Source organism: Oryza sativa, chromosome 1 (assembly GCF_034140825.1).
Source record: "Oryza sativa Japonica Group chromosome 1, ASM3414082v1".
Classification (NCBI taxonomy): domain Eukaryota; kingdom Viridiplantae; phylum Streptophyta; class Magnoliopsida; order Poales; family Poaceae; genus Oryza; species Oryza sativa.
The window spans coordinates 10,778,622-10,893,256 of NC_089035.1; the positions used below are offsets into that span (position 1 = coordinate 10,778,622).

Genomic DNA, 114,635 nt, shown 5'->3' on the forward strand with positions numbered 1-114,635 from the left:
AATTAAAAACAGTATATACTACGACTGTTGATTAGACATAATCCAAGTCAAAACAATTGTATATATATGAGATGTGGAAGATTCAGACGAACAATATACCAATGGATGTGGCCACTGCTACAGATTCTATTTTTGCTTACGGCCCAAATCGATTTTTGCGTGTGGACGGATCTGATTTTCCCATGCGGGTGCTTAAGCCGATCGCATGCGAAAAGAAAAAATCGTGAAAAAAAATTCCACAAATTGTAAATACGCTGTTGTCCTCATCCTCCCATCGCTACCGTCGTCGACGTCATTCCTCTTGTCGCCATCGCTGTCCTCGTCCTCCTGACGCCACCATCGATACATCCTCCCTCGTCGCCGCCACCTCCTCCTCCTCCCGTCATCACGGCCGAATCGGGGCAAGGGAGGGCCGCTGTCATCCTCCTGCCACCACCGTCCACGTCTTCCTCCTCCCGTCGCCACCGTTGTTGTCCTTCTCCTCCTCCCATCGTCGCCACCAGATCCAGGCTGGAAAGGGTCACCACTGCCGGATCCGGCCGGGGGAGGGCCTCCACCGTCGCGCACGCCCGCCGCCACAACCGGAGTCCGCGACTACCGCCCTCGCACTCCACTGACGAGCCATGCGAGGCAGCACCGCTCCCGGCAGCACCATGTGGCACCTGGCGCTTCTCTTTTACTGGTCGGTGAGAAAAAAGTGGAGAGGAGAGGAAGACAAAGAGAGGGAGAGGAGAGGAATTGGAAAAGTTTGAAATGTTGAGAGGGAAAAGAGATAGGAGAGGATAAAATATCTATGGATAAAATGAACATATATTCCGCATGCGAAAAATTATTTTTGCATGCGGCCCCTTAAGATGTCCGCCTGTAAAAATATGCTCATTTTCCCATGCGGCCTTTTAAGTAGTCCGTTTGCGAAAATTGATTTTTACATGCGGATCTCTTAAGGAGCCATATGTGAAAATTAAAGTCGATTTTTGCAGAAGCCATCACTTAATGGGGTCTCATATAGAAAAATTACTTTTTAGTAGTTGGCATAGATATCTGTGTGTGTGTATATTTGAGATATAGTACAAACTACAAACATAGTTGCACCTCTAAATATACACACACATCTCTATAAAAACACATGCATACCTTACATATATTGAACACCTTTAAAAAGTTGGGTGAGATATCTTAAGATTAACGAAGTCATCAGCTGGGTCTCACTGTCGATGGATAGTATACATCATTGATCATTTACCACCAAAATAATAAATAACTAAAAATACGAACTTCCGTGTTAAAATCAGGACTCTGCATATTTGTTTGGTTTAATTAATTAAGTACGTTCTACAATCTCAAGAAGACATTTTCAAACGGGGCAACGTGTCAGTGCAATCGTAAAACGTAACATAATTGCCAAATAAATGAATAATGGCTAGTATATATTTACACCTGAGGACGTGTATGTCATGTGTAACACTGGTAATTAAATTAACGTCATGTTGTTATTTGTTATTTCTTGAGAAACCCAATCTCAATTTGTTGATATTATAATGATGAAGGGTACGGTTCAACTTATTTCGAATCTTGTTCACCTGCAAAACAGAACTTATTTTTTCTCATGACCTGGTCACGTCATTTACAACAAACATATATATGGTCACAGAAGAACATCTCAGGCTATATTAGGTTAAACTGCCTCAATATATACATGTTCGGTAATGACAAATACAAGCTCTTTCCGTTGGATTTAAATCATATCTTTATCGAAAATAAACCTCGAGCTAGCTAGATAATCTTTTACAATGCCGCTGACAGGTCACCAATCTCTTCACGAGCTATGTTTATTATATATATATAGTTATCATCTAACTACCGTAAGTTGGTGTATCAATAGTTTATCATCAGCTGCCTCCTGCCTGGATACATGTACATTGTCCTATCTGCTTTGTTCAAGTACTTTCCTAACAAAATATTTTTTTTTGTGTAAGTTGCATTGTTATCCGTGAAAGAACTTTATTAGTTGCAAGGAAGGATACATGTGCTGATCGATGTGTAAGTTCACCCTCAACAGAAAAAAATACACACGTGAATATACTATATATAAGATGAGTACAACAATATAATATATGATGGGATTTAACATTATTCATATAAACAGAACAACTGGGCTAGCTGTACTGTGATATGAACACACGACTCCACAAGTGTGGTACTACCACTTCATTTTTGTTCCTAATTAACATAAATGAGCTTAACTGGCAGCTTAGCTCCAAATTAATTAGGTATGATTTGCACGTATGATGAACTGTACAGCACATGTTATACGTATTTTAATATTGCTTCTTTTTAATGGATCTCCTTCAATACGGTATTAGTCAGTATCATTGTAATCCTGTCTATACAGGGTGCTACATACTGTCTATTTCTTCCCTTATTATTGATCGTGGTTCACAATTGTTTAGGATTACTTAGGAATGTTGGTAAATTAAATTACTCCCAATTATTCTCAACATAATACCTAGCTAGAGATACATATGTACCTGCGTGAGCACGCACAATGATCTGCTGGTCTAGGATATTGTGAAGTAGTAAACCTAGGGTCGTTTGGTACAGCTCCAACTCCTAAATTTAGCTATAGTAGTTGGGTCTGTAGTGGAGTTGTGGAGCTGCCTAAACTCAGCTCCACAACTCTATAGTTCATTCTTTCCCCGCAAAAAAAAACTCTATAGTTCATTCTGTGAGAGAGCTCTACCCAGCTCCACTCCCAGTTTTGGTGGAGCTGAAACTGTTTGGATGAGCTTCAGCTCCAAGAGGGGTGGAGTTGGAGCTGGAGCTGTGCCAAACAGACCCTATGCTCCAACAAAACACTAAAAATGGAATTATCGGTATACATAAAATAAATTTTCATGGTGTATACCTTGCATCACGACTGAATTTTTGACATTTTTTAACCCTCTTAAGAGGCTTATTCTACAATTGGACCCAAAAAACTATAAGTAAAAATGAACTCAACCTTAGCTCCAAGGGTCACAATGTTAAAAATGTAAAAAAAATGATGCCATCACGACGCCCTTTCTCTCCTATTAGTAGGTCCAATCAGGCCTATTTTTTACGTTAATTACTTTTATGTTAAACAAAACTTATTTAATTCTGCACCTTGTCTTGGGTGTATTGAGATTTGCCTCGTATGCCTTGCATCTGCATGCTATGTGTAGGATCGAATCAAAATAACTAAGCCAACCAGAAGGATGAATGGTTGATATACCCAAAAACCGAAAACTTTTAGCGGAAATAAAAGTTACCCTCGAAATCGATAGAGATCGGTCTGACCGGAGTAGATTAGCCGGTCCGACCGAAGCGTAGCCGCTGGTCCAACCGATGTTGATCTACCGGTCTAACCGCCGAACCTTGTCGCCGCCTCCTGTCACCGATGCCGGTCTGACCGCCGTATGCCCGCCGGTCTGACCGCCGCTTGCCGTCGGTCTGACCACCGGTATATCGCCGGTTAGAATGCTGAAACCCGGTGAAACACAAATCGAAGAACTCTTAAAGTGGATGACGACTTTATTAATTATCTCTGTATTTACAAAGTGCACCAACAGCACTCCTTACTAAAATTTTGACTAAACTCAAAACCCTAACTCTAAACTCAACTCAATTGCTCTCAAAAGCGATACCGGGAAGCCTCACGCTACCCCTCTATTTATACCCGAGGTATACAGCCTAAAACCACGAACCAAACTCATACTAGAAGTCCTAAACACCTTAGGAAACCCTCTAGTACAACAAACAAGCTTTGCATAACCAATCATACCAAATTTGGACTCCTTCCAAATTCGACTCCGCATCCCATACGCACACAATACCTCCATCGTATGCCATATGAAATCTTCACCAACCACGTGCATCAACTCTAGCCTAAGTATCCCGCATGATCTCTGACTACCACGGACGTCGTCTTATCCCCAAGCCGACTCTCGGTCCATCACCGCAAATACTCTCCCGAGGCATCGAGTCACCTACACATTAAAAAAACAAAGAAACCATATTCCAAGACCAAACTATCTCCAACTTGACTCATTAGTATTACATACGTATAGTATCCATCTAGAAGTCATAACAATGAAACAATCACGGATATCCAAACAAACAACCCGAAACCGAAACCGACACAGAGTTGGCCGGTCAGACCGCGGGCTGGCCGGTCTTACCGCGCGCATACCGCCGGTCTAACCGGCACACACTGCCCGGTCTGACCAGTCACATGAAATAACAGCAGTATCTGTAGATTCACCTATGAAATCCAATCATCTCCAAAACCACTTCGTGAATAAATTCCAAATATCAAAACCAATAATCTCCGATGCCAATTGTTCATCACAGAATAATAATTAAAAACACCTTTGATTTTACAATCTCCCCCTTGATGAACACATTGGCAAACCCATCAAAAATGTTTTGGTGTTTGGAAAAATAAAAACAAAAGTGGTAAAAAGCACACTTCGTACAAACGTACACATCGTGCTCAAAAATCCAAAAGTAAACTTCTCTCACTTTTGAAAAGAAAGAAATTCTCAATTGAACCAAAAAACAACATCTTCTCAACAACTCCAAAAATTTTCACCTTGCTCTTCGCCAAAACACATCACTTCTCCCCCTTTTGACAATGATTTCATCAAGCATAGGAATTATGTGCATTAATGTATAAGAGCTTAACATACATATAGCATATCATGTCATGTGTTGCAATAAAAAGAAGATGAAGCCATCTATAACATAACAAGCATGCATTAAAGTATAACCATGAACCAAAATTTTTACAATTAAGCTTGAATCAACAATCAAAATTCATGATTTCATACGATTTATAATGCAACATCTTAACAAGCACATAGGTTGAAGAATAAACACTAAACACATATACCTATTGCATTTATCACTCTTTCTCAAATAACCTTTAGCACAAAACAACCAAGAGAATTTTTAACTTTTTCTTTTCTTGAGCCTTTTTGCTCATATTTTTCTCTTTTATTCCGGGTACGTCCCTGTCATCAAGACTGTTTCCAGGGATTCGGCACACATTATTTTGCTCACATCGAATACGTCCTTGTCGTCAAGACTGTTTCCAAGGATTCGATATTCATTTTTTTTATATTTTTATTCTCTTTTCACAATGAGCAATTAAAGCTATTTGAGAAATAACAATTTAATAAAGCATATATATAGAGCATTTACAAATCAAACCATATGCTAGCATCAACATTGCATATTTGCTTAATTCAAATAGAATTTAAGTGTCATGCATCATCTCCCTTAAAAGCAAAATCTAAATCTCATGAAAAGACTAGAATACATACAAGCTATGCTAGAGACAAATAAACCTTCAAAGTATTGCTAGCATGCACAAGAAAATACCATATGTATAAACAAAGCTCTCTTTTCTCAATTTTTCTCATTGTCATATTATTGCTTGATAAAACCATGAGGTACAAACTCCCCCTCAAAACATGCCAAAAGGATGAATTATTCCCAATTCACCATGAAGAAAAGCAAAACGATTAGAATCCAAAGGTTTAGTGAAAATATCAGCAAGTTGCAACTTTGTGTCCAAAAACTGCAATTCAACATCTCCCTTCTCAACATGATCCCTCAAAAAGTGAAAGCGAATATATATGTGCATTGTGCGTGAGTGTTGAACAGGATTCTTAGCAATGTTAATAGCACTAGTATTATCACAAAAGAGAGGTACTTTCTCAAAAGTAAGACCATAATCTTTCAAAGTAGATAAAAGCCAAAGAATCTGTGAACAACAACTAGCAGCTGCAACATATTCAGATTTAGCAGTTGATTGAGCAACACTAGATTGTTTCCTAGAAGACCATGCAATCAATGATGTACCAAGAAAATGACATGTTCCACTAGTACTTTTCCTATCAATTCTACAACCCCCAAACTCAGCATCGGAATATCCACTTAAGCACATAGAAGATGAAGTAGAATACCAAATTCCAAACTCAAGTGTACGATTCAAATACCTCATTATTCGCTTGACCGCTTGACGATGTGAAGCACGAGGAGAAGCTTGAAAGCGTGCACACAAACACATAGAAAATTGTATGTCTGGCCTGGAAGCAGTTAGATCCAATCATACTTCTATATTTCTTTTGATCAACAGCTTCACCATCATTATCACTTCGAATTCTTTTCAAAAAACCAGGAAATTCAAGATCTAATCGAAGAAACAACACGAAAGTGTTGAAAAGCTTCGTCCTTAGTTGCCATAAAGAAAACCCAAGAATATCGAGAAAAATTGTCAACAATAACCAACACATACCACTTTCCTCCAACGGATTGCACTCTAGTTGGACCAACAGTGTCCATATGTAATAGCTGTCCCGGTGCATCCGTCATCACAGAAACAATAGGAGCATGTGAAGAAGCAACCATCTTAGCATGACGACACGGTGTACAAACCAAATCAAGATCTTTCTTAAGTTTAGGCAAACCACGAACAAGATCCAAACCACTTAACCTAGTGAGATGATCAAAACCAACATGTCCAAGTCTACGATGCCAAAACATCACATCTTAATCAAATTTAGCAACCAAACATGTTATCACAGGTGAAATAGGATTGTCAAAATCAGCTTTAAACACTCTTCCATAGCGAGAAATATTCAACACAGAATCACCACAAGAATCAAAAACTTTACTTCCAGTTTTCTTAAAGTGAACCTCAAAATCTTTATCAACAATTTGTGAAACCGAAAGCAAATTGTACTTTAAGTCCTCAACCAAAGCTACATTCTTCAATTCAAATTTTTCATTTACCTTAACCAAACCTATAGCGAGAACGGCACTAGTAGAAGCATCACCAAAGATAATCGATTCAGTCTTTGATGCCTTTTTGAGAGAGGTGAACCATTTTTTATCACCAGTCATGTGTCGCGAACAACCGGAATCCACGATCCACACGTTTTCCTTCCTTGCCACCAAAGCCTACACACAAGCAGAAGTCGAAGCCTCAGTACTGGGGTTAGAAGTTAATAAAAATTATCTAGTACTGAGACACACAACCAGTAGATCCAATAGGCATATATCCACGTGCAAAAACAGTTTGAGAATTTTCAGAAAAATTTCTCCGAGGCTGGTCTGACCGAGGGTGTGCAGCCGGTCTGACCGCCGCTTCACCACCGGTCTGACCGAGGCACAGTAGCCGGTCTGACCGGTCGCCGGTCTGACCGCGGGACCTACTGCGGTCTGTCTGGTTTCCTTGAGGGAAAACCAGATTTTTACCACTTCGATTTTGCAAAAGTAATCTCTCTCTCCTTTTTCTGTTTATGAGCTAATCTGAAACAAAAACCAACAATATGTCCATCTTTGCCACAAAAAGAATAAGTATATTTTTCACGATGATTAGACACATTGGTAGAATTAGAAGACTTAGCAACACAAGCAACAACAGGAGGTTTTGCATGCACAACATTGGATTTTGAAGAAGATGCACTCAAAGTAGACATGATACCAGCAGATTTAAACACAGTTTTGTTAGTATCAGGTTTAACCAAAATCTCACCACTTCTAGCACCAACACCTAACACAACAGGAGGATGTCTAGAATTATGAGCATAATACCTAAACCACGATTATTTGTGCTAACCTTAGATTGATCTAAAATCATGTTGAGGTTCTGTTTACCATCAGAAAATCTTAGCAAAGAATTTTTCAAATAAGAAACCTCTTTTTCCAAATTAGCACAATTTTCACAATCTACCAAGACACCTTTACTTTTACGACATTTGGGGCAAGAAAGTACTTCATTGTTTTTCACAACGTCTTCCATGTACTCAACACGACCTAAAGCATCTTTCAATTTCATCTTATTCAAATGACATGTTGAGCAATCCAAAACATCATGAGATTGTTTTAACTTTTTAGCACAAATCATGTTAAACATCAAACTAGCATGAAAAGCAATTTGATATTTTTGCAACAACTTTTTAGTTAAAAACAACTCACCCTGCGTACGTGTGTGCAAAGCAAAACTACAAGCAAGAGAAGATTTATTAAATCCAAGAGAAGATTTTTGAAATCTCATTCATTAAAACCTCACAACTTTTGCAATCATCATCATTAGGAATAAGAGATTTTAATCTAGCAATTTCAGAATAAAGAGATTCAATGATAAATTCCTATTTTCTATACATCTTCTCACACTTCTTATTTTTTGCACTCAAAATATTAATAGCTTCCTCAAAAGCACTTACCTCATTGTTCTCACACTCTGAATCCTAGTCACCACGCGCTATGAAGCAAACACCGGAGATGTTCTTTCCCTTAGCTTCATCTCCACTATCACCATCCACATCGCTTAGTGGCTCAAACACGGCGTAGACTTGATCAAAAGCCTTCTTGAGATTCTCCTTGATCTTCCTCCCTTTGGATGTACCCTTCGACTTGTTGTCGTTGGTCTTCTCACCATCTTTGTCTTCTCTTTTGCCTCTCCCAAGCTTAGGACAATGCGAACGAAGATGATCAATTGAACCACATTCAAAGCAACGATTTGGACCACCTCTTTTCCTGGACCTGGCATTGTTCATAGCTCGAGCAATTCTGTTAGCAACCAAAGCCAAATCCTCCTCCTCGATCTGTTCGAGTTGATCATCGGATGTGGCATTAAAAATAGCAAGAAAAGAAGACTTAGATGAAGAAGCATCAACATCCAAAGAAGAAGAAGAAGAAGAAACCAAAGCACTCGACTTAGTATCAACTTTACGAGAAAGAACGTTCATCTCATGTGTTTTCAATTTTGTGTAAAGCGAATCCAAAGTCAAAGTAGACATGTTAACTGACTCATGAATAGATGTAACTTTCATCTCCCAAATAGACATGTCAAGACCATTCAAAAAGTGGCGAGAAATCTCAGATTGTGGATAATTAGCATCATAAGAAGAATCAACAGATCTAAGATTACTCAAAATTTTGTTAAACCTAGAAAGATAGTCATCCAAAGCTTCTCCAGGTTTCATCTCAAATTTAATGTATTCCTTTTTGAAAAGATCTCGATGAAGTTCTTTAGTGTTATTTGTTCCTTGATGAAAATTACTCAAAGAATTACAAATCTCATGGGCAGTTTGAAGATGAGCAACACGATCATAATAAGAAATCCCACTCAAAAGAATGTTGCGAGCTTTGCAATTTTGTTCAAACTCAGTTTTTGCAGCAATAGTATTAATTACTTCAGGAATCACATAAGGATGAGAAACTTTTCTCTAAATATCATAATCTTCAGCCATAATGTAAGATTGCATCCTACTACACCAATGAGAAAAATCTGTTCCATCAAAAACAAGAGGCTTAGTTGAAAACCTAACAGAAGCAGCCATGGCAAAAATTCTAGATCGATAAAAATCCAAAGAAGAAAATAAGGCTCTGATACCACTTGTAAGAACGAATCAAAATAACTAAGCCAACCAGAGGGAGGATGAATGGTTGGTACGCAAAAACCGAAAACTTTTAGCGGAAATAAAAGTTACCCTCGAAATCGATGGAGATCGGTCTGACCGGAGTAGATTAGTCTGACCGAAGCGTAGCCGCCGGTCTAGCCGGTGTTGATCTACCGGTCTAACCGCCGAACCTTGTCGCTGCCTCCTGTCGCCGACGCCGGTCTGACCGCCGCTTGCCGCCGGTCTGACCGTTGGTATATCACCGGTTAGACCGCCGAAACCCGGTGAAACACAAATCGAAGAACTCTTAAAGTGGATGACGACTTTATTGATTCTCTCTGTGTTTACAGAGTGCACCAACAGCACTCCTTACTAAAATTTCGACTAAACTCGAAACCCTAACTCTAAACTCAACTCAATTGCTCTCAAAAGCGATACCGGGAAGCCTCACGATCCCCCTCTATTTATACCCGAGGTAGGCAGCCTAAAGTCACGAACCAAACTCATACTAGAAATTCTAAACACCTTAGGAAACCTTATAGTACAAGAAACAAACTTTACATAACCAATCATACCAAATTTGGACTCCTTCCAAATTCGACTCCGCATCCCATACGCACACAATACCTATATCGTATGCCATATGGAATCTTCACCAACCACGTGCATCAACTCTAGCATAAATATCCCGCATGATCTCTGACCACCACGGACGTCGTCTTATCCCCAAGCCGACTCCCGGTCCATCACCGCAAATACTCTCCCGAGGCATCGAGTCACCTACACATGAAATAAACAAAGAAACCATATTCCGAGACCAAGCTATCTCTAACTTGACTCATTAGTAGCAAACAACAGTATTACATACGTATAGTATCCATCTAGAAGTCGTAACAATGAAACAATCACGTATATCCGAACAAACAACCCGAAACCGAAACCGACACAGAGTCGGCCGGTCAGACCGTGGGCTAGCCGGTCTGACCACGCACGTACCGCCGGTCTGACCGGTCACATGAAATAACAGCAGTACCTGTAGATTCACCTGTGAAATCCAATCATCTCCAAAACCACTTCTTGAATAAATTCCAAATATCAAAACCAATAATCTCCAATGCCAATTATTCATCACAGAATAATAATCAAAAACACCTTTGAATTTACGCTATGACTTTCTATTACGTGCCACTAGCTGCATTATCCAGCCACTGTGTGTACTTGTCAATCTGATCAGTGCATGTGTGGTGGGCCCCAAAGAACAGTAGGTGGGGATCTCTTCTTGCACATGTTTGTCAGTTAGTACCTAGTTCTCTTTTGAATGCCAGTTACGTTGCAGATGACAAATCAAATAAATTATTCCATGTGTTCCCTTCAGTTTAACACAAGAATGATGGTTAATTACATCATTATTGGATTGGAGGTATGTAAATTTTAACTTATTTATTTATTGCTCCCTCCGTCCCTAAATTTTAGGGATTTTAAGTAGTTTTTAGAAAATAAGGATAAAGGAAAAAAAACCGTATGCCTAATGAATGTAAGGAGGGGGTGGTCTGAGATAAGATGAAAAGAAAATTAAATGGGTGTGATCATTGATAGGATAAGTAGTACTTCCCAATACGTTACATATATTTGGGGATAAATTTTGAATACTCAATTTCCTTATATTTAGCGACGGGGGAGTAATATATGTGGAAGAAAATTGTTAAAAATAATTACGAACAGTCAATGAATATAGTCATGCATTTAGGGGACCAAACTATAATTGTTCAAATTAAAAGAAAATCAATGTAGAAACTTCTGCATCAATTAAAAAAACAGTGTTTCCATATGGAAAAACCCATATTGGTGGGATCCATTTATAATTATGCAGATTGAAAAAATCAAGCATGTTTACATATTGGTAGTCGAAAAAACCTTACAAAAATTTTGGTACTAACAATAGAACACAACTATAAAAATGATTTTTACCAATGTTGGTCTTATATTTAGCCTCGCTTGTGAAAATTAATTTTTCCAAATGGACCCCTTAAGAGATCCACATGTAAAAATACCTTTATTTTTCGCATGAAAAAATAATATGATTTTTGCATACGAGACCTTAAGTGGTCCGCCTGCAAGATATGATAACACTATTAAATTTGATTAAGTTCCACAGTCGTGCCTCACCCTCGCTCCACTCTTCTCCTTCACTTCTCTCCCTCTCCCTCACTTTTTCCTCTCCCTCCTCTCTCCCTCTCCCTCTACCAGACAACGGCGGAGGGCTAGCCACAGCCGGTGCTAGCGGCGGAGGAGGCGGCGCGGACGGCCCCTCCCCTCTCCTTCCTTCCCTCTCAGATCCGGCGGAGGGGAGGGGCGGCGGCGATGGCGTGGCCGAAGGGGGGAGGGCGGTGGTGGTGGTGCGGCTCCCCTCCCTCTCCCTCCCAGATCAGGCGGAGGGGAGGGTCAGCGGCCGTGGCACAGCCAGAGAGGGCGGTGGCGGTGTGGCTCCCCTCTACTCCCCTCCCTCTCCCACTCCCTCTCCCTCCCAAATCCGGCCAAGGGGAGGGGCGACAGTGGCAGTGCGGCTCCCCTCCCTCTCCCTCCTAGATCTGGTGAGGGGAGTGGCGACGGCGGCGGCGTGGCCGGATGGGACGGCACGGTGCGACTCCCCTACCTCTCCCTCTCCCTCTCCCTCCCAAAAACCTAACCCTAAATCTGGCCCAAGGGGGGGTGGCGGCGAGTGGATCTAGCACCTGCGAAGATGGAGAGGACGCCTGTGAAAATGATTTTTGTAGGCGAACTGAAGGCCACCTGTGAAAATGGACGTATTTTCGCAGGCCTTGAAGTACAGATAGAGTGAATGTCCGCCTAGAATTTTTTTTTTAGTAGTGCAATTTGGCTTCATTTGGTTTGTTAAAGTATTGACTTTGCCCAATCCATGCACTAAGATGCCAATTTTTTGCAATCAATTGTGTTTGTTGCTCTAGTTGGCCCAAAATCAAACACAAAGCCCGAGCAACCATATCAACATTGTGACTTGACATTGAGAAAAAAACAAATTAAATGCTTTGAATTAAAAAAAATGTCAATTCCCCATGTTTTGTCTTACCAATTTTTCACTAAGGATATGAACCAAGGAAGTACTAATATCCCATATTATTAAGACAATTTTCATAGTTTTATTTTTGTTATTATTAAACTACAAAAATAGCAATCCAAACTTGAATTGATATTTAATCATTATAAATTTTAAATCCACTAATCAAGAAATTTTTTTCAACAATTTTACATAATTCTAAATAAGGTTTTAAATAAGTCATATTTCTGAAGGCACGTGATATATAGTCATATTATGTGTGCACATATGTATACAGGGTTATGGGACTACCTATATATCTATTGACAAGTAGTTTCCTCTCGAAAATTTATCAAATGTAAATAATATAGTATAATTGAGTATAATTATATTGTAGTTTGCATGTTTCTACAATATAACTTATCTATAAATTAATTTCAAAAACGTTTCTCAAGAGGTCGTTGGATCGAATGCCCTCATCCATGTGCACCGTGTATTTTTTTTCATGTGGAGTAAATCTAGCTATCCAAAATTACATGAACGTTAATTATGTACAAATTATATTTATATTTTAGTTACATGTAAGTTTACAATGTAATTACATTATAATTATTTTTTTATATTTTAAAAAAATATCGATAAACGTATAGCAAAATTGTTTGGTGTTTTTTTCTAGGAGGAGTTAACACAACTATATACTTAATATAATGCTACGTCATTTACTATCACGCAATTTGGACACGTTTTATTGGACGACGGGAAAAGATAATGCACATGGACATTGTCATAGAGTTGCTGTCTTCAAAAGATATTTTTTAAAAATTATTTATGCCTTATTGTGCAAAATTGTTTCGTCGAAATCAAGCTAATAAAAGTCTCCACAAATGAAACTAGGATTGCGTGCGGAGCATCTCTTAATAATGCGCGTTCTGCCGCGTGTGAGAGCAACTATCAAAGAAATCATGCACCGTATAGTATAGTGCCGTATAAGACTCGATCAAACGCGCAAAAATTGGGAGAGATCTTCAACATTCTTATCGCTGTAATTAATGTGATGTTTTCTTATTAATTTCGTTTTTTTCCGGTTTGATAGCCCATAACTTGGCGAGGGTGAGGATCATGGATGGTTGTTGGTGACTTGTCGCATACCACGTTCGGTCAATCACTTGATAGCCAAGGACTCGATCCTCCATAACATGTGCACGATGAGAAACAAGAAATTAAGAAGCATCATTAGTCATATGGGGCACCATATGGGGTAGCATGGTGCCCGGGCACCATGGTATCTAATACACAAAATCACTCAAATTTTTCAAAATTTTCAAATTGTGAGTATATACCTAGTTATAATAATTCGATTCATATCTATACCTATCAACAAAACAACTCAAATTTAACTTTATTTCACAATCCGTGATTACATACCAAACTAATTATATGTATGGATGCTATATACCTAGAATCAAAATCTAACAAAAACAAGTTCAAATTCATTTCTAAGTTGCTTTGAACTAGTTAGTAAAGTAGTTAATATTAATACCAAAGTAATTAAAAAAGTTTCATACTCATTTGAATTGGGTATATACTCAATTTCAACAATGGTGCCCGGGCACCATGGAGCACCAAACAAATTTAATATATATATATATATATATATATATATATATATATATATATATGAAAATGGTTCTATACTCCTAGGGAGTACGTACTCCCTCTCCCATCCACCGTTCATCTGATCGATCAGATATGTACTCCCTCCCTCATCATAACGGGTTTGGCTCGGTGGATCCGATTAGTTTTTCTAATTAAAAGACCGGACTGCTTATCCCGTAATTTGGGGTTTGCTCCCAACAGGCCAAACAGATTATCCCGAAAATTGGGGTTTTGGGGGGCGGCGCGGCGACGGACCTGCGCGACGACGGACCAGCGATTCAGCTTTCGGGGTTTTGGGGGGCGGCGCGGCGACGGACCAGCGATTCAGCGGCGACTGTGTGGCTGGCGGCAGTACAGAGATAGCAGTTCGTTCCTTCCTCCAGTGATGACTCCTCCCCTTCCTCCAGCGATGGATCCTCTCTCAACAGCATGTGTTCCTGAAGCAGAAGTAATCGATCTAGAGTCGGCTGAATGCAGGAGCGGGGCAACAATGGCAAAATCGATGGGCCATAGCAGTGGATTTCATCCAAAGCAGCAGTGGATTTCATCCAAAGCAGCAGGTTAGTATTCGTTTATTTTTGTACGGCAAGATCAAGACACGTTGCCTAAAATTTTCTTCTTTGCCGCAGGGTCACAGGAAAATTAGTTTGTCACCACAGTCCAAGGTATGCCACCTGAAATTGAATACATGTATGCCTGTAGAGAGGGATTAGGTGTAGTTCGGTTCATGTACTCTCTCAGTTTCAGATGCTAATTTTTCCCCTTTTAGTGCATATGATGGTTTTTTGGGTGGATGAAGTTAATGTTGTTTTAGCCCCCACCCCCATAAAGAAAAATGTAGATGGTAGTACGTACTGAATTTTCAACGGTATATACTCATTTTTTCTTTGGAGGGAAACTTTTTGGAATCTGCTAGACGGTATTAAGTATTGATTTTTGGTGTGGCAGGGTTCTTACTGAACTCTCTGTTAGGCAATAGTATATACTGAATTTTTATGTGGGGAGCTTTATTCTCTACTTTGTTGGACGATAGCATATACTGCATTTTCCACATCTATACTGAATCTTTCCACAGTGATTCATAGACTGAACTTTGATACGCACCAGTATTTACTGAATTTTTCACAGATATACTGAATTTTTCTATGGGAGGCTTTGTACTGAGCTTTGTTATACGACAGCATATAGTATGTACTGAATTTTGTATGTGGTACATACTGAACTTTTCTAGAAGATAGCATATACTGCATTTTTCCACATATATACAGAGGCTTTTCCATAGTGGTTTACATACTGGACCTTGTTACGAAGAAGTATATACTGCACTTTTACATAGAGAGGTATATGCTGATTTTTTACATACAGTAATATTCTCTAAACTTTGCATATACTGACTTTTCTTTCAGTGCACATGATTTTTTTTTAATTAAGAGGGTACACATAGGTAGAATTTGCTACGCAGTATTTTGTACTTCATCTTTCCATACATATATGAGTGTATGCTGTTTTTTTTTAAAAACAGAAGTATATGTTGAATTTTTAAATACACTGGTCCATGTAGTATTGTCTATTTATGAAATGAAAAACTAATTATCTGCAGGCTTTGAAGGTTTCTGGCACAAGGGGCAGCCTAAATAAGACTGCTGCACGGGTGGTATCCAGGTATCGGCAAAGCAGAGTTTTAAATAGACAGAAGAAAGACAACACTACCTTTGGTATCAACTGCAGGTGTCAGCCCAAATGCGTAGTGAATATCATTAAAGAATTCGATGATAGGAAGAAGGAGTTGATTGGTGAAGTTGGGTTTGATGGACTTTTGGATATCAAGCTTACTAAGGTAAACAGGCAGTTTGGTGCATGGCTACTGAGCAAAGTTGATCCGAAATCATGCGCTATTGTTAAAGATGTCAACCAGGAGTTGCCATTCGGTCCTAATGATGTGAATGCAGTTTTTGGCTTGCCATGCTCAGGTCAACCTATTATCCCTTGCTCTCAAGATGAATTGGATGGGAAGAAACAAATATTGTGCGAAATATTTGAGATACCAAACTTTTCACACATGAAAATATCACTCTTAGAGAGAATCCTAAAGAAGCAGTATGGTTATCCCATGACAATAGATGAAAAGAGGGTTTTCATGGCGGCTTTTGTGCTTTATGTCACAACGAAGCTTTTGGCACCGCAATCCTGCGCAAACTTCATATCTCCTAGGTATATTATGGTTGTTTCTGATGTTGACAATATAAAACAGTACAACTGGTCCCAATTCGTTGTAGATGAGGTGAAGAAAGCAGCAGAATCAATGCCCACCTACTTTCCGAATAAGGCTCAACTATCCATTAACGGGTGTATCATCTTTCTAATGGTTAGCATTTAAAACTGACTTGTTAATGCAGCATACAATCAACACACATATTGTCATTGTGAATCATTTTTGCAGGTAAAATATTTGAGAAATCTCCAGTTCCGGAAGGTTGGGATCACATGTGTTAAAACATGTCACATTTCTCAGTTTGAGGATGATCAAATTGCTAGGATGATTCAACAAGATGTAGTTAGTAAACATAACCCAGGATTCCCCTTCCCTCGTTATGGGAAACTCCAGGTATGTACGATACCCTGGCTGTAATATGCCTATTTCTGGCTGCAAAATTTAGCTAATTTCCGATATACATGCTGTTCAGTTGATGAAGGAACCAAGAGAAAACAACCCCCATGTGCCAGAGCTATCTCCCCTAAACTTATGCTCTGGTTCGAAGATCCCATCTAGAGCCATTGATGGCGGTAAAAATTTAATAAAATTCCTGGAATCACACTTCTCTTCGTTAGACGTACGTGGAACTGTCGGGTCACAGGTATGTCAACCATCCGTATGCTACGTTACTTGATTGTTTCTTCATTAAGTTGTAATTTTCACATGATCAAGGGATTTTAAACTAACATGTGGTATATATGATAACATAAAACAGGCATACGAGGAGTTGAAATCTTACGTTCAGGATGGATTCGACCGCATCGATGAGATTTTGCCTACCATATCAGATTTCGTCGACATAAGCACCATGCAAACTGCTATTCACGCATCTGACCTATTCAAGAGAGCTTTCAAGACTAATATTACAGCGGCAGTTAAGATAGCGATAAGGGCAGCAGTAATGAAAGTTATTGATACCATTGAGGATATACAAGGGCCTCTCCATCCATGGGGAGACACAACTGCCATGGGATACCACACACCCACAAACTACTCCACACATGCTACAAAAGATGCTAGTCAATTGGATCAACCAACAGGTAACGTTGAGTACATACACCATTTTAAAAATAAAACTCGTACTACTTGACACTCTAACAAATTTTCTTACGCTCTTCATGTATCAGATACCCAACAATATGATCACAAAATTGGAGGCTTGTAGTGTACTCCTCCAAAATCTAATGGAGCTCCAGGTTGGTGTACCAAAAGATTAAAAATTCCAACCAACAATGTGTTTACTCCTGATCATGCGAATGTTTTCAGATTCGAAAAAAAGGCCAAATTCTTCAGTATCGCCTACGTCGGGAACTCGCATGACTAACCAATGTTCCATTATGCTAATTGAAGAATTCGGTAGCGACGGGCAGAAGAAGCGCAAATACACTGTTGAAAACCCACCATCTCACTTGCTGAAGCACATGTCAAAGCGTGTAGTCAAACCAAACAGGAAGCTCATGTCACCTTTCATGTCAAAGCAATGCTCAACGGAGAGGCTGGAATCTAGGATTGCTGACGACCTGTATTCCTATATAATGTCTATTTCTGACGATGCATCATTAGAGTAAGTATCATTCTTCTTCCAGAATAATTAAGTATCTCACCCCACCAAATCTGACATTCATTTTTATCCATGGTTTATTTCAGAAAAACATGGCTGCAGAGCTCCCATCCTTTCAGAATATCATTGACGCTACGAAACATCCAAGAAACTATAAAGATTGGGAGCCAAATGGATTCAGATTCTCTCAACCTTGCAATTCGAATAATGTTCCAACAAGAAGTTGAGAGATTTCACAACACAAACTACCTTGGTTGGAGGCATTTCATTAACCAAGATTTTGGGGTAACATTGCATGCAATAAACAATATATTTCTTTCATCAATAAAAATATAAATTCAATGATTCTTTCTGTATTGTCAGATGTACGCGCTAGCTGGTGAGGAATTTTGGGAAGCTAGCCATCAACTTGCACACTTTTCGGGCCCAGAGGTAGTATATGATGTTTCAGAAAGCCACCTGGTGAGTACAAATTTGCAGTTCGTAGATTGTAGAAACTCTTGTAAACAACAGTACAGAAGTAGTCCCCACTGAAAAACCTAAACTTTGCAGATACTGATTCCTGTTCACCTATTCAATCATTACGTGCTGTACGTATTTAACATGGAGAGCAAGAAGTTATCGGTGCTTGATTCACTAAACACAGAAGATCCACTCGGGGAATCACGTTTCACCAGGCATGACAAGATAAAGATCATGGTGTCACAGTGTGTAATGGAATGCATGCGTCTTGCATCTCCAGGGTGGAACATGGACATACTTAATTGGGACTTTGAGACAGTTGAAAATATACCAGAGCAGCAGAACGGGTGAGTGACTCCTAAAACAAACGAAATACAACCAACCCAAAGCTTGTACTGACACTACTTTCTCAAAAACATACAGGGATGACTGTGGCTTTTACGTATTCAACTTTATGGTGAACTACGATGGTCGTCGTCTTCTGAACCCTATTACAGAGGTACATAATGCTTTCATATCCGCACACACCGCACTCCACCATAAATATGTCCTCATAAAGCTATAAAGAAAATACTCTAACTTTCGCAGGACCCGTACTACCTCCGGAGGCAATTTTTGATCCACCTTTTGACTCTGCGTGATAACGAGGCAATACTACCAGAATATGTGGTGGACCGTCTTCGACAAATTAAAGACAATTAGTTTAGCAATTTTCTACTTCTAGCTTTACCAGAACATTTTCATGTAATTTTCGAAATACACTTCTGTCCTATCTTGACAGAATCATGAAAACATTGCTATGCATGGACAAAGTATCGTCTGGGTTACAATGACAGTTGCACGAACTGTGCTATGGAAATTATTCACTATGCCAAACAATAACAGTATGTCATTTACTTCCATTTATCATTTTCAACGGGAGGATTCAATATATGCGGTGACTCTGCGTAAATTATGTCATTGACTCTGCGTGATAACGAGTCAATTGCTATCGATCATTATGTCCATTTCAGTGAACGGGAGGATTCAATACATTGCACAGCTAATTTCTATCTCCATACCTAAAAAAAACAACTCATATCCACACCAAATCACACTCCTTTTGCAAACAATGATCGTCATAAATACCAGTATACTATATCTCTTTCTCTCTTTATAGAGAAAGCACCATCATCCAAATGAAACTAATTACAGCAGACATCCATTTTTAACCGGTGCAAATACACTACCCAAAAAAGACACAATTTACTACTAGAAGCATACTATACTTAAGGTCGAATATACTGACCAATCCACAGGTTACATAATCTTAATAAATTGCTCATAGGATGAAAAAACACACGCCTCTCAAAAATTTGTTCACGTACTTAAAACAAAACAACTTCTAACAATCAGAGGAGTCCCAACTAAACTACAGGGAACCATATTCTAAAGTTTTCTCTTGTACGTAGATGTCCGGCCGCAAGTCCGCGAATTATGACCAGCTTCGTGGCATGTGTGGCAAAATCTACGAGGAAAGGGCACTTCATCCTCATGATCAATGACTTGGTTTTCTTCTTCAACGGACTCACACTCATTGGTTGTGTTCTTCTTCTCAATCCCTACTTCTTTTCTTCTTTTCAGGCTGGCAACCTCACCACCCGATTTATACCTATTCACCTTAGGTCTTCCTCTGCTTCTCTTTTTCAACGGTGGAAGTATATCAGCAGTCAAATTTCCACCCTCGTCCTCACTTGGCACGTCATACTCACTGTCCTCATCACCTCCACCAACATCTTCATTTCCATCTTCAGTCAATACAGTAGACCTTGATTTATGCCTAGCTGCTCGCTTCGGAGCTTCTCTACTATTGTCACCATCATCCAAAGATAACTGATTTTTCATGTCCTCCAAAAGCTTATTCATGACTCTCATTGCCATCTTAAATGTCTGCACATCTTTGTTAGCAATCTTAGCCACCTCCACAGTCTTCCTATTCAGCATTACATGTCTGTAACTCCTCGATTGTGAAGCATCGACATCATCTTTGTACCCATGTAGATGAGGTGGTATAGTATCCCGAGCATCCTTCGTCCATCTTTTCAGTATATACCTCTCTGGAATTCTTGACAAACCATACTGAACAAGTACCTAAAGGGACAAACCAATGCATTACTTCAAAAAGCCAAACACTACCGAACATATAGTACGACCCAATGAAAATAAATGTTTAGACAGTAGAAGAAACAAATACCCTTAAGATGTGGCTGCACAGAATCCCCTTATGCTCAAACATCTTGCAAACGCATGAAAATTCCTCTCTTTCCAAATCACAAGACACCTGATATTCCTTCCTAAGGAATGATTCTTGCGAGTTCATCCGTACAACTTGCACGGTGCTTTCGTCCTCCCCAGGTTTCACCATGTAAGATAGACTATCGGTTAACTCCTCAGAGAACAATTGGAAAACAGCCCTAGTATATACTTGGGATGCGTGAATCTCTATCGGTGACCTTGTTTTAATTTCAACCTTGTCCTGCACCAAGCGACACCAAATGTTGATTACACATATCCATAAAAAGAGGTCAACAAACCTATCACAGTGGATACTTACATTACTGGTTTGGAATTCCTCCGAGTCCTCTTTTTGCAGCTTCTCATTGAAAAACCGGTCGTACCTCTTAACAAAGCCATTCATAGAGCTAGAGGGTGACACAAACATCTTAAACACATGGTTTGCAGACTCACTTCTCTGTGTAGTAGTCATCCCAGCAAAGAACCTATGGGAAAAATATACAAATGCCCATTTACGCCTTATGTCCCATATGTGACGCAAGTAAACACTTTTTTCCAGATTATAATCTCTAATCAGTTTGTGCCAAGCCGCAACAAACTCCTCCTCTGTTAGTGTCTGCGTAAGAACCTTATGAAATGCTTTCTTGAATGTATGACGCTTGGAGTATATGTTCCCCATAAATTCCTTTGCTTTCTTCAGTACATGCCACTTGCACACACGATGGATTGTATTGGGAAATACTGTTCTAATGGCAGCTGCCATGGAAGGACAATTGTCTGCAAAATTAAGGACAATAATAAGCATCCAATGAATAACCCATCATATACTTAAAATAAGTAAAGTATAACGAATTCATTCCAAATTATAAATTCGGCCAAATACTCACATACCTGTTAATATTCCAATAGGAACCTTCCCATTCATGCACTCTTTGAATGTATTGAATAACCATGTAAATGATTCTTCAGTCTCTTCTCTAAGCAGGGCACAACCAAAGAAGGTGCTCTGAAAGTGATTGTTTACACCAACAAATGGTGCAAAGGGCATATTATACTTGTTTGTTTTGTAGGTAGTATCAAATGTGATGACATCACCAAAATGCTCAAAGTTCAATCTGGACACAGCATGAGACCAAAATATGTTCTTCACACGGCAAGCCTCGTCAACTTGTATACTATAAAAGAAATTCTTGCTCCTTTTTTGCAAATCCTTCAAGACATCAAGTGTTTTTTGCATGTCATCGCTGCTCTCATCCCGCCTAATTGCATAAGCTAGCCTATCCATAGCTTTTCTCGTGAATGGAACCATGGAAGGTCCGCCATGCATCCCAGACAACATACCATACATATTTGTAAGACTCATACTACTGTCTACCATCTCTTCAATAATACCACGAGTCCCCTCATCTATTTGATTGTGCGACTGATAATTCTTAGTAACTCCTACACTTTTTTTCATAGGATGGTTGTGCGCAGAAACAACCTTTGTTACTGACCAGCCACTACCAGCTCTAGACCTATTTATCTTCATCATTGCTGGGCACCCAATTCGAACGGAAGGCTTCTTGGTTTTTGGGTTCCTCCCCTGCATAAAAGATTTTGAAATTAACACATAGTACGTCAAGTCTTTATTTAGGTAAATTTCTGCTACTAAGATATTGTTACATAATGTATGTACCTGGTGAGAACAACATATTTGCCGCATTGTTCTCTGATTTTTAGTATTCTTGCGATCTTTGTCCAGTCGTATCCCAAATCCTTTACTAACAGCATAAACATTATAAAAATTATAGGCATCCCTCTCAGTCTTAAATCTTTGTCCCAGCATCGGAGTAAGAATTTGAGGATCAGCATACTCAGGAGGTATGACAGCACTGCTATCAACATTATCTACCACCATTCTGAAAAGAAAATGTACAATCAGTTTTCAGAAAATACCACCAATATCCTGGCTCAAAAAAAATCGTAAAAATCCGTAACATGCTGATACAAACCTTTCCATCGGTATCCCAGCTCCTTCTTTTTCATATGGGTTTCCTTCTGTCCAATCCAGTGAAGGGACCAAATTTCTGTATTGGAGACACTATATTTAAAAATAGCATATACTACTACTAACTGAAAATGTAGTTTACAAAAAACAACCTAATTTATAATCAGTACTTACTGCAAATTTAAAAAAAATATATGTTGTACTACTAACAAAAAAATATGGGGAGCTTTGTTCTGAACTTTGTTAGATGATTGTATATACTCATTTTTTAAAATGGAGGGGTTCTTTCTGATTTATGTTGAATGATAGTATGTACTGAATTTTTCTATGGGTTACGTACTGAATTTCTCTAGACGATAGCATATACTGCATTTTCCACATGTATACTAAATCTTTCCATAGTGATTCGTAGTATGAACTTTGATACGCACCAGTATTTACTGAATTTTTCACATATATACTAAATTTTTCTATGGGAGGCTATGTACTGAACTTTGTTATACGACAGCATATAGTATGTTCTGAATTTTCTGTGCAACATACTGAACTCCTATGCAATATAGCACATACTGAACTTTTCTATGTGATACATACTGAACTTTCCTAGAAGATAGCATATACTGAACTTTCTCATGTGACACATACTGAACATTTCTATGTAGTATATACTGCTTTAAAGTGAATGCTCAGCTGACACCTAGCCATGCACATACCTTGTCTCTGGAATTCCATGCCCTGAATCATGTGAGCCAACCCGCGACGGCACGTCCTCCTCCATTGCTACACGGCTTCATAACACAATCAAGATGTGTCAGTATCTGGCTACCATTTACAGAGTTTTAAATTCACGGAAGCTACGATCCAACCTTGACTGACCACCATCCGGTTGTGAATCATGGACAGATTGACTAATACCATCTACTATGTCCATGGTAGGGTTGCGCTCGTCCATAAGAATTTCCCTGAATTGATGATTTAGAATCGCTCAAGTTCACACGGCGAAATTCAAAGAAAAAAAACCAGCGGCACATACTGAAATAAATCACTGAAACAGAACAACATACCTTGATCCATCCGTACCATCAGAAGGTCTGTGGTTCTTCACTTGTTTATCCATCCTAAATCAGCACCGCCGCGCGGCGGCGTATCCTCGAGCTGGACTACGGAGGTCCAAACCAAGTTCCTGCAGCCCTGAACAAATGAAGCAGTATGTGGTTTGATGATTTAAATACCATTCCTCACCGCCCACTACCTGCGTACAGACCGATTCTTCAGGGATTAGTTATACACGAGCAGTCAATTAATTCAATTTTTAAAACAAAATGCCATCCACGATCCACTAATGGGTAGATACCGCACGTCCCCTTCACTGCTAACCCGTTATCAGGTACAAATCTCAAAGGTAATCAACGGTATGAGGGTAGGGAGTATGTACTCCCGGGAGTACATAATAGCCTTCCTATATATATATATATATATATATATATATATATATATATATATATATATATATATATATATATATATATATATATATATATATATATATATATATATATATATATATATATATATATATATATATATATATATATATATATATATATATATATATATATATATATATATATATATATATTATGTCACTTGCCTGGGCGAATTCCTTCGAGGGCTAGCTCTACCACTCCGGCTTGAGGGACGACTCCGACAACGTCTTTTCTACAAGATACAAAAAGATGTATAAGGATAAACGCGAAGTAACATATATTGCATTTGACGTTCATGTTTCGTTCACGATATCGTTCACGTTCGCGTTCTCGTTAAGGTCACGTTTCATTCACCTACGTTTGTTCGTTCACGTTCATTAACCTGCCTATAATTGCATTTCACGTTCACGTTCGTTGGCTCGTTCATGTTCGTCCGACAACGTTCTCGTTCACGTTCATTCACCTTGTTCTCGTTCACATTCGTTCTCTCGTTCTCATTCACGTTCGTTGGCTCGTTCACGTTCGTTCGCTCGTTCTTGTTCACGTTCATTCACCTTGTTCTCGTTCACGTTCGTTCGCTCGTTCTCATTCACGTTCGTTGGCTCGTTCACGTTCATTCGCTCGTTCTCGTTCACATTCATTCACCTTGTTCTCGTTCACGTTCGTTCGCTCGTTCACGTTCTCGGTGTGGCGGCAGCGGAGCGGCGGCGGGGCGGGGCGGCGGCGGCGTGGCGCCGCGCGCGGCATCGGCGTGGCGCGGCGGCGGCGTGCGGCGTCGTGGCGTCTCGTGGCGCGGCGTCGTCGTGGCGCGGCGTCGTGTCGTGACGAGGTCAGCGTCGGCGTCTGAAACTCGGCGGCTGGCGGCAACCGAGAGAGAGAGAGAGATCGAGATCGGAGAGAGAGATCGAGAGGGAGGCGGCGTGCGGCGGCTCTCACCCCAGAGATGCGGCGATGGCGGAGGAGGCGGCGACGACGACGAGCGCGAGACGACGGCGAGATATGGCGGCGGCGTCGGCGCGGGGATGCCCTAGGCAGTGGCGGTGAAGGAGAAGCCGAGAGAGATCGATCGGGCAAAAACTTCTAAGTGTTGGTGGAGAAGACGAGGGCGCGCATCGGGAATATATATAGCCCTAGATCTTTAGTCCCGGTTGATGAGAACAACCGGGAGTAAAGATATCTTTACTCCCGGTTGTTGAGAACAACCGGGACTAAAGAAAAGATCTTTACTCCCGGTTGTTCAAATATATCTTTACTCCCGGTTGTTCTCATCAACCGGGACTAAAGATATTTTCCCGCTATTTTCAAATTCTTTTTAAACCCGGTTAGGGTTAAGAACCGAGACTACTGATAAGCGCACTAAATATTATTATCCATTACATATGTGTTTCTAAAATAGAAGATAATGCATTACAATTATTTAAAGTACAAAGATTAATGACAATTACTTCGAAAAATTATTGTTGTCTGTAATAAATTAAGTGGATAAAACGTAATAAGCAAATATATGATTTAAAATTATTAAAAATTCTAATAATCATATATACTTAGCATATGAATGATATTATTAAATTGGTAAAAACTCTAATTAACATATGTATATACATACGGTATGATTTAAAATTAATAAAAATTGTAATCATCATATATACTTAGCATAGCAATTATATTAAATTAAATTGTGAAAAACTCTAATTAACATATGTAAATGCCACATGCATGATTTAAAAATTTTAAAAATTCGAATAGTCATATATAATTAGCATATGAATGATAGTAAATTAAATTGTGAAAAACTCTAATTAACATATGTAAATGCCACATGCATGATTTGAAACTTTAAAAAATTCTCTAGTCAATTATAATTAGCATATGAATGATAGTAAATTAAATGTTAAAAACTCTAATTAACATATGAAATTGCCACCTGCGTGATTTAAAACTTTTAAAAATTGTAAGTATCGCATATAACTAGCATATACATGATTTAAACTTGTTAAAACCTCTAATAATCATGCGTAATTAACATATGCCATACATCAATTGATTTATATGGATAATCAATACATCCAAAATAGTTTACATCGTGTACACAATAATTACGGCACGTACTTTCTCCTCACTATTGTTCCCTCCTTGTGATCGCTGCGTGAGTAAGGGGTGTCTTCATTTGATAGGAGGATGCTAGGGTCAATCGTCACCGTGAAAGGGGGTTGCCCATCCAACTGATCGTAATCCTCGTCAGTCTTGTCCTCAACTCCGACGATTTTTCTTTTGCCTGGGAGAACCACTTGACGCTTAGGCTCATCAGGCCCTCTGCCCTTCTTTCCTTTGCTAGACATGTCCTTCACGAAAAAGACTTGCGTTACATCATTGGCAAGGACAAAAGGTTCGTCCGAGTATCGAACCTTGTTAAGGTCAACAGTTGTCATCCCACTGTCATCAATCATTACGCCTCCACCAGTCAACCTAACCCATTGGCACCGGAACAGAGGAACCTTGAGAGGACCATAGTCAAGTTCCCATATGTCCTCGATGGCACCGTAATACGTGGCAGTTGTTCCATCGTGTTTGGCCTGTTGGGAGCAAACCCCAAATTACGGGATAAGCAGTCCGGTCTTTTAATTAGAAAAACTAATCGGATCCACCGAGCCAAACCCGTTATGATGAGGGAGGGAGTACATATCTGATCGATCAGATGAACGGTGGATGGGAGAGGGAGTACGTACTCCCTAGGAGTATAGAACCATTTTCCTATATATATATATATATATATATATATGATTGTTATATTTGTAATGCAATTAAGATTATTATATTTGTAATTAGACTTAGTATATAATTATTGACTAGCTAGGGTCCTATAATATACGTCACCTAGACTTAGCATATATATCACTATTTGAGTTTTAGTATAAGATTATTAGATTTGTAATTAGACTTAGCATGTAAGATTGTGTAGGGTTCTAATATACGATAGTTACACTTAGCATACATGGCTATTTTTGTCTTAGCATATAAGATTATTTGAGTTTTAATATAAGATTATTATATTTGTAATTAGACTTAGTATATAATTATTGACTAGCTAGGGTCCTATAATATACGTCACCTAGACTTAGCATATATCACTATTTGAGTTTTAGTATAAGATTATTAGATTTGTAATTAGACTTAGCATGTAAGATTGTGTAGGGTTCTAATATACGATAGTTACACTTAGCATACATGGCTATTTTTGTCTTAGCATATAAGATTATTTGAGTTTTAATATAAGATTATTATATTTGTAATTAGACTTAGTATATAATAATTGACTAGCTAGGGTCCTATAATATACGTCACCTAGACTTAGCATATATCATCACTATTTGAGTTTTAGTATAAGATTATTAGATTTGTAATTAGACTTAGCATGTAAGATTGTGTAGGGTTCTAATATATGACAGTTACACTTAGCATACATGACTATTTTAGTCTTAGCATATAAGATTATTTGAGTTTTAATATAAGATTATTATATTTGTAATTAGACTTAGTATATAATTATTGACTAGCTAGGGTCCTATAATATACGTCACCTAGTCTTAGCATATATCATCACTATTTGAGTTTTAGTATAAGATTATTAGATTTGTAATTAGACTTAGCTTCTAAGATTGTGTAGGGTTCTAATATACGACAGTTACACTTAGCATACATGACTGTTCGTTTAGTCTTAGCATATAAGATTATTTGAGTTTTAATATAAGATTGTTAAAACATAAATGTCTCATGACTTAGCAGATGTTTCCTGTATGAACAGATGGCTGATCGCGATGAGGAACAGATATTGTACGATTCAATCGTGGAGGGAAGCAGCCAGTACTGGAACGAAGAAGAGGGGAACGAGGATCCAAACCAGTATTTGAACGAGGAAGGGAACGTGGAGAGGGATGCGGAGGGGAACCAGGAGGGGCACGTGGAAAGGGATGTGGAGGGGAACCAGGAGGAGGAGGCTAGTGGAAGTCAACCCTCCGTTGGACAGAAGAGGGCACGCGGGCAACGAGGTGCCGCGAAGAAGCTTGAGGGTCGGCACATCATAACGGAAGTGGAAGAAGATGGACGACCTAGTGCCCCGGCAGAAGCCGCCAAGAACTATGTACGTCACAGCGGTTGGGTTGTGCGGGATAACTTGCCTGTCAGTACGGTGTACTGGCGAAGAACAAGGGCACGCGGAGATCATGAGAGCTTTGTCCCAGATTCGGAGAAAGAGATGCTGTGGACCACAATGCTCGAGACATTCACCCTTCCCGCGGGTACAGAGGACAAAGTGAAAAGGTGGACTCTGAAGAAAATGGTAGAACAGTTTCAGAGCTTCAAGGGAGAGTTGTACAAGAAATATATCCTGAAGGGGCAGACACCGAACTTCGACACATTCCCAAAGCTAAGGGATCACTGGGACGAGTTCGTTGCATATAAGACAGGTGAACAAGGGCAGGCGATGATGGAAAGAAACAAAGAAAATGCCGCCAAGAAGAAGTACCATCACCACTTGGGGTCAGGCGGCTATAGCGTCTCGATGCCGAAGTGGGAGGAGATGGAGGCTAGCTTGCTTGAGAGGGGTATCGAACCGGCCACCGCTAATTGGCCGGAACGATCGAAGTTCTGGTACTATGCTCACGGTGGAACGCTCAACCCAGCTGATGGCTCACTGGTCTTCGGCGATCAGATATGAGAGGCTGCGCGTCGACTAACAGACGCAGTGGAAGCCTCTTCTCATGGCACGTTCCGACCGGATAGAGAGAGGGACGAGCTGCTCGCCCTGCAGACTCCAGAGCATCCAGGACGAACACGAGGGAAAGGGGTGATTCCTTGGAAGATTGGGTTCAAGGAGGACATCCACACGTACAGGAGTCGGATGAGGAGCAAGAGAGATACCGAGGCGAAGATTGCAGATTTTGAGTTTAGAGTATCGAGCTACGAGCTCAGCATGCAAGAGGAGGTGGCAAGGAAGGTTGATGAACGCATGGCCGCACATCGGTCCAATGATCCCCAGCCGACCATTCCTCCTGCAATGGTGAGCCCGTGTAACACCCTGAAAATTTGACCAATAAAAACAAAACTCTAAAAATACGGGCCTTCGAAAACTTTTAAATTAATTGCATCATGCTGATCTTATTCGTCTATTTTATTTGGATTTGATTTCGAAGTTCATTAATCGTGAATAAAGAATAACTAATTAGGAATAAACCCTAAAAAAATTAATTGGGCTAAATAAATAATTGGAATACAATTTAAAATAAAGGTTGAGGTGAGGATAGAAATGAATAAAATATTATCGCGATCATATTTGTATCAAGTAAATCTAAATACGACGGAATGAGAATTAACTCTAATTAAAATCAAGTAAATTATATAAAAATAAAATATGGGTACAATTAATCTAGAGTGGATCCATTGGTTGGGATAATACACATATTGAGTAAACTTCATTTATGCAAAAATTAGAATTTATAGGGCTATATTTAAATAGAAAATGGGCTAAAATCGGGATAAATAGGAAAAGTCACTGTTCATTACGGCATAGGTGTTCGATGTGGTCTCCTAGCCCTTCCCCCTCCTCTCTCACCACGGCGCCCTAGCCGGCCTTGCGCCCCGCGCCACCGCCGCCCGTCGCGTCGCCGTCCGACGCCGTCGCCGTCCGACGCCGTCGCCGTCGCCATCGCCGCCTGCCGCCGCGCGCCGTCACCATCACCGCTGCCGCGCCCCGCGCCCCTGCCCCGCTGCGCACCCGTCCCATCGCCGCGCGCCAAGCCCCGCGCTGTCCCGTCGCCGCGTCGCCGTCCCATCGCCGCTACTACGCCGTCGCCGTCGCCCGTCCCACTGCCGCGCCGCGCATGCCGCCGACGCCTTGAGCCCCGCCCCGCGCCACGCGCCCATCCCGTGCCGCCGCGCCGCCCGTCGCGTCCCGCCCCGAGCCGCGCGCCACCGCTGTCGCCATCCATCGCCGTCGACGTCCCATCGTCTCGCGCCCCACGCGCCGCGCGCCGTCCGCCCCTCCCCCGCGCCCTATAAACCCCCCCTCCCCGGTCGCCCTTCCATCCCACACCACCCCCCTCCTTCCCCTCCTTTTTCCCCCTTCCCCTCCACCGCGCTGCGCCGCCGCCTTCGTACCGCCGCGCCGTGCGCCGTCGTCGCACCGCCCTCGCGCCGCCGCACCGCCGCCTTCGTGCCGCCACGCCGTGCGCCGTCGTCGTGCCGCCGTCGCTGCCGCCGTCGTCGGTAAGCCACCGCCTCTTCCCCTTGCTCGGTCGCCGTCGCCAGAGAGCCGAGAGAGAGAGGAGGGAGAAGAAGCCGGGAGGGAGAGAAAAAGAAAAGAAAGGGAGGAGAGAAAGAGAAAAGAAAACGTGGGAGAGAAAAGAGAAAAGGAAAGAAAAGAAAAGAGAAAAACAAAGAAAAGAAAAGAGAAAAAAAGAAAGAAAAGAAAAGAGAAAAAGGGAAATAGAATAGGGAGGTTAATAGTTTATAAAATTTAAAATAATTAGAATTTAATTATAGATTAATTATAGTCGTAGAATTGCAAAATTTAATATAAATTATAGATTATTCTTGGTAATTTCTAAAGGAAATCAATTCGCGGTAGTAATTTAGATGTAATTAATAACTAAACAATTAGATGAATTCTTATAGATTATTATAGATTATTTTTGGGTAATCTATGTAAGTAATCAATTCACGGTAGAAATTCGGATTTAATTACTAGGGATTTTAGCCATGTATTATATTTAATCATTTAGTCATAGACTAAATTAAATCGTATAATATTGTAAGATAATTCTAGGATTTCGTCCGATATTTAGCTCGCGATAGAAATTTCTAACCTATTGTAAGATAATTAGGAATTAACCCTGCAATTAGATTTGGTTAAAGAAATAAATAAATTATAATTTAAAATAAAGATTAGGTGGGATAGAAATAAATAAAATATTATCGCGACCATATTTGGATCAATTAAATTTAAATACGATGGAATAAGAATTAACCCTAAATAAAACTCAAATAAATTACATAAAAATAAAATAAGAGTAATATTAATCTAGGGTGAATTCATTAGTTGAGATAATACACATATTGAGTAAACTTCATTTATGCAAGATTTAGAAATTATAAAATCAAATTCATATAGGAAATATAAACTAAAATCCATCGCGTCGCCCGTCCCGTCGCCGCTCGTCCGTCGCCGTCGCGTCGCTCGTCCGTCGCCGTCGTCGCTCGTCCGCGCGCCGCACGCCGCCGCCCGTCGCGTCCCGCCCCGAGCCCCGTGCCGCGTGCCCCCACCCCGAGCCCCGCGCCGCCGTCGCGTCTCCCCCTCCCCTTATCTCTTTCCCTTCCCCTATATAAGCCCCACTATTCCCCCTCTTCTCCTCCATCTCCACCCCCTCCCCTCTGCCCACTCCTCCACGCCGCCGAGCAGCCGTCTCCACGCCGCCACGCCGTCGCTCGAAGCCGCCGCGCCGCGCCTTGCGCCAACACCGCCACCGTCGCTGTCGCCGCCGTTGCCGACGCCGCCGTCGGTAAGCCGCCGCCCACCCCCCCTCGCGCCCATCGTCGTCGCCGCCCGGGAGAGCAAGAAGCCGAGAGAGAGAGGGAGAAAGGAGCCGGGAGGGAGAGAAGAGAGGAAAAAAAAAAGAAGAAAGAGAGGAGAAAGGGAGAGAGAAAAGAAAAAGAAAGGAAAAGAGAGGGAGAAAGAAAAGAGAAAAAGGAAAAATTTAAGAGATTTAGAATATTTAAAAAAAATATTAGAATTTGATTATAGGATTAATGAGAATATCGTTGGATGAACTCCTACTATTTAAATACCTAAAGTACTAGGATTTGATTATAGAATTAATTATTTACGAATTAAACAATTAGATGAATCTTTATAGATTGTTATAGATTATTTTTAGTAATATCAATAGGAGATCAGTTCGCGGTAATAATTTAGATGTAATTAAGTAAAAATAGGAATTATCATAAATTATTATAGATTATTTTTGGGTAATCCCTATAAGTAATCAATTAACGGTAGAAATTCGGATTTAATTACTAGGGATTTTAGCCGTATATTATATTTAATCATTTAGTCATAGACTAAATTAAATTGTATAGCATTTCTAGGATTTCGTCCAATATTTAGCTCGTGGTAGAAATTTATAACCTATTATATACAATGCTCGGGGAGACTAAATTATTGACAACGAAATAATTATACCCGCAAAATAGTTTAAATCGAAATTGGGTTTGCCGTAGTTCGCAGATAGTAAAGTTAATAAAAAGGAATCAACTTTCGCATTCGACTTTCATTTGGATTTATTTGGATTTTTATTTGAATTCTAACCGAATTCAAATCAATTTTTGCACGTAACTATAGAGCCCGAGGGAGTTGCGGATCCAAGTGAAGGCCAAGACCCGCAAGACTTTGAGCAAGGCAAGTCATCACTATTCCTTGAACATGTTGATCCTAATTGCAAAATTGTTTTGTTTACAAATAAAATTGCATACAATGATGAACATCCTACTTGTGATTATGCCATGCCTTGATTATTGCTAACCCTTAAATCTTTGTAACCATGTTTACGTATGAGTCCCTAGTCAACTATGACAATTGCTTAGAAATGCTATTCTAGAATCATGCATACTCATATTTATCAAATGCTATATGCTTGGGGCAATTACCTTTGGGAAGGTAATTGAGATGCGGCATGTGGAGACATAAGCGCCACATTGCCATTATGTTGATGACATGATTTGTGAAAGGAGAAATAAAATTAAACAATTGTTTTCGACTGGGGCGGACGGAGGATTTGGGTGGTATCTGGGAAAGGCTAGTACCGTCCCCGGTCAATTAAGGACCGAGCCATGAAGTTAAGCATGAAACGACCCCCGTACAACCGTACTTCTCGAATGGGTATAGACCTAGCGGATTAGATAGCCGAGCGGAGGCAGTATCCCTGCATAGATGGTTCACCTCTGAGTGAGGCAGGTGCGCTACGTTGGGACAGCCGTTGAGGTAGGGCCGAGAGGCGTGCCCTACATCGGTGTCGCCATTGGTAGGACTGCCATGAGTGTGTGAGAGAGAGAGAACTTAACTTGAACCATAATTTAATATGTGTGTGAGACTTCTCTTTCCCGGGAGCGCCAGAACTCCTCTCACTGCTAGAAACATGGACGCCTAGAGTGCATGAGGATTTAAGTTCATGGAGCGGGTACTGCCAATGCGAGGTTATCGAAAAGCTTTGCCGTGACGCGTCTCATGTGTTGGGCCGAGGCTCATGTGTTGGGCAGTCGCGGAGTGCGGGTAAAGTGTACATCCACTGCAGTGTGAGTAAACCAAATCTATTCGAATAGCCATGCTCGCGGTTATTGAGCACCGGGACATGTATTATACTTGGCTAGACTCTAAATTCTTTAACTTGTGTGGGATGGGATATTGCATGATGATTTTTATGCTGACGGAGCCACTTCCTGAGAGGCGGGAATGTGGACGTCCTCAGAAAACCATAACGATTCAATGGCGGGAAGCTATCCTTGGGATCACAATGGATGGTGGACAGAACCGTCATTGTTTAATATGAACACTGGTATTAAAACTTGATCAATCTATGCTAGGTCTTAGGCTTGTGAAAAGAATTACAAAATTTGCTTTGCGCAAAAGAACCATAGCCATCCTTTGAATTCCTCTGTCATGTGCATCATTGCTGTGGTGGCTTGCTGAGTACGGTTGGTACTCATCCTTGCAAATATAAAATTTATCAGAAGCGGAAGATGAAGCCTCGGAGGATCCCTATGCCTACTATCAGGAGGGAGATGAAGACGAAGGCGTCCAGTAGGTCTTAGTACGGTCGTTGCCTGTGGCAATGGCATGCCGCTGCCTGAATTCCGTTGCCTTATCTATTTCTGCTTTTGGATGTATTCCGGACCGCTCGGTCCGATGATTTAAGACTATGCCTGCGGGCCTATAATGTAATAATTCGTATTAGACACTCGTGTATGTGCACTTGGTATTCCAGCTATGAATCCGTGTGTACCAAACTACTTGATCCAGGGAAATGGTACTGTTTACACGATTGACTCCTGTTATAAAAACGGGGGTCTACAGAGCTGGTATCAGAACCATACGACTGTAGGAAAAGACCAAAAGGCGCCCCACCCCTTTTCTAAGTTGGCCAAGGGAGAAATTCCCATTTAGCAATACTTTCAAAAATAAAAACTCTATGTTTACAAAACTCGGTACACTTTTCATCTTACTCTTAACTATTTCCTTTACAAAACAAGTTTTACTCTCAACTGACCTTGGGTTTTTCTTAAAATTAGATGGCAGATTCGGATTCACCCGCTACCTGGAAGTTGAGCTTACCTCAATCAGAGGGGTATGTCATTGAGCTGCATCGGATGTTGAGGCGTCTGCGATACCCTGGGTTCCCGTCATACCGAGTGAGACAGTGTGGCTCAATTTGGGAGGCTCGGGTCGAGATTCATCCCCGAGTCCCTTCCGAGTTGGACTACAGCTTCCAGAACGTCACCACCGAGACCTGCCAGAGACCGCGATGCAGGATGCCGCCCGGGAGGCCTTCCTCCGACTCAGCTCTATCCACCGAGCTGAGTTAGTGAGTACCGAGTTTGCTCATCACCCGTTCCGGGAGGAGGGCAACTCAGTTTGCACAGTTCAAGACACGCCCTGCTGCTACAACCCGATGGTGACTCGGTTGTCACGATGGGCTGAGGCAGTAGATGACTACTACGAGGAGGCTCTGTTGGAGATTGACGACCACCAGAGACGTGTGGGAGAGTTAGAGACTGAGGTGACCGACCTCACAGCACAGCAGCTTCAGTTGGAGGAGGAGCACCAGGCTTGGGGCAGTGAGATAGACTCACTGAAGGCACAGCTCCAGGTCCACGGCGATCAGTTCCAGCAGTTATCCGACCAGTACAACGATCGCCGCGGGATGATGGATACTCTTGAGGAGCAGCTGAGAGAGAGTCAGGAGCACGTCAGCCAGCTGGAGGAGCAGCTTCGAGTAGCCAAGATCAGCACTACAGGGGCTTCTACTTCCACAGCAGTAGGCCGTGACCGCTACTTCTTCCTCACCCCGCCGTACCCACCGGCGTTCCACGCTCTTCTGGGAGAGGCTAGTATGCTAGCTACCGAGTCAGCGCCCTACCTAGTGGACCCTACAGCGGCACAGCCACCTGTTCCGGAGTTGGTGCACACTCCACTGATCCCTACACCTTCTCCGCAGCTGGGTTCCGGTTTGGAGACTCCGATCCAGATAGACTCCGAGACAGAGGGGACCGACACCGAGCCTGAGATCGAGCCAGACATCACTGATCCTTCAGAGGATGAGACCCCTGTTCCCCGCATCACCTTCCTTGGAGGACCTCGCACCCTCAGCACTGCTCGCAAGAGCACACGACCCCCGGGCAAGAGGCCCAAGCCAGATCCAGAGGCCACTACCTCTGAGCCGTGGGGACTACGGTTTGCGCGAGCCAGCGACCACCCTCTACCTGCCCCGAGATCCTGCGGATGGCTGGAGGACTAGACTGACGGACTCCTTGCAGCTCCGATCTCGTATCAGATGGTTTTTGGATAGTATGCGAGACACCCCCCTCCCTTACCTAGATTGACGAGTAGTTTGATGATTGGTTTGATGTATCGTTTGGATGAACCTTATTTGGACTGTGTATGTATGCAGTCAATTGCATCATGATTTATGTACCATTTGTGAAACTCTGTGATGTTATTTATGATATCTATTGTTGTTGTGTTGTAAATGAGTTTATTCCACCATGCTTGCGAAACAAAGTTCATATCGACACAACTCCCTTAATGGGATAAAGCCATAGGAGCTAGTTAGAAAATTAGGATACTTACTCCATCAACCTACACAGATGGCAAGCCGACGTCGGGCAACAACCAGCAATGACGAAACTCAGACACCCGACTTAAACACTCTGGCCGGAATTATGGCCACCCAAACTCAACTTCTGCAAGCTATCGCGAACAACCAAGGCAACCGCGGAGGGTCAAGCTTTGGAGAGTTTATGAGGACCAAGCCACCCACATTCGCCACAGCTGAAGAACCTATGGATGCTGAAGATTGGTTAAGGATCATTGAGAAGAAGCTAACTCTTGTTCGAGTACGTGAGGCCGATAAAGTGATCTTTGCGGCAAACCAATTGGAAGGACCAGCCGGAGATTGGTGGGACACGTACAAAGAAGCCCGAGAAGAAGATGCTGGAGAACCAAACTGGGAGGAATTTACCACAGCCTTCCGTGACAACTTTGTGCCTGCCGCGGTGATGCGGATGAAGAAGAATGAGTTCAGGAGACTACGGCAAGGGAATACCACAGTACAAGAGTACCTGAACCGTTTCACTCAGCTGGCGCGCTACGCAACTAGAGATCTTGCCGACGAGGAGGAAAAGATCGACAAATTCATTGAAGGCTTGAATGATGAGTTACGCGGGCCCATGATTGGACAAGACCACGATAGTTTCCAGAGTTTAATCAATAAGGTCGTTAGGTTGGAGAACGACCGGAAGGTCGTGGAGCACAATCGTAAAAGGAGGCTTGCCATGAACCGCACGCCTCAGACCGCACCCCAGCGTCCTAAAGGGACAACCTCCTCGGCATGGAGACCAACAGTGGTGACAACCAGTCGACCTGCCGCCTCTAGCAATTTCCACAGGCCGGTTACCATTCAGAACCGCGCTCCTGCACCAAATCAGGCCGCCACTGGATCAGTAAGGCCAGGAAGCTGTTTCAACTGTGGAGAGTATGGGCATTTCGCCAATAAATGTCCACATCCAAACAAGACACCCATTCGCACCGGAACTAATGCAACGGCTATTCACGGGACTGCTACCCCTGCTGCTGGACGAGGTCTATTCAGGACCCCGCAGACTAACAGGACCGCTACAGGATTTGGACGCGGGCAAGTGAACCACGTTCGAGCCGAAGAGGCCCAGGAAGACCAAGGCGTACTGATGGGTATGTTTTCACTCAACTCCACTCCAGTTAAAGTTCTCTTCGATTCAGGAGCATCGCATTCATTTATATCTTTGAAAGCAAGTCAACAACACAATTTAACCAGAGTTAAACTAAGACAACCAATGTTAGTACACTCACCTGGGGGTGAGATAGCAGTGGATACAGCTTGCATTAACGTACCCATCCGCCTTAGGGATGTGGTATTTCCCTCCAATCTTATGGTGCTAATACCCCAAACTCTTGATGTCATTTTGGGTATGGATTGGTTAGCAAAGCATAGAGGAGTAATTGACTGTAGACGTAGAGAAGTTACCCTGACCACACCCTGGGGATCGGATATGAGAGCAACCATGGATCAAGATCCTAGGCTAACCGAACGTGCCGGAGGTATATTTACCATGCTACCCCTAAAGGGAATGCCAGTAGTGCAACGATTTCCTGATGTGTTCCCAGAAGATTTACCTGGAATGCCACCAGATCGTGACATAGAGTTCATTATTGACCTGATACCCGGAACTGCCCCCATATCCAAGAGACCATATCGGATGCCGGTCAATGAGTTAGAAGAACTTAAAAAGCAAATCAGGGAGTTGCAAGAGAAGGGATTTGTACGCCCCAGTTCGTCACCTTGGGGAGCCCCAGTGTTGTTTGTTAAAAAGAAAGACGGTAGCATGAGAATGTGTGTAGACTACCGATCACTGAACGAAGTAACTATCAAAAATAAGTATCCACTACCACGGATTGATGACCTCTTCGACCAACTTGAGGGAGCTAAGGTGTTTTCAAAGATAGACCTTCGATCAGGATACCACCAACTGAAGATTAGGACCGAGGATATCCCCAAAACCGCGTTTTCAACACGCTATGGGTTGTATGAATTCACAGTAATGTCGTTTGGTCTAACCAATGCCCCAGCATACTTCATGAATCTTATGAACAAAGTATTCATGGATTACTTGGATAAGTTTGTGGTGGTATTCATTGATGACATTCTGATCTACTCCAAAGATGAGGAAGAACATGCGGAACACTTACGATTGGTTCTCCAGAAACTTCGGAAGCATAAGTTATATGCAAAATTCAGCAAGTGCGAGTTCTGGTTAAAAGAAGTCGCTTTTCTAGGCCACGTAATCTCGGCCGGTGGAGTAGCAGTGGATCCTGCTAAAGTGGAGGCTGTCACGGAATGGAAAGCACCCAAATCTGTGACTGAAATTTGGAGTTTTCTAGGCTTGGCTGGATACTACCGACGGTTCATTGAAGGGTTCTCTAAGATAGCCCGACCAATGACACAACTACTCAAGAAGGAAAAGAAGTTTGTGTGGTCAGAACAGTGTCAGGAAAGCTTTGAGCAGCTCAAGGAAAAGCTGACCTCAGCGCCTATTTTAGTTCTTCCCGACATCAGGAAAGACTTTGTTATATATTGTGATGCGTCAAGGCAAGGACTAGGAGGAGTACTGATGCAGGACGGAAAAGTGGTGGCCTATGCGTCGCGACAATTGCGACCACATGAGGAAAACTACCCTACCCATGACCTAGAACTCGCAGCTGTGGTTCATGCGCTAAAGATTTGGAGACATTATCTGATTGGAAACCATTGCGATATCTACACTGACCACAAGAGTCTAAAGTATATCTTCACCCAGTCAGATCTCAACTTGAGGCAAAGGCGATGGTTAGAATTAATCAAGGACTATGATTTAGAGGTTCACTATCACCCAGGCAAAGCAAACGTTGTGGCCGACGCTCTGAGTCGTAAGAGCCATTGCAATCATCTGAGAATGGAAGGGATGGTCCCTGAGCTTAGGGAGGAAATAGCTCAGCTGAACCTACATATAGTACCCCGTGGATAGATAAACACCCTGGACATTCAACCTCTTTTGAGAACCCAAATAGAAGAAGCCCAGAAGGACAACGAGGAAGTCCGAGAGGTGAAGGAACGCTTAGCTGCAGGACGTGCAAAGGAATTTTCAACCAACGAAAAAGATGTTCTATGGTATAAAAAGAGAATTTACGTACCCGAACAGGGTGGACTGAGGGGATTAATTTTAAAGGAAGCTCACGAATCGGCATATTCATTGCACCCCGGAAGTACGAAGATGTACCAAGATCTGAAGGAAGGATACTGGTGGCCCAACATGAAGAGAGATGTGGCCGAATACGTAGCACTCTGCGACGTATGCCAGAAGGTGAAGGCTGAACACCAGAGGCCGGCAGGTTTGTTGCAACCTCTCAGGATTCCCGAATGGAAATGGGATGAGATAGGTATGGATTTTATTGTTGGATTGCCCAAAACCGCAACAGGACATGATTCCATTTGGGTGATCGTGGATCGACTCACCAAGACGGCGAGATTCATTCCCGTTAAGACAAATTATAGCAGTGCTAAGCTAGCCGAGTTATACATGACCAGGATAGTATGTCTTCATTGTGTACCAAAGAAAATTATATCTGATCGGGGCACACAATTTACCTACCATTTCTGGGAGAAAGTCCATGAAGCCCTAGGAAGTTATCTCGCATTTAGCACAGCTTATCATCCACAGACAGATGGCCAGACGGAGAGAACCAACCAGGTCCTGGAAGACATGCTGAGGGCTTGTGCTCTGGATTTTAACAAGGATTGGGAGAGATGTTTGCCCTACGCCGAATTCTCCTACAACAACAGCTTTCAAGCAAGCCTAAAGATGTCACCCAACGAGGCATTGTTTGGTCGACGATGTCGTACCCCGCTAATGTGGTCCGAGACTGGAGAACGGGCGGTATTTGGACCTGACATTATTCAAGAGGCCGAAGAAAAGGTTCGCTTGATCCGCGACCGTCTAAAAATAGCACAATCACGACAAAAGAGTTACGCCGACACCCGAAGAAGAAACCTGGAATTTAAGGAGGGAGATTACGTTTATCTAAAGGTTTCTCCGATGAGGGGAACAAAAAGGTTTAAGGTCAAAGGAAAACTGGCACCAAGATATGTGGGACCATTCCAGATCATTGCCAGGCGAGGAGAAGTTGCATATCAGATACAGTTACCAGAGAATATCGCGGATGTACACCCAGTCTTCCATGTATCTCAGCTAAAGAAATGTTTACGAGTGCCAGAAGAGCAAGCTCCGCTGGAAGAAATTCACATTAGCAATGATCTCACATATCCAGAACACCCGATCCGGATATTGGATGAAGCCGAAAAGAGGACTAGGAGCAAAGTGTGGCATATGTACAAGGTACAATGGAGCAATCACACTGAGGATGAAGCCACCTGGGAAAGTGAAGAATTTTTGAGGACGGAATACCCGCACCTATTCGAAGACTGGTAAGAAATCTCGGGACGAGATTTATTTAAGGGGGGTAGGTTTGTAACACTCTGAAAATTCGACCGACAAAATCAAAACTCTAAAAATACAGATCTTCAAAAAAACTTTTTAAATAAATTGCATCATGCCAATTTTATTCGACGATTTTATTGGATTTTGATTTCGGAATTCATCGATCACAAATAGGGGAAAATTAATTAGGAATTAACCCTGCAATTAGATTTGGTTAAAGAAATAAATAAATTATAATTTAAAATAAAGATTAGGTGGGATAGAAATAAATAAAATATTATCGCGACCATATTTGGATCAATTAAATTTAAATACGATGGAATAAGAATTAACCCTAAATAAAACTCAAATAAATTACATAAAAATAAAATAAGAGTAATATTAATCTAGGGCAAATTCATTAGTTGAGATAATACACATATTGAGTAAACTTCATTTATGCAAGATTTAGAAATTATAAAATCAAATTCATATAGGAAATAAACTAAAATTGGGAAAAATAGGAAAAAGACACTATTCATTAGCCTCTAGGTGTTCGACGAGGCTCCCTAGCCCCTTCCCCTCCCCTGCCATGCGCGCCTCGCGCCCCGAGCCGTCGCCGTCGCCGCCTGCCGCCGTGCCGCTGTCGCCTGCCGCGCCGCGCGCCGCTCGGCCGTCGCCGTCGCGCCTCGCGCCTCGTCCCGCCGCGCGCCATCGCGTTGCCGCCCGCGTGTCGCCGTCGCCTGTCGCGTTGCCGCTGCCGCGCTGCTGCGCCTCGTGCCGCGCGCGCCCTCCTCGCGCCCCGCGCCGCCGCGCCGCGCGCCCGTCCTGTCCCGCTGCCGCGCCGCCGCTGTCTGCCGCACCGCGCGCCGCGCGCCGTCGCCCGTCGCGTCGCCCGTCCCGTCGCCGCTCGTCCGTCGCCGTCGCGCCTTGCGCCCCGCGCCGCTGCCGTCTGCCGCACCACGCGCCGCGCGCCGTCGCCCGTCGCGTCGCCCGTCCCGTCGCCGCTCGTCCGTCGCCGTCGCGTCGCTCGTCCGTCGCCGTCGTCGCTCGTCCGCGCGCCGCACGCCGCCGCCCGTCGCGTCCCGCCCCGAGCCCCGTGCCGCGTGCCCCCACCCCGAGCCCCGCGCCGCCGTCGCGTCTCCCCCTCCCCTTATCTCTTTCCCTTCCCCTATATAAGCCCCACTATTCCCCCTCTTCTCCTCCATCTCCACCCCCTCCCCTCTGCCCACTCCTCCACGCCGCCGCGCCGCCGTCTCCACGCCGCCACGCCGTCGCTCGAAGCCGCCGCGCCGCGCCTTGCGCCAACACCGCCACCGTCGCTGTCGCCGCCGTTGCCGACGCCGCCGTCGGTAAGCCGCCGCCCACCCCCCCTCGCGCCCATCGTCGTCGCCGCCCGGGAGAGCAAGAAGCCGAGAGAGAGAGGGAGAAAGGAGCCGGGAGGGAGAGAAGAGAGGAAAAAAAAAAGAAGAAAGAGAGGAGAAAGGGAGAGAGAAAAGAAAAGGAAAGGAAAAGAGAGGGAGAAAGAAAAGAGAAAAAGGAAAAATTTAAGAGATTTAGAATATTTAAAAAAAATATTAGAATTTGATTATAGGATTAATGAGAATATCATTGGATGAACTCCTACTATTTAAATACCTAAAGTGCTAGGATTTGATTATAGAATTAATTATTTACGAATTAAACAATTAGATGAATCTTTATAGATTGTTATAGATTATTTTTAGTAATATCAATAGGAGATCAGTTCGCGGTAATAATTTAGATGTAATTAAGTAAAAATAGGAATTATCATAAATTATTATAGATTATTTTTGGGTAATCCCTATAAGTAATCAATTAACGGTAGAAATTCGGATTTAATTACTAGGGATTTTAGCCGTATATTATATTTAATCATTTAGTCATAGACTAAATTAAATTGTATAGCATTTCTAGGATTTCGTCCAATATTTAGCTCGTGGTAGAAATTTCTAACCTATTATATACAATGCTCGCGGAAACTAAATTATTGACAACGAAATAATTATACCCGCAAAATAGTTTAAATCGAAATTGGGTTTGCCGTAGTTCGCAGATAGTAAAGTTAATAAAAAGGAATCAACTTTCGCATTCGACTTTCATTTGGATTTATTTGGATTTTTATTTGAATTCTAACCGAATTCAAATCAATTTTTGCACGTAACTATAGAGCCCGAGGGAGTTGCGGATCCAAGTGAAGGCCAAGACCCGCAAGACTTTGAGCAAGGCAAGTCATCACTATTCCTTGAACATGTTGATCCTAATTGCAAAATTGTTTTGTTTACAAATAAAATTGCATGCAATGATGAACATCCTACTTGTGATTATGCCATGCCTTGATTATTGCTAACCCTTAAATCTTTGTAACCATGTTTACGTATGAGTCCCTAGTCAACTATGACAATTGCTTAGAAATGCTATTCTAGAATCATGCATACTCATATTTATCAAATGCTATATGCTTGGGGCAATTACCTTTGGGAAGGTAATTGAGATGCGGCATGTGGAGACATAAGCGCCACATTGCCATTATGTTGATGACATGATTTGTGAAAGGAGAAATAAAATTAAACAATTGTTTTCGACTGGGGCGGACGGAGGATTTGGGTGGTATCTGGGAAAGGCTAGTACCGTCCCCGGTCAATTAAGGACCGAGCCATGAAGTTAAGCATGAAACGACCCCCGTACAACCGTACTTCTCGAATGGGTATAGACCTAGCGGATTAGATAGCCGAGCGGAGGCAGTATCCCTGCATAGATGGTTCACCTCTGAGTGAGGCAGGTGCGCTACGTTGGGACAGCCGTTGAGGTAGGGCCGAGAGGCGTGCCCTACATCGGTGTCGCCATTGGTAGGACTGCCATGAGTGTGTGAGAGAGAGAGAACTTAACTTGAACCATAATTTAATATGTGTGTGAGACTTCTCTTTCCCGGGAGCGCCAGAACTCCTCTCACTGCTAGAAACATGGACGCCTAGAGTGCATGAGGATTTAAGTTCATGGAGCGGGTACTGCCAATGCGAGGTTATCAAAAAGCTTTGCCGTGACGCGTCTCATGTGTTGGGCCGAGGCTCATGTGTTGGGCAGTCGCGGAGTGCGGGTAAAGTGTACATCCACTGCAGTGTGAGTAAACCAAATCTATTCGAATAGCCGTGCTCGCGGTTATTGAGCACCGGGACATGTATTATACTTGGCTAGACTCTAAATTCTTTAACTTGTGTGGGATGGGATATTGCATGATGATTTTTATGCTGACGGAGCCACTTCCTGAGAGGCGGGAATGTGGACGTCCTCAGAAAACCATAACGATTCAATGGCGGGAAGCTATCCTTGGGATCACAATGGATGGTGGACAGAACCGTCATTGTTTAATATGAACACTGGTATTAAAACTTGATCAATCTATGCTAGGTCTTAGGCTTGTGAAAAGAATTACAAAATTTGCTTTGCGCAAAAGAACCATAGCCATCCTTTGAATTCCTCTGTCATGTGCATCATTGCTGTGGTGGCTTGCTGAGTACGGTTGGTACTCATCCTTGCAAATATAAAATTTATCAGAAGCGGAAGATGAAGCCTCGGAGGATCCCTATGCCTACTATCAGGAGGGAGATGAAGACGAAGGCGTCCAGTAGGTCTTAGTACGGTCGTTGCCTGTGGCAATGGCATGCCGCTGCCTGAATTCCGTTGCCTTATCTATTTCTGCTTTTGGATGTATTCCGGACCGCTCGGTCCGATGATTTAAGACTATGCCTGCGGGCCTATAATGTAATAATTCGTATTAGACACTCGTGTATGTGCACTTGGTATTCCAGCTATGAATCCGTGTGTACCAAACTACTTGATCCAGGGAAATGGTACTGTTTACACGATTGACTCCTGTTATAAAAACGGGGGTCTACACGTGGCATCAGAAGTCAAGAGACAATTCAAGCCTCGAAGTCCAGAAAAGAAGATTCCTATAGACCCGAGTGTCATGAACTTCTTCAGGGGTATGTCTGCACCTGCCAAGGAGGCCATTAAGCTATCGGACTATGAGCGAACGCTGAAGAAAGCATCTTCTGGAAAGTCTAAACCAGTCCCTCAGCTTGGAGAGCAACCAAACCAGGAGATCGAGCCATTGGTGACCGGTAAAGAAATGACGATAGAAGAATTTATTACTGACACCGGTCTAACTACGGATCAATTGCTAGGAGTCGCACCAATCGAAAAGGCGGAAGTGAAATACATGTACGAACTCGGTAAACCGCTTGTCAAGCCTGAGCTGCTGCAGTCCCTACCCACACAAATGTACAAGTTCCATCAGCTGTACATGGAGATGAGCGCCACCGGTAGAGAGATGATCGGAGCGAGGATCAGGGACACGGACTTCTTGCAAGGAGATGACATTCTCTGGATCAATTTCAAGGGAATCTACGAACTATACCAGCTGGACGCCCTCGACGTCTCTATTATGAGTTGCTGGATTTTGTAAGTATATCGTTCAGTTAGATTTCTTACTGCGTCTCCTTTAATTAATTAGGTCCTTGTATATAAGTAGACTATAGAAAATAATATACTCCCTTTTATCGTTGTAGAATGGAGATTCAAAGGGCCCGACGGCGGGGGGTTTTCGATACTGGATTCATCGACCCTCGGAAAGTAAACGTCGCAATGCTCGACCAATATCCGCAAGCCACAGAGGACAATCTCGTCCATCTCCTGAAGGCGCAGCATTACAAGACGTTCATACTGTTGCCGTACAACACAGAGTTAGTTTAATTTTACTGTCTTCCTATACCAAATTTCATTCCCGTACGAACTTGCTAAGTGTTTCATATGTAATGCATCCCACGCACATTGCAGATTCCACTGGGTGCTTTTACTCTTCGACCTGTCGGCCTGCACTGTCAACATATATGACTCAATGGATAAAAAAGAGTCTACGTTTGACAAGGTTTTCGAACTTATAGACAGGTACCGTCATAAGTTCCTCTGTTAATTAAGAAAATCTTGTTATGTTAATTGCTACTACGAATCATAGCTTTAAACTCCATGTAGGGCTTGGTATCGGTTCCGTCATTTGGTCCGCGGCAAATGGAGAGAAAGACTTAGGCGGAAGTTCAAATTTCCTGTGAGTACACATGCTCTACATTTATATTTTTCCGATTCAAATACATACAAGTGTATATTAATTAGATCTCTCGTTGTTTGTCATTTATTTGTAGTGCGCAAAGCAAAAGAAGGGAACTAACTTGTGCGGCTATTACGTGTGCGAATATTGCCACTGTCTTGCAGACCAAATCATCACCACAAGAGAGCTCAATGTACGTACAAATAAATTCAAAAATTCATTACGTATCGATTTCTTGTTTAATTACTAATCAATTTCATACATTCATATAGTTTATTCGCATGAGGGATAACCTGACCATGCACAAAGGAATTTATCGCGGCGGTTCAACAACAACTCATGGGATTCATCAACGAACAAATCCTTGATCCCAAGGGTGAATTCTACGACGGAAACACAATTCATAGGTCCTTAGCTTCTGAGCTAGCGACTACTACTACGTCGAAATCGTAGCTAGCTAGGACATACAATGGATTGTAATTAATACATGACTATATATGTTTCTATATGCATGTGTACACATTTTCTATAATGTAAATATATTTTGGTCATACACACACATATGCATTTGCATAACATATATATGTATAAATACATATATATTATGCATGTACATATGTATTGAAACATATATAAATATAATATAATATATATATATATATATGCATATATGTACTGAAACATATATATGCCATGCAGCAACCGGGCCATGAAAAAAAAAAAAGGTCAGCTCGATCTTTAGTCCCGGTTGGTGTAGATCGATCTTTAGTCCCGGTTATTTCACCCGGGACTAAAGATAGCGATCTTTAGTCCCGGATTGGTAGTCCCGGTTTGGAAACCAGGACTAAAAGGGGGTTATGAACCGAGACTACAAAGGGTTTCTCCACCAGTGAAAGATACCAGTTTTGTTTAGATCCGCAATGTTCATCGATCGATGGATCGCTTGCCAGCCGACAACAGTGCATTTTGTAGTGCAGGGACTGCGACGTCGCAGCAGCACTCGATCGATGAGGGTACATGGCGTCGATCAGCAGGTTGCTACTTGTCTTTAGTTTCGCTGGCGCTGTGAAGCGAGCGGCGCAGTCGAGGTCATCAAGTCATCAGCAATGTAGCTAGCTTGGCAGCTTGCTGTTGCTGGCCGGCCAGCTAGCGCAGCGCACAGCATCGATCTCGAAAAGCAATCGAAATTAGTCGCTATTTTTGGGGGCCTCACCGTGTTTTCTTGGAGTGGCCGCGTCCTCAGTTCTCACTAGCTATATATGTGAGTGTGCGTACGTGCCTCACGTTGTGCCAAGAAATACGTGCACTTGTGGGCGAAGCTAGCCGCGAAGGGGAGCGACAGGCTCATATAACGATTCTCCAAACGACGAGTAATTTGAAACGAGTAGTGCTGTACATCCGATCGACTCAATCATCCAACTCACATACGACCGTGCTGAACCAACAACCAATCACAAAAGCTATTATCATTCACATGGGGTTAGCCAAAACCATGTTTATATGCGTCGTGTACGTAGGTCGGACATGCAGGGTCGTACGTATAGTTATTCCGATTTGAAACGATTGGAATATATCGTATGATTAGCTTACAACCTCATCTTTTCACTTAAGTTTATAAAGCTAAAATTTGAATTTTCAATTTTAAAATTACTTAAGTTTATAAAGCTAAAATTTGAATTTTCAATTTTAAAATTGGAGTTGATTTAGGGTTTTTTCATCGTAGTTTATTTTTCAGCCCATAATTTTAAATCACTAAAAACACGTATACTAGAGTTTTATTCATAAACTATTTTTCATTTACAAATATACCGTTTGGAATAATCCAAACGATGACCATGTTAATCTGCTGTTAATCTGTTATGTACTGCTCTCTCTCGCCCGTGTTACGCGGAATCATAATACTCCCTCCGTTTCAAAATGTTTGACGCCGTTGACTTTTTAGCACATGTTTGACCGTTCGTCTTATTCAAAAAATTTAAGTAATTATTAATTCTTTTTCTATCATTTGATTCATTGTTAAATATATTTTGATGTAGGCATATAATTTTACATATTTCACAAAAGTTTTTGAATAAGATAAACGGTCAACCATGTGCTAAAAAGTCAACGGTGTCAAACATTTCGAAACGGAGGGAGCATCATTTACCAATGACTACGGTATACCCATGGTGCTTTTTTTTTACTCTCCCGTTTTAGATGTATCAATAATAATTACACACGCGTAAGTACGATTTTAATAAATTAAATTAGTTAGCCAGGATTTGCCACTTGTATATTTCTCTTTTAGCATGTGTTAGCGGTGGGTGTTTATGTGCCATTGTGTCTTATGTGAACAAAAGAGACTCACAAATATTAATTGCTTTCGAATTTATTAGCATTGCCTTTTTCTCCGTCCAATGTTTATTTTTTGACAAATAAAATATTAAACTTTTTGTGTAGTATACTTTTCTTGATTTTCATTCATAAATCGAAATCGACTTATATTTGAAGTTATGCAGAGTAAGTTATAATCGGGAAAAAAATGTACAAAGGGAAATGAAAATGACTTATAAGAGAGATTAACACTGTTGGGAGTGAATCTACGTTGGCTCATGATTCCCATCGTCCCATTCAGATTGTAGCCAAAATAAACTTTATAAAATTTTGTCAATACTAAAATTTTGGCAAGATGACAATATTGCCAAACTTTTAGCAGGATTTCTTATGTATTTACTAAATTTGGTAACAAACTAAACGTAGACTTTTTTTTTTGCAACTTTACAAATAAAAAAGTACGTGTGAAATCCTCCACGCGACACGCCAGCCGCAACACTTATCGGGCCGTTTATTAATTTGCCACGGGCTGGTCTTGGTTCGCGATACAATGAGGGCCATCTTTAATGGGTCTAAAAGTTTTGTCGGGCCGTTTGTTAATTTTCCCTGCGGCCCATTGCAGTTTGGCCAGCCACATAGCACGCTGGATGGGCTCGGAACAGCGATGCCGGCGGCGAGGTGCTCCTGCCCGGCTGCCCACCGCTGCCCGCTGTTGGCGGCGACGCCCTTCGTGCTTTGTATCTCGCCCTGCACGCATCGATCTTTGGTAACAAGCATGCTTACAGAAAACAATGAAGTGCCGAAGATATACACACACATAAACCTGATCAACAATGGATATGGATGCAGTCTCTGTATTGTGGCATTTACAAACGATTTTGCTATATATTTATTGATAATTTTTCTTCTAAAAATTTTGATAGATAGAAATATAGTACAATCTCAATGTAACTATTTTGTAGTTTGTATGTAACTACTATGTAGTAACTTGCATGCAATTATAATGTGATTTTGAACCGTTCGAAATGATTTAAAATTTGTGCGGGGGTAGGAAAAAATCACAACCCACGCACATGTGAGGGGATTCGGTACCAATGCCTCCGTTTTCACGAAAATAGCATGTCAATTAGAGATTTTTGAAAGTTACACTATAGTTAAATGCAAGTTACAATGTAATTATATTAAGATTGTATTATATTTGCATTTGTCAAAAAAATTTAGTTATAAAATTTGACGACAAATCACAACTGTATAGCTAGTCCCTTTACAAATACTAGTACTATTGTATTCCATTATATATCCACACTATAATTAACGCGTGGGGATAGTACAAGATCTAAGCCACCAATTCGTTCCCCTTACAATGGCCCAATACACGGTGTAGCACGCCAAATGGAGTAGTGCGATGCAGAAATACCTGCATGATTATTCAAAATTTCAAAAGGTTCAAGCATAATCGACTTGAATCCAAATTACCACATGTCTAATGCCCCGATGATAGGTTTGACGTACCATAGTGGAGCCCATGGTGCTGCAGGGTTAAGGAATGGGTACGGCCACCTGCACGTACGTTTTTTCAAAGAAAATTAATATGCAGCTGAAAAATTTTGAAGCCCGAAATAACCTGGTCTTAAGAATTATTAGTACTACTTGAATATTGTGTGTAGCCCATTCCGTTGGTGTCCACTGAAATATTGGATGGTAATAGGACGGTATAGAGAATATTGTTTGTCAAATTGAGAGGATGCAAACTAAAATTTGTTGTTAACTTTTTTTTTACCAAATAGAATCAACCGATGGAATTATTATTTGATCTCACCATTTCAAGCCACAAACATGTACGACCCATTGGATGATTACATACGAGCATGTCCAAAGAACGAAATACGTCATTCTGAACCAAGGGAACTCCTGGGATATATTCAGAAAAGAACGAAATATGTTATTCTGAACGAAATTGCTTGGGCATAAGTTTGTTTAGTTCGATTTTGAGTACCAAGTTGTTAAGAGTAGTCTCTATCAGCAGAAACACAAGGTTGAAAGAGTGAATGCAGCCCATCACCTGCAAAACTGAGGTCAGATGAAAATATGGATATCGATGGAGCATATCTCAATGGTTAGGTTAATTAGTTTCGCAAAAAGAATGTTAAGCCTAATCCTTGTTTTTATTTTCTACACGACTGCACATCTCTAGCTGATATATATGTACACTGACTACTGCAACATACTGTCACTCACTGCATTGAGGCTGAAATGAGAGGAGTACATGAAGGGTACTATCAGAGCCCAGAAGACCACATCCGTCAGCACAACCGCGCCGCCCAAGACCTGAAGACGAAACGCCAGAGAGATTATACGAGTTCCATGGATGATGGATCATCTCCGTGTCACTCCGAAATTGAAGGAGAGGCAAAGGGTCTGATCGGTAGTGCTTGCTGCGGCAGCTGCAGCCAACCAACACAGATCTACACAGAACAGTTGATTTGCAGCAGCATCAACAGGGTGAAGCTGGGCTGCTGCTGCACTGCGGCAGCCAGCACAAACGATCAAGGTTAAAATATATAACTGCTGACCTGGTAGACAATCTGCATGAAGCGCCCCAGCTGGTTCAGTCCAGCTCCTCCCTTCTGATCGGCGCCATGGTTGATCTCCATTAGGCTGCCGCTGAGTCCTACCAAGCTCTCGTCGATCTCGGGTAGCATGGTGACATGGCGGTGGTGCATTGAGTACATGAAGCATCCGTATGCAGAAAAGAGCGTAGCTATCTGCAAGTTCCACGCGTGCATCGATTGAGTCGTACTCGCTCTGTACCAAAAAGAATCCAATTCTAGGGAAGAATTTAGACATACACTATGTCTAGATTTATCTCTAGGATTGGATTTTTTTATGGGACGGATAGAGTACGTGAAAACTTTGCAAAAGAGGTGGAGAAAGTACCACAAAATAGACGATCTCTAGCATGAAGGTCCATCTGCGAGAAGGTTGATGGGACGAAATCAATTCATTTTTACTTGTAAATAAGACTAAATTAAATATTGTTGTCGAGATAGAGAGGTATGGGAAAAGAAAACTACGCGATTTATTGTTGACACTAGACACGTACTCCGTGTAGTACACCATGATGGTGAGGTCGTAGGTCAGCGCGTCCCAGAGTAGCACGCCGGCGAGGGCGACCGCGGCGGCGGCTCTGGACGCGAGTAGCAGCCACGCCGGGCGCACCCCGCTCCAGCGGCTGCTCCACATCGCGGAGGCCCCGGCCGAACCGATCGATGCGGCGGCGGCGTCGTCCACCGCGTGCGGTGGTGACGATCCATCCGACGGCGGTCGCTTGCGGGAGGACAGCATCGCCCAGAGGGACGCCGCGATGGCGCCAGCGACGATGGCGAAACAGAGGGCATAGCTGAGGGTTGCCATAGGAGCTAATTAAGCTGGGTTTAAGCTCAAGGAGATCATGCGAGCGATCGCTCATCAAAGTGATCAAGTGCACACAGCCACACAGGGACTAGTTGCTGGCTTTGCTGCCTTCTTGTCGAGTTACCACTTGACAATTTGACCGGTAGGTGTTGTGTCCGGAGTCCGGACTGGTTGCTGCCGTTGCTTGCAGCAAATAAACGGTGCGCCATCTCGGCCCATGCGGCCCAACTCCAACCAGGCCAGCCGACGCGCGCCGGCCGTAGCATGGCCCAGCCCTCAGGGAGCACCGCGGTCGGTGATGGCCGACGACGAATTCGCAGAGCCCCCGGTCCACACGTTTGCCGTGACGCGTCCCCTGTCCCCTGAATCTGAAGTACTCAAGTCTTTTGCACAACAATCAAACAAGTTTATGTGCCTGGACAAGTTTACCTATGAGAGATCCACACCACACCAAAAAGACAATATTGGTCGCAATATTGTCATACTCTGACTAGGTTTCGGGGTGAACTTGTATATAAATTCATGTATGTAATGTTTCTACGATTTCTTTTGGATTGCAAGGTGACGGCCAGACTTGACTTCGTAAGCATGTTTTGGGGGCGAAAATAACGCTCATTGCAAGCATTACAAATTCAGGTCAGCCTTGTAACACTTCCGAGGTGTACTTCTGATGACCAAGTAGGCAGGTAAATACAACGCGAGTCGATCAAAAGTCAAAGCCATGGGATCTTCAACTCAACTGCGCCGTCGCGCGGTCGCGGAAACTCCTTATCTTTTCAGCCTCGTCAAACAACGCGGCTGCCCCTGTTTTCCTTTCCATCACGGTGATGGCAGCTACCGTGGAGTAGAGCAGAAACCTTTTTCGCCTGTTACTCCTGCTCCATGATTTCTCTGTCGGAATTTGCATAAGATCTCCTATTCTCGTCACAACCCATTCTACATCCAACAGGTTACTGCATATTCCTCTGTTCTAGAGTAGCACGCTACTATGCTACAGAAAGTACTGTCTACATCTAAGGTGGATGCAAACCAAGAGCAGAACACAATGAAGGACAAAAATCCACATTGTCTTCAATCCTTTGGATAGGCAATCTAGCTAAGTCTAATCAAGCAGTATAACCAATTGAACATGACAATAAAGAATAAACTGGAAAGAACAAGTCGACAAATGTACTGCAAATTTTCACTGAGGGGGCACGGTAACAATACATGAACGGGTGAACCCGATAAAGTATATATGTACATCGATGAAGGGGCAAACAACAAAAAAAAAAAAAAAAACGACTCCCTACAAAATTGCTGGCTGTGTGAGAACAGCCGTCATAAGGTATTTACACAGCAGGAAACAAAAAGCCTGCCCATTATCATCATCATCTACTCATTAGGTTCCAGCCATTTCTTCAGGTTGCAAAGGGCCTCTGAAGACAGGCTCTTGCAACATCTAACCCTCCTGATCGGCGCCTGCTCCGAAGACGGTGAACCACCACCGAGCTCAGATCCAAAGCAGATGACTATCACCGTGAGGTTGTCAAAGGTCTGGAGCCTCTTCGCCTCCATGGCAAGCTCCCTCGCGCACCTCTCGGGGTCATCGTGTCGTCGGAGCCCCTTGCGGACTATGGTCACCGCGTGCTGGCTGCTCATGACGTCCCATATCCCATCGCAGCCTATGATGAGGAACTCGTCGTCTTCGGTGAGTGTGGTTTGCTGGAACTCTGGCTCGGCGATGAGAGGCGACCGCGAGCCTTGAGGCATTTTCATGTCCCAATCCCCCAATGCCCTGGTCACAGATAGTACTCCATTGAGGTAGCCATCCTCAATGTATCCCCCACACTCGGTAATCCTTTCATGCTCTGCATCATATGTTGGCCTGTGATCACGAGACATCTCCACAGCTACACCTTTCCGACACAGGACCGCGCGGCAGTCCCCAGCATTCGCGACCAACAGCTGCCTGCACATATGATGGAAACAGAAATGAGCACACATACAAGCATAATGCATGGTGATCTGCAGCATACACAGATATGTATTGCATGTTCACATTACCTTCCAAATATCAAAGCAGCAAGAGCTGTTGTTCCTGATGATCGGCTGATAGCCAAATCGTCAGCGAGAGCAAGGTCTGCGCTCAAGAATGCATTGTGGATAGATTTCTCAACTGATTCATAAAATGATTCATCTTCTTCTAATGCCTGTGGGAACTCAGAATCCTCAAAGAACAGCCTTATAGCATGCCTTTTCATGTAGGCTGCTGCATCTGGACCCCCATGGCCATCAAAGACCTAAAAATACAACGGCGTAATCAACTAATTCGCAGTACAAAATATGATAAAAATCGGTTGAAGCTCTTATTAGTTTCTTGCATACCCCATAGAAGGCATTAGGTGCAGGGCACATCAACAGTGAGCCAAGATGACCAGAAAGATCATCAATTCTGATATGTTCATCTTCCATGTACCGCCTAGGTCCAATATCGGCAAAGCTACCAGATCGAATGTTGGGGGAAAACTGTAGTGATTCCACGGGTGCCTTAACCATCTGCATTAAGCACAAAAAGGAGTTAATTATGGTGACGCTCATCCAAGGTGAACAGCATGCCCTCTTTAGTATGCCGACTAAAAACAGAGACATCCTGCACTATATTTCGTGGGAAACGTTTTCAGCTTTTAAATTCTACACTGCATCTCGTGGAAAATGTTTCCACCTTTTAAGTTAGTCTTGAGTTTCCCACCATCACACCGACCAATCATTCAAATAGTTTTCATCCTTTCTTAGGGATGTTTCATGAAAATATCTAACTGGCTAGATTAACCAAAAAGTTTAGCCACGTGAACATTTCAATACTGAATTGGTCAAATATGGACTCAATATGTGCGAATTTCAATTTCAAAGTAAAAGTCCGCAATACTTGAACAAATAAGGTATAACCGTAATCTAATCCAACCACGACACGGTATTGCGTCCGTACTGCCAATTTTGTTGGATTAATTTTTATTACTCGAGTAAGTACTCACCACCTTGCCACAATCACAAGTAAAAATTCCACCAAGATTAAAAAGCAAAAGAAAAAACTCCTGTTTTTTCAACTCATAAGCAAGAAAAATTCTAGAATTAACAACAGGAACACTAACAATTATTAGAATATTTATTTACCAAAAAATCAAGAAACACGAGTTATTGCCCAGCTCTAGAATTAGCGAATCGTCAAACTGAAAAAGATAGCCAAAGCCCCCTATTAGCTTATTAAGAAAAAGAAAAAAGAACTCACCAGTTCAGGCACCTCGATGGCGGCTTCCGAGGCAGCCTCCGGCGACATCTCCTCCACCGGCGGCGACACCTCGTCGACCCCCTTCACGGAGCACCGGCGGTGGAACGACGCCTCCAGCAGCGGCACGACCTGATGCATCACCTCCGCCCCGGCCACCATCACCGCCTCCTCCCCCGAACCGCTCAACAACCCGCTCGTCCTCCCCAACCGCGAAATCCAACCGGAAACCACCCCCCACAAACCAAACCAAGAACTCCCCCAACCAACCAAGCTTCCAACAACACCTCTCTCGATCACACGCAAAGCACTCTCTCTCGAAAGATTTTGACTCGGCTGCAATCAAAGCTTCTTTCCGGGGAAAACATACAACGAACACGAACACGGAGACTTGTTCTTCTTCTTGCGTGATCCGAAGAGGAGAAAGAAAGAAAGAAACAAACAAAGCGGCTGAGATAAAAGAGGGAGGCCCCTATTTACGCGCGTTGGCGCGTGTGGGGGGCCACGCGCACCCAAACCCCACCCGCGGTAGCCGGTGGGTGGCGGGCGGAGGTGACCGGCAGGTGGCCGCGACCGGCTTGGCTAAGTGGCGACGCGCGGGGGGTGTACCGGTGTTACCGGCACGTGCGCGTTCGCGCGACGGTGTGGCCGTGTGTGGGGTTTGGTTTGCCGACCTTGTGTGGTGTTGTGTTGGGTGTGTTTCGTTTGGCTAAGGCTTACGAGATGGGTGATGCGTGCACTGGTTTCACGCCTTTCGCGTGTGGAGACCGGAGACCGTCCGTTTTTAGGGGTTTTATTTTGCTTTTTTTTAATGAAGAAACTCGATTAGGAATGCCGTTTATTTCCGTTATGTGGTGTAGGAATTTTTAGCGTACGGTTATACTCGTCGTTATTAGTAGTTGAGGAATGTAAAGGATTTACACTGGCAGTTATTAACATAACGGCTATATTTTTTTTAAAAAAATGATGTATGTTAATTTCGAAATACAAGTAGGGGTGGGTATTCGGTTTGACTGAAAATTTCGGTCTCGATATCTTTGAAAAGTGAAGACCGAATTTCAACACAAAAATATTAGGATCGACAAATTCGGTCTCGGTCCTGACTAAAATTCCACAATATTTTTTTATATGCAAAGAAATAATGAAAATTTTCAACATAAAAAAAAGTAAGCACGTATGAGTAAAGACTCTTATTAGGTTGCATGCCTAGAAGAAGTAGGATTGTGGAAATTAGAGTTTAATCATATTGAACTTAGTGGATTATAGGTTACATTTAGATTTTTTTTTGTTAATTCGATCTATTCAATTAAGCGATGAGACTAACCGAATTGATCGAATAAAATTCGGTCTTTTACTGTTTAGGACCGAATTTCTTGGTCTCAGTCATTTCGGTTCGGTTTTTTTATGCCCACCCCTAAATACTAGCATAAACACATGAGTATTTAGGCTGTGTTTGCTGGGGGAGGTTGGGAACAAATCTTCTTCGCACGGAAAACGGAGCGGTCCATTAACGCGTGATTAATTAGAAATTAGCTAATTTTTTTTTCAAAAATGAATCAATATGATTTTTTTAAGCAATTTTTGTATAGAAACTTTTTGCAAAAAACACACCGTTTAGCAGTTTGAAAAGCGTGTACGCGGAAAACGATGGAGAGGTGTTGGGAACCCTGGGTCCGAACACAGCCTTAGCCTTTTCTTGTTGCTATATACAATTGAGCTCATGCTTTCATAGTTTCATTCGTGACCGATTGCCTCTCGTGATTATTATTTTTTTTTGCGGGGAGCCTCTCGTGATTATTAACGAAAATACTCAGAAAATAACTAGGCATATTGACTAGAAGAAAAACGGCGGAGAGAAAATTGTGCCCCTATCCCCCTAACATCAATTTGCCAAGTCTGCTAATAGCTATAGTTGGTAGAGGGTACAGATCCAATATTCACCGTAAGTTTGATATGCACTTCTACTTTAAGTGAACTATGGTCAGTAATTCTTTATATACAACCGGACACCCACGGAAGCATTTTTTCAAATGGCAATCAATCAAACAATCAAAAGGATCAAGGCGTAGCTAGCGTGCGTAACTTTTCAACGGTGTTGGGATTAATTAGAGCCGATGCGAAAAGTCAGAGGGGCCCTTTCCCCCTCGGCGCAGGGCAGCTCTCCATCCATCCGTCATCCGTGGAGTGGGCGCAGGAGGACGGCGCCCCTCAGTGCGTGCGTACCCTGCACGCCACCCTGCCTCATCTTTCGGTTTCCCCCCCTACGCGGCGGCGTCGTCGTCGAGTCAACCGGTGCGATTCTCCGTTTTCTCCCGCGCCTTCCCGTACTAGTAACCCCGTACGTGGGGCGCCCAACGAAAGCAAAAACCACCAGCTTCCGCTTCCCGCGACCCCCGAGTCAAAGCAGAGCAGTGTGGCCACTGCCCAGCCACGCCACGCCACGCGCCGCCGGAACCACACCGTCCTCCTCTTCTTCGGTCTCCTCTTCCCGGTGTTCCCCGTGCCGTGCTACACTGCATCATCTGCATGGGCGGCGCCACGGAGACCCACGCCGCCCACCCGCCCACCCGCCGTTTCTCTCCCGCCGCCACACGGGAAAAGCATCGTCCGCGCGCGCCAGTGTACGTGCGTGTGCGTGTGCGTGTGCGTGTGCGTGGCCGCCTGCCTGCCCGGCCGCGTTTCACCGGGAAAAAAAAGAAAAGAAGGCGTTGCAGAAGGTTGGTTGATTCGATTTTGGCTCGCGCGCGTGTATTACGCTTCGTGTCGCGGAACCGCGCGATGAGCCGAAGCAGATAGCGTAGCGTCCGAACAAGTGTACCACCGCAACTCGCGCGCTTCGGCGAGGCGCCGAGAGGAGCGTGCGTACTCCGCGTGTACAACAGCTTTGCTCGTCGGGCGCCGCACGACACGTGTGCCACACGCTGCTCTCTCGGTGGAGGCAGAGCGAGTTCGCACTCGGCAGCATCGTGTATTCGTGTCGCACCGTGGTGACATGACTGCCATCGCTACAGCCTACAGCGCGGGTAGGCGCAGGCAGAGCCCCTGACACCGGCACGCGGATCGGTCTGTATGCGTATACCCGGCCAACGGAGTCGGGTAAACCAGAGCTTTGCACATAGTTTATCACCAAGATGTTAGCACACTGCACACCCAAAAGATCAAGAGAAAATTCCCTATATACCCCTGAAAATTTACTCAATCCCTTCAATACCCCTGAATTTGACATTATCCCTTATATACCCCTGAGTTTTCATTTTGATCTCCTCTATACCCATATCCGTTAGTTGATCATTAGTTGACCGTTAAATATTTTAAAATGACTATATTACCCATATTATACATATGTGTGGTACCTACCCAATAAATTTTCATATGAAAAATAAACTTATACAAAATACAAGCAATATAATCATTTAATGCCCAACTTAAAAAATAAAACTTATTATTTTTTATTTTTTTAAAAATTATGATTAAATCCATACATTAGTTTCACCAGAAAATTAAGAGCAAAAACTAAATGTTATTTAGGTTTAAATTTTTGGGAAGATATACGAAATTCATCAAATTTGATCTGAAATTTATTTAAAAATTTTAAATTTGTTTTCTAATTTGTGATAAACTAATTATATCCCCTTTGTTTTTTCACAACGAATCTTTTTTCACTAAATATTTGTTGAAAGGTAATTTTCAAATCTTATGCATAACTTTTTTTTACAATAAATCTTTTTTTATTTTAATGAAATAATGTTTTATTTTCAAAAATTCATAACAAATATTTAGTAATTTATTCCTTATTGGTTTTCACAACTCAAATAATTTACACATAAAACATTTCTAGCTTTTAACAATATAACAAGGACAATAAAGTAATTTCTACAATAACTAACGGTCAAACTAATGGTCAACTAACGGAATGGGTATGTAAGGGATCCAAATAAAAACTCAGGGGTATATAAGAGATCAAACAAATTTCAAGGGCGTAGAAGGGATTAGGTGAAATTACATGGGCATATAGGGAATTGGCCCAAAGATCAAACAGTTGGTGCTAGTACCTAACAATCACACACATTATTGGACTAGATTTAGTTAGCGCGCCGCGGCGAACTAATCCATGGAGAGTCATCGTCTCATTGACCATATAGTGAACTAATCCACCTGCACACCTGCAAGTTGAATTTGGGTACGCCCTGCTGACGTAACTCCGTTTCTTTTTCTTTTCCTTCATCCTCTGCTGTATCTTGTACTCTTCCTGTTTGCTTTCTTTTCCTGAAATCTCTTTCAGACTGCAGGGGACACTTGTTGTCAAGCTAGAAAGATAATAATAGCGAAAAGGTATTGGCATCCGAATTAGGGTATCAACTGAGCAGCAAAATATCAAACACATGAATACACACGGTCCAGATCTCCTAGAGTTAGCTATAACTTCAGATCCTCTAGAGTTAGCTATAACTTCACCAGGTGGATTTGACCAAATTCATACCATCAATTGTTTCCTATGGCTAACTTATATTAATTAACTCCCTCAATCACATATGCTTGAATGAAAATTACTTACCTTTTCTTCTTTTTATGTTCCTAATGAGTATGTTTCTGCCAAGTGCCAACAACATTAACAAAGTTTGCACGCTCTCTTCTTCTCCAAACAAGAAGCTATGGTCATGTATAAAACTATGTTAAACATTTAGTACTCCCTCCGTTTGATAATGTAAGTCATTCTAGAATTTCACACATTTATATTGATGTTAAATGAATCTACATCAATATGAATGTGAAAAATACTAGGATGACTTACATTCTGAAACGGAGGAAGTACGTGTAAACATGCACAAACCATATCCACACAAAAATATTGCTAAAACATTAGAGCCACAAGCCCAATATGATTTTTATATCGTGGATGAACCATAAAATTTATAGGTTATGCAAGTAAAATCAGTTTGTATATTCTTCAGATATATAGTATTCGTTGATTTGTTACAAATATTAGGATGAAGAAGAAAAACTAGTGGGAATTAGTTAGTTTATCTCAACCGTTGTTATAAAGAGACGACTGAGATTTGATCAAATCCATCGGGTGGGGTTGGAGTGAACTCCAGGGGATCCCCGACCCGAATACACACAGGCACACAGCTACCACTTAAGGGCGGCATTATTGGGGCATGACCCCGTCAATCAAATGCTTCCTAGCTTTTTTGGAATAGTAACGATACCTGCTTTTCTGCTGGGAAAATATCTCCTGAAAAGAACTTCATCGACATCTCTAGTTTCATTTCTACAATTTCTTTAAGGAATCTTTTTATTTTTTTAAAAAAACTCTCCGAGCTCTTGAGAAAGATTCTGTCCAAATAGAATCAGATATTGTGATTGATCTTTCGGTGGTTGTTTATCAGGCAATTGCTCACAGGGTGCAACTTGGATGCAAATCTCTGTCGAATAGTATATGCTGAAGGCACAACAACGACCTCTCCGGGCTAGTTTTATCCCTTTCTTATTTTCTTTATAAAAAATTTCCTTTTTTGTTTTTACATATTTCAAGATAAGGTTACAATCTTTGAAGATGCTATATCCAAAACTGTATCAGATATTCAGATATTATGATTGATTTCTCCATAACTGTTGGGTGGTATATCCAACTCATTAAGCTTTGACGTACACTGTTTAGCGGCATGGGTATGTGTGTGCTCGCGCTCTTTGATGGCACATCACAAACAGCTGCTTTGGATGCAAATAAAGGAGAAGCAACTCTGCCCAAAGGAGATGCAACACTGCACACATTATCACTTTGGTCTAATTTCTTATCGGGCACTGATCCTAAAAACAAAAAGATACTATCTTCAATAGTGCCTCGAGCTTCTGAAAACTGAAATGGCTAGGGAAAGCAAGCACTGTCGTACTTTCCTAATCACTGGTTTCCATGCCTATCCAATGATCAAGGACTGGATAAGGATGACTCAAAAGAAAACAAATTTTGGGATTCTGTTTAAAGTATAGAAAGCATTTTGCATTTTCAGGCATTAAGCACTAATATCAGTTGCACAAGCCCAAAGCCCCGAAACCAACATCAAAGTTTCAGACAAATTGTACTGCTCACACAGGCCCCATGGTTTCAACTAAACTGCGACTAAAAATTGCGAGCTATTCTATTCACTCGAAACAAGCCGCGCCTCAGTAATCACTAAAACTGAAACTGATAAACCACATGGCACATGGAAACACTAGCTTCAATGGGCAAATGCATCAAGTTCTTAGCTTCACAACAGTTGGATGAGTGGCATTGCCTTTGCTTTTTCAACGGAAGAGGAGGGATCCTACACGCAAAAATATTAAAAGAGCAATGCAAGCATTCAACTGAAATCAAACAGGAAGTGTCTTCTCTCCAGTGAACGCCACTTGTTTAGGAGAGTGTATTTGCTAATATTATCAATGTAAAGGATAGCAGTCCAAACAATACAAATGCCAGAAGTAACTTTTGTGTGTCTGGTACTGATACCTCAAAGAGTGAGTCAACTAAATAAAAGTGAATGGAATATACCAAAATATACAAACTATCAATGTAGTATAGCATACTTCCTAAACACAATCCAATTTCTATATCAACAGGATCTTTGTATTGCTCCTGCAATTTTCACTAAACTACTAATGAACAGAACCCTGTATCATCGATGCGAGTGATGGGTGGACTCGAGCAGTTTTCATTGACCGTGCAACACATCTTCCATCTGAATATTCCTCACCAAGAGGCCACCTTGGACGCAGGTCATACTGTACCAGTTAAGACAATTATCAGGCATGATAACAGCCAGTCAGTCTTATAAAACATAGAACTTACACTGTATTAACGTCAGGAGTAGAGTAAAATTACCAAGTATAAGATTCCTTCCATAACATAAATACACAGCAGGTCGATCTGAAGTGTGTTCTAATTTAATGTAAGAAAATTAGACGGCATGGTTCTAAGTTCTGACGATGTGCGAATTCCATCTTCTATGATATTAATTATAGGAAACATTTGGATAAAAAATAACTCCTAAATTGATCTTCGTGACCTGCCACCATCACATGGCTACTGATATCATAAATACTGACTAGCTCTGCTCACAGGCCAAGCCGATTTGATCAATCCCCCTGGGTGTCAAATTGAAGGAGACATGAGGAGGAACATAAAGGCAGCTATAGGGATGGGGAAGATGGTGAAAATGTGGTTTGACTGTTTGACTGGCTTGGATTCGATTTTGACATAACACAAGCTCACCTGTTCGATGACCATATGGCAAAGCTTATAATATGGTAGACCACAAGATGAAAATGCCAACAAAACCAAATTTGGCAGGTAATTTGCTACTTTTGAGATTTGAGTATTGAGATTTGGGAGTCGAGGGTGAAAAAAAAAAAAGACTCTGGATGACTTGAGGTAAACGGAATTACCGACCTTCAACTATAGTGCCAAATGCAGTTACTTGGGACTACAAGGACATATATGCCAAATCTACCCAAATTAAGATCAAGAACACGATATAATCTATCCAAGCCTCACATTTCAATGTTCATTGAAATGCCATCGGTTTAGCTTTATACTCTTCCTCCTTGTCAGTAGCCACACCAATTGCCTTTTAATAAGACCTTTTTTTTATTGTAGCAGCAAAGAGTTGATCGTGTATCAATGCATTTTTAAACTACCAAGTCATAAGAAGCAAAAAAGTTTTCTGTGCTTGATGGTGAACTTTGTTTTGTTCAACTCTATCAACTGAGCATATTTATTTGTCACGTTACCTGCAAATCATCAGGCTCATCAACAGCAGGAGGATCATCAAATCTGCCTGCAATGAAATGCTCAATACCAGTCCAAGCAATCATGACACCTGCAAAAGCATATGCCAGAATTATGTGCAAATTGCTTAAGAATAATTAGGAGGAATCTGTACTCTGTACGGAAGAAGCAGTCAAAAATAAGTTCAAATGCTCGAGTTCAACAAGTCAAAAGGACAGAAAATAAACAGTATAACAACAACATAGGGCCAAGACACAAAATTAAATAAATAATGTAGAGTGACATAAAAAATGAAGATATGCAATGAGTGGCATGGAAAATAGCATTAAATCCTAAATACTTTTGTTAATAATATGATTGAATATTTTGGGCATGCAAATAAACTTTTTACCATTGTCAGTGCAAAGCCTTGGTGGAGGGCATACGAGCTGTAGGCCATTCTTCTCAGCAATCTGATTCAAATGAGTTCTGACATACTGGTTTGATGCAACGCCTCCTGAAACAACCTTTAATAACTGAGTCAATAACACACTGGATGAACTAATGTAAAATGTAAATATTTTAAAATTAATTAACATCAAGATATCTGAATTACAAAGTATTTAATAGAAGGCTCCATCTTCAAGGCCCATTCAACTGCTCGTTGGCATCTTTCTTCCAAATGTAAAACAGCAACTCACTGCAGAGGTCAACATCAGAAAACTACCAAAATCTTAATGAATAATGAAAATGCATCCCCTATAATGTAAAAACCTGAAAAGAGGCAGCAATGTTCGCCCTTATTTGTCTGTCATCTTTTGTAGCAGATGAAATAGGAATATCATCTGTTGATCTACCATAGCACAAAAACAACAGAAGAGTTACGAGACCAAATGTTACAATCAATGAGATTGCATGTCTGTTTCATGTAATAATGAAAAATGTTCCTTCTCCAATAAAGAAACAGAAACATTCTATACCTATTCTAACAATCAGTTTTCTAGCAACTTGCAACCTCTTGTTAGTTGTTAACATTATTGTTCCCACTTTGTTGTTCTTGTTATTTGATCTAGAGCATTTCCAGCACAGGTTATTGTATATAATGCCTATGTAGGTGTTCTTTAATTAATAAAAAGAACAATGACCTTGCATGGTTGAGACAGACTTACTAAACTTGTAGGAACGGCTGCAATAGTTTCATGTTAATTTCCTAGTGATTGATATAAAAACATTTCAGTAAAATTAAAAAAACAAGTATTGTAGATTATTGAGAGTTAAAGTCAAGTCTCTGCTTGTTAATCTAGAATACTGTAGTCAAGGAGAGCAAACAGCATGCCAAATACACTATTTATTTGACACACCAGCAGGCATATTAATCGTACGATGAAGACAATGGCACAAGGACTAAAACAGCCATACATGTTTCTGGATTCAATAGCCAATCGAACTTGAGTCTTCAGACCAGCATAAGAGAAATTGCAATCTTTGTGTTGTCGCATCGAAACCTGGAAGTTCACAAAAGGAGAAGGAAAGCAAACATCATGTTGACCTACCAGTCACGATAGGTGGATAACACAACATATCTACCCAGTGGACATTACAAATTTACAATAGAAAAAAGTGGAAGTGCAAAAGTTCACAACAGAAACTAGTCGTGCTCTAGAACTAAATCCACAAAAATAAAGAGAAAAACGTAAAATCCCTAACAAATGAACAGTAAACAACATTCCATCGTTTGAGCTAAAGAAATCTACTATTGCTTGGCGGTGAACTGGTAAAGGAACTTATGCTTCATCAGTTGAGAATGTCATCTTCATAACTCAGAAATAAAAACCAAGGCGATACCTGGAAACTAATGCCTGTGCCTCCATATGATGAACTCCAACAATAGGCAGGTGAAATGATTTTGCTATTTTTCGAGCTTTGTGAACACCAACTGCAATTTATATGGTTCGTTAAATAGCCTTTAAAGAAATGTAAGAGAGACTCAGCAAGGTTAAAAAGTAAATTCAATAAAGTTCACTCTGACTGTGTAAATAGTAGTATATGCAATGTATCATTTCAACAGTCGATTATTTTACAGGTTGACATTGCGAGTGACTGCACAAGATAAAGAACTACTAACAAGTAACACCATCTAAAGGGCAAACAAGTTAGTGATGAAAAATGCACTGCACCTAAAATAAGCGAACTAATAGAGAGAACACGGGGTTTTGGTTGTGGGGAATGATTGAAAGATGCAAACAAGATTCTGTAACAAACTGAAAATTCAGAACCATGCCAGCATTTAAGACATAACAGTAAATACCAGATAATCCTATTGATCAGGAGTAAACATACAAAAGCATCAAATACCTCTGAGGCATAAACTAAGTCCTGGTCCTACGGTGACAGCCACTGCAGAAAGATCACTTTCTGACACATTTGCATTATCAAGTGCTTTCTGGACAACCTGCAAGGAAAGTACAAAAAGTTAGCAACTCTTTAACATAAATGTAAAAAACAGCAAGATCCGCACAACTTCTGAACAGAAACTCTGAAACTGAAAGCCAAACCCGATCAATCGCAAGCAAATGAGCTTCCTCAGCCATCTTCGGTGCGACGCCTCCCCACCTCACGAGTAAATCTTCCTTCCAAATGTTGTAAGCACAAAGCAATACTATCAGCAGCGCACAGAATATAACATGACAAATATACAGAAATGAAGTGTGCTGGACAGGGAGGTGGGGGGCATAGTGTCTCACTTGGGAAGATACCACCTGGCTTAGGATCTCGCCATCGCCTCTAACCTGCAACCAACAAAGGCAACAGAGAGCCAAGGCACTAAGAACAAATCCTAGACATGGCTCCACCACAGCTACAAGCGGTCTGCCATGGGGGAAAGGGAGGGGGGGGGGGGGGGGATGAGCCGCGCGTACCACGGCGGCGGCGGTGTCGTCGCAGCTGGTCTCGATGCCGAGCATGAGGAGGTTGCCGTGATCGGGGGTGGCCCGTGAACCGGCGGCGGAGGGCATTGTGGAGAGGGAGCGGAAGGTAGGAGACCGTACCGGCGGGGAGGGGGCGGGGGCGAGGAGGCGTCGGAGGAGGAGACCGGCGGCGATAAGGTGGGGAAAAGAGTGGCCGCCATTCCACCGTGGCTCGGCTTTGCACTCTCTCAGCTTCGGCCTTGGATTGCATTTGAAACGGAAGTATCGGATATTCAGATTTGACCACGAGAGTTTTCGCACAGGCCACAAGCCCGCAAGTTAGATTGGGCCTTCGGACTGACAAGTCTTAGCATTAAACGGGCCTAGTTTGGGCTGACATTTGTCTGACATGACCGAATTTACACAACTTTTTACGCAATTACACCCATATATACTTTGCATTTATTCCTAATTGCCATAAAAATTTTAGAAAAAAAGTTCATTTTAGTACTCCCCGAACTAATTCAATGGATCACTTAACCCTGAACTATTTTTTGGGCTCATTTTACCCCTTAAACTATTAAAAATGATTCAGTTTACTCCTTAATAACAGCTCTATTTTTTTTGTTACTCTTTTATAAAAGTTATATTTTAAGCTAAAATTTATTAGAGCCATAGATGACACCTTTATCAAAGTTCAAAAATATTTTGAAATTTTTTCATGGCTGTTTGCTTGAACTTTAAAATGTTGATGTTTAAATCAGTTTTAACTGCTTCCAACGTACATAAACAGTGAGAAAAAAATATAAAAAAAGTTGAGGCGTAAGTTGTGAATGCAACTATATTTTCTACCAAATTTTCAGTGCGATGACTTCTATAGATAAAAACAAAAAAGAGAGATAGCGTTAGAGGAGTGAAGTGAACCGCTTTCAATATCTTGAGGGTGTAAAATGAACCCAACAATAGTTTAGAGGGTTAAGTGCTCCGGTGAAATAGTTCCGAGAAGTAAAATGATTTTTTTTTCAAAATTTATGAAACAATTCTACAACGTTGTTAAACATAGGTTACATCATTAAACATTATTTTGTAAACTTGCATATTAAATGAGATATACAATATCAAAGTAAAACAAATATTCAACTATAAACAACACCACAATTATGGGGAAAGAAAGATGATAGCAATTCTTGTAAAACAACACACCTATTAGCTCCCTTCCTTCCCACATCAACAAAGGCATAAGATGTAGAATACCTGTGTAGTTCCCTTTATCCTCGGGAACATTCCACAAGTAGAAAATGAATACAAAGGTCAAGGTTCAAAGAAGGCAGAACTCCATGATGTCAGCATGCAGATAATCAAGATCAACCGCCCTAGAAAACTTGGAGAACAAATGAATTGCGGATGGCATCGTCGGACGAGTTGATGGATTGGGGTGAAGGCACTGTATAGCAACCGTGATCAATCCAAATATCTCGCTTGCAACTTCACCTGCTGGAGGCGGGAGTCTGGTGTCCAACAAATCCTTCATCGGTGTGCTTTTCTTGCTAGGGCATGAGATCGACGAAACAAAGTCTCCAGGGTGAGATCCCATCAACAGCTCAAGAACTACCACCCCGAAGCTATAAACGTCACATTTCTCTGTCACCTTCGTAGTGTATGCCAGCTCTGAAGTATCAGGAGTTCAGTCAGATTAAAATGTACTAAATATTAATTTATGTTAATATTGTGGTAACTTCTTCATGCATATTAAGTATAGCGTAGAGCATATTTTTTAGTAATATAATGCAGCTTCATGCAACAAGAAAAATACATAAGATAAGAAAAATAATAATCAAAACAGTAGGTTCAACATAATAAATTTTGTTTACCTGGTGCAAGATATCCTTTTGTACCAGCGAGCCTTGTGTGTCCTGATCCATCAGCATCCAGTATTTTAGCTATCCCAAAGTCTGATAAACAAGCTCTGAACTCCAGATCTAGCAGAATGTTTTTGGTTGTTACATCTCGATGGACTATAGGATCTGAACAGTCGTGATGCAAGTAAGATAGGGCATGAGCAACATCCTGAGCAATACATAACCTGCGCTTCCAATCCAACTCGCTTGCACTTCTGTAGGACTTGAGAGCTGTCAACAAGTTTCCTCCTTTCATATACTTGTAGACAATAAACTTATCTCGTGCTGTACAGCAGTAGCCAAAGACTTTTACAATGTTCTTGTGGCGTATTTGCATTGTGGCCTCTATTTCACGATAGAACATTTGCTCGTTTATCAAACGGCCATTCTCTGTTGCATTTATCTTCTTGACTGCAAAATTTTTACCATTTGATAATTTAGCTACATAGACAGACACATAACCACCTGCTCCAATGCAATATTTTTCACTAAAGTTCTCCGTCGCTTCAATAATTTGCTCGTATGCATTTCCACCATCAAAGTTTAAGACAGAGAACATGTTTTCCTGCTGCAAATCTCCTGCGTCGTGTATCTTGTACTTCTTTCTTCTGCATATTCTGCACAGGCTTATAACTAGAACTGCAAGAACAACAAACAGAGTAAGATAAATTTCAGAAAACTATAAGTTCTAATGCAAAAGGCAATCAGTGAACCACACATTCATAAGAAACAGTTTCACAAACCCACAGTTTTAGTTGTTAAGAAAACCACACATTTGCACAACAAATTATGAGGGAACACATATGCAACATGATGAAGATATGAAGTATATCATATACCAAAGTATATCATATATGAAGTCATCCACACCTGCAGCAGCCAAGACAAAGAGTAACACAATGAGCCATGGCAAATACATGTTGGGGATTGTGAGACTGAATCGAGAAGACACGGAAACTTGAAGGATGAGTTTTGTGGTAGGTTGCGAGGAGGAGAGCCAAAGAGAATGAGATATATGCATGTAAGGGACTTCTGACCAAAGAACGAACAGCGACACAGTCACTGGATGCTTTGGTATTTGATTCCTGTAACGTGTGAGCAGTTTCTGGATCTTGTATGCGTAGCTAGCACCCTAATACTAGTCCTGGGTTTAGCATGTATAACTATCAATTAACTAGACTAAAGTACAACAAGATGGGTTAAACAATTATAGAGTATGTAGTTGGTTTTCCTACTGGAAATTGTATGGTGATATTTGGTTGATGAGCAAGCTGGCAATCTAGTGTCAACTGTCAACGTGCCGTGAAACTATGATAGTTATATTTGGACTCTTGACTTTGAGCGTGTTTGGTTAAAAGCCTCTGACCGAGGAATTAAAAATGAGCTAAACAAACAGAAGAAGTCCCTCCAAAGTTCATTAAAAAATTGAGGAAACCTTCCTAAGTCCATGTGCACAAAATATGCAATAAACTTATTATTATCGCCCGGGTTTCTGCTTAGTTCCTCTGACCGAGGAATTAAAATTGAGCTAAACAAACTGAAGAAGTCCCTCCAAAGTTCATTAAAAAAATTGAGGAAACCTTCCTAAGTCCATGTGCAGAAAATATGCAATAAACTTATTACTATCGCCCGGGTTTCTGCTTAGTTCCGTATGCTTCAATCTAAGCTAGGATACGGATCATGTGTTGGTTGCCTTGAGGAACTAACAAAGAATCGGTCATCTCACTTGCAGCACATTACTCAAAGGTCAACAACGCTACAAACACACTAAACGTATGCATACCATTTCTTCATCATTTGGTGTGTGCGGGATGGCGGTTCTCATTTTCTCAAGTGATAGAATCCAATACCCAAAAACATTGCTAAGAACTCCAAAGTAAATGATTAGAGATCTAGGAAGCAGAGAATTCCTGTAAAGAAAACGGAAAAAAAGTAAATTGTACATGTACACGAGAAACTAGAAGCTGGCTCCATGGAAGCATTTCATCGAGCAACTTGCATGCAGCGAGTTGAGCTCTTCTCACCTGCTTGCCGCGGCGTGGTTGCCGCCGGGAAAAAGCGGAGATCTGCGTGGGTTTGGAGAAATATGCGACGCGCTGCAGCTGCTGCGCACGGGCGGCAACGGGAGGAGCGAGGAGGCACCGGACGCGGCAGCGCCGCCGCCTCCGCAGCCTCGATGACTCCATTTTCCCTGGCGGCGCCGCACCGACGACGACGAGAGGAAGGGGTCAAGGGAAAAGCGGCGGAGTGAGTGAGTGACAGTGTAGCCATCTTGTTGGGCCACGTCGCAGGCCGTTTCGGGGCCATCAGCAATGCAGAAGCCCAATACAGGCCCAGTTCGGCCCAGCCCGGCCTGCGCATGAGCGGCGGCGGCTACAGAGATTGGAATCCCCTTCCCGATTGGAATCGGGCGGAGAGACGGGAGAGAGAGGAGAGGAGTCGAACTAGGGTTAGTGAGGTGAAGGGGGGCGATTTTGCTCATCGCCCTCCGCCTAGATCGAATCCGAATCCCGCCTCCTCCTCCTCCTCCTCCTCCCCCCGCGCCGATCTTGCCCCGCTCCCTCGCCGCAGCTGCGGGCTTGCCCTAGCCCGCCGCATCGCCGACGTACTACGCCCGCTCGGCTCCAGGCTCCAGATCCGGCCTCCAGGGCGTGCCCGCTGCTGGACGGCGCTCTCCCGCGTCCGTGGCTACCTCCTCCTCCGGGTTTGCGTTGCCGTCGCCGAAGCGATCCGTTGGTATCTCTCTCTCTCTCTCTATCTATCTCTGCTTGGTTAGTTATTTGTTTTGCAAAAGCGATTCGTTTGGAATCTCCATCTGCTTGGTTAGTTATTGTTCGGAATGGTGTCTTTGTCGGTAATTGGTACCTTAAAAAAGAGAGTGGTGTGGTTGCTTTGGATTGGAAAAACCAAGGAGAGTTCTTTACACTATAAGGTGAGAGGCGAATTACCGAGCAGGGATAATTCGGATTGTGCTGCTTTGAATTGGAATGCCGAAGAGGCTCTATGTGCTATAACAGTACGGCTCAAATTTCTGAGCAGGGAGAATTCAGCTATTTAGGTTCTGTGTCATGTACTTTTGCTTGTTAGTGTGTGGGGGCGGAACCTCACACATTTCTTTGTAGTGTATAAACCTAAGAACTTAGAAAGTTCGAGCTTTGGTGAAGTCCTTCATGTTAATACATGTCGAATGTGAGGATGGGGGCGTCTGGGGGGTACTATGCTCAAATCTGAAAAATGTGTTATATACACTATCGCATGAGACCAATGAACCACACAGATAGTAGACATCTGTACAAAAGGGTACACTTTCATTACAGAAGATCATGTGTACAACATGTCTACATAAAACTAGCCTCAAAAGATCCTCCAAAGTGAGGGTCTCAAGCAAAATTGGCCCCATCTCCTTTTAAGGACTAAATATGATGCATTGCCTAAAAGCCCCCAATTTGGATGTAAGGTTTATTGACGATTAAAAGTATGAGTTCTAATAAGTAGCTGTTAGTTAAGTTATGCTTTTAATTTTGACCAAAGTTTGATGATCTGGATTCGGATGAAAAGTCTCCAGCTTTAGTATATTTCTTTGCAGTACTTCTGTATACCCAACTGTCAAGATATTCATTTCTCAAAACTTGGGAAGATATAGTGTTTCATAGGGTCATCGATATACGAATTGAGCGCAACAAAGCTAATATGAGCTTGTTTTATTTCTTATCAAATTGTTTGGTGTAACCAAGTGCTCAGCAGTTTGGCATCATGGGTACCTGAAGATCCAACTATGTTTTGGCCCTTCTAATTCATAGGAGTTAGGACTAACCATTAACATTTTTTTATTTAGTAGATTTGCAGGGATATATGTTTCTAATGTGCAATTTTCTACTAGTACCTAGGTTATGTGTCCTGCTAAAATGATTGTTGTTGCAGGTGGATTGTGTGTAGCTCTGTAACAAAGGATCTTGGTCCATAGGAGTGAACCAGAAGGTACAAAACTTCTTGGCTATTATGACATCGGTGGGTCTAGTAGATTCTTCATCAGGTTTCCCGGAAACGAGTACTAGTGGAGCCACTGATCGTCTGACAGATGATATCAGCGAGATGAGCATAAGAGATAAGGTAATTTTATTCTGGAAATCAATCACAATATTACTCAATTCTTATGATGATACCATCCTCTTTGACTCTTATTGACATATGTACCAGGAAGTTGAAGCTGTAGTGGTCAGTGGCAATAGTATGGACATAGGTCACACTATTGTGACAACTGTTGGTGGAAGAAATGGGCAGCCAAAGCAGGTACTGACATAGCATTGGTCTATGGTGATCACTACTATGTTTGTACTGTAGTACTTCATGTTGCAATAGATAGAATTTATGTGGCAAACACTACCACATTATTAAAAAATTGCCGTTATGTGCCATTATTTGTCTATTTCTAAAAACTTATAGTACTGGATTTTTATTGGATTGCAGACAATTAGTTACATCGCAGAGCGTGCTGTTGGGCGTGGTTCATTTGGAGTTGTCTTCCAGGTGGGCCATTGGTATATGCCATTCTGTCATTACCTTTCTGTTTAGAGATTACTAATTAAATTATCTTTGACAGGCTAAGTGTCTAGAAACTGGTGAGAGAGTTGCTGTAAAGAAAGTTCTTCAAGATGCGAGATACAAGAACCGGGAGCTGCAAACGATGCAAGTTCTCGATCACCCAAATGTTGCATGCTTGAAGCATTACTTTTGCTCGACTACTGCGAAGGAGGAGCTATACCTCAACTTGGTTCTTGAATATGTGCCAGAAACTGTTCATCGTGTTATTAGACATTACAATAAGATGAGCCAACGCATGCCATTGATTTATGTTAAACTTTATATGTACCAGGTAAGGTTGCAGGCGCCTTACAACACAACTATAGCTATGCACTATTAGTTTTGATAATGATTTTAACTGAAAACTGTTCATTGTCATTTCTGTTCTTTCAGATTTGTAGGGCTTTGGCATACATTCATAACTGTGTGGGAGTATGCCACAGAGATATAAAGCCACAGAATATATTGGTATGTACTGTGGTTAACTGGTTATCATTTGTCTGAGTAGTGCATACTAGCAACATTATTTTCCGTATATGATAATTTCAGCTTAATGAGGTCTGACAAGATATTCCTGTCATAGGTGAATCCACATAATCATCAGTTGAAATTGTGTGACTTTGGCAGTGCAAAAGTCCTGGTATGATCCCTTGTATCAATTAGAGTAATCTTCACTCACATATGTTTTCATAAAAAAAGGTCACATATCTTTTATAAGCTATCTGAAATTCTTAAATTTACCTTGCCGTGTCCATAGGTGAAAGGGGAACCAAATATTTCATATATCTGTTCTAGATACTACAGAGCCCCAGAACTCATATTTGGGGCTACAGAGTACACGACAGCTATTGATGTGTGGTCTGCTGGCTGTGTTCTTGCTGAACTACTTCTAGGGCAGGTAAGAAGTCAACCTAGTTGTCATCATACATTACCCAATTTCTTGAAGCAACTTCTCTGAATTATTTGCTGTTGGTTAGCCTGTTTTTCCTGGTGACAGTGGCGTCGACCAACTTGTTGAAATTATCAAGGTAACATCTGATTTAGTTTAGTGGAATATTATTCTATGTAGTTTCCCCCTTTTCTTTTAGCTCATGCAGGAGACTTACTGTACTTCATTCAGGTACTGGGTACTCCAACAAGGGAAGAAATCAAACATATGAATCCGAACTACACTGAGTTTAAGTTCCCCCAAATCAAAGCTCACCCATGGCACAAGGTAGGAGCCTTCACATTTATTTTGTTCCTCTTATTTTCAGAGTTAATGTCTCCTGCTTACTATTTATAAATTATAATGTGTATTCTAATTATGCATACTTTCACCAGATCTTTCATAAAAGAATGCCATCTGAAGCTGTAGATCTTGTGTCTCGGCTTCTGCAGTACTCACCACACCTCCGGTGCAGTGCAGTAAGTATTAATGCATATATCAGGAAATCTCTTGTAAATGTTTCTATGTACTCATTTTACATCTTCCTTTTTTTCTCCTCGCACCAGTTGGAGGTGTTAATTCATCCATTCTTCGATGAACTACGAGATCCAAATGCTCGCTTACCAAATGGCCGTACTCTTCCCCCACTATTCAATTTCAAGCCTCGTGGTAAGTTAAGATTTTTGTCAATGCCAGACCAACTGAAACACCCTGACAGCAATATCCTGATTTGCTAACTACTGAACTTGAACAGAGCTGAAAGGAGCATCAATGGAATTTCTTGTGAAGTTGGTTCCACAGCATGCTAAGAAGCAATGTGCCTTCTTAGGATTATGAGCAGACAGTTCATACACTAATCGGGTATTACGTTGGTCTACTTGGTTCCGTAGAACAGCATGGCCTGCAGTATTATTGAATGGGCCCTAATTTTGTTCTACGTGCACCCTGCTTGGGCATGCCTTCTACCATCATATTCTGTAAAGCAGATGAAGACATGGAGTGAGTGGTTATTGATTGGGGCTTGTATATTGGTCTGCCCTTGACTTGAGAACTTTATTCACTCTGCTGTATCAAGCAAGAAAGAACACGTATGTATGCTTGAGCCATATTTCATTCCAGAGCCTCTATCAGGTTTCACCGACCATCAGATTTAAGTCTTCCAGTTTGTAGGGCTAAGCCAAAAAAGTTCTATGTGTGAAGAGTTGGAGACATCTGTTTGGTTACAAGCTATTTGATTGTATTTGATCATTCTTTTGTATTAACACTCTGATAAACTTACATGAGTTAATTCTATTGTTATGTGATATAGTTGTGTGCCACTTTTAAACACCTAAACAACTCTGTTCAATGTTGAAATGTTTGGCATGTATCAACATATCACCTCATTATTTCGAGGTTGATTTTGTACACCTGATATCTGTTAGCTTGAATGCTTGATTACAAGCAAATGATTAAATATTTTATATACCGATGCGCCTCGATGATTCCATTTTTTTACCCTGATTTCTGTTAGCTTGAATGTTTGATTACAAGATGGATAAGGGCGTAAGGAGCATTCCAATTAATGTCTCGTTTTTTGTCAAAGTACTAATCAAGGTACGCATATATCACTCCTGAATGAAAACCCATTTTTGGTGAGAGGCAGTGTCTGTCTGTATGACCGTTTCAATCATGAATTGCTGAGCTGAATCCCTGGGTTATTGCTAGAACGGAGCATTTTATAGCATTGTTACATCGTTTGTTTCTTGTGCCTTTTTTTTTTGGTTTGTTTGAAGAGTAATGGGATGCATCTCATGCACTCACGCCATATCGTTTGTTTCTTGTGCTTTTGTTTTTCTTGAGGAATACAATGGGATCCCATGCACTCACGCCATGCATGCACTTGCGTCTTGCGTGCGCAAGTTTTTATACGGATGACTAGATTTATGTTCTGAATAGTAGCTAGTATGTTCTAGATATAATTGCATATACTATATAATTTGCTATACTACCTTTTGCTTTTGTTCCGGAAATCCATCCACCCAAGGCGTGCAGCTTGACAATACCAGTTTCCAACAAAGGATGCTCTTTTGTTCTGCCACCAACCAAGTACTCCATTAGTTTAAACACTTCCGTATCAAGAGCTGCTTGCACTGAACTAAGAGAATCCTTTTCTCCCCAATACTGCCAAGTGTGCCAAGAACAGATATCTGATTTTGCAACTGAATGTGCTGTCATGTAGTGCATATAAAAGAAAGAAGAGAGAAACCAAGAGGTGGTTCAGTTTAGATTTGGTTGTCTTGTAGTGAAAAAAAAGAGAAACCAAGAGGTGGTTCAGTTCAGATCTGTCAGGGGAAGCCAAGCCTTATGTTTCTCTGCTTGTTTCAACTATTTTCAGTGGAAGTGTCACAGCTGAATGTACAGCATGCACCATATGTTTCTCTCCTCCACTATACAATTTATTCAGTCTGATACTCATGTTTCAGACTTTTGCCTGTTTTCTGGTGACCTAGTCCTAGTCAATTTTGATGTGAGCCTACAACCTCACTTTGCAAAATGTCCAACAATTTTACTGATATGATGGTTGGTCGGCCAGGCACCGAGCGAGTTGCCAAGACAGAACGCCTGCTTTTGTTTATGCAAAACAAAAATGACTGTCTTAAACTAGTACTAACTAACACTATCAAGCTGCAATGATAGATGCTAGGCTTGCTACCTATCTACTAGCTAGACAGTATATATTTATGCTACCGTGCAATCTCTAGCAGCTACGTACGTACCGACCTGATGTGAGCCCTGAGTGCTGCACTGAAACGCGGATGCACACCAATATCGGGCAGAAAAATGGTTAAAACCAAATGGATCATATGGACCACGGCAGCACCACCAGAAATCTAGTGGCCACGACGAATTACCGCAATGAAAACCAAAACCGAGCAATCAAACTTTTGGCCAGCGCACACGAATGCTACCATGTACTTCCAGTACAGTGATCAGCACCGCCCCTCGGGGTTAATAATTCAGTTGTAAAGCGCGCGCCACCTAGCTTAGCCTTTTCTCTTGATCTCCTCCTCTCTAGCTAGTGGTGGCTTTATCACGATTAATTCTAGTAGTAGATATCACACATGCACTCGCAGTAGTCGCATGCAGCTGCAATGTCTGACCGCGAAGGATGCGCGCACGCACGCACGCATCTTGCTCGATCGGCCAATCTGGTCGCCAGATTCACGTCCATTTTCTGCTCGATTTGGATTAAACAACGGTGGCAGTAGAAAGACTAGTACTAATCTAGTAGACTAGTAGAAACAGTGGTCACCCCGGCGACGACGGGGGAGAGGAAGATTCGGGCCCGAATTTCGCAACGCACGCATGGCATACCCCCCCCCCCCCCCCCCCCCCCGAAAGCGATACGTATGCTGACCGATCCATGCGCTTGATGCGACCATGCGTCGCGTTACATCAGGGAAAACGTGAGCGGAACAGCAACCGCGACGGCGCCACCACCGCGCAGCAGCAGCACGTACGCCGGCGACACGCGCGCGCGCGCGTGCCCGTTTCTCTCGATCTCGCCACGGCTAGCTAAAGAGCGAGACAGTGAGTGCAACCTTTGATCGATCCTACCCCCAAATAGAAGTAGAATTGAGACACTGAGTGGTGCAAAGCCCTACTACTACGTGCACTGCCGCTGTCATTTCTCTAAGTAGAAGTGGAAAGTTAGTAGAACTCGTCGTACGTACGTCGACGACTCGTCTCGCGCGTGTACGTACGTGCACGCTCCACTGCACGTCGTGGAGGAGAAAAGCGGGGCTCGATCGTGTGCGATGTGTGTGTGGCGTGGCCGGCCAGCGATCGAGCGAGCGCGCTCGGTGAGGCGCGCGCGCGGGGGGGTGGGTCGGTCGGTCGCCGCCATTAGAAAAATGGGCGCCCTTCGGCGCGAAATGGCGAAGAGCAGCCACATAACAAGCCTCTGATGAGGCCTCCACTACCGTTCACTCGTCTCCACCACCACCACCACCACCATCATCTCCTCCTCCTCCGACGCGCGGCCATGCACGCGCCCGCCCGCCTCGCTCCCTCCCTATAAATCCTGGCTCCCGCGCTCCCCACACTTCTCCAAGCCCAACAACTCCCAACCGTCTCTAGCTCTAGCTAAGCTTAGCCGCGGCCTCTTGATCGACAAGCCTTCGCTAGCAGCAGCAGCAGATCGCGTCTCGTCGTCCTAGATCCCCGCGACAGCGACCTTGGATACTGCCTGCGTGCGTATATAAGAAGAGGTAGACGGGTAGTGATCGATCGATCCATCCATCCAAGATTCACCATTCAGCTCAGAGCTGCACGAACGCCTCTGCACTGAGAGTTTTTCATAGGTTTCTGCGGTGATGGAGCTCGCCGCAGCCGGTAGGACCGCCGCCATTGCGCTGCTTCTCGCGCTTGCCTTCGCGTCGAGCTTCATTAGCGCCGCCGATGGCGCGAGGAGTGCCCGCCACCACCACGCCAAGCACGCCAAGCGCAACGCCGCGCACCCGCCGTCGCAGGCGCCGGGCCCCGCGGCGAGGCACGCCCCGGGACCGGCGAGGCACCACGGCGCGCCGGCTCCTCACCCGGGGCGGCGCTCTCCCCCGGCCCCGGCGCCGGCCAACCCGCCGTCGTCCGACCCAATGCCTGGCGGGGCGCCGAGCGCCGCCCCCGCGGCCGGCGCGGCCACCGTGTACGACATCGTCAAGGACTTCGGCGCGGCCGGGGACGGCGTGACGGACGACACCGACGCGCTCAAGACGGCGTGGGACACCGCGTGCGCGGACGACGGCGCGGGCGTCGTGCTGGCCGCCGCCGGTCGCTCGTTCCTGATCCACACCACCGTCTTCACCGGGCCCTGCCAGGGCAGCGTCACGCTGCAGGTCGACGGGACGATCGTCGCGCCGAGCGAGCCGGCGACGTGGCCGGCGAACAACAAGCGCAACTGGCTCGTCTTCTACCGCGCCGACGGCGTGTCGCTCGTCGGCGCCGGCCTCATCGACGGCAAGGGCCAGAAATGGTGGGATCTTCCCTGCAAGCCTCACAAGGTATATAAGCTCAACTAATTAATTGCATCTCTACTCTTGCAATATTGGAGTACATATCTATCTGAATCTAATAGCTTTCCATTTTTTTTCCTTCTTTTTTTCTTCAGGGGGGAAACACTCATGGACCATGTGACAGCCCAGTGGTGAGTGGCCTAACGCAACGACCTTTTAACCGTATTAACTGCCTCTGATTAGTGACAGTGTAATCAGTGCTAAGTACGATGCTAATCTTTGCAGGCGATGCGGTTCGCCATCAGCAACAACGTGACGGTGCGAGGGCTCAAGGTGCAGAACAGCCCGGAGTTCCACTTCCGGTTCGACAACTGCAACGGCGTGCGCGTCGACGGCCTGTCCATCAGCTCGCCGGCGCTGAGCCCCAACACCGACGGCATCCACGTCGAGAACACCTCGGACGTCCTCATCACCAACACCGTCGTCTCCAACGGCGACGACTGCGTCTCCATCGGCGCCGGCACGCTCAACGTCCACATCGAGAACGTCACCTGCGGGCCCGGGCACGGCATCAGCATCGGCAGCCTGGGGAAGGCCGGGACCAAGGCGTGCGTGGCGAACGTGACGGTGCGGAACGCGGTGATCCGGCACTCGGACAACGGCGTGCGCATCAAGACGTGGCAGGGCGGGTCCGGCTCCGTGTCGGCGGTGGCGTTCGAGAACGTGAGGATGGACGCGGTGCGCAACCCCATCATCATCGACCAGTACTACTGCCTCTCCAAGAGCTGCGAGAACGAGACCACCGCCGTGTTCGTCAACGGCGTCTCCTACTCCGGCATCCGGGGCACCTACGACGTGCGCGGCCCGCCCATCCACTTCGGCTGCAGCGACGCCGTGCCGTGCACCAACATCACGCTCTCCGACGTCGAGCTGCTGCCGGCGTCCGGCGACACCGTCGACGAGCCCTTCTGCTGGAACGTCTACGGCAACGCCGCCACGCCCACCGTGCCGCCGGTGTCGTGCCTCAGCTCCGGCTTCCCCAACTACACCGAGAAAAAGGACCTCCAGTGTTACTGATGATGTGATGAGCATGCCTGAGATAGAGATCATCTCCGGTCATCCCTGCATGCAGCGACTTGTTTAATTAGAGGAAAAAAGAATTAAAAAAAAGAAGAGAGAGAAAGTAATTAAACTAGTGCAGATAAATTTAAAAGGAAGATTAAAAAGCTAGTAGCATGGAACTAAAGGATTAATTACTAGTGTATATAGAAAGACGAAAAATGTAATAGTAATATATGATTTGTGCGAGAACTAATGAAATATATGTAGAATGGTTTGCTTAATTATGTTTGCTCCATGGATCAAGCAGTACTGTTTGTCACATGCTTGCATGCGTGGCTGGTGTGACAGTGACAAACACATGTCGTACACAATATCATGTTTTTCCATAGAGATCTTGTTGAATTTTAGATTGGCAATTTGTGAGTTTGGTAATATATATGCTTAGTTATGCTAGCTGCAGAGGTTATGAAGTTTGATGTTTAAAAACAATTTAAGGTAGACTACTTCTTTGTCTTCTTAGCGATAATAAAAAGAGAGCTATGCAACGAAAGCTATAAAAAAAATCCTAAAATTAAATCTAAAATCAAACTCTAAAATTTCAACAACTATTTAATTGTCATTTAAGGAGTGGGAGGCGCATGAGGCCGCAATGCCTAGCAATTTGCTGAAGGCAGCAACATTACGCTCGATCTCAGATTATGGCAAGTTGCAATAATGGGTAGCTAGATGGCCTCATTGCCTCAAAGTTGAATCAAAAGTTTCGTACAACGTACTATTACAAAGCTAGGTGCCATTTAAATAATTAAGCGGCAGAAAACAAGAACACAAAGTTAAAGAAAAACTTTCAGGGCCCCCTCTGGGCTATACGGACGCACGCCAAATAACTTTCTGTCCTAATAATGCCATCCACAAGGCAGAATTTGACGACTCAAGACGACTTAAAAGGTGTCATCAACAGTAAACTAACTGTTTCTCCAAACATAAACCTTGTTTTTTACTACCATCAAGTGCTTCAGAGAGACGCATCTGATTTGTACGTACGCCATTATATTTTTCCCTGTTTGTGGAGATGGGCCAAGAAACAAGCATCACCTAACCAACTAAGAAATACCTGCTCAAACATGTTCTTTTGCAGCAAAAAAGGTAAAATAAAGCCGTGGATAGTGTTCTTGTGGGCGCAAATTAAAGCGGGAGAGAGCGAGAAGGGAGAGAGAGAATTGAAGCTATACCAATCGTCTCTGATGAGTCATAGCCAGTAACAGTTGGGCAGGCAAAAAAAAAAAAAACTAGAGGTGAGCATGAAGAATAAGTTGCATTTTACATCCATGATTGGTTCCATAATTAGGTTTGGTTCTGGCTGGAAATGGTAGTAGCTTACTAGGTAGGGCGGTAGTATATACGGTTGTGCACGAGCGACCACAGTTGAAGCTATAGCTTGCGCTGAATTAAGGGCTTGTTTAGTTGGCGAAAAGAAAATTTATGAGTGTCACATCATATGTTTGACTAGATGTTGAAAGGGTTTTTGGACACGAATAAAAAAACTAATTTCATAGCTCGCCTGAAAACCGCTAGACGAATCTTTTGAGCCTAATTAATCTGTTATTAGCACATGTGGGTTACTGTAATACTTATAGCTAATCATGGACTAATTAGGCTCAAAAGATTCGTCTCACGATTTCCCCACTAACTGTGCAATTAGTTTTTGTTTTTTTCTATATTTAATGTTCCATACATGTGTTCAAAGATTCGATGTGATGTTTTTGAGAAAAAAAATTTAGGAAACTAAGCCAGGTTTAAGTGGGATCAGGAAATGATCGATCGATCTGATCGGTGAGCTAGCGGCTGAGCTCTGGAGATGCATGGTTCAGAGTTGTGCGCCCAAGTAGAGGAACAGTAGTGTATCAGAGACCAGATACTCGTATCATTACGGAGCACTGAATTGGGTAGCAGAGCTAATGCACCACTGAGGTGACAATTCGCAGTTTATGTTTGTGGTGTACAAGTAAATTATTGCGAATCATCAATTCATCACCAACAAACCGCTCGTCATGGCCATGAGTCGTCCCCTGCTGCCGGCAATTCATCTGTGGTCTGTCAATTAATTAGATATAGTATTTGCCTTTGTGTGGTTGTAATCAACATAGATTTGCAGTCGAAGAAGCCGCTCGAATTGATTAATGATTTGATGAACTCCATCCGGTGATTATTGGAGCATAATTTGCTGCCGGGCCCGGACATCATCTGACGTCAGCGTACGTAACAAACCGGTTTTTGCATGAAGTAGTGCAAACCCACGATCTATACGAGCCACTAGCAATGACACTACGATCGACAAGATAGATACCGAAGCAGACAATTACAGTAGCTTAGCTAGTACATGTACAGTACTTTGTACTCCCTTCATTGATAAAAGTTACACCTATTTCACATTTAAATTTTTTCAAATAAGTTGTTCCTATTTGTAATCTTTATGAATTTAAAACTTAAATGAAGAGATAAATTAAATGTTTTATTAGAACCTCAAGGACTCATCTAAATACTCATTGGTTACATGCTTGCATTTACTACTTGATTTTGTAACATTCAAGGTGATTTAATTTCTTCTTGGTCTTGGTGTTAAAAGTAATGTGCTGGTTTGGTTTGAGACCTAAATTAGACTTACCAATATTTGACAATTTTAATAGTGTTTAGTATCTATTTGGTTTGAAGCCAAATTTTGGCATATCTAAGAAAATAGGCCATTTCAATAGTGAACTTAAGTTATTTTGGCTTCAATCCAAACACAACTTTGCCTTACCAAAATTAGTCATGCCAAAACTTGCCAAAATTTGGCACTGACAAAATTTGGTAAGGCCTATTTAGGCCACAAACCAAACCAACCCAATATGTATAACTTTTGTTGATCGAGGGAGTAATATGCATACTGCATTGGATGTATGGAATGTTCTTGCATTGGATGCATGGAATGTTTTGGTATCTTCGTTATGAACTGCCAGAATGCCAGGTTGGAATAGCAGCGCATGACACGTAGGCACTCAGGTCTCAGGAGACATCGACATGGACAGATCAGATAACCGGCCAAGAGCACTGGGAGAGTATAGGCATGCTATGCGAGAGGCGGCGGCACTCAATCTTGGAAGGAGCCCCGTCCCCGAGGCAATCTCCGACCGCCACTCACAATTCCCACCCAAACCGCATGTGCATGTGTATGATATGCTTGTAACTATGCATGTCTCAATCGAGGAGGTCGCACTCACCTGTGTAATCTTCGCATTTCGTCCTTTTGGAAAACTAATTTAACAAACTGATTTGTGAAACCTATCCCTGGAGATAAACCGGAGGTCAACTCTACATATAATTAATGTATTTTAGAATGTAATGTATATCAGTGTCAATTATTCTGACGGTGCAATTACAAATAGCTATGATAACATGGCAGGGTCAATGCAGACCTATAGATAGCCTTACTATCAACTTGAGATTTTTTTTCCGCGAACATAAAAAAACTTTACATGTTAATATATTAGAAAAAAATAGCATACATCTATAACACACCGAAGGGTGTGGGATGGGGAGGATTGAAAAAGCTACTTCATGGCTAGCCTAGACAGGATTGGTATATTAGCCTCCACCTATTGCCGTCCTTCTTGCAGAATCCGTCCCACTACTGTTGGCGGCACTTGTGACAGAACTCCGTTCAATGTTTATTTTACATGTGCCAGTTAACCAGAATGGCAAGGAAGTCGAAGCCCTTTCAGTCAAAGCTTCTATAAATGACATCCCAAGGTTTACCACCGTTCTCGTTCTAACCTGAGATCTTCAAAATGGTTGGTGCCAGCCTCGTTCTAGCAAGCCTAAATTAGATGACCATATATAAGTACAATATCATTTAATGCTTGTAAGATCGATATTTGAGCAAAATAAGATTAGCTTATTTAGCGGCAAGCTGCAAAAGCTCGGTGACAATGAAGACGGTGCTAAGACTTAGTACTTCTGCTTAGGTCAGACAGGGCGGGGCGATTCTCTTGGCCACGCCAGCAACTATATATAGCGGCTATTAAGACCGCGCCCCCGCGTCGTCCTCCCCCACAGGCGAAACGGGAGGCGGAAACCGCCGGCGTCGCCCGCTCCTCCCCCCTCCTCCCTCCGCCGCCTCGCCGCCGCCCGAGCGGTCGCCGGCAAAGCCGCGCGGCCGCAAGGACGGCGGCGGCGAGGCTTCACCCTCGTCTTCGTCTTCCTCTCCCATCGTGGTGGGGGGCCACGCGCGGGACGGTGAAGACCGCCTAGATCCGGGCCGCCGTGGCCGGATCTGGCGGGAAGGCCGCCGGTGGTGGGTCGGTGTGAGGTGGTGGCAGCAGTTGGTGGTGGTGGCGGCGGGGATGGAAGGTGGTGGGGTGGCGGCGGCAGTTGGTGGTGGCTGGCGCCGAGGAAGGCGACGACGGTGGCGGGGGAGGCGGCGACGGCGACAGGGATGGCGTGCGTGCTGGTGGCATGCTGCTTCTCTTGCTGGGGGCGTCGGCGGCGGGGTTGGAGATGGCGGCGGGGATGGAGGTGGCGGTGAGGTTGGCGACGGAGGCCGGATCTAGCGGTGAGGCTGGCATCGGCGACCGGATCCAGGCGCTGGAGATGGTTTTGCCTCGGTGGTGGTCGCGACGGCAGCGGAGAGCTCGGCGACGGCGTTGGGGCGGTTGCGTTGGCGGTGCCGGCGGTTTGCAATGACGACTGCTGGCGTCGTGGCTAGTAACAGCGGCATCAGCGACGGCGGCCGACTTGCAGCGGCCGTGACTGAGGAGACGGTGGCAACGTCGAAGGATGCGGCAGTGGAGGCGGGGAAGGAGTTGGGTGTGAGGTGACGGCGGCGACGGTGAGGTGGTGACCGTGACGGTGGTGGGAGGAGGCATGGCGGCCTCGGACGGCTTGCCGAGGGCGTGGCAGACGGTTGCATCGGCTAGCGCAGCATTGTTTGGAGGAGGGGTCGGAGACCGGCTGGACACAGAGTGGCGTAGCCGATGGCAGCGGAGGCCGGCTCGGCGCGAGAGGCGCGGGCGGCGGAGATGGAGGCCGGCTTGGCGCGAGAGGCGCAGCCGATGGAGGGAGGCCGGATTGGCGCGAGAGGCGCGTCCGGTGGAGGAGACCGGCTTGGCGCGAGAGGCGCGGCTGGTGGTGGAAGAGGCGACCTCGGTGCGTGGTGGAGCTGCCGGTGGGTGTGGCACGGTCTTCGGCGCACGAAGGCTGGCCGACGGGGGCGTCGGTGCAGGGCCACATGTCGGCAGAGTTTGAGTGGTGGTGGAGCATCGGTGCATCAGCCGTAGATTCGCAGGTGGTGAGCGGCGGGTGAAAACCTAGCTCGGCCTTGGCCGGACCGACAACGATGAATTCCCCCTCCTGAAGGCGTTGTCGTGCTGTCTCACCCCTCAAGGGTGATTGCCGGGCGAAAGCCCAGTCTTGGCTCCTTTGAGCCCTGATGGACGGCGGCGGCGGTCTTCCGTCGCTTCTCTTCTTGAAGACGTCGTTTTGGCACCCCCTTGCTGTAGGGCGATCTCGTCTGTGTTCCTTTGTTGGTCTAGCGGCGGCCGGTCACGCTTAGCGGCAGCCGGTCCGGAGCTAACCTTCTCCTGGTCGTGTGTGTTGGCGCTGCCAGTGTGTGGGTGGTGGTATATTTTTTTCTTTCTCCTGGTTATGACTCTCCAGGGTTGTAATCTTATAATTTTTTCCTGCTCTATCAATAGAACTTTGCATTGTCTCGTGCGAGTCGTTCAAAAAACTATATATAGCGGCAGAACTACTATAGGTTCCAAAGTCTTTGCGCCAACATTGTAAGCCTGTTGGAATTGGAACGATGCTTGTGTTGACCTGTGGATCCATTTTCTAATTTATCAGGATTATTATGCGTTCAGTCGATCCAGCAAGAAAATAAAAGTTTTTAGCCAGGGTGGAGTCAGGTAAAATCCACGTACGCCTATAGCCGAAGGAACCGGGGTTTTTATTCTTTGGTAAGAAATTATGTGATGATTTTGTAAAATTTAAATAGTATTATGATGCTAAGTATAGCGCTTAAGCCCTATCAGTTGTAGGTCGAACATGCACTTATAAGGCAATGGTAAGGGATGTGCGGTTCAATCCCTAATACGTTTATAATTTTTTCTTAAAAAATATTTGGAGCGAGGGTCTCTTTCTCCAAATCTCATTCTTTTTCATTCCTAATATAAGGCCAAGCTCCACCACTCTAAGTTAGTCCATTCGTAAAAATATACTCCCTCCGGTTCATTATTAGTCAACGTTAGAGACTTAACTGTTTGGATGAAAAAAATTGATGTTTTTAGCTTTGGTATGGTATGTTTAGACCGGGTGAGAATCCTCTATCATAATATCAGTACCATTACCGTTACTGATATGTGGGTCCCACCTTTTTATTACTTCACATGTCACTGTCTATAATAGTGCTTCCGATCCGTTTTATATTATAAGACTTTCTAGCATTGTCTATATTTATATAGATACTAATAAATCTATACATAAAGTCTTATAATATGAAACTCTAAAGCGTTAAGGAGCATGAGAGAGCAGGTGTTTGACTTTTTCAAAGGGACTCGGACGGAAAGTTACAGCCGCAACTCAAGTACTCAACCTGGCCACACGCGCATACTCCTACGCACGCATGTATACAGGGATATTCATCCATATGCTCCACGTACGTATGCGCGCGCCTCTCCCGCCTCGGTGGCCGGTCGGCTGGCCGACCGATCCCCCTGTCCGCCCCGTCGGTAGTCGCGCGCGCCTCGGTGGATCCACCGCCCCGCCGGCCCCCGCGCGCGCGCCGCCGCCTGGACTCTCAGCTGTTCGATCGCCGCGCGCATGGTGGCTCTCGATCGCGCGCGCGCGCGGCGCGATGGGTGGATGGGTCGGCGCACGCACGTACGCACGCACGCGATCAGACAAGGGCGGTGGTGGTGGCGAGGTCAATCGCTGGACGCTGGGTGGAAAAGCGCATGCAAAGCGAAGCGCGGGAGAGAGAGAGCTATATATAAAGGTAGAGGCACACACTAGCGTCGCTACCACGGCCACTACCGCGGCCACTACGTAGCCCACCCACGGCTGCCTCCTCCTCCTAATCCTATAGCCAGTCACACAGCTAAGCTAAGCCTCCTCTCCCTGCCCAATTGATTATGTATATATATATATTTCCACTGCCGCCGCCGGGTCTCTGCATGCGCGCGCGCTACACAGACACATGCAGAGTACTCCCCTCCCAGTTGCAGCTAGCGTTGCGTGCATATGTGTGTCATTGCTTTCTGTCGGTCTCTGTAGGCTGTAGCGGCCAGTGAGCGAGCATGCATTTCTCTGCAATGCAAATTGCATATGGAGAGTGTGAGATAGATCCTTCGAGATCGACTCGATCGGGAGCTGATCGACCGACTTCCATGAACCATGGTTTAATTATCTCCCATGGTTGAGTGTGTTCTTAGCTTCCATGCATCTCGCTACCATGAAACCTGTGGTCTGTGTAGTACTTCTTTTAATTAGTACTACTACTCGTACGTTTGTTGATCGATCAACAGCTACTACACTAGCTAATTTTCTGGTTCCCAAGCTAAGCTAGGATTAGGTAGGGACTAGGGACATAGGGTTTGTGACTGCTACCTTGCTCGCTTTGCGGCTCAGCTTGCTTGTGGTTAGCTTCCATTTGCAGTATGAACCATGCAATGTAACACAACCCAGTCATGCACGGTTGGCCGTAGTTTTGCTACTGCTGTTGCTCTCTCTCTCTCTCTCTCTCTCTCTCTCTCTCTGCTCTATTGCATTTACCATGCTTTCTTCACTCTCGTTTTTTTCATATGTTTTCTTTTAATTTGGTCCCCTCTACCGGCTATTGCATGATGCTTCCTGAATCCTAACTCCCTGCTTTTATTTAAAATTGTATGCTCGCTGCTTTTCTTATCCCCTGGTAGAAACTGACCCAACATTTTCTTTTCGGTTTTGCTAGTTGGGCTAGCTGGTCGGCCTCTGGCAAACAAGGACATGCATAGATATCTGAACAATGCATGCTAGGTAGGCATAATTCAAACAACAAAATGCAATCTAGCTATACACCTTTCCCTTTTCCTTTTTGGCCGTTCTTTTAACAGAGGCATGAACACAAGCAGCCATCTCTTACAGCGCTTTGGAAGCAAAAGGATTTCTTTTTTTTGTCCAGAAATTCTATGGAAATCAGCTAATTATATTGTTGCTACAAAATTCATGTAAAGCGATATGGCACTGACACCACCGTATATCTAGGAGCTATATGGTCATTATCAAAAAAGCACCTGCACGCTGCACAAAACTTGCATATTTTTCTGTGATCCTTGTTCCTTAGGGAGCATACATATATATAGAGAGATAGAGGTATTAATTATGAAGTATATATACCTTATTTACAATTAATACAAATATATTAATTGTATTTGTTGTAATCAAAATCTTTTTAAAAATATATCAGATAATTTTATTTTATGAAAGAAATATATATCTTTCGACCAATGAATTTCTATGTTTTATGCATGAGAGAGAAACATTTCAAATATATAGGATACGATTTGACTATTTTTCACTTTTTTTATTTTTAATCTTATGATTTTTTTTAATGTTGCCCTCCGTTCTCATCAGGATGTTTCATCTGTATATTTCTGATGTTGCTTCTTTGTATGCTACTTTCTTATAAATTTTCTTTTAACTGTTTTAGTAACTAATATTTTTTTCACGATGTATAATTTGATGTTTCGTCGAAGAATTCGCAGTACTTTCGTAGGAATCTGTCCAATCGGCGCGAAAATTGGAAAAATCCTGTATTTCTTGGAGGTCTAATTAAATTACTTCACTTAATAACTAGCTAGGTGTGTGTTGAGATACAATATACATAATCTTAAAACCCATGCATGCATGATGTTCACGAAATATATATGTCGAATTTGTTTTTTTAAATAAGTCTGCCTAACTTCCATGAGATTAAAGACATGGTTATAATCCACATATACTTATATTGCATCCCTGATTTCCAAGAACAAACCCTCCTTTAATTAGATAGAAAGTCCACTCTGTGGACTAAAAGAAGCTTCGCCTCAGGCTGCATTCTTTTCAGCTCCAAACAGTAAGTTTCCTCTTTTGTCGTTAGCACACTTTCCGAATTAGTAGACAGTGTAAATTTTTGAGATTTTTTAATCAAAGTTTCTTTTAAAAAGCAAATAAATAATCATATACCTCAATCCTTACCTTGTTTTCCATGCAGTGAAAAGCACATATATGAACTCGGCCTTAGGGCCTATTCTAAGCGCTTAATTATTTGAGATTAATTAACTACTTCCCATTAGCATGTTTTTCGTACTGCTTAATAGTGTGTCTCGTGTGAAAACTTTCTATATGAGAAGTGCTTTAAAAATCAATAAATATATTTTTTAAATTTTTAATAATTAATACACAATTAATGATTAATCATATACTAATTGTTTTTCTCGTTTTCCGTGTAGCTAATAAGCTAAATTCGTCCTCTAACAAGAACTCACTTTGCTTCTTCATTTTTCAAATTTGTTTCTCTTTTTTTCGTTTCAACTTTTTATAGTTTAATTAGTTTGAAATGAACTAGTTGGAGTTCTTTCACAAAAGATCAATCCATGTATATATTGTTTTAGGGGGGTGTTTAGATCAGGGGTGTAAAGTTTTGGCGTGTCACATCAGGTATTATATAGGGTGTCGCATGGGGTGTTCGCATCGGGTGTTTGGGTACTAATAAAAAACTAATTACTGTATTCGTCTGTAAATCGCAAGACAAATTTATTAATCCTAACTAATCCATCATTAGCACATATTTACTGTAGCACCACATTGTCAAATCATGTAGCAATTAGGCTTAAAAGATTTATCTCGTAAAGTAGTCGTAATCTGTGCAATTAATTATTTTTTAGCCTATATTTAATACTTTAGGTGTTTAAACTTTCGATGTAGCAATTAATTATTGTCTGTAAGGTGTTTAAACTTTCGATGTATAACAAGGTGTAAAATTTTAGGTGTGATCTAAAAAAGGCCATTAGTTTGAAATGCATCCAGTCTCCACTACATGCTGGGTACCTACGTAAGATTTGGCTGACCAGTTTCCTACTCTGGAGTCCATTAACCCTTCTTGTTTTATTTTATCGTACTCCTATGAGTGGTACTAGCCTGGAGTAGTAGTTATTTTAAGCAGATCGATTCATAGTACTGCCCATGTACTTCCTGTCTTGAAAAGTGATGCATCAATGCTGTCACTTTATAGCCGCCAGCCGCAGGTTTGCGTAAATACTCCTATAGTACTCTGTATGTGCTACAATGGTGTACGATCGATAATTAAGATTATCTTTTTTCTTATCGATATCGATAAAATTACCGATACTTGATGTCGTGTCGATTTGACTGTGCATTGCATTGGCTTTTTTTGGCTGATTGGCTGTTTGCTTGTTGGCTTATTCGACGTGATTAAAATTTAAATTTTAGAACTTAATTAATTTTAAGGATTTTTTACTATAGTTTATTTTATATATTGACTTTTAAATCGATCGCTAATAACATAACTATAAAAAAGTTTCTCTTATACATTAAATAATTTTGATTGGTATTTTTTTTCATAACTTGTCACCGTAGAGGAAAGTATGAGAGATGCTACTTGTTTAGTTACTGCTTTCCTTGCAACTTAGTCGATCCAAGCTACCTTCCAAGTATATTAGTAGATCACGAGAGTACCATTGCCTAAAGATGAGGAATAACGAGAAAAGGATTACTAATCTTCTATTCTATTCTATTCTATTATATACTAAAAGTCCATAAAACATCCCAAAAACGCTCCTAAGTCGACACATAGCACCCCTAAAAACGCTCCCAAGCTGCCAAGTGGCGCTCTAATAATAAATTAGATAAACATCTAATCATTGTTTTTCACTTAACTTGGTGGACCCATCAGTTTTGACCATTAGATTAAATTCTCATCTCTCCACCCTAATATACGATGGTTGTATGCTTTGGTCCCACCAAAATAATTAGTTAAGAGTAAACAAACGCAGAGAATCAGTTATTTCTCTCCCGAAAAAATCACCGCAGTATTAATTCTTAGAAAGAAAACCGACGTTGTAGATTTAATGCAGGAGCCTGGGTGTGTGCTTCCATCATCCAAAAAATTATACCATCGAAAACTTTTTAAGTGAATATCACCTTTGCGTTAAAAAAGTGAATATCACTAACTGCTCTAAACTATTTACAGAGTTAGGTTCAGATTCATGAATATTGCCCTCAATAGTTAGTTTCTGAATTTTTCATGTTTCTGTTTGATTACCAGGGCCTGATGAAATTTTCACGGATGCTAAATCTCACTACATTAAATTCTCATCTCTCCTCCATAATATATGACGGTTTCATGCTTTGGTCCCACCAAAATAATTAATTAGGAGTAAACAAATGCAGAGAATCAGTTCTTTCTCTCCCGAAAAAAAAAATCAACAAATAAATTTTCAGATGCAAAGCCATAGGAAAAGAAAGCAATGCGCCTCTAGCTTACTTTTTCGACCAATATTAACGACATCCATCTACATTTTTTTAGGAACGAGCAGCAACAACCAAGGTTGAAACAATCCTAATCGTATCAAACAGGTGAGTGATGCAAGCAGCAACTTCCATCTTTTTATTGTTTGATCTCTTAACATAGCCTTCCACTTCTCTATTTTTTTAAGCATATAATTTCGCTTTTTTACCTACAATTTTATACTACTCCTCGGTGATGTTGTTCGTATTCTGATCTGTTGCTACTAGCTTCTACAACAAAGCGATATATCAAAGCTCTTGCCTCTTGGACAATATATTCACTAATTAACATCGGGTATTTGGGTGCTGTCAGTTTATTTTTGAGCACTTAGTCAAGACGTCTTGATGCTGCGTGCTTTGCCACCAGAAATTTGTTAATTGATTTTTTAGATAATCATTTTGGAAAGGTAATGCATGCCGCCTTTTTAGGAGAAACATATTACAAACACATGAGTTTATATACACACGCGTACACTTATCTATAGAAAACATATTCGAGAGACTGAGCCAATCATATATCTTCAAATTAGTGAAGTCATCATAAACGCCTCGCTATTGATAGAAACGTTGCCTACTAAAAAATAATTAGCCATAAATATAAGACCCATGTCAAGTCTAGATGTTAAACCTAGGTGGGTAAGTTCCACCATAGGTAACTAACTAGCCACACTCACTAATTGCAGATAATGTGGAGCCCCTGTTCCCTCTCCTTAACTCCTTTTTTCCATACATTATTTGAGATAAATGTAGTATATAAATAATAAATAAACTATTGTAATTTTTAAATTATATATACAATTTTTTTTATTCGACCACAATTATATTCTTTAGAATTAAATCAGTTCATATCGATTTGACCAATTGCGTTATATCTCACAGACAAAAAAAAACATGAAAACATATGTTATAGTGTCATATATCACATTATAATCATAAATAACTAAAAATAGCTCTAATATGTTTGAAAATAAAGTTTACTAAATTATATTATTTACCATTAACTTAATTTATGATCTATATTGACTATACTTTAATCTGTAAAATAAAATTATATTTTAGGTCATATTTTTATTCTTGGTCTGTAATCCAAACGGACATGAAAATTATAAAAAAAGATGACAGTATGGAGTATATATCACTATATATTCTTTATCGGTTATAATAATATGTACCATTAAATTAGATTTACAATATAACAAGAAACATGTCGTATCTTTGCGCTTTACATGGCATTTGAGAATTATAACAAAACGTGAAAAAACAATTTAATGATATGGGTAATATCATCACATAAATATGCTTACTATGTAGGGTGCACTCTATTTGGCCCAAATCAGTTCACAAATATGCGCGACTGAATTAGATTTACAATATCAACAAGTAGCAAGTCACATCCGGGGCCTTGCATGGCAATCGAGAATTATGACAAATCATGATAAAAAATAACAATATGGGTTATATGATCATATAAATATACTTATCATGTGGATTCCAATCTATTCGGACTATACGAGGATAATCTAAAATGTCAATTCAATTTACCAAATCATGTATAAGTTGTACGTTTTGTAGACTACACCCTAAATATTAAGTAAAATAACGGATGGAGTACACGTCGTGTTTTCTCCCCTTTGATTTCTATTAAATACGTATGGCGTGTGGGTATTTTGTATATACTAAGTTTGGTTAATTAGGAAACATAAACAATACTAAAGTTATATATGAGAATTCATGCATTAAAAATACACTTCATAACAAGAACTTACTTAACAAAAATGTACTTTAGTCTATGGTGCTTAAATATTTATAAATTCTCTAAACATACTAATTATTTCTGCTCTTATTTCAAACTAAATTCATTTTCTCCACATAATATAAGAGATCATATGAGAAAAAAAAAGAGGAGGGAGAAGAAGTAAATAGAAGTCTGCCATTGAACAGATAGAATAAAGACATCTATAACATACAAGAAAATTTGTTGATTAAGGTTTATAAACCCCAAATGTAAGATATGCTAATTTCTAAAAAACACACACACATGGTACACATAATAGTTCCATATGAAGCAACACTATTGTTGTGAAACAATAGTTTCTCATAAATTAAAAACCACATGGTTTAAATAAATTTGATTTAGAATTTATATGTTGAAAGGTAATTGGAAGAAAATTAAAAGCAACATTCACAACAATCTCAAATAAATTATTGATAAAAAAACATGTTCAGAATAGAGTAAAAAAATATTTTAAGAAATACTCATCCACACATAAGCATTCATAATTAAAATTCAAGCAACATTAAATAAGGTGTCCCGCGCATGTGCGCGGGCTACCTTTCTAGTTAAGGTAAAAGAAAAAAAAACTACAATTGAAATGCTTGCTCCAATAAAGCAGGAAGGTGGTGGCAGAGCCCCACTACACTTCTAACAAGCCCCCAAAATTAAGCAATAGCGCCAGCAGAAGACCATATACGACCTTCCAGAAGGATTGGCTCCAGAACCATTGAGACCAAGGAAAGTGAAAGATCATAAACACTAGAATTCAGCTCCTTCCACAGCTGACAAGAGACTAGGAGGACTAGGAAGTCAAAGACGATGATCACCATACCTGAAGTGAGCAACCACAGGGAGGAGTGAGGACAACCCAGCCAGGGGACGACAACACAGGGTGCCAGACCTGACGAGTGAACACACAGTCGAGTAGGATGTGGTTCGCCGTCTCAAGATGTTGAGTGCAAAAAGGACAGACTGAGTGGCTATCGATACCACGTTTTTGCATAACAACACGTCCAATAGCGCTGCTGAAACATAAATCATAATAAAAACTTACATTTGGCGGGACCTTTTGCTTGCCAAAGCAGATCGGCACAAACAAAGGAGTGCTGACCGAGAAAGAACACCTGGTAAGACGAGTTTGCTAGTAACATTGGTCACTTGTTCAACACCAGACAAGACGATCCTCCATGCCCGACGAGAGTTGGATAGGAAGTATAACATTCCAAACCACCGAGGGTATGTATGCTCGACAGTCGCTGCAGCTGGTAGCCACGCTGGTACGTGATACTCCTATTATGTAATTGGAAGTAATTTTATGATCAATTCCAACTTCTGAACTCACTTTGTCTAGCATGCATATGTGTGAATACACTTTCTCCGTTCCAAAATAACTTTATCTTTAACCTTGGGTATTTAAAACAAAATAGAAGAAAAAACTAAAGTATCCTTTATTAATAGGAAAGTAGTTTTATACTTTTAGTGTGTGGGTTGGTAAGGATGAGTAAAAGGTAAGTACAAATTCCTCGATTTGCGGATTAAGAGTTAAAAGTGAATTTATTTTAACACAAAGGTTAGAGGCTAGAAATAAAATTATTTTGAAACAAGAGCTTGTCCAAATATTTTAAGACAAAAACTTCTCTATATTTGTTGTTATACATTATGTCACATTCTAGATTAGTACAAAGTACTCCCTTTGTCTCATTTAAAGTGCAGCCATAATTTTTTTTTTTGCTCAACTTTGATTGTTTGTCTTATTTAATTTTTTTAAAAAAAATTAAAAATATAAGCCAATATTTATGTTTTATTATCTCATAACAATAAAACTGTTAATTATAAAAAAATTTAAATAAAACGGAGAAAGTAAGAAATAAGACGGAGGGAGTAACAAGTGAACCGTGACAGCGCACAGAACATTTCACCTGAACTCTGACAACACAACTGACATTATTCCGTTTGCTCCCTGCAGAAATTAGCCTGGCATGCAGCAGTGGCCTGAGATAACACTATTATCTGAAAGTTATTTTTTCTCCTAAATTAAGTTGAGTTTAAATTGGAGGTTTAGTATGAATGTATTTTATGCCTACCATCTATCTCTAATAACTGTTTTATAAATTTAGAGAACTTTTAAGCCCCTTTAAATCGTAGGAATGAAAAAAATAGAGGAATAGAAAAAATGTAGGATTATAATAAGAATACAAGTGCAAAAATAGAAAATTGTAAAATACAGAAAAAACAAAAGAATGACCATTTGATTGAACCGCAGAAAAAACACAAAAATCGAATGAGAGAAATAGACTCGAAGGAAGGTTTTCAAGAGGTTGAAGTTCTTGCTAAATTTTCTCCTAAATCTCCATAGTATAGTCTATTCCATAGGAATTTCAAAGGATATGACATGATTCGATCATTTGTTTCAAAGGGCTTTATAGGAAATTTTTCTATAGGATTAGAATCCTCTAAAATTTCTATGTTTTTTCTCCAAATCAAAAGGGCCCTTAGTTCTGTTTTTTATGGGATTTTCTATGTATATTTCCGCTACATATATAGCTGCATCTCTGGGCATGATCTTCACAAGGCACAAGACATATATTATATATTTATATTCCCAAAAAGGAGAAAAGGATGATCCAATCCAACATGGCCTCCAAGCAACAAACCTGCATTATTAGAGAGCTGTTCAGATCATGAACAGGGAATAGCAAACCAATCGCAGGACCATACCTCTGCCCTGATCTCTTGGTGTGCTCTTCTCTCTTTTGCCGCTGTAAGCAAGCACGCTGGATGCAAGCAGCACTACTGTGAAATGGACCACATGTGATTGGACATCAAAGGAGAGCGACTGATTGGCGCGCATGTTTTCAGCGAACTTCTTGTCTGAAAACATTCGTCGTCTGACGGGTAGACTTGGATGTGTTTTTTCCTTCTGACAGAAAGTGTTACTGTTCGGTCTATCTCAACTTGCAAGAAAGGAGCTGCAGGTTCTGATTTCTGAAGCTCTTTTTTTTTCTCAGGTAAAGAGCAACAAATGTTCGTGTTTCCCAGTCTGATGACAGTATATAATTACTGTTCTAATTCAGTTAGCTGAGAAAACAGTAGAAGAAATGGATTCTAATTATACAGTAATGGCATAAAAGTTCAGCCATTTGTTAGGAAGTGCATGGACTGGCCGTACCTTAATGGGACTGAAATCTTTATGATGCCTGCTACAGAAGTTATAATAGCAAATTAGATTGCTTGGCTTGCACGAGCCACATTTTTCTTTTTGTCTGTCTACCTGTGAGTATAATAGCATCCTTGAACTAATTATTGCATCCCTAAAGCCTAATCATGCATCATCAAGAGAGATATGCAAGTTGTTGCCTACTTGTCTACATGAGTTCTACATATTCAGATAGACATGGTCTCAACTACATTAATTTTGCCATGCATTATCAAACTGACGCTTGCCTAATGCTGCTGAAAATTTTCAATGATAGGCCTGCACCCAACCTTGCAACAAAACTAAGCTAGATTAGATGAACCATCACTTGAGCCTAGTCAGATGCCCATAAACCGATCAAGATATGAAAAAAATAAGCATTGTTCACAAAAGAGATCAAGAAGAAATAAGCAGACAAGCAGGTACAGTGACATCAAGCACGGACCGCAAAGCCTGAATGTATGGTGTGCATGCATAAAGGCAATAGAACTTTTGTGCTATGCTGCCTCACTGTTTGGCTTTACAGGCTCTCCCCCCTCTGTTTGCTGCTCATTTCAAAGCTACAAGATCAAGCAAATCTAGAGAGAGAGAGAGGAGAAAGAAAGAAGAAGCTCAGCTAGGTTGCCAGATAATGTTTCTTTGGTGAACAAAAGCTGCAAAAAGATGGTCTCCCCCATAAAAAAACTCACAAAAAGGGGGCCATATCGCAGATTAGAGAATCTCACAACCAAAGTTTCACAGGAGTGGGCATGCAAGCGTAGCTTCTTTTATTTTGGAGCACTTCAACCACCGGGCAAATCTGGACTGTAGCCATTGTTATCTTGGGCCCTCGGCAAATTCATGGACCGGATTTCTAGTACCTGCTTGCCTGGCATGCAATGCAATGGTTGATTGTGAAATGCTCCAATTTTTTCTTTATCATTATATTCAGAGAGGAGCACTCGTTCATGCATGGAGAAAAAGGTTGCAGTTTAGAGTTTTTGCAAAGAAGATGAATGTGGATAATAATTGCATCAGAGGAGATGAACCTATGAAGCGATATGTAGCGTTACCTTAAAAAACTGCCACAATTTTTTGAGTGAAAAACTTTCAGACGTAACTATAATATAACTGAAATGTATTTAGATGGTAACTACACTGTTATTGTGTTGGTGCTTACATTAGAAAAATATAACAAGCGCATTTACGCATTTAGACGAACACCATTCTAGCTTGGCACCAAAGATTACTACGTTCTTAAGAAAAACACTACCTCTGTTGATTTGAAGATATATTGTAATTTTAATATTTTGAGACTAAACTTTGAAGATTGGTTTTTTTAAATATATTGTTAATAATTATATGTCAAATATTGTGAGAAAATTGCGATCCCTATGGTCCCTACATCACTACTAAGGGGCGTGATATGGGTGGCGATCCATCCCACCAGCCACCACTGTTCTCCTTCCTTACTGCTACTGGAAACTGCATGGCTAAAAGGATGGCGCCGGTGATGCCTCTTCTTCTTCCTTCAGCAGGTAGGGGTGGTGAGCTACGGTTTGGGAGGGGGGGAGGGGGGGGGGGTTAACCTTGTCGGGTCAGCTATGTGAGTGAGCCAGCTTCCACGGTGGTGAAGGAGGCAGCTGTGGCGACTGCAGGACAGTGTCGGATGGATACGAGGTCTCCTTTTCTGAATCTGGAACTATAGCCTATATCTATATGACTACCTATCCCTCCCATGGCGAGGGTGGCACTTGGGATGGGGAGAAGATGTTTCAACTGGATAAAGAATATAGTTTTTATAGCACTCCATGCGTGTTTTGCTATTTTTTTCTTAATTAACCATGCATTTGTATGTTTTTCGAGTCCGTTTTTTCCGTAAACTAGGTTAATTCTTTTTTCTTCATATAAAATATAAAACATGAACTCCATGTCCTCCAGCAAAAATTACCTTGAAAAAATATTATAAGTAATTTAAAATATAAACATATTGATATACTTTCTAAGCACTTAATAGTAGGCGCACATGCACAGATGTCATTAATTTATCGTTATACAATAATAATAAAATTAAGTAATATCATATTTGTTTGGATTTAAATACGAATCCATCTATAATATCCTGATAGCTGGGTCCTCAATCCTCGACGTTGTGGCGTTCATTTCAAAACCGTATGTGGACTTGACAGTTGGCAGGCCAGAGAGGAACAAAGTAGAGTTGGGCCTCCACTAGCCGGACTCGTCGGCCTCATACTCATCTTCAGGAATATGTGTACTGTATGTTTAATCAGCCTAACATCCTTGACTAAGGTGAAAATAGCTTATGTTGAGCCCATCATCCTCCAGCCGTCCAGCGATCGATGGCCCCCCAACACGTCACCATCGAGCCATCGAGGTACTCGTGTAAATCCTCTCGCTCACTTTGTCCCCACCACAAAATGCGCAGCCCAACCGGCAACAATGAGCTTGCTTATAGTCCATTAATTATGGTTCTGTCCCAAAATAAAAGAATATAACATAATCTAATACAATAGATTTTGAAAAAAAAGTCAGATTTGTGGTATTAGATTGTGTGACTTGTAACACATTCTTATTAAGGTTGGTTTATTTTGTAATGGAGGGAGTACTACTTTTTTTTTAAGAACAATTCAGTACTACCTTCGTACGTTTCTTTCTAGCATATAAAACACAAATTAATAGAGAATATAAATAACATATGTCCTTCAATTAAACTAGCTTATTAAGTTGTGCGTTCACGCAACTGTAACCTTCCTCTCTTTTAGATGTATTTTCATTTTGTTTATAGTAATAAGTTTAAATGTATAATGATAATTAACAATGTAAACAAGTGTGTGACTCTGTGTACGCAAACAAGTGTGTGTACGATATCATTAATTTCACATGAAGTGTAGCTGTAAAGCCATATATATCTAAACCGTAATTTATGATAATTGTATTATACTTTAAATTTGATTTATTTATCTTTATTTATAAATCATAGGACCCTAAACCCTGCACATTCATTTAAAATGAGGGGAATGAAAGATCTAAATGAGGATTATGGGCATGAGCCTAAATTAACCGAACAACTCCTATGAGGAGCAAACAAACAAACAAAAAAAAAAGATTACGGCTTGACTCAAGGAGAGATGGTACACTGAAAGGAAAATTTTGATGCAAACAAAAAGGAAATTAGAGAGCTTAAGGTATTGCAATATTGTTCATTGATGGAAATATTAACGTAAAAGCATGGACAGATAAAAATTGAACTACTATTACGACAGTTTGGAAGCTAGACAAAATAAAAGCTATTTGTGACAAATTGGAAGCTAGATAAAAACATGAGGACCATACAATTTAGCATTCTGAAAAAGTTAATGAACTAAATGCTTATAACAGTATTCTTCTAATATACTGAACAATTACAGTCAAAATTATATATGCTAAAACTTCAATTACATGCATGACTGAACATTTGGCAAGAGTCCTTATCGACAACTTGATCTTGTGAAAAATTGTTGTGGTTAGAATTAGGTATGTGCATCCAATTTAGGCATTGTAAATCACATCCACCATCCGATTTAGTGAAGGTATCACCAATAGGGGTGAAAACGGAGCGAATACGGACGGATAATGCTCTTACCGTATCCGTTTTCATATTGTTAGGCGGATACGGAAACGAATACGAATAACTCGGATACGGAAACGAATACGAATTATCGCGGATACGAATAAGGATCGAATATGATCGGACACGAATACGAAAACGAATATTTCTCGGAATATAGAGACCACTCAAACTGCTCGTAGATACAAATGCACCACATATATTTATCTAATTTAATATAAATATCATCGTTGTAGGACGCATCACAGATTAAACAAAGTGTATCGTGTTCAAATCGAAACACGTTGAAAAGTTCAACACATATTGAGTTCTAGTTCTATAGGTAACAAAGATAAGATCAAAATAGTAATTAGCCCAAAGCAATTTTCAGTACACTTGCAGTCTGATGCATGAAAACTGCAACATCATTATTCATCCATTTCATCCATCAGAATATCATCCTATTCCATGTTGTCGGTGACATGGGGCCGGAGGTATCGTGACTAGAGGCTTGGGTAGCCGCGGTCACCCACGTGGCCTGACCCCCTCGGGGGGGTCGGGCCCGAAGGTGACGTGGCCACCCCTCCCTCTGTCTCCCCGAGGGGTCGGGCCGCTCCCGTTTCGGCCCCGAGGGCTGGGGCGCCCCGACCCCCTGTGGTTTTGGCGCCACGTGTGTGGGTTAGGTGAGCACAGCGGGTTCACCTAACCGCATTTATAGCAGGTTGGACGAGCGCGCCACGCCGCATTTAATGCGGCGCAGCGCACGCTTATCCGGTCCGTGACCGGTCGCGGTGAGTGACCGGTCATAGACCGGTCAGATCGCGGGTTAGGTGGCAACAAGCGGCCTGTCACACGCCTCGCCCCGTCCCGTCGGAATGATGAAAGCTTCTTGGCTCTCGTCCCTAGCCGGAGCCGGCGTGCCAACTCCAGGAGTTGGTATGTCAGTCCCGGTCGGATCCATTCCAGGCTTCAGTGCAAGTATGGCAAGGAAGTCGCTGGCCATTAAATGAAGGTTGAAATGGGCATCCACCGGAAAAGCGGGCGAGCGGGGCAGGAGGCGTATGCTCTGCTTGTCAGAGGTCATTTCCGGCTGTAGACTAGCCCTCATTGTAAAAAGCATGTTTCCCTTCTTAGGCAGCTAGAGGCCCATGTGGTGACCCCTGACCAGATAAAAAGGAGGCCCAGGCCTAAGAAAGAAAAACAAAAAAGAGGAGAAGAGAGGAGGGGAGTTGGGACTCTAGCGAATGGTTTCTAGAGCCTGAACTCTCTCTCGCTCTCGGCTCTCTGGATTCCTTCACTCACAGATCCACCAGAACACAGGAGTAGGGTGTTACGCTTCTCAGCGGCCCGAACCTGTCTACGTCGCCCGTGTCTTGTGCATTTCCTTTCTCGCTGACGTTCCTCAGATCGAGGGCGAAGAACCTCACTTAGCGTCCCCGGCCGAACCGGCAAAGGGGGGCCTGCGCGGTCTCCCGGTGAGGAGCCCCACGCTCCGTCATCTGGCGCGCCAGGTAGGGGGCGCGCGTGTCTTTCTAAGCCCTTGTCCTCTTTCGTGTGCGCCAAGCTTCTCCCGCTCAGCCCAATGGCCGAACGGGCAGTGGCGCACAGCCTCTCTCCGAACGCTAGCGGTGACGACTGGGAGCAGAACCCGCACCATCGGGCTCGCACCCCACCGTCCCCCTCTCGCCGAAATCTTGGGCGGGGGGAGGCGCTCGGGGAGGTCGGAGGATCCGCGACTTCGCCGCCCGCGGGCGACGGGGGAGGGCGGCGAGACGGGGCGCGTCGCCGCCTCGTCTACGGCGATGGCGGCACGCCCTAGGGCGCGCTCCAGGCTGCGGGCGCGCTCCTGCGTCACCCGCCCGTCGTCCCCGATCCAGAGACTCCAGCCCGACGTTGGCTGGATGATGTGGCCGACTTGGTCATGACGGCGCAGCAGCGCCTAGGCGCCGGCGGGCGGTCCTCTGCCACCGAGGCCTCTGGCGCTGCCGCCGCCGGCTCCACGTCGTCGAGGCGGAGGGCGCGGCGAGCGGCGGCCGTTACCCGCCGTTCGTCCGCCATTCCTTCGTCAACGCCTCCGACCCAAGAAGATGTGCGTGGGGGGCCGGATGCCCGCCTCGATATCGAGCGCCGGCGTGACACTCGTCGCGCCGCCCACGCAACGGAGGGCGCTTCCTCGTCCGGAGCGCCACTTCGGTCCGGGCACGGGGGCCGGCCCCCCGTGTCCCCGGTTGGCGGTACCGGCTGTCGAGCCTTTGTGGCGAGCCTTCGGAACGTCCGTTGGCCCCCAAGGTTCCGGCCCACCATCACCGAAAAATACGACGGAAGCGTCAACCCCGCCGAGTTTCTCCAGATCTACACGACCGGGATCGAGGCCGCCGGGGGTGACGACAGGGTCATGGCGAATTTCTTCCCCATGGCCCTGAAGGGTCAGGCGCGGGGTTGGCTAATGAACTTGCCACCCGCGTCGGTCCACTCTTGGGAGGATTTGTGCCAGCAGTTCACCACGAACTTCCAGGGCATATATCTGCGCCCAGGCGAAGAAGCGGACTTGCATGCGGTACAGCGAAGGGACGATGAGTCTCTTCGCTCGTACATTCAGCGGTTCTGTCAAGTCCGCAACACCATACCGTGCATCCCCGCACACGCGGTGATCTACGCGTTCAGGGGGGGCGTGCGGCACAACCGCATGCTCGAGAAGATTGCCTCCAAGGAGCCCCAGACCACCGCGCAGCTTTTTGAGCTCGCGGACCGTGTGGCTCGCAAGGAGGAGGCCTGGACCTGGAACTCCTCCGGTTCTGGTGTGGCAGCTCTGGCCGCCCCCGTGTCCGCCACTCGGTCAGGGCGGCGGGACAGGAGGAGGAAGAAGGGGCCGGCCCGTTCTGACGACGAGGGTCATGTCCTCGCCGTCGAGGGTGCTTCGCGGGCCCCCCGAAAGGGGAGGCCTGCGAGCGACAAAAAGAAGGAGGCCGGCGCTCCCAGCAGGGAGCGCCCAACCGGCAAGTGGTGTACCGTGCACAACACCCCCCTCCACGACCTCGCGGACTGCCGCGCGGTCAAAAGTTTGGCTGAGCGGACGAGGAAGTGGGAGGAGGAGAAGAGGCAGGAGCGCCGTGAGGGCAAGACCCCGGCGGCTCCCGCCGGCAACCGGCGAGGTGAGGCCAAGCAGAAGGCCACCGCCGAGGACATCGACGATGGCGACGATGACCTGGGGTTCCAGGAGCCTGAGGCCACCGTCGCCACCGTCGATGGGGGAGCATGCGCTCACGCTTCTCGCCGGAGCCTCAAGGCCATGAAGCGAGAGCTTCTGGCCACGGCCCCTACCCATGAGGCGACGCGGCGGGCGCGGTGGTCGGAGGTTGCCCTCACCTTCGACCAGACCGACCACCCGCCGTGCGTTGCCCGGGGAGGACAGATTGCGATGGTGGTTTCCCCCACCGTTTGCAATGTGAAGTTGGGGCGTGTCCTCATAGACGGGGGTGCAGCCCTCAACATCCTTTCCCCCGTAGCCTTTGACGCCATCAAGGCCCCGGGGATGGTGCTCCGGCCGTCCCAGCCGATCATCGGTGTGACGTCGGGGCACACCTGGCCGCTGGGTCATATCGACCTCCTGGTCACCTTCGGTGGTTCCGCCAACTTCCGCACGGAGCAGGTGGACTTCGATGTGGCGGACCTCAGTCTGCCCTACAACGCGGTCCTGGGGAGGCCCGCATTGGTGAAGTTCATGGCGGCGGTCCACTACGCCTATCTCCAGATGAAGATGCCGGGCCCCGGTGGCCCCATCACCGTCCATGGCGACCTCAAAGTCGCGCTTGCTTGTATGGAGCAGCGCGCGGACCACCTCGCCGCGGCGTCCAAGCCCGCGGGTGGCGACGAGAGGCTCGCCACCTCCGTCCCGGCCGCCCCAAGGCAGCGGATGGTCACGTGCGACGAGGTCCCGGTCAAGGAGGTTGCCCTGGGCGACGGCCCGTCCAAGACCACACGAATCGGTGGTCTTCTGGACGACAAATAGGAAGACGCGCTCGTCTCCTTCCTGCGGGCAAACGCCGACGTCTTCGCCTGGAGACCGGCGGACATGCCCGGGGTCCCCAGGGAGGTGATTGAGCACCGTCTCGCCGTGCGGCCGGGCGCAAGGCCGGTCCGGCAGAAAGTACGGCGGCAGGCCCCAGAACGTCAAGCCTTCATCCGCGAGGAGGTGGCGCGACTTCTGGAGGCCGGATTCATCCGTGAGGTCATCCATCCGGAGTGGCTGGTGAACCCGGTCATCGTTCCCAAGGCGAACGGCAAGCTTCGGATGTGCATCGACTACACCGACCTTAACAAGGCATGTCCTAAGGACCCTTACCCCCTGTCACGCATAGATCAGATTGTCGACTCCACCGCGGGGTGCGACCTTTTGTGTTTTCTAGATGCATACTCTGGTTATCATCAGATTCGCATGGCTAGGGAGGACGAGGAAAAAACTGCATTCATTACCCCCATAGGAACTTATTGTTACACCACAATGCCCTTCGGGTTAAAGAATGCAGGTCCTACTTTTCAACGTACTACTCGAATTTCTTTGGGTAGCCAGATAGGACGCAATGTTGAGGCCTATGTTGATGACTTGGTTGTGAAGACGCGCAACCAAGAGACCTTACTCTCGGATCTAGCGGAAACTTTCGAAAGTCTCCGCTCCGCCCGCATAAAGCTGAACCCCGATAAGTGCGTGTTCGGCGTGCCTGCGGGCAAGCTTCTCGGGTTCTTGGTCTCTGCCCGAGGCATCGAGGCCAACCCCGAGAAGATACGAGCTATAGAGCGGATGCGCCCCCCTAGCAAGCTTAGGGATGTGCAGTGCGTCACCGGCTGCATGGCCGCCCTAAGTCGGTTCATATCGAGGCTGGGAGAGAAGGCGCTACCCCTATTTAAGCTCCTCAAACGCTCCGGGCCGTTTACCTGGACGGAGGAGGCTGAGCGGGCCTTCACTCAGTTGAAGGCGTACCTCAGTTCTCCCCCAGTCCTGGTCGCCCCGGAGCCAGATGAGCCGTTGTTACTCTACCTGGCGGCAGCCCCGCAGGTGGTCAGCGCGGCGTTGGTCGTGGAGCGCGACGAGGACAACCCTCACTCCGCGCATCCCCACCCTGCGTCGACTCGACCCGGGAGAGAGCAGGGAGGAGAGGCCCCCGAGCCGAACGGCGGCCCAAGGCCCCCGACGGCCGGAGCTGGCCCTCCGCCTGCTTGTCCGACGGTGCCAGGCGCCCCCGACCCCCAGGATGGCCCCGGGGCCACTGCGGGAAGGCCGCGCCTGTCGCCCTCTGACCCCGAGGTCGTCGGCACAGAAGCCGAGTGCGCCCCGCGTGGCCTCTCGGACGAAGAGCGCCCTGGAGATGCGGCCCCTGGCGAAGAGGATCGGCCCCGCCGAAAGGTGCAGCGGCCTGTCTACTTCGTTAGTGAGGCCCTCCGGGACGCCAAGACCCGATACCCTCAGGCCCAGAAGATGCTTTACGCTATTCTGGTGGCTTCGAGGAAGTTGCGCCATTATTTCCAGGCGCATCGGGTCACGGTGGTTACGTCTTACCCCCTCGGCCAAATCTTGCATAACCGAGAGGGTACTGGACGGGTGGTGAGATGGGCAATCGAACTCTCTGAATTCGATTTGCGCTTTGAACCACGCCACGCGATCAAGAGCCAGGCCCTCACTGACTTTGTGGCGGAGTGGACCCCAGCTCCCGAGCCCGTCTCCGCCCCCGAGGCCAGCTCGGGCACATCGCAGCTGCCTCACACCGCCTACTGGGTGATGCAGTTCGACGGCTCCCTGTCTCTTCAGGGCGCCGGTGCGGGGGTCACGTTGACCTCGCCGAGCGGAGACGTCCTCAGATACCTGGTCCGCCTCGACTTTCGGGCGACCAACAATATGGCGGAGTACGAGGGACTCCTTGCGGGACTCAGAGTGGCAGCTGGACTGGGGATCCGCCGCCTCCTGGTGTTAGGCGACTCTCAGTTGGTCGTTAACCAGGTCTATAAGGAGTACCGGTGCTCTGACCCGCAGATGGACGCTTACGTGCGCCAGGTGCGGCGTATGGAGCGCCACTTCGACGGGATAGAGCTTCGGCACGTGCCCAGACGGGATAACGCGGTCGCCGACGAACTCTCAAGGCTCGCTTCCTCGCGAGCCCAGACCCCACCGGGCGCCTTTGAAGAAAGGCTCGCCCAGCCGTCGGCGCGACCCGACCCCCTAGGGGAGACGGACGCGCCTGAACGGCCCCCGAGGCCCATCGGAGTCCAGGCCTCGGGACCCGAGGGGAGCGCTCCCAGCTCCCCTAGATTGATTGCTTGGACCACTGAGATCCAGACGTACCTCGCAGATAAGACTCTACCCGAGGACCGCGAAGGGAGTGAACGCGTCCGGCGCATCTCCAAGCGCTACGTGCTGGTGGAAGGGACCCTCTATCGGCGTGCGGCTAACGGAGTCCTCCTGAAGTGCATTCCTCGGGAACAAGGCGTCGAGCTTCTCGCCGATGTCCATGAAGGCGAGTGCGGAGCCCACTCCGCCTCACGCACCTTGGTTGGCAAGGCCTTTCGCCAGGGTTTCTATTGGCCGACGGCTCTCAACGATGCGGTCGACCTGGTCCGGCGGTGCAGGGCGTGCCAGTTCCACGCCAGGCAAACCCATCAGCCGGCCCAGGCCCTGCAGACCATACCTCTTTCGTGGCCGTTTGCTGTCTGGGGGCTCGATATCCTGGGTCCGTTCAGGCGGGCCCCGGGCGGGTTCGAGTATCAGTATGTCGCTGTCGACAAGTTCACTAAGTGGCCCGAGGCTTATCCGGTCATCAAGATCGATAAGCACTCCGCCCTTAAATTCATCAGGGGCATCACTGCTCGGTTTGGGGTGCCTAACCGTATCATTACGAATAACGGCACCCAGTTCACTAGTGAGCTCTTCGGTGACTACTGCAAAGACATGGGCATCAAGCTCTGCTTCGCCTCCCCCGCCCACCCCAGAAGCAATGGCCAAGTGGAGCGCGCCAACGCGGAAATCCTCAAGGGCCTCAAAACCAAGACCTTCAACATCCTCAAGAAGCACGGCGACTCGTGGATCGAGAAGCTGCCAGCGGTGCTCTGGGCGAACCGAACCACGCCAAGCCGAGCAACCGGGGAAACGTCTTTCTTCCTCGTCTACGGCGCGGAGGCGGTCCTCCCATCTGAGCTCACCCTGAGGTCCCCTCGGGTCACCATGTATTGCGAGGCTGATCAAGATCAGCTTCGCCGAGACGACCTCGACTATTTGGAAGAGCGAAGGCGGCGCGCGGCCCTCCGAGCCGCGCGCTACCAGCAGAGCCTGCGGCGCTACCATCAGCGCCACGTCCGGGCCCGATCACTCTGCGTCGACGACCTCGTCCTACGCCGCGTCCAAACGCGTGCTGGACTGAGCAAGCTCTCACCAATGTGGGAGGGTCCGTATCGAGTGATCGGCGTCCCCCGGCCGGGCTCCGTTCGGCTGGCCACGGGCGACGGCACAGAGCTACCTAACCCGTGGAACATCGAACACCTTCGTCGCTTCTACCCCTAGTGGGGGTCGGGTGTCATGTCTCGGGCTCGGGCCAACCCCGCACCCCTCTCCGGGGCGTGCAGGGTTGGCCGGGGGCTACCACATGCATATACTTACCTTTTTTCTCTTCCGTATTTCAATAAAAGCATTTTCGATTTCCTGAGGACTGTGTCTGTGCCATCGTTTCCTTTTGAAGAATCTTGGCTTGAATTAGCACGCTCGTGCTCGACCCTGCCCTCGGTGGCCCGGGCCGGCTAAAATCGCCAAACGGGGCCCAGAACCGAGCCGTGCCCCGGGGCGTGGTGAACTCCGGGGGGGAATCGGCAAAGGCCCACAATCGGGTCATCCATAACCCTCGGTCACCGCGCTCCCGGCCTGGCCAGTCTCGACACGTGGATCTCCCCAGGCACTAGCCCCGACCCGCGCCGTTTGAGGCTGGAACCTGGGCACGAGCCCTTGTTCAAGCCAAGACACAGAAGGACCGCGGCACAGACCATCCTCGTCTCATACACACAACAAACAGAGCTGACGCAGAAATTTCCTCTTTACTTGATTACAGATTAAATCAGTCTATACAAGAAGGGGGCCCGAAGGCCTCGGAAGAAGAAGCAAAAGTTATTAAGACTGGCGGGGGCCTGGGGCCTCACTCCGACGCGCCCGGGTCGTCGGCCTCGTCGTCGCTGTCGTCCGCACCGTCGTCACCGCCCTCCTCGTCGGAGTCGAGCGCGAACGCGAGCCGAGGGGCTGTACCCTCGAAGCTGTGGACGATGTGGTCGGCGGCGTCCCGGACCTGCGCGCGCGCGTCGTCCTCGGTTCCGGGAGGGAACTCTTCCAGCGCTGCCCACGGGGAGAAGTCAGGGTCCCTGGCCTGGTAGCTTGCCAGTACAAGCTCCACCGCCCCCTGGGCGAGGTCCCTCGAGGATGACTTGATCGTCTCCTCGAGCTCCTCGGGAAGCCGCTCGAGGGCCCCGGTCATCTCTGAGAGGCGCTAGGCGAGGCCCCCCTGGTTGGCGGCGTACTTCGCGTGCCGCCCGCCCCAGAGGCCCGCCTGCCGCCCGGCGCGGTCTAGACGGGAGACGGCGTCCCGAAGTATGCCGGGCCCTACTTCGCTCGCCAAGCAGAGGGCCTCGACCTCCCCGGCGGACGAGTCCAGCGCCCTGCAGCTCGGCGATGGTGTGTTCGGCGGCTGCGAGGCGGGCGACTAGGTCGCCGTGGCCCGCGGCCGCCCCGCCGCTGCGCGCTCTCCCGTCCAACTCCTTCGCCCGCGCCTCGAGCTCAGCGGCCCGCTGATCCAGTGCGGCCCTCTCGGCGCGGGCGCCTTCCAGATTGCGGCGCGCCTGCTCCTCCCGCGCTGCCTCGCGGAGGAACAGGCTGTCCGCCAGCCGCTGCGCCGCGGCCTCGGCCTCCTCGAGAGCTCGCCCCCGCTCGGTGAGCGCGTCCTCGCGGAAGCGGAGTGCGGACTCCTCTTCGGCGCAGGCGGCCTCGTGCGCCGCCAGTGTTGCCTCCCGGGTGGCGACGGCGGCCTCGCGGTCCGCCAGGTCTCTCTCCTTCGCGTCCAGGGCGCGGGCGCGCTCCTTCAGCGCCGTGGCGCGAGCCTCAAGGGCCTCTTCGCGCCGCCGGGACGCCGCCTCGTTCTCCGCCGCCCGCCGTTCCCGGGCAGCGGCGGCGTCAAGGACTCCCCGGGCGGCGTCGAGCTTCTCCTCCAGCTCCGCCGCCAGGCTCCCGTATTGGAGGCGGAGGTCGTTCCGCGCCTCATCGAGCACGGCGGTGGCGATGAGGGCAGTCTCCCGCTCCTCCTCCACCTCCCGGCGATCTCCGCCAGGTCCCTACGACGGGCCTCGAGCTGTGAGGCGTGCCGGCGGTGTGCCTTGCGACCCGCCTCCACCATGGCCTCCACCGAGCGCCGCCCCTCCTCGACGCGCGCCCACGCCGCGTCGAGCTCCGCCCGCTCCGCCTGCAGGGCCTCCATCTGGGCACTTAACCCGTCCAGCACCGTGCTGTTCGCGGCGGCCAAGGCCTGCAGGAAGGGCTCCGCGCTCAGTGGGGCAGCGGAAGGCCGAGGGGAGAGCCCCCTCGGTGTGGGTGCCGCGCGGCTCGGCCCGCCGATCGACGTGCCGGACTCGGGGGCGCCCCCCGAACCTGGCTCGTCCCAAGCGTCGCCCGAGGGGTCGGGCCCGAGCGGCGCGCCCGCGGCCTCGTCGTGGGTGGCCTCTGAAGTCGTCGTCGCCTCGGGCGGAGTCGAGTCGGGGGTTTGGCAGGCCGCCTGGCGTGCGCGCGCCGCCTCTGCCACCCGGACGGACTCCCCGGCCCGGCGGAGTCTGGCCTCCTCCCGAGCGGCCTCCTCAGCCTGGCGAACTCGGACGGCCTCCTGGGCAGCCTCCTCGGCTTCCCGGAGGCGGTCCGCGGCTTCTCGCCGGTCAGCTTCCCGCCTCCGGGCCTCCGCGGTCACCGTCTCCTCGGCCTCAGACCGACCGGACTTGGAATGGCGGGGGGGGGGGGGGGGGGGGGGGGGCGCGACGGGATCTCGCTGAGGCAGAAGAAAAACCAGAAGACAAAAAGAAACGGGTGAGTGAAAACTCGCCTTGGGAGATGGGAGAATGAATACGGCCGCGGTGGGCGCGGGGACGAACCTGCGGGGAGGTCGGCTAAACGACCACCTTGGGGGCGAGATGAGGTTCTGTCACGCCCTGAAGTGACAGGTTCCCCCGGCATGGTACGATCCCTCCCATCTTGCGGAGCCGTTTCTTCTTTCGCTCCCCCTCGGGCTGCGGCGTCGGCACGGCTCCCTCCGGGCGCCTGCTGCTGGCACGCACCGCCCCGCCCCCTCGGGGAGGAGATGGGGGAGGAGTACCCTCCTGCTTCCTCTTCCCCCGGGCGTCGGCAGGGCGGCTACCCCCCGGGCCCCCGTCGCGGGGCCCAGAAGCACGACCCCCTCCCGGGGTAGATTGTTCCCCCCTGCGGCTCCCGCCCGTGCCATCGTGGCCTCGGGGGGCCCGCTCCCCCGACGCCCCGACCACCTGCATGATGGTCAGGATCTTGGCGCGCTCTGGATCGCAGCAGAGGGGGAGGACCCCTTGGGGGATGAGGGATGCCTCCACGGAGCTGAGATTTAGCACCCGTTGGACCACCATACTGAAGTCCTCAGGGTCCCAGTCCCATTTGCGCCCCTGGTGGGTCCTCATGTAGTCCTCAGGCCCGGTGTACTCCCAGGCGCCCCGGGCGCGCCGCTGGAGCGGCGCGATCCGGCGACGAAGGTAGTCTCCGAACACCATGGCCCCCGTGAGCCCCTGGGATCGCAGACCCGCCAGGCGGTCAAGAACGGCGTCGTAGCCGTCTCCCAGATCTACCGTCGCCCGCCAGCTGGAGGCCTGCGCCGGGGGCTGGCTCGGAAGTCGGAGGCGCGCTTCCTCGCCGAGGGGGGTGTAGAACCAATCGCTCTTCCAGTCGTCCCACTTTTTGCGGAGGACGCATGGAATGTAGCGGTTCAGCACCTGACCCCGCGGCTGGAAGTAGCAGCCACCGACTGCCGTCGGCGGCGACACCGGCTGTACGGTGAAGAACCACCGGAACAGCCGGAGAGATGGGCGCACCCTGATAAACATCTCGCACAGGTGCGCAAAGATGGCCAACGTCATTATCGCGTTGGGGGTGAGGTGCGCCATCTGGAGATCATAAAACTCCAGAATATCCATGAAAAAAATAGAGAATGGCGGGACCAGCCCCGCCATTGCGAAAGAGAGGAAGAAGACGGACCACCCCGGGTAGTGTGGCGCCGGGCGTCCCTTGCCCAGCGCGACCACCTCCCGGCCGGTGGCAGATTCCGGCATGAATCGGCGCGGCAGCCCGGCCTGCCTCTCGCTCACGATGCGGGAAGGCGGCAGCACGCTACCGTCGAGCGGTGCGGAGCCCCGTGCCATGACGCCGGCGGAGGAGGAGCTTGAGAGCGAGCGAGTGCGGCAAGGGTAGGGCACCAGAAACGAAGAGTTAGAGCACAAGTGGCGAAGGCAAGGGGAAGAGTGGCGAGAGGAAAGAAACGAATCCCTCCCTCGGCGTCTTTACACCCTTGAAAACGCTATGCCCGGCTCCTCGATTCCCGCGCCCACTACCTCGCCCCCTTGTTTCTCGCGCCCACGCCTCCACTAACCCCGCTCGCCCGTTTGCGGCGCACGCGGCAGATGTGCGGCCGTGGCGGTCGAGATGGGGCAGATCGTGCGCGCATTAACTACGCCCGCCAACCGTGAAATGCGCCGTCATCATGTCTCCAGGCGAAACGAACCGGCTCGTCCCGATTCGCGCGCTGCTCGAGTAATGTAGCGGTCTTAAAGAGGCCGCTCATTATTGTCGGTCGGTTTTCCCTTGCCGATGCGCGCGATTTGCGACCGCTGGGTTTCTGCCCGCCTGTAGGGACCGGCCCCACCTGTCACCGGGCCTAAGGAGTGGCGTCACGCCCGAGCGCTTCCCTCGAGGGGGGCGATCGCCCTGGCGTAACGCCGGGGGCTACTGTCGGTGACATGAGGCCGGGGGTATCGTGACTAGAGGCTTGGGTAGCCGCGGTCACCCACGTGGCCTGACCCCCTCGGGGGGGTCGGGCCCGAAGGTGACGTGGCCACCCCTCCCTCTGTCTCCCCGAGGGGTCGGGCCGCTCCCGTTTCGGCCCCGAGGGCTGGGGCGCCCTGACCCCCTATGGTTTTGGCGCCACGTGTGTGGGTTAGGTGAGCACAGCGGGTTCACCTAACCGCATTTATAGCAGGTTGGACGAGCGCGCCACGCCGCATTTAATGCGGCGCAGCGCACGCTTATCCGGTCCGTGACCGGTCGCGGTGAGTGACCGGTCACAGACCGGTCAGATCGCGGGTTAGGTGGCAATAGGCGGCCTATCACACGCCTCGCCCCGTCCCGTCGGAATGATGAAAGCTTCCTGGCTCTCGTCCCTAGCCGGAGCCGGCATGCCAACTCCAGGAGTTGGTATGTCAGTCCCGGTCAGATCCATTCCAGGCTTCAGTGCAAGTATGGCAAGGAAGTCGCTGGCCATTAAATGAAGGTTGAAATGGGCGTCCACCGGAAAAGCGGGCGAGCGGGGCAGGAGGCGTATGCTCTGCTTGTCAGAGGTCATTTCCGGCTGTAGACTAGCCCTCATTGTAAAAAGCATGTTTCCCTTCTTAGGCAGCTAGAGGCCCATGTGGTGACCCCTGACCAGATAAAAAGGAGACCCAGGCCTAAGAAAGAAAAAAAAAGAGGAGAAGAGAGGAGGGGAGTTGGGACTCTGGCGAATGGTTTCTAGAGCCTGAACTCTCTCTCGCTCTTGGCTCTCTGGATTCCTTCACTCACAGATCCACCAGAACATAGGAGTAGGGTGTTACGCTTCTCAGCGGCCCGAACCTGTCTACGTCGCCCGTGTCTTGTGCATTTCCTTTCTCGCTGACGTTCCTCAGATCGAGGGCGAAGAACCTCACTTAGCGCCCCCGGCCGAACCGGCAAAGGGGGGCCTGCGCGGTCTCCCGGTGAGGAGCCCCACGCTCCGTCACATGTCATCATTATTCTCCTCTTTTTCCTACAGGAGTCGAATAATATTGTTGTTATATTAAGAAAAATATTCATAGAGGTAAAATAAGAAAATAGCTCACCACTATCAATAAGTTTGCCAGATGCCTCTCTACGCTTTCAATGTCCAACTCATTGATGATAGCCTGAGTCTTATAACCTAAGAATGATGCCAGATCAGATCATGGATCAGCTATACATATATTGATATATACAAAAAGGAATGGCCAAATAAGCAATGAACACAGACACAAAGTGTACCATTGTTAGCTGCTTTAATCCAATCTTTGGTGCAAACTAAAGCTTGCACAGCCTCTGGATCAAGACGGGTGCGAAATGGATCAACAACACGGCCACCAGCACTAAATGCCGACTCAGAAGCAACAGTTGACACTTGAATACATAAGAAATCACGAGCAAGTTTGCAGAGGATAGGAAATTCTGCTTGTTTGAGCTTCCACCAAGACAAAATATCAGATGGATCTTTGGAAGTCCATAGTAACAGTGGTTGTTCCATGTAAATTTGTAACTCGGTTTTATCACTACAAATTGGCTGACTTCTCTCAAGCAAAAATCTTTGAAAATGTTGCTCATGATCATGGCTACTGTCATTCTCATTAAAGATATCATCAAACTCATCAGTATTATGAACAGGATCAGATTGAATTTGAAGTTGATGCACATGCATTTCAGCACCTTTCTTCTTTGATGTTGCACACGCACTAGTAGCATAAACATCAAACAATTTTTTGATAACCCCATTGAACTCATCAAATTTTTCTGCAGCTTCTAAACCATAAATCTTCATACCATAGTACTCTATTGAACTTGTTTTGTAACGTGGATCAAGGAAGTATGCAACAGCAAGAGCCATATTCGACTTCTCCCAGTACTTATCATATTTAGTTTGCATGGCGTTTGCCATGGTTTTTATTGTTCCATCTGTACTGTTACACCAATCAGCAATATAAAGCTTGATGGAACAAAATTTACCGAAAAAATGATTTGCTGTTGGATATGTAGTACCAGAGAATAGTTCAGTTGCTTCATGAAATGGCTTCAAGCACTTGCATAGTGCTATTGCCATAGACCAGTCTACCTTGGTGGGAGCACACTTTGCATACTTTCTACCATGCCGAAGAAACAACCTATCAAAAGCATTTCTGTAGTAGATAGCATTCTTCAACATGAGAAATGTGGAGTTCCATCTTATAGGAGTATCCATGGAAAGGCCCTTTGTGTTATCCAAACTAACTTCCAAGGCACACTTCTGAAATGCCTCAAACTGCAGTGGCGAGTGCTTTAGAATTGAAATAGTATTTCTGATCTTTAATACAGCTCCTGTGATTTGTTTCAGACCATCTTGTGCAACAAGGTTCAAGATATGATTGAAACATCTCACATGAAAGAAGATGCCATCGCAAATTAAAGGAGAGATTTTACGGAGTTTTAAAATAACACCCTTAACACAAACATCATTAGACGATGCATTGTCCAAAGTAAGTCCAACAAGCCTTCTATCAAGATTCCAATCAACTATGCTGTCATAAAACTCTTTGCACATATTACTTCCTGAATGATGTCCTTCTACATGCATAAACTTAATGATCCTCTTTTGCATCTTCCAAGTGTCATCTATCCAATGAACTGTGATGCACATATAACTTTTATTTTGGTTAGATGTCCACATGTCCATGGTTGTGCTAAAACGGCATGAGAGTGTAAGCAAATGCTGCCACAATTTCTTCTTTTCCTCTTCATATATGTTTATAATATCCTTTCTCACAGTAATGCGACTCTTAATTGGAAAAGTAGGGCGTAAATACTTAATAAAATCCACAAAGTAATCATGCTCAACAATGTTAAAGGGATACTCATGCATGATGATTGCCATATAGAACTTTTTCAGGCTAACCGTCTCATCATACCTGTATGTCTCAACAGCTCCTTCAGTACCATCTTCACTCTTTTTCATCTGTAGTTGTTGTTGACCTGACTTGATGTTGTGCTTGTTATTCAAGTGATTCCAGAAAACAGAAGTGCCACAATTACTCTCACACCGACGTTTATATGAGCACTTGTTGCATTTAACATACTCCTCTACAATCACAGTGTCATCTGACCCTTTCTTGCTTACCTTATATTTAGTGTAGTGCTGCCAAACTTCAGAACTACACTTCTTTTGCTTCTTACCAGGAGGAGGTAAAACCTCAAAATCATCATTGGTTGTCAAATCAATTGCATCATTGTGTGCCAAGGCACCAGCAGTAGGAGAAGTGTCCTGCGTAGCTGCCGTAGCATGGCTTGGAGGTGCTGGGAGTTGCAAAACTGGAGATTATGCAGTGGTACTTGCAGCTGCACTTGCACTACTTGCACTACCAGACTCCATCACCAATCTAGACACAAAGTAAAAAAAAGCACATCCAAGATCTACATCAGTTTATCGATCTCATGAAAGGCACAAAACAAAGGTTACAGGAGAAGAACAAATCAATGGATTACCTAAGAGATTAGTGCATGCAAGAGGCCTTGCCGCCGGCGGTGGTGACGGCTCCTAGCCTCCCACTGTCCCACGATTTAGGGAGATAGGAAGCACAAACAAGCACTAGGGGGATTGAAGGCCAATGCCCAGCAACTCCAGCAAGGAGCCAAGGAGATCTAAGACAGCCGCCGCCACTGTCGCCGGCTTGCCGCTGCCGTCGTCACCACCGCC

At 44.5% G+C, this 114,635-nt stretch overlaps 6 protein-coding genes, 1 long non-coding RNA gene, 1 other non-coding gene and 1 pseudogene across 9 annotated transcripts; 3 read left to right on the forward strand and 6 right to left on the reverse strand.

Annotated features, from left to right (window-relative positions):
* Positions 1–20,662: 20,662 nt before the first annotated feature.
* LOC112939008 (uncharacterized) lies at positions 20,663–21,943 on the reverse strand. Its single transcript, XR_010738977.1, has 3 exons — positions 21,588–21,943; positions 21,016–21,473; positions 20,663–20,937 (listed from the first exon to the last, which is right to left on the reverse strand). It is a non-coding gene; the product is annotated as an uncharacterized protein (transcript).
* A 747-nt stretch (positions 21,944–22,690) lies between these two features.
* LOC136356782 (uncharacterized) lies at positions 22,691–23,650 on the reverse strand. The gene is made up of 3 exons (XR_010741754.1): positions 23,553–23,650; positions 23,400–23,474; positions 22,691–22,765 (listed from the first exon to the last, which is right to left on the reverse strand). It is a non-coding gene; the product is annotated as an uncharacterized lncRNA (long non-coding RNA).
* A 12,508-nt stretch (positions 23,651–36,158) lies between these two features.
* Positions 36,159–37,473, forward strand: LOC136355192 (uncharacterized). The gene is made up of 2 exons (XM_066307508.1): positions 36,159–36,938; positions 37,456–37,473. The coding sequence occupies exons 1-2, from the start codon at positions 36,159–36,161 to the stop codon at positions 37,471–37,473; spliced, it is 798 nt and encodes a 265-aa protein (XP_066163605.1).
* An 11,715-nt stretch (positions 37,474–49,188) lies between these two features.
* On the reverse strand, positions 49,189–51,456 carry LOC9268398 (uncharacterized). Its single transcript, XM_015781928.3, has 8 exons — positions 51,029–51,456; positions 50,863–50,896; positions 50,499–50,690; positions 50,164–50,253; positions 49,922–49,987; positions 49,745–49,836; positions 49,438–49,485; positions 49,189–49,342 (listed from the first exon to the last, which is right to left on the reverse strand). The coding sequence occupies exons 1-8, from the start codon at positions 51,337–51,339 to the stop codon at positions 49,237–49,239; spliced, it is 939 nt and encodes a 312-aa protein (XP_015637414.1). The 5' UTR covers positions 51,340–51,456; the 3' UTR covers positions 49,189–49,236.
* Positions 51,457–52,472: 1,016 nt separating this feature from the next.
* LOC4326717 (probable protein phosphatase 2C 2) lies at positions 52,473–55,052 on the reverse strand. Its single transcript, NM_001398290.1, has 4 exons — positions 54,608–55,052; positions 53,707–53,877; positions 53,386–53,621; positions 52,473–53,290 (listed from the first exon to the last, which is right to left on the reverse strand). Exons 1-4 carry the CDS (start codon positions 54,764–54,766, stop codon positions 52,714–52,716), a joined length of 1,143 nt encoding a protein of 380 aa, NP_001385219.1. The 5' UTR covers positions 54,767–55,052; the 3' UTR covers positions 52,473–52,713.
* Positions 55,053–60,970: 5,918 nt separating this feature from the next.
* LOC4326718 (probable tRNA N6-adenosine threonylcarbamoyltransferase, mitochondrial) lies at positions 60,971–65,499 on the reverse strand (annotated as a pseudogene).
* Positions 65,500–66,307: 808 nt separating this feature from the next.
* On the reverse strand, positions 66,308–69,461 carry LOC4326719 (MDIS1-interacting receptor like kinase 2). Its single transcript, XM_015776780.3, has 3 exons — positions 69,180–69,461; positions 67,129–67,794; positions 66,308–66,925 (listed from the first exon to the last, which is right to left on the reverse strand). Exons 1-3 carry the CDS (start codon positions 69,424–69,426, stop codon positions 66,576–66,578), a joined length of 1,263 nt encoding a protein of 420 aa, XP_015632266.2. The 5' UTR covers positions 69,427–69,461; the 3' UTR covers positions 66,308–66,575.
* Positions 69,462–69,563: 102 nt separating this feature from the next.
* On the forward strand, positions 69,564–73,999 carry LOC4326720 (shaggy-related protein kinase alpha). Of its 2 annotated transcripts, XM_015760516.3 has the most exons (13): positions 69,564–69,891; positions 71,077–71,265; positions 71,353–71,445; positions 71,623–71,682; positions 71,756–72,028; positions 72,130–72,204; positions 72,320–72,376; positions 72,494–72,634; positions 72,714–72,764; positions 72,857–72,952; positions 73,060–73,143; positions 73,231–73,333; positions 73,419–73,999. In XM_015760516.3, the coding sequence occupies exons 2-13, from the start codon at positions 71,155–71,157 to the stop codon at positions 73,499–73,501; spliced, it is 1,227 nt and encodes a 408-aa protein (XP_015616002.1). In that variant the 5' UTR covers positions 69,564–69,891; positions 71,077–71,154; the 3' UTR covers positions 73,502–73,999. The 2 variants fall into 2 exon arrangements, with proteins under 2 accessions (XP_015616002.1, XP_015615997.1); XM_015760511.3 differs by having other exon boundaries at positions 73,060–73,333.
* Positions 74,000–76,758: 2,759 nt separating this feature from the next.
* Positions 76,759–79,001, forward strand: LOC4326721 (polygalacturonase At1g48100). Its single transcript, XM_015760527.3, has 3 exons — positions 76,759–77,706; positions 77,814–77,849; positions 77,944–79,001. The coding sequence occupies exons 1-3, from the start codon at positions 77,023–77,025 to the stop codon at positions 78,733–78,735; spliced, it is 1,512 nt and encodes a 503-aa protein (XP_015616013.1). The 5' UTR covers positions 76,759–77,022; the 3' UTR covers positions 78,736–79,001.
* Positions 79,002–114,635: the final 35,634 nt, after the last annotated feature.

Excerpts from the sequence above, each read along its gene's own strand:
- LOC136355192 (XM_066307508.1), top strand. The coding sequence starts at position 36,159 with ATGGCCACCCAAACTCAACTTCTGCAAGCTATCGCGAACAACCAAGGC.
- LOC9268398 (XM_015781928.3), bottom strand. The coding sequence starts at position 51,339 with ATGGCAACCCTCAGCTATGCCCTCTGTTTCGCCATCGTCGCTGGCGCC. Across the intron at positions 50,897-51,028 it reads ATCATGGTGTACTACACGGA|ATGGACCTTCATGCTAGAGA; the intron begins GTACGTGTCTAG and ends ACCTTCTCGCAG. Across the intron at positions 50,691-50,862 it reads TAGAGATCGTCTATTTTGTG|ATAGCTACGCTCTTTTCTGC; the intron begins GTACTTTCTCCA and ends TGGAACTTGCAG.
- LOC4326717 (NM_001398290.1), bottom strand. The coding sequence starts at position 54,766 with ATGGTGGCCGGGGCGGAGGTGATGCATCAGGTCGTGCCGCTGCTGGAG. Across the intron at positions 53,622-53,706 it reads CACCTAATGCCTTCTATGGG|GTCTTTGATGGCCATGGGGG; the intron begins GTATGCAAGAAA and ends TTGTATTTTTAG. Across the intron at positions 53,291-53,385 it reads GCTGCTTTGATATTTGGAAG|GCAGCTGTTGGTCGCGAATG; the intron begins GTAATGTGAACA and ends TCATATGTGCAG.
- LOC4326719 (XM_015776780.3), bottom strand. The coding sequence starts at position 69,426 with ATGGCTACACTGTCACTCACTCACTCCGCCGCTTTTCCCTTGACCCCT. Across the intron at positions 67,795-69,179 it reads AACCACGCCGCGGCAAGCAG|TTCTAGTTATAAGCCTGTGC; the intron begins GTGAGAAGAGCT and ends TTGTTCTTGCAG. Across the intron at positions 66,926-67,128 it reads AAAAGGATATCTTGCACCAG|AGCTGGCATACACTACGAAG; the intron begins GTAAACAAAATT and ends CTGATACTTCAG.
- LOC4326720 (XM_015760511.3), top strand. The coding sequence starts at position 71,155 with ATGACATCGGTGGGTCTAGTAGATTCTTCATCAGGTTTCCCGGAAACG. Across the intron at positions 72,029-72,129 it reads TTAAACTTTATATGTACCAG|ATTTGTAGGGCTTTGGCATA; the intron begins GTAAGGTTGCAG and ends CTGTTCTTTCAG. Across the intron at positions 72,635-72,713 it reads CTGAACTACTTCTAGGGCAG|CCTGTTTTTCCTGGTGACAG; the intron begins GTAAGAAGTCAA and ends GCTGTTGGTTAG.
- LOC4326721 (XM_015760527.3), top strand. The coding sequence starts at position 77,023 with ATGGAGCTCGCCGCAGCCGGTAGGACCGCCGCCATTGCGCTGCTTCTC. Across the intron at positions 77,707-77,813 it reads TTCCCTGCAAGCCTCACAAG|GGGGGAAACACTCATGGACC; the intron begins GTATATAAGCTC and ends TTTTTTCTTCAG. Across the intron at positions 77,850-77,943 it reads GACCATGTGACAGCCCAGTG|GCGATGCGGTTCGCCATCAG; the intron begins GTGAGTGGCCTA and ends TAATCTTTGCAG.